Source organism: Rhipicephalus sanguineus, chromosome 5 (genome assembly GCF_013339695.2).
Source record: "Rhipicephalus sanguineus isolate Rsan-2018 chromosome 5, BIME_Rsan_1.4, whole genome shotgun sequence".
In the NCBI taxonomy this organism is placed as follows: domain Eukaryota; kingdom Metazoa; phylum Arthropoda; class Arachnida; order Ixodida; family Ixodidae; genus Rhipicephalus; species Rhipicephalus sanguineus.
In genome coordinates this window covers 33,199,127-33,312,914 of record NC_051180.1, presented here as the reverse complement: position 1 = coordinate 33,312,914, position 113,788 = coordinate 33,199,127, and the positions used below count along the sequence as shown (strand labels likewise).

Below are 113,788 nucleotides of genomic sequence, written 5' to 3'. Positions count from 1 at the left end.
AATAGCAGCAAGAATTAGCCGTCATTAGCCAGTAGGTGACCAACAAAAACACTCATTCATCCTTTATTATCCTATGTTAGGCAATACTGCTCATCATTAAATCAACATTTAAGCAACAGTGTAGTTACTAGCAAGGATTAGCCGACATTAGCCCGTAGGTGGTCAACATAAACAATCACTCATCCATTTTGATCCAATATTAGTGAACATTAAACCAATATTTAATCAACAGCAGAGAATACAAGCAACAATAGGCAACACCAGCAAGTAGAAATTCAGCATAAATGATGATATATGGGTTTTGATGGCGCAACGGCCAGGCTTGCCCAATGAACGCCAAGAAGACTTCTTGATTTCGATGAAACAATAAAATATTCGTGGTACATGAAATGTGGCTGTACAGTGGCCTAAAACCAATCGCAAAGAAGGGCGTAAACGTACTTATATTTAATAAAATTTGGCAACGATTAATGGAGTGTGCTATGTCCAGAAGTATTGCTTCTGAAGGGATGATGGACTGAAAAGAGGTCTGTAAGACTAACACCATTGCCTCATAAAAGCCCTTGCACACAACAAGGGTGAAGAGGCATGTGCTATACAAATGCTAAGCACGTAACAGTGAGTTCAGGAGCGAGGCAGTGCTACGAGGTTATAGAACTGATAACTCGCAAGGAACGGGTACATTGAGAAAACTTAAGAGAGACCGTGTGTTGAAAAGAGGTTCTATACAATGAAACATTGTCGGGTGTAGTGGTACGTGCTGTTAACATACCATAAGAAAGTGTCTTTTTCTCAGAGCCTCCATCTGCTGACACTCGAGAAGAACGTGGAGGACGGTCAGCCTTTCGCCGCAGCTGTCGCATACAGGTTCACTACCAGTTAGCAAAAAATTATGCGTGCCAAATGTGCGCCCTATCCTCAGCCTACATAACGGGACATCATTTCGTCGTGATTTTGTTGCCTGTTTAGGTGTACCTAGCTGAGGTCTAATGGGATGCAGTTTATTGATTGTTTGGGTGTCCCGCAACCTTTGGCCAGTACTGTCTTGGTTGTTTTCTAATGTAAGGTTTCACGTCTAGGTGGAAACAATTGTGGTGGGATTGCAGGATTTTGCGATTTCGTCCGCTAGCACATTACCTTGGATACCTCTGTGCACCGAACATATTGTGACATGCTGGTTTGTACTTGTGCAGTGTACAGAGGAGTGAATAAAGTTTATGTAGTAGAGGGTTTGTGTGTTTCCTGAATGACAGCAACGATGAATCGACGCTTCGAAAGTCAGTGAATATCACTGCCTTCTGGACCTTTGTTTTCATAATATGCTGCACAGCCGACATTACCGCGTAAGCATCTGCTGTGAAAATGATTGTTTCCGAATTAAGTACATCTGATTCTGAAAATGATGTACCAACAGAGTTTCCATTTGGGCTTGTTCGTAAAACATTGTCGACGAAAATAGCGCTGGATGAACAGGGACACGAGAAGAGGATACACAACACAGGCGCCTTTTGTTGAAAGTTAGCGCCTGTGTTGTGTATCTTCTAGTGTACCTGTTCATCCAGCGCTATTTTTGGCTATGATGGACCAACAGCTGCATAAGAGACACCAGCGTGTGACCTCGATGCACCCGTCTAAAGTGTAAATTCCGTGTAAAGCCAGCATAAACAATCACCTAGCCATCTTCATCCAATATTAGCCAACATTAGGCATTTTTTAGCCAAGAATACCAACTGCCAACCGGTTCTTACAGTATACCTGTAAACAGAGCGGGTAGGAGGAGAGGAGAGCCGACGAACAGAGCGTAACGAAGGGAAGAGTGAAACAAAAGAGGGCCGCTTTTGAGTCATCAAACGTGCGTACCTCCGCTATTACGGCAGCGTTTCGAAAAATTCTCCCCGCGACGTGTTTTTGACAGATTCGTGCCCAGCTGCAACACCACAACTGAATTTCGACCTCAGGGTGGTTCAGGAGTCATTAGTGGGGCCCTAAATATAGTTACGTCCAATCTGCTCTGTGTCTATATAGTTGCCTCTAAAGTTACGGCTCATGTGCTTTATGTCCGCTGCTTGTTAGTATAACAATATAAACGCAACATCGTGCTCTTTTCAAATCAGTCTTCTTTTTTTAAACAACTGTTGCCTCACTGCGAAACAGCTAATCCGTCTGGACGCGAACATTGTTGGCGCACTGAAAACCACGGCGCAAACGGTACGCTCGCCCACCTGTTGTCCTTGGGAGCCGGGACAAACTTGCGGGACTTGTTTTGGAAGTATTCCAGCAACAAAGCATGATGCACTAATAGTGCGAGTCGTAAAACACCGTGGTCCACAAGCACATAGCGAGCCGACGCCGGCCAGCGCTCACCTCACCAGAACTATCCACAACGCAGGCCATAGAGAAAGGGGAACAACGTAAAGGACGGTCACTGCCGTAGAGCCATGCGGCCGAATTAGAGAGAAAAAGAATCGAGTATGCTGCCCTTACCCAACAATTGCACTGGGCACACTAAGCGGCTGCTTAATAAAGTACGTAACTTTCGGTTTCTGTTACTGGCCCGTGCAGTTTCAACCTTTGCCGTGCCACATTCTACTTACCTTGCTCACGCCGCACTTCAGAGCTCTGGCTCTGCCAACACCATCTAGACAGGTGTCGGCTTTGCTGAGCATTACGACGACGGCTCACGGCGAAGAGCAGCCTAAGAAAAAACAACACCGTGCACAAACAACACCGTGACACCAGTGCGCGGCATAGCGCGCGCGTACCTATAGCGAGGACGAGGAGTTACAGTGTCCTCTATTGGACTCGCCTCTCTTGCGTGCTAGATAGGATAACCAAAGATGACGCCGGCGCGCTCCTCATATGCTTGGCTATCAGCGCTTTGCGAAAGCGCTGTGAAAACGTTCGAAACGAGTGAAGTATTCACAGTTAAAATAATAATCTGGAACAGAAAGAAAGCGCATAATTGTTTACTCTATCTGTTTACGGAATGTGTACAGTGAACGCACATTGAGCGCGGTCGCCGCGATGGGGTATCCCCAGAAAAGCTTCTTGCATTAAAGGGGTCATGAAGCACCCCTTGGGCTTGTTGAAAAAACACATCCTATGGAAAGCTGACACGGCTATGAACTGCTCTGCCAAATATTACAGTCGTGCGCGCCGCGTAAAGGCCACAAGCGGAGCGCGAAGTTGCGGTTTCCCCAGGCACCCTCTTTTCAAACAGAGGCCGGTTCTCACTCTCGTCGGTGGGCGGGGCGTCTGCACGCTGACGTCCCGGATCTGCCAGTTTACGTCGCAAGAGACATAGCATGCTTATTGGCCGATAGACGACGTAAATCGAGAGCGGCGTTCGGATCAGATGCGCTTCTTGCCACGGGGTGCCGCCCCTTGCCGGCGCCGCACTCCTCAGTACATGGTAGCCGCACTCACGCACGCGAATCACAGCGGGAGAGTGATCGCGTTTCATGACGCGCGCTGACGTAACTTCTTTCCCCCGTGCTATCCCTCCCTATGTAGCTTCCAGTGCGCTCGTCGGCACGAGAAAAGAGAGAAAGCGCTGAGAGCGTGCGCCAAACCCCCGTAACTCCGCTCATTCTTGACGGATTTGAGAAATTTTTGCGGCAATCGATTCGGGGGGCAGTAAACTCCGATACTGAGGTCATTAGATCATTACTTGGAAAAGTGGTTCATGACCCCTTTAAATGCAGGCGATTTTTGAGGGCGAACTATGTGACATGCTCTCTTACAGTGGTCTCTCTGCATAAATAAATGTGGCATACGAGAATGAAGCCTCAGTTCAGCGATAGTGTGGCCGCCGCATATTTTTTCTCTTAATTTTTATTTGCAGATACTGCAAGGCCTCCGGCCCATGAAGGAGTGTATTCAAACTATACAAACAGAAAATGAAGGTAAATGCATTTAATGACTTGGCATCATTGTAAAAGTAAAATAAATAACGAAAACATACATTGAAATACATAGCAATGTGCTGTATACGTATTGTTTATAATACAAGAAAATTACACTCATATCAAGGTATACTTCAATGTCAGCCATTTACATCAAGAAAACTAATGTTTCCAATATGCTAGGTAAATGAAGCCAACGAGGCAAAATCCACTGCTTCTTCAGACAATGCACTCCAATAAAAAATTGCACAAGAATAGAGAGAGAACTTATGGACATCAATGTGGCTAACTGGCTGCCTAAAAGTTTTACTCTGGTGCGTCCTGGCTGAAAGTTTTAAAGGATATTGAAGATAACGCTCCCGTGATAACCTGAAGTCCTCGTGATAAAGTTGGTAAATGAATTTTAATCTAGATACCATCTTGGGCTGCTCAAGTTTTTGAAGGTTAGCCTTATTACGTAAATTGGTTACACTAGCATGTCGGGAGGAAACGGCATACAGTGAAACCTCGGTGATACGAATCTCACGGGGCCACCAAAAATATTCGTATCATCCGAAATTCGTATCACCAGAAAGCATAGAAAATTAGCATGCGACAAAAGAAAGCTGTAGTACATTTTCATTTATTGTGTTTCAGGGCCGCAGCAACGTCAGGAAGAACGCTGAATGATTGTCAGTTAAGTTTTTACATGTCGACAATCATACCAGCACTCGTAAATATACGGCCCGTACGCTCGTATTTAATTAATGGAACAGGTGTGTTGCGGCCCGCGACAGCAGTAGCCACTTCCAAATTTTAGTATGCTTTTTTGCATGACACCGGAGTACTGCAGCGAAAGTAACAAAAGAAGCGCTTTGACGCGATGGATCAGGGCAACAAAATTACAGGACCACGGTCCTGTGTTATGATTTTGTCATCGCGGAGGTGTTGGGGATGTTTTCTGGGAGATTTACGGCTGTGCCCGCACAAGTGCAACCTCAACGGTCGCGCATGTTAACGTTGTGAAGCCTGACTCCTTCGCCAAGACCATCCTCGCCTTCTTTCGGTCCTCGTCCACCTTTCATAGGATGTCTGATGCACAAAGTGGGCACGTGTATACACAGTACAACGACAGCAGCCCCCGTCGACGCGTTAGAAAAAAAAAAGCATGGCGCTAATGTCTTCTGTAATCTAAACGCGAAGGCACACGGATGCACATAAGAGCCCCAAAGATTCGCGCACACAATGTCGGAGCCCGTGACGCGTCTCTGAAAGTTTATTCTGAACGTAAGAAAGGTGTTTTTCTTATACCGTGATTCTGACGATTTGGCGGTGCGGCGCGCATGCCCACGCTTGCGTTCCCGCGCTCGCACGTGCTTGGCGCGTCTTCCGACACAGCGCGGACGGCACCTCTTCGTACCTGGGCGCAGGGTTGCCACTGACTTTCGAATAAATGTCGCCAAACGACGAGCAAAAAGTCGCCAAAAGTAGCCATTTTTTTTTACAAATTTCGCCAAAAAAGTCGCCATTCTAGATATGTGCGGCATACCTAGTATAAATAATCTCCACTCACGTATAGCCCCGTAGAATACAGTACGATCCAAGACCCTTAGATTATATTGACGTTTCTCGATGCCAGTCGTATCGCCCGCTTCACCATGGAAGTGCATGTTGCTGCTTCTGCGACTAACCGCAGGATGTGCGGGGTGAATGAATGAATGAAACGCTCATGATATCCTTCCATCCCTCTCCGCTTGTTTCAAAGGTAATATTGTGGTAAACCTTGGGCGAAAACCGTGAAATCGTTGTTTGTAGACAGCTTTATGTACCCTTATATAAATTAAAAGCATTAAAAGGTTTATTGAAGGTAACATGACAGAATTCTTACAGGAACCAATCATTAGTGAGTCTTACACCTTTTCAGTGTGAGCTTATATGATACCGGACGCCACCGACCCTTTCTTATAGTCACTTATACCTACACGCGTCAATCCTATGCGTTATTAATGAACAGGTAGGCAATGTAAAATGTTATATCACGCTCTCCGAGAACAGTGGAAAATGCCTCAATAAATATTTTTTTATTCCAGAAATAGCCGGGTATCCGCCTCTCTTCGATATTCCAAAACAGTCTTTACGAGCTGAATTGGGAGTACTGCAAAAGCGAATAAGTCGCCAAGCTATTCAGAACAGTTTGAGCTTTGGCGGAACAAATGGTCGGAACACGCGGCCAACCCGTCGTCTAGCCCCTTCAGAAGCGAAGCTTTAGAGAAGCTTAAAGCACCGAAAGCTTTAAACTTATAGTCAAACACTACACCCTCGCGGTTTACAAGGCGGTCCACTGACTTACATTTTGCTAGAATGTCGCTGGGGGGTCGTTCCAGTACCTCTTGCATCTAGATGAATTGACGAGATACACACGAGTTACAGGACGGACATACCGAATGACGCGTAATGCGCTCATTCTACTCGTGGGTCTAAAACCAAGAAAAATAGAGAGAATGTTGCCGCTCATTCGTTGGGAAGACACTCATCTTAGGATGCATAACTCAGTGGAGACCTAAGCCGAAAATCGCCAAAAATTCGCCATGTCGCCATTCATAATTTTAGGTCGCCACGGGCCTCTTAAATTCGCCAATTTGGCGAAAAGTAGCCACCATTGGCAACCCTGCCTGGGCGGTAGCGTACGTTCGTATCAAACGTCGCTGAGTGAAAATCGGTTCGCAACAACCGTACTCCATTACATTGCAGGTCAATGGGCCTTGGCCGGGACCAACGAAAAATTCGTATCACCCCGAAATTCGTATGAGCTGTGATCGTACCACCGAGGTTTCACTGTATATGAAACGCAAAGCTAGACTTTGCCCTCTTTCGACTTTTAAACCAAACGCCGCTGTCAAGGGCTCCAAATAACGTCTGCATACTCCAACTTAGGTCGCACTAGCACGTTGTTTGCATTTAGTTTAACTGTAGGAGGAGTATTACGCAGTTTCCTCTTCAAGAACGACAGTTTCTAGTGCACCCCGAATACGTTTTCAACATGCGTTTTTAACATTTGAGGTTACTCTTAGGTGTGACGTCTAAATATTTAACGTGACGAGTTCTCGTGATAGTAGCATTTCCTGAAGAGTAAGTGAAGGGGCATATTTTTGTTGACCGACGCAGTGGAATTTGTTTTAGAAGGATTTGTTTTTAATTCCCACCTTGCACACCATGTGTCAGTTGAGTGTAAATCATTATTTAGTTTGATTTGGTCACCTTGACTAGTTATGAGCATTTATAACGGTATACGGAAGTAACCGTTCTTGCGTGGACCTTATCAAAGCTTTTCGAAAATAATTTCTTTAAAAAAATTAAGGAAACTAGGTCTGCGGCGAAGTGCGCACGCCATCGGCAACATTCCTTTTTTTCTGATAAGTTCTTCGACGTTTCAATCAATCAATCAATCAATCAATCAATCAATCAATCAATCAATCAATCAATCAATCAATCAATCAATCAATCAATCAATCAATCAATCAATCAATCAATCAATCAATCAATCAATCAATCAATCAATCAATCAATTTTATTGTGTAACATACATATAATGACTAGTTATTATTATACAGGTAGGACCCCAGAGCCCAGTGAAAGGCCGTTGCAGGGGTCCGTTTTTTAACAGTAGTAGGTACTGCTGAGCTACAGAGCAATATAAGTGCATAAAAGTGCAACAAAATACAATAAGTACATTATAGATACATAGCAATACATAAATGCATATAACCACAAAGAAATCGAAATAATATTTATTAATTCAAGTATTACTGTTGTGAGTTTTGCAGGTGGTCGCGAACACATTGTTTGTACAAATGAAAAGATGTGGATGCTGCGATGGTACAAGGTAAAGTATTCCAGAGTTTTGATGCAATATAAGAAAATGAATGTGATCCGTAGTTAGTCCTTATGCGGGGTATGTATAATGGTTTACTTAAGGTAGTACGTAAGGAATATGTGGGCGTTTGATATGTTAATGCTATTGACGGACATTGAACAGCGTTATGCAAAAGTTTGTGGACAAGTAGTAATACACGATAATTGACCAATTACTCAAGAGGCGTCGCACTCTAGGTTTATCGGCCTCCTCAGCGAGCTTCTCCAGCTTTTCGTTCCTTTTAATTAAGTACATTCATTGGTTGGTGCAGCTAAGAGAAACATGAGCACGTGCCGTGCCTTCATATTTAACACGATTTCTACAGGATCTATTTCCATTCATGTGAGCTTGCCAGTATCTACAGCATTAAAACGTGCGTAGACCAAAGCTGAAGACCGTAGGCTTCGCGACTGCTGTTAGAAGGAGAAGCAGTCTACTAGGCGAAACATGTGGTATCGTGCAGCGCCAAGTCGAACAAATATCACAGCAACGTTCCGTGGATTATAGTTCTTCAAACGACAACAGTACACAAGCTAGGACAAGCACGAACTAGAAGTAGCAGTGAAAAAGAGGAAGTTATTGCAGCAAGTAGCTGCAAAGTGGGGTAAAAAGGTGCAGAGACCGCAACGGAAAGTTTTAATGCGCGACATTGTGAGGTAAGCTTTCCGGCAATTTTGGTGGCAAAACACAGACTATAACTCAAAAGACGTGGCACCTTTCCGAGAAGAATACATGCTGCTCCATAGAAAAAAAAAGCAGGCAGATCCCACGCATTGTGGGAATCGATGTAATGCGAAGCAGCCAGCAAAGAGCTGCATACATCGTCTTGTATGTTATTGAGGAAAATGCGTGTCATGGTTTTCATGTTAACTCCTATTATTTATGTTGGCCACACAGTAACGTCGCGCAATACCAACTTCGGGGTAGATCAAGCTAGCGAAACGGCCGCCAGCGCACCATAAGCGTGGCACGTAAGTCATGCTGTACATGACATGTGTGTCATGACTTTCATGTTAACTCGTGTTATTTATGTTCGTCACACAGTCATATCGCAAGATACCAATTTCGGTGTATATCAAGCTAGCGAAACGGCCGCCAGCGCACCATGAGCGTGGCACTTATGTCATGCTGTACGTGACATGCGTGTCATGATTTCATCGTGTTTTTATGTTCATCACAGAGTCACGTCGCGCAATACCAATTCCGGGGTAGATCAAGCTAGCAAAACGGCCGCGAGCGCACCATGAGCGTGGCAGGTAAGTCATGCTGTACATGACATGCCTGTCATGATTTTCATGTTAACTCGTGTTTTTATGTTCGTCACACAGTCACGTCGCGCAATACCGATTTAGGGGTAGATCAAGCTAGCGAAACGGCCGCCAGCGCCCCATGAGCGTGGCACGTAAGTCATGCTGTACATGACATGTGTGTCATGACTTTCATGTTAACTCGTGTTATTTATATTCGTCATACAGTCATATCGCAAGATACCAATTTCGATGTATATCAAGCTAGCGAAATGGCCGCCAGCGCACCATGAGCGTGGCACGTATGTCATGCTGTACATGACATGCGTGTCATGATTTTCCTGTTAACTCGAGTGATTTATGTTCGCTACACAGTCACGTCGCAAGATACCAGTTTTGGTGTATACAAACCTAGCGAAACGGCCGCCAGCGCGCCATGAGCATGGCACGTAAGTCATGCTGTACATGACATGCGTGTCATGATTGTCATGTTAACTCCTGTGTTATTTATGTTCGTCACACAGTCACGTCCCGCTATACCAATTTCGGGGTATATCAAGCTAGCGATACGGCCGCTAGCACACCATGAGCGTGGCACGTAAGTCATGCTGTACATGACATGCGTGCCATGATTTTCATGTTAACTCGTGTTATTTATGTTCGTCACACAGTCACGTCAGAAGATACCAATTTTGGTGTATATCAAGCTAGCGAAACGGCCGCCAGCGCACCATGAGCGTGGCATGTAAATCATGCTGTACATGACATTTGTGTCATGATTTTCATGTTATGACTTGTCATTAGTGTTCGCCATACAGTCATGTTACGCCATATCAATTTTGGCGTACATTCGATTAGCCAAGCGACCAGGAGAGCACAAAGTCGTAGGCGGCTAGATAGATAGATACGCTCAAAGCCGCAGAAGTTCGCTAAGAAATGCTTCGCATTTAAAAAGGATAAGTTCGGGTGGAGCAACTTGAATTTGGGAGTGAATCAACCTAATATTAGGGTCGATATGGCAGTGGTCAACATAGGGGCCAGATGGCGGGAAAAAGGCGACCAGCGTGCACGGGCGAGCGTCTGAGTGAGCGCTTTCTGCTAGGGGTGTGCGAATATTCGAGTTTCGAATTCGAATGGAATAATATCAAATTGAATAATTCGATTCGACCTTCGAATAGCTAGTATTCGACGTTTCGAGTAATTCGACAGGACGAATATCTAAAACACTACAAAGGCCAATGGTGCAACTTGGTTAGGGTGGCGTGGCTAAAACTAACGCTAACGTCGTTACATTAGGCCTTTCGTTAATACTTTCACCAATATCCTGGTTTAAAAGCGACCGCATGTTTATTTTAAAGGAGATTATGTCATTTCCGCATGTAATGACTCCAGCAAAGAAGGCCAGTGAACAGTCTGGGGGATTGACTTATTGACCTTAAAGTCAATAGCTTCAAAAATACTTCAATGGGCCCCTGAACCCACGAAAGGATGATCATTTGAAATACTTGAAAGAGCATGGAGGTGGACTTTATCCAGGTACCTTCCTATCCTTGCTACTTAGGTGCCTTCAATTTTCAATAAAATCTTTTGTATTCGATATTCGATTCAATATTCGATATCTTTGGCTACTATTCGACACTATTCCATTCGAATTCAATTCGACATGAAATTTCACTATTCGCACACTCCTACTTTCTGCTACTCACCGATCATCGCAGCCCTACGCCGATGCACACATCTTCCGCGTACAAGTGCTGGCATCACGTGCCTGTTGTAGCCGGTGGCTGTTTACCATTTCTAGAGTCGCAATCCAAGCTTCACGTAGCTTCTTACCCTGAGGACAGGTGTGAAGTCTGGCACAGAGCTCCGTTGCGCACGTCTTGCACTGCGGCACCGAGTACAGGCCTATCATATAAGACGACTTCAAAGACAGTGACTGCATATTGCAGTGTTTTCAAGTGGTGTCAAGCGTACAGCTGAAGCGGGAAAACCTGCCAGTTCAAGCAGAATTACGGAGCAGGTGGCGCGGGAGAATTTCGTTTTCAGCGCGCGTCGGTGCTGCCGTAGCGAACGCGCCGATGGTCCTGCCTAGCCAGCGCGAGGGTGTTGGCCTACCACGTGATACCGGCGGCGACGCCAAGCAAACCACGGCGTGCCGCGCGCGCGCAAGGGGAGAGGACAGCATGGAGAGTGAAAAGGGGCCCCGCGGCGGCTGCCGCGGCTGCCACTGACGTGCTGACGTCTCGTGGCGTCGTGTCGGACGGACGTGTATTCATTGAGCTACTATGGAGATACTCGTGTGCTTGTAGGAAAATAGTGTGAGTGCGCACTCATCGTTCTGTTCCAGACAAGACGTGCCGCTTTGGATGTAAAAAAAAAAGAAAATGTTCAAGGTGACGGTGTTTGTACTCGTCGGCGCAGTGGTGCCCAGTGCTTTTGTTGAAGCCCCAGGTATGTGCTCGCTTCTCGTGTCAACTCCATCAGTCCTCACTCTTTTCTGTTCTTTTATTTGTGTGTGTGTGTGTGTGTGTGTGTGTGTGTGTGTGTGTGTGTGTGTGTGTGTGTGTGTGTGTGTGTGTGTGTGTGTGTGTGTGTGTGTGTGTGTGTGTGTGTGTGTGTGTGTGTGTGTGTGTGTGTGTGTGTGTGTGTGTGTGTGTGTGTGTGTGTGTGTGTGTGTGTAAATTGAATGATAACCCGTGCCGCATGTTGTCCGCGGTGCCTGCTGTGTCGTTTCAGAGTTGCGGGATAGAAAGTGTGTTGCGAAGTTTTAGGCGTAAGACTAAACGATTAAATAATCGCGAGTGGAAATGTAAGCCGGCATGTACTGAAGCTCTCGCTCAAAGTGACGAACGGCGAGGCGCGTTGACTCGCGAAAAGTTGGCGGCGAGCCACCACTACGGAACGCCGACACACGGCGAGCTCTAGAATGTTCTTTTTACATGTGCTCACCGTGAGCGCGTATACGGCCGCATGAAGAGACTTGTTATCGAAACGTGTTTTCCGCAGGCAATAAATACTAAAGAAATGCTCTCTCTTGCCGTGGCAATGCAGGGAAGGAAGCGAGTTGGTGAACTGCGCTGCAGTGTAACATAGCGGGAAGGTTCGGCGCGGCGCGAAATGCGGACGGATTCATTCGGAGGCGGGACGGACGACTTCCGATCGTGCAAGGTGCCGGCGGTCGCGTTGAAAGCCTCGACAGTCAGAATGCCCCGAGACGTTCCGTTCCTCTTCGGGCGCACGGCGATATGTCGCGCGCGGGTGTTTTCCATTTTTTGCGGTCGTCACTTAAAGAATTAAGGCAGCTACGGACTAGTGGTGACAAGCCTGAAGGAAGTGCGGAGCTCTTTGTTTCTCTTCGGTTTTCTTTTTCTCTTCTCCTCTCTTTCATTTTCGTTTTCTCCCTCTCTCGGTTTTTTCTATCTCTTTTTCGTCTCTGTTTATTCCGGTCTTTCTCTCTCTAAGTCTTTGGCGCTGTTTCTATCTCCCTTCCTCTTTTTCTCTCTCCCTCCCTCTCTATTTTTTATCTCTCTTTCTTTGATTTTCTCTCTTTCAATCTTGCTCTCTCTTTTTCTATTTTGCGTGTCTGTTTCTATATCTTTCTCTCGATGTCTATTTCTTTCAGTCTTTATCTTTTTCTTCCATTTCTTTCCATCTCTTTATTTCTCCCTCTCTCTGTACTCGTTCTGTCACCCATCAGAGTTACTGCATCCCACGCCGGACAAATTGGCACACGTGTTCTGGGAGCGGCGTGCCGGTTCGTGATTATGAGAGCTTTCTGTTCGCTCTGCACGGATTAACGGTCAGCTTAAACAGCTCTGCTGTTAAAAGTGACGTCTAACTGGTTTCGACCTCTCAGCAGCTAACATAGTGCACACGGTGGTGCGATCTCAGCTGTTCGGAGGTTGGCGCCGGTACACACGAATGATGGCGCCGTATACGAACGATGCTACCATGGCTCCGCGCGTTTTGTGTCCTGAGAATTGTCAAAACTGATAGCCTCCATGTGGCGGTAATGCGAGTCTCACTGGATAGAGTATTCTCGCATGCGCTCCCATGCACCGATGACGATATTGACGTGAGCTTCAATTTGTTTGCTGCGAATGAGTCAAGCGGGTATTTCTTGTATTCGCGCTGCACTGCCCAAATACCAAATCGGAATCAAATTTATTGGATGTCGAGACGAGCAATCGCTAAGCAGTTCAAAATCGGGATGCGACAGAGGAACATCTTTTCTGAATCCCGCGTCGCACGACAATTCTTGTATCACGTTGACAGCGATCTAGTGCGCGTACGCGACTTCTACGCCAGGGCTCGGCAACCTGCGGCACCCTGCACGACGTCAGAACCGCCCTAACTAACCGATGACCACCTCCTACTAAGCGATGAATCCACGACTTTCTGCGTCTGTCGGTGAGCAACCCTGATGTAGACATTTGCGAGTTGGCTAAGAATGTGCAGCACCAAAAGTCGCATTGAAAGAGCTTTTTATTTATTTATGTTTTGTTTGCTTGTAACTTATGTTTATAAATTGCAGCCTTGTGACATGCATGCTGAAAATAAACATGATTTCTATTCCAGTTTTGTATATCATGATTGTCAATTCGCCGAATTGTCCTCTTTGTCTGCACAGCACTTCCCCCCCCCCCCCCCCCCTTTGCCGTGCGGCCCCCGCCGTGTCAGCTTCATGCAACTCTGCCCTCCGCCTCGAAAGTTTGTCGATCGGCGGCTTGTTTCTGCGCCTATGAAACATATATGCATTCTGATTAAAGTAGTTTTGGATTATTAATATAAGTTTCATTCTCATTTTTAGTTTTAGTATTGACGAATATGCAGCGCATGTGGAAATCTTTCTTACGCGCGAGCGTAAATGTCCCATTTATCGAATCTCTGTCGTGGAGTGTGTCCCCCACAACTAGTGCGACATGGTTTTAGCAACCTCAATAATTTTATTTTAAAATAAAAAAAAGGCGTCGTTGCTTACCAGGACGCATGGGCGTCAGCAGAATTTTGTCTTGCGGGGGGGGGGGGTACAAAACCGTGTTGCATAGCGGCTGGGGGAGGGGGGGGGGGAGCGCTGGTGTAGCTTGGGTGGGAGACAGTGCTGATGTGGCTTGAGCGGGGCAAGTGCCCTTTTTGCACTCCCTGCCGACGCCCATGCCAGGACGGCTGTCTACGTGAGCGTGACCGATCGTCATTCACGATTCATTTGTGTTATCGCTTTTCTTACACATATTTGCCCTCAGTGTATACGGAATGGAACATTGAAGCTATAGTTGCTGAAACAAAAACACAGAAGGGACAGAGTTTCATGTGTGTGCGCGCGCTTTTGTGCGCGTTTTTACATGCATTGGGAGAGGAGTTCTTCAAGCTTGTGCCATTTCTCCGACTGCTGGAGTGCGAATCCTGTGATCGCACAGAATTATAATTTGCGCTTACTACATCATTTACGAGTTACTTGCACAAAAATTTGTTTTAGATGTTAAATCGGAAATCTTTTGATAGTGGAACAAAATCACTTCCAGTTAAGCGCTCCTAAATGATTACCAGAAGGTGCTTTTACTGAAGGAAAGTAGTGCTGAACTAAAGATAGCGGCAATTATCATTACAATGTCTTAATTAAGACATCATGGTTCGTCAGATTCCAGACACTTCGTCGTATATGTAGTAGATATGCTCTGCTGGCTAGAATCACTAAGCTAAGTTAGTGAAGAGAAATGTTTCTTGTGCAGACTAGATCCTCCACTAATATTTTTTTTTTACAGTTGAAGACATCTGTACATCTGTGGGAGACTTTTGCAACACCTCCGAATGCGTGCCCAAAGTAGACGCCATGTCGTTTACGTGCAAGTGTGACAATGCACAACAGTATTTCAATGCCAGCGCTCGGCGGTGCTATCGTGAGTATGAATTTGTGACCTTTACTGTCAGTGTCTTTTAAATGCGAATCATTTCTCCGCAGACTAAGGGTACTTTGATCTTTTCTGTCTATCTCTCGATCTGCCTATAATACGCCTGGACGCTCTCGTGGTCGTCTCCTTAACTTTACGCATACCCTAATTGGCATAGGAGGATGTGAGTGTATGCATGTCATGACGTTAATAACGTGACATGGTTGTCGCGCACGTCATGACACCCTTTCCCTCAGTCACGTGTGGCGCATACCCGCTTACCATGGCCTTTATAGAGAGGGGGTATGCGCCAAACGTAATTCACAGTCAATATCAACTCAGGAACAGCGAGAACAAACTTTGGAGATGTGATGCCTACGTGAGAAGCGTTGTCAGTGAGCGAAAAATCAGATGGACACAAAAGAATAAAGAACACGACTTGAGGTGGAATTTAACACAGGCATTCTGCGTGGCAGTCCAGTATTGGACCGCAGAGCGACGCCAGTGCTTGTATCTGCGTCGGGGAAAAGAGCCTGTACAGGCTTTATGTCGGGGCAACGTCAATCATGGTTGCAGTGTTGGCTATCCGATTTGATAACAATGTAATAAATATTACATACGCACTCATATGACTCCGCAAGCTGTAGTCAACTGCTCGGCTCCAGAGGTATACGCCGGCAACCGCTACTTATGATAGGCCTGTCATCGCACCGCAGCCTGCACTACGTTTCGATAAAACTAGCATATATAAGCTCTAACGCGAGTGCCGACGTTACGTCGGACTATAAGCTACCCTTTGGGCATCAGAGTAGTCAATGTTTTTAGTAAGGCCACGATATGCGCACAACTAATCAAAGTGCAGAGATCTGTCGATTCGCCTCGCAGCACTGTGCTCAAAGAAAAAAAAAAAAATGCGACATAGGCTGCAACTCGCTTCCTGCTTCGCATGGCATCGACTCACACAATACGTGGCATCTGCCGTATTATTTTTTGTTGGCGTCGATAGAGGCACCGAAATCATTCATGATAAGATTAAGATAGTCATCTTCTTTCCTTCATTCATAGCGAGGGTCTCGTGCCGGCAGACTTGGTGCCTTTAGGCAGTATGCGAGGGATTATTGGTCAGCTGCCAGCTCGTAAAAAGATCACGTGCTACGTGACGACAAAAGACAGAAAAAGAGTGTTCCACACTCGTCGCCATGGCTGCGATCGGCGCTGACTAACACTCCTAGGTTTAAATGCACATATATATCCTATAAAGTAGACGGGGGGATGACCGCCGCCGTAGCTCAGTGGTAGAGCATCGGATGCGTTATTCGGTCCCCGCCGGCGCCAAACTACCTTTTCGTCCACTTTACTTTCTTCACATTTATATCCCAATTAATACAAATAACATCCCCTATACTTTCCTTGGCATTATTGTCTGTTAGTTCTCATTAAGATAGTTTCACTCATTCATAATAAAACTGCACTGACAAAAATTTGTACACTTTGATAACACACTATATATACGAAAGAAATGGCCAAAAACATTTGGACCTTTGCAGCATGAACTTATTTATCCATCCTTCTTCCCTATAAGCACGATTCAACAGTGGAATCAGTTAACTGACACTGCGGCTAGAGTTCTCAAGACTTCACAAGACGTGTATTTTATTTGAATAATTATACTATTTACAACTTCTTGATAATCTTTAAGCTATGTGATAACTGCCGATTTGTTTAGACGTTTGTTTAGGCACGTTTAGGTGCCTGTTTATTCGACCGACGTTATCCTTTCTTGTTACTGTTTGACCCGCCGTAGCAGTTCCCAACAGGGTGATGTAGATTCAGCATTGAATGAATGAATGAATACTGAGGATTGTTGCGCAAAGAAATTACGCGCTTAAGACGGCTCTAGGACGAAGTGTTTTAATTTGATAGCTGGTTTTTGCTTGTTTAATCTATGCATGTTACCTAGCTGTATGATCTGCAGGGACCTGTTTTAGCAAAACTCGGCCTATTTTTTGCAATAGCAACGACATCAGGACGCTCACCGTGTATTCGCATCGACAATGTTTAGTACGTGAAAGGTCTCTGCTGAAAACAGTGCAGTGCATTTGGCTGCAGGAAGGTATGAAACTGGTAAACGCATCCTCATACAATCAGAGCGTTATGCATTGAGTTTTTTAGTACTACTTCTGCTGAAATGGGCCTTGCGCTAGTGAACACTAACACGCATGGATGAACCGTACAGAAGACGCATTAAGGCGCAGTCACTGCGCTGTAGACAAAGTAATCTAAAGTTAGTGCTCACGATGCCATCTCTGGATGCTGCCCGGGTTGTTGTCGAAGGTCGTCGGCTCGAAGGTCGTCGGCTCGCCCTTCGGAGCGACTTCTCTCTGCCGCGAACGTGTTTTCGGCGGAACGCAAGCTACCGCAATAATGGCATTTACACTGAATCAAGCATAGGACCTTCACATCATCAAAACACCCAGCATGATTATGTCACGCAGCGCCACAGTGCGTTGAAGGCATGAAGCACTGCGGTGAGTCGGCGAAAACTGCATATTCAAGCGAATTTAAGACATGACAATCGCCGAGATGAGCTAACAGCTAAATCTTGATCTTTTTCGCACGCCTTTCTTTTGATAATTGTTGTTTGGTAGATTAAGCGACCAGCGAAAAAGCTTGGGGGTCTTTTTACATTCGTTCGCGCTCGTTCAAGCCGGAGAAAGAAGCGCGTTGGAGCAACATCTGATGCGAAAAATTGTTGCGGATGAGTGTGCCCAACGCGGAGTTTTCTGAACAGTTATTGCGATTCCGTGTTTTGCCATAGTAAAAAGGGACAAACATCATTGGTACTTAATGATAATTCTACCTGCGGTCTACGAGGCCGTGAGGCAGACGCGTTAAAAAGTCACTGCTGGATAGCTGATTTAATTACACAAATGGCAATTACATTGTTTACCATAATGAACACAGTTTATTGTCGTAGGCCTATGGAAATTCTCCCACTAATAATTGTACGCAGCAGTAATCAAAGCACGGAACATTTGTCATCCTTTTATATACGTTTGCCGTCTGCTAAATGATACTAAAAGAATGTTTGAACCACGCAACATCGGGAGACTGAATTGCTTAACCTTATCCTTTTTCACGCGCTTAACGACGCTGTATTCGTTAAACTGAAATTTAAATGATGCGCACTTCTCAGACAGGGGATACAGTGTACAAATCTTAAGCAGTTGCACGCAACATTGCGCACGTGTTTATGGAGCAGAGCAGCACATGAGCGATGATTTGCTTAGTTCGTGTACAGATGAACGTAAATATTGCGGTACTCAGTACGACGGAAAAGTTCTTGGCCGCGTACTTCGTAATAGAAAAGAAAGAGCCTACCAATCTTTGTTTTGCAGCTACACTAAGCACGGTGGTTTACGTTGCCTTGAATTGAAATCACGAAGAAATAGACACTAGTTGTTTTTTTTTTATGGGGCCTGGGGGGGGGGGGGTTCACGCATCTTTAGGGCTTGAAACCGCGAGAATAGGGAGTCGGCCCACATAGGGCCGACTCCCTATGCTTTGGTCTATTCTAACTTTCTTTTTAATATAATTAATGGACGCTTGTTCCTCTCAGACACACAGAGCCACGTCTCTAAGCGCAGTGGCTTCTTTTGAATTTATGTATCGTATGCCCTCAGCCAAGTGTTGCAAGTGTCTTCGTCTATGTGCGACAAAAGCTGCTTGTTATTTCATCCTACACCAGGTACAACAGATTTATTTTCAAGATTTTATTTTATCGCCTTTCTCGATATTACCGCTGCATAATGGGCCTTGCTAATCGGGCAGTCTCTTGATAAACATAATGTAGAAGTAGAAATGTACACGGACCAAATGGATCCGCGAGCAGCAGTGAAACGCGACAGCCAGGGCAGCGCGTGTAGTGGATGCACGCGCAGCACTATAGCGCAGAGGAAGCCGCTCTTGCAAGAGTGCCACGACCAACAAGGGACAGCTCACGCACTACCGTTCAGCACAGCCCGACGGAAGTACATGAACTAGCACGAGCGGCTTGAGTGAGCCGCATGCAAGCGCGAGAGTATGAGGAACGAGAGGGGAGTGGCAGCACGCGCGCTGCTAGCGAGAGCGCCGCGTGCAACGAGACACGGCGCACGCAACCGAAATGTTAACAAACCACCGCGGACAGAGCGCTGTCGACGACCGCGGGCAAGCATATTTTCCACAAAGGGGGCGCTTTTTAGCACTGAGCGGCAGCGCCGCCTAGCAGAGGTTTTCTTGCCTACATCGTTGCTCTAGGGTCTTATAATCTCCTCTGAACTATCGTCAGCTCGAGGGAGAGGGTTCGATTCCCGGTAACTGCGGCCGTGTTTCGTTAGGGGCGAAATCCAAGAACAGTCGTGTGCTTAGGTTTAGGTGCACGTCAGAAAACTGCATAATTTAAATTTTTTTCTCCCTCTCTTCGGTGTGGAAACAAAGCTATATTCGCGCAGCCTATCGGTGCTTGCTATGACGCCGCTGCTTTCGGGCAGTAGCCAGACTGACTACTCATGATACACAGACAAATGCCAAAAAACACGGACACTTTCAAAGTAGAACTCTTGTAACAAGACGTATGTAAACGCGCTGCTGAAATTTACTTATGTGAGGTTTCGTTACAGGTGAGGGAATGCAGGTGAGCTGTATTCCTGCCGCGTGAAGTTTTGTGATATTTTGGCTAGACTGATTAGTTCTATTTTTACCTTTAAAAGGCTGTTTCACTTACTGTCCTATCGTGCTTCTTTGTCTGCACGTATAGATTTGCACTCTTGCTTGCACCACCAATGTCATTACTCAACCTGCGTAGACGGTGATGGATATCTTGAAGCTAGTTGCATATTTGAAAACGGCATTGACCCTCAAGGTAAGAGCTCATAATTCTTACAACTCACACGCGAGCCGTGGCTTGAGCTTGTAAACTGATTTACCCGCATAAGCTTCTAGAAAGTTAGATTATAAACACGCTGCTCTCTCTCTACAACTGTAATCGCACTTGAAACATGAGATCTAGGCGCGCTTTCATATAGAACCTTATTTATTTTAGGTAGACGCGTAGCGCAACGTATAGTCATCTTCACTGACTTCAAGTATATATTTAATTATAGCATAATGATACCAGACTATCAAGAAGATGGCGGAACTCCTCCATTTATCTGTACAGAGCTGAAACGTCAAAAGTTTTTATATTCTTGCATACCATCGCACTGAACAGGCTGAGGGACGGAATAAGCAGGCAGAGAGAACGGGTGGCCAATACGACCATTCCCCTTATCTTACAACGTATATACATGAATATATTTGAGTTGGTATATTCTGCGAGGTAAATTTAGAAAGTAAAGAACAGATAGCACCATACTACAACGGCTTGACCTAGCGCTTATTACCGTCATAAAATCGCAGCATAAGCTGAAGCATGCGTGTGCCGTTAGAGGCCCATTATGACGACTGGGAAGTTGCGAACCAGGCTTGGCATTTAAGTATGTTATTGTAATAGGGGTACAGTTTTCGCTTGTCGCCGTCAACAGAATTGCCGACAACACAACACGTAAATCAAGTGTATCGCTTGTCTTGCAGCAATTCGTAAGCGCAATTGCGTTGATAGCGGAGGACGAGTGAAAGAACCTGATGGTGAAACCGGGTTCGAATGCGTATGTCCTCAACGGTCTCAACTACTCAATGGATCATATTGTCTTCGTAAGTATACTCTTCAAAGTGCTCCTCGCGAATGAACGTACGCTCTTGTTGAGCTTAAAAGTTGGCATACAAGCACTGGTACAGACTATATAAATTTCAGTTTGATTTCAATTCAATTTTTATTCACAAAAAATAGAGGACGAACATTCGGATGGCTCCACAAAAAAAAAAAAAAAAAAGAAACTGCATTTTCCTGACGTTTAGGAGCCTATTCGCTGCCTTCGTAATGGAAGAAAGGTGCAAATTTTAAAGCATCACTCCTTCACTAAAGAAAGAACCGAGTTTGTTTCGAAACAATTAGAAAATGAAACCATTTCTCTGTTTTAGCCATTCAAATTAACCCAACCAGGCAGGCAACTCCGTCGATATATGTTTTGCTTCAAGTATATAACTGAAGGACTGAAAGGAAGCTTATTCACACGATATCCTCCCCAAGGGCTCTTTCGTGCATTAAAGACGTAAAGTATTGCGGTAACTAATTTCCGGTTTGTGTTACGAGTCCCATTGCAAATATATTACGGTGCCTCATCGTGTTTAAGCTTTCCCTTATTGCATTTCAGCTGACAAAGCCTGCACCTCGGAAGAGATCCTTAAATGTGCGGAAAGAGGCCGCCAGTGCGTTCTTTTGAAAGCAGAAGCCCATTGCAAGTGCCCAGATAACACAGTAGAGCTTGAAGACAAGTGCTCTGGTACGTCTAAAAGCGTACATTTTCGTCAAATTGTTCGTGAAGTCGTTTACTCGCGTTTAAATATTCTTACCGGGAATTTTACCAGAGTGTTAAATTACGTTACTTAGGTAACATGGTCACATCTCCGAAAACAAAGCAATCAGCTGGTTTTGTTCTATTTTGGCGTGACCTGTGCGTTTGTTAACTCCCCTATTCGTCTCATCGATGCAGTATTATTAAATGAGAGAGTGGCTGTCGTTACTAGCTGACGTTCGTCTAAGTTTAATTTTATCCTACGCATTTTCAGGCACTGTGCAACGGCACAGCTATGACCGTTGTACAGACTTGAGCGTGGGGTTATGGGCCTCCCACTTTTATGTAAAACACTTCCTTAAAGGCCGCCTAGCAATGAGCGTCCAGCTGTTAGATCTTAGAAGCGGTGTTAATCAGCTAGCGTGTTCTGTCTAACTTTCACCCATTTATCCATTCCCCCAGTATAGGGTAGCAAACAGGACTTGCATCTATAGTTAACCTCCCTGCCTTTCCCTTCTCTCTCTCTCTCAAACCACTGCTCAAAACTAAATCTTTAGAGGGAAATCTTAAACGCATAATCTCTCTACAAGGTCTTGCTGCAGTTTCATTGCGCTGCTTCCCGTGCTGGAGAGACGCCGTATTAAATCGGAACTCATGGAATTGTTACACGGCGGACCGTTTAGTATGAAGAGACTTCTGGGCCCGTGGCCAACCAGAGCTTTACAGACGTACGCTCTAGAGGCGTTAAAACGCTTTTTAGGGGCGAAGCTTCTTAAGGCGGCACCCGTTCGTCTCTCGTAGTCGTAGTAGTGCGTAACCAGTCGTAACGCTAGTACCAGATCTTGACCTCCAAGGTGGTGCCGGTGGGAGATTTTTCCTGCGCGTTGTTGAACAATAAAAAATTCGCAGCGTGCGCGTTAACTAAAAGCCGAATTCTTCTGTCTCTCATTCCCCATTAGCAGCCATTGGCATGTTCCAGTAGGAAGCGTTAGTAGAAGTAGAAGTGTAAGTGTTAGCTAAAAGCCGACTTCTGTCTCTCATTCCCATTAGCAGCCATTGTTTACCTCCAAGGTAGTGCCTGGTGAGATTTCTCCTGTGCGTGATTAAACAATAAAAATTTTGTTCAAAACGCCGTTGATTGATGAAATAAACCAACGAAAGACGCCAGATGTTTTCTAAAAGCAAAACGAAAGAACGCCAGATGTTTCTAAAGCAAAACGAAAAGACGCCAGCTGCTTAACGAAAGACGCCAGATGTTTTCTAAAGCAATGGTTTTCTAAACAATGGAAATTCACAGCGTACATGTAAAATTAAAGTGAGCTGCAAGTCGTCATAACTCATCGAACCTTTAGTAAAAACGCGCCCGATCTCACGTCGGTGATGATGTACTGGGCAGAATTCACGGAAGATTCACGGTTTACTGATGAACCTCCGCAGCTTCGCCCACTCATCGTCGTTCACTCCGTGGATATGCTGTGATTTTTTATTTTTAAGACAGCGGCACTGCTGGCAAATATTAAGGAATTTATGTTCATATTACATTAGGTCGCTTGTATGTATGTCCTACTTATTATATGTATTATTATATGTATTATTATATGATACGTATTATATGTGTGTGCCGAAGTCTATGATGTGTCGACTGTTATGTTGCCCATATGTGTGGATTCATCCCCATAACGGCCAGACGTGTTGACTGTCATATTGCCCATATGCGCGGATTCGACTCAATGATGACCAGATACATTATCAGACATCACTAACTGCCTTTCGGAGATTTTCTTTTACGTTACGACGGCGTTCTTGATATGTGTGTGTGTTTTTTTACATATGTGTGCTCGTGTGTTCATTTTATATGTACTACTGTTCGTATGTTTATTTCTCGTGTTGTATGCTCGATCCACTGAAGAGGTAAGGAGTAGCCGGCGCCTTATCTGTGCGTCAATATCTCCTTCTACATCATATAAATAAAAAACGCGTTGAATTATACGAGAGCAGTAACAAACAGGGCTCATTAATATTCAGTTCGGCAGCGAATCGCCATAAAAAAAGTTTTGTGTTGTGTGAATTGCTCTATTGCGTGAACATTAACTTAATGCTAATGATTTTAATATGTGAACGACCGCCCTTCTGTTCGATTCTCAAATCTCGTGCGTGACAACCCCATTACGAGCAAAATTATTACCTGAGAAAACTAGAGTACCCCGCGCTGTACATGGGAATCTACATATCTTGTAGTACACATGAAATATAAAGAGGCTTCTTTTGATCGATACAGTGAGTGTAAAATTAGGTGTATACCGGCAAACGAGGAACATTTCTTAGATATCTAACGCCTTGTGGATTAAGTCTGAGGACGGTTTAACTGACTTTTAGCAATATAGTTGGAGCCCGGCCCAATATTGCTGCTCGTGCTCGTTAGGCTTTTGGTTCTTGCACATCGCTATGGGTCCAACCAGGCTTTAGCCTTCGCATTCAATGAAAGTTCTAAGTATCCTTCGAAACATGACGTCGTATACAACTTCGTATGTGGGCGCTGCGATTTCTCTAATAGCGCCTTTCAAAGCGTGAATATCGCAGCTCCCATGTTAAATACTGCAATACTGCAAAAAAAAAAAAATCATTTTTCCCAAGTACTGACGTTTCCTGACTGTTGGCAATTTCAGATAAATGCACCTTCAAAAAACAAGCTGATTGCACGACACCACTCAGCTCGTGCATTGTGCGGGCTGGCAAGGAAATTTGCTTCTGCCGTCCTCCACTCCAGTGGGATTCTTCATCCAGGTATTGCATACCAGGTGGGTGGAACGATAACTGAAATATTACCTGGTATGAAGATGTGCTTCGTGAAAAAAAATGTGCATACAAGAAAATCTCTGCAGTGAAATCGAGAAACACCGTTTAACTGGACAGAACATTCACGATTGCCAATAACGCTTCATTATCGATTCTACACTGTGTACATCGATTCACCACATAGCAGTAAAAGTAGCGTCTTTCCGTTGAATACAAATGAAGTAGAGTACGTTAGGGTTTAAAGCGCACTATGGATTACGCAGGAGCGCATCATACGCACTGGATAATAATGATGCCAGGTCTCTACTGGGGTACTCTGTGAATTGCGCATTTTAATCTCACGCCCGCTTTTATACGAACATTCAAAGTGAACATTAAAGTTGATAATAAAAAGGATTTTCTTCTACAGAGTGTTTTTTATACAACACAGAACATTTTAAATAAAACTGTCATGACAGTCAGGCACCTGTCGTTGTCGCACATGAACTCTATGGTGAGGCAGATATATTTTGTCGCAGCTAAAGTTACGTTGAAATTACTAATTAACAAAAACTTCTTAACTTTTTTCAAGAAAACTAAGGCAGTTTTGTTTCACCCGCGAAACAAATGCTGTGCAGTCCCCCAATTAGTGCTGAACAATTCCGAAATAGAAGTTGTCAATAGTTTCAAAACGCTAGGCGTATTTTTCTCGAGTAACTTGTCCTAGGATGATCACATTAATTACTTGCTGAAAAAGCTGTCAAAAGTTGTGGCCTCATGCGTCGACATTGCTTTACCCTCCCTCTTTCAATTAACAATATTTTATACAATGCTCTATTTTCCTTTACTCTGACTTATGATGTACTGATCGGGGGACGACAACAAAAGAAAATATAAAAAAAACTGCTTTTACATCAAAATCGTGCAATACGCATAGTTTTTAACGCCCCTTACCTAAGTCACACACAGGGCATGTTCGAAAAGCTTAAAATTGTAAGCGTACAAAACATTTACAATTTCAGACTACTTCGGCAACACAATTTGGAAACAAAAAAGAAAATTTCCCTTCTAAAGACATTGGCGAAATTGACAAAAAATGACCCTGCATACCACACACGCCATCCTGAGATATGGAAAGTTCGAAAATGCCGCACGACTTATGGAAAGCAAATGCTCAGGTGCACATTACCTACATTACTAAATGAACTTGCCAGAGATGGTACGGACGTATCTTCAATGGCTTTGAACGAGTTACGCAATATGTATGTGCAACTGTGATTGTTTCTCTTTGTTCAATGTACTACATATGTTTGTTACCTTCATTTGAAATTTAGCGAATTTCCAGTAGTTTGATATGTACAGATTAAATGTATCAATTACTAAGAATTGTAATCTAGAAAAGTTCTTGTAGTTCTGATGCGTATATATGGTTTTTCCTTTGTTGATGCCTTTACGTACTTTCTTTGTGCTTTTTTGTTTCCTTTATGCGTTGCTTTCTACCTCTGTTGTTGTTGTAATTTCCCACCACTGTATGCCATAGTCTGGTGCACGGATCTAGTCAAGCCTTTTCAGGCTTTTTGTCCGTGCACCAAACATCTGTCAGATGTTGAATAAAAATTGAATTGAATTGAATAATAGATTCGAGGGCAGCCGTTTATATGGAAAAGTTCTAAGCCGTCACGAATTACGGCATACCCATTTTTTGGCAATAATAAAATGTGCAGTTAATTTGTGATAGTCATCATCAGCTTTCAACGGGAATGTCGAAACCTAGAACGCGGGTCGCGCGGGAAACGCAGTCACTGTTTCTTCAGACCGCAACTTCCAGTGACGAAGAAAATACGAACTGTGAATGAAGGCGCTTTCCGGCTGTGCACAGTCGGGGAGAGCGAAGAGTAATCTCGTCCGCAGCAGCTGACCGCGTTACTTTAGCGTGGGATGTTTGGAGCTTATCAGTTTCTTTTCCGTCGCATGCAGCATAGAACTCGGGCAGACACTGCGGTGCTTGTGGGCGCGCAGGAAGCACAAAGGAAATAGTTAACATGAAACAACTTGTTTCATATCGAACTTGGTTTCAATACATGCATTGAAACTCGATTATCAGTATGTCAAATTAGCTGCAATTTCTGTGATCAACCCCCCCCCCCCCCAAAAAAAAATAAAAAAAATTGGGGGACGCTTAAGCTTCGCCTTTAAGAGTTGAACGCGATAGCAATATCCTGCCCCTAGTGCGCACTTCGAACACTACGAGTGTTTAACAGAATGCGCGCAATAAGGTGTATGCCTTATGTAATGGGTAGCATGCTTTAAACCAGGAGCAATTATGCGCGAGAACCTTTTTCGAAGCTGCGATGCACCCACTACTTAAGGGAATACGCGCAGTAATGTGTGTGCCTTTTGTAATGGGTGGCTGTCTTTAAAGCACCAAGTCGTTATGATATTGACGTGGTGTGACGCCCGATGGCAATGTACGCTTGTACCACGCAATATTACTGCCATATTACATCTCGTACTGTGACACCTGTATACAGGACGCGCATTTTTGGGAAGCATCAAAGTTACTTTCAGTGCAGCTCCAAGCATAGGCGTGGCTGTGTGGTAGAACACCTGCTTGCCACGCAGACGACCTGGGTTCGATTCTCACTCGGACCCAACATTTTTATTATTTTATTTGCAGCGTTTTCGATTTTTCGGTCACGGACAAGATGATGATTTTTCGCTCACAACCAATGGTGCCGACGCCGACGGCGGTATTTCTGCGATACGAGCTCTTTAACGCTATCGCGTTAAAAAAAGGCTGTGCCATAAATTGTGACGGCCTCTGTACAACATTCCCATGTGACCAAAACTGCCCTCAAGGTTACATTACAAAGTTACTTTTAAAGAAATTTATGAATTAGTCATCTCTACGAGATCAAGCTGCCTTGACATAGAACTGCATTGAAAACAGCGCGAAAACAGGACGAAGGCTGAGGAGCAAACAACACAAGCGCTGACAAGCAACTGTGCGCAAGTTTATTGCAACGCTTGTGTCAGCACTTGTGTTGTTCCTTCCTTAGCCTTCGTCCCATTTTCGCGCTGTTTTCAACGCAGTAACATGCACCAACTGGCACTTCAAGACACCCTTGACATATAATTCGTGTGCGACCACGGCAGGTGCCTGACTGTCACAGCATTTCTATACAAAATCCGAGTGGAACGACCTACATGTGCGTGTATGTGTGCATTTTTTTTATCTCTCTGTCGCTCTGTTCTCTTTCCGAACCCTATTTCCGCACCCCTGTGCAGGGTAGCAAACCGGCTATTAATACCAGGTTAACCTCCCTGCCTTTTCCTTTAAATATATTTCTCTTTATATATATACGAAATCTGTATTGTAAAGAAAAAGACACTTTGCGCATAATATTGCGCTACCGTGTGTGTACAGCAGCAGCGCCAGAAGTTGGCACAAGCCTCCGTAGCAGCAATGGCGCTTGCTGTAGGCATTGTCCGGGTTCTTGTATGCCTTGTACGGACTCTAATGTTCGCGTATACTAGGAGCGCAGAGCAGCCTCTGTGAAAGCGACGCACACCGTCCAGATTACTGCAGGGGGAAACGCGGCAGGCTAAACTTTTCTGCTGCTGGCTTTACAAATATTTGTAAACACTCGAATATCTTTTAATGCTCTTTAATTTTGTTTCCGGGAAAACGTGTAATCTCCAGCATAACCAACTTACCTTAAGATTTGTCCGAAAACAAAATAAGGTTAGTACGTACATTGTTAGACACTATCCACAAAATAATTATCGGAGATTTTACAATAATTTAAGAACGTTGAATTGTCATGTTCTTCACAGACACTTCTCCCAACATAAAAATTGAGCAACGTGCGACAAGCTTCTTTCATATATCGTGCTTGTGATCCCATAAATCATCTTGGTATGCGTCCTTGTATGTTCATTGTATATACCTACAGTGTGTTGTACTGCATATTGTAATAGGCTAGGCTTTCTGCGGGTTTTTATTGCGATGGAAATTATACTGATACTCCAGACGCATTTTTACCGTCTCCATGATTTTCCATTGGAAGTTAGACAGGTGGACAGCGCCTTTACTAGGTGCTAACATCTACTTCCGTCTGCTTCCATGTATCACATTTTAGAACAGCGAAAGCTGACGGACTTTTTTCTTTCAGCGAACGACTTTGAATATACCGTTAATTTCAAAGTGGACCCAGAAGAATCAGAACAAAATGGAATGTTGGCACATTGCGACGACACAACATGGTTGGCGAATGTTCGAGAAGCGGTGAGTGCTACTTTTAAACTAGAAAGCTTCATTTCATTAGCGAGGTCAGTCCCAAAGCTTGTATGTCCGGCAGCTTATTATTTTAAATACCTAAAACATTTTGTTTGGCTACCTTTAAAACATTTAGGCAGATTAAATTTTCACGCCGTTAATAAACGTCGCGTGTACTGTGTTCAGCCAGCTTGATTCTGCTGAAGGAGTCAGCTCTTCGCGTGTTCACCAAGCTTTTCAGATTAGAGGTCCTTGAGTGCCCAATACAGTGTAGAGATGTGACTGGTTACCATATAACTGCCCCATTGACGGCCGGCCGATGATTTACTAAGGAAGAAAAGGTTAAATAAATACAGCCATAATTCACTAAGCAGCACTTGCTGTACAGCACATACATGATATAGCGACCATTTTACAAAGGAAAAGTGACTCGTAAGGAAAATAAGACATATGAATTTTAAAAAATACGTATTCTCTCCGAGGAGTTCTTCAGAGAACTTCTTACGATTAAAGAACTTTGGAAATAGTGCCTCAGCCTCAGGTTTGTTGTGAACCCTGTATAAATACAGTCGATCCTCTCTTTTTTTCAGATGGAGAACTTATACGGGAAATCGCTAATCAAGAGTGCAGTACAAGAATGCGGGTAAGGGAAAAGATTTTATAAGGTCGACTAAAAAGGCCTAGAATACCCAAGCAAACACACCCCGTATTTTTTTTTTCTTGCTGTGGACTTAGCTTACATCCTGTGCATCTAAAAGTGACTCTTTCTATTGAATAAGAGAGGCCAGGCTAGTCCCTAGATTGCCCATGGTAACCCAGCAAAAGAAACTTCAGCAAGCATCATGCACTTGATTCTCTAGCTATTGGCGATTACGTTGTTGCTGATCTTTCGGTTCATCTGCCTTCTTTATTGTGTTAGCAATAGGAGCGTAAGCTAAGAAAAATCATCCGTTGAGTCAACCTGAAGCAGGCGGCGTGAACGCAGCTGCGAATGGAGGCTGGGCGCAAACAGTGGTGACAGTGAAATTCCATTCAATTCATCGCAAATAGCGCAACGGAACGTCGCAATAGAAAGGAAGACAGGCTTTCTGTTGCCCTGTTCCGTTGCGCTGTTGTATTTTAATTGACTTGTTCTGTTTTATTGCGATAGCAATTATATGGACAGTCTCCCTATCGAAAAATCTCATATGACACGTATGACACATATCCAATAATCTCGTATGATCATACGAGAACACATATGATTCATATGTGTTCATACGAGATTATTGGATACGAGGCATATGTGTCATATGAGAATTTTCGATAGGGCTCGGCTGGATTTTGCCGTCGCCGTCACCGTCGCCGCCGTCATGCACCGTATATGTATAAGTATGTATATATATATGAAGGCCCCGCAGAAAAATAACTCAGAAAAATGCTTCCGAAGCGCGGAATCGAACCAGGGACCTCTTGCTCCGAAGCGAGCGGCGCTATCCACTACGCCACGAAAGGCAGATCCTCCACGTAGCTAACGGCGAGCGTTATATACACACCATTTAGCGCTGGACGGACTCGGAGACAGCAGGCGATAATAAGCGTTTCTTCATTACCAGCGAGGTGGCGCTAGGAGCCCGACGGGCGCATTTAAAAGTCGTCGGCGAGCTCGCTCGCTTCTTCTTATATTTGCGCATGGGAGAAGCTTGCCCTTCCGCTGTCTGCTCGCGCGGTTTTCTCGTGGCGAGGGGTAGAGGAATGTTTCACGCTTTCACCGTGATGTCCGCGCTCATGTTACGGCGCGTACGAATGTCACTCGAGCTTAGGGACGCCGCTAAACGAACAAACAGAAGATGAGCGCGAACTATCAAGTGTCACAGCTCGACACTTGAAGCACGCTAGTTTCCTTCGTTGCTTCGGCCGCCTTTGCAACAGAAGCGCTGTTCAAACTGAGAGTATCCATTGGCGAGCCTCACTTCGTATAGCATTAGTTCCTTGCTATCGCATTCATTGCTTCGCCCTTGCGGCGAAACTGTGACTTTTTAGTTGATGTCACAGTAGAATGAGAAGTTGGGCTAGTTGGAGTACTCGCATGCTTGAATAAGCGCTGAAGACGGAGAAGTAAAAAAGCAGAGTGCACAGGACGAACGCTGTGCAGTCCTGTGCACTCGCTTTTTTACGTGTTCCGTCTTTAGCGCTGCTTCAATGATGCAGGTTTATTTCACCTCGGCTACTCCATTTCTATAAGTTCTGCAGCGAAAAAAAAAGTGATTACCGAAAATAAAAACAGCGAAGAAGACAAAAAAACATATAGAAAAGTGAAATAAGTTTAAAAAATAACATGGTAATGTACAGTTCGGTTGCAGAAGTTCAAATTGCAATAGAACGTTCACAGGCACACATTTCTAGTTCTGCCCACACTGTACGGACTAACGTTGCTCTACTTACAAAGAATTTAATCTCAAAATACCAACTAGCTCAAAATTGAACTCTTTAAAAAAGTGTTGATGCCACTGGTAGATAAATGGATAAAGATATTTCGACGGCAGAATTTAAGCAGGATTGACAGGTGGGAGAGTCGGTACGGATGCGTTATTAGGAAAGCGGTGCGGCAGATATACACAAAGACTTTTACCACACGAACACGGCTGGATTTAAAGTTGGGGCCTTTATGTAGTACCGAATTCCGCAGCTCTAACCGTGACTTATCGGGCGGAATACAACGCCTGCGAGAATGTCCCGCGTTCATGCAAGTGCGTTCAGAAGCTGGACGTTTTCTCCGCAGCGCTAACTGTTTTGTCGGGCAATCCGGTTTTCACAACTTCGCCGTCGACCTCATCTCGTGCATCGAGAGTTTGCTTCATATTTCTGTCGGCTGTGGCTCTCTATACGAGCTCAGTTTGAGGACAGTGATCTGCTGTCACCATCAATACAAAAAAAATCAAATAGGCGTGAACATGACTTTTAGGAAAAATATTTATCGAGACCGAAGACGAATAACTACAATGCATCAAGGAAATATATCCAGCCGCAAACGAACGAACACAGAAGTCGGGGAAGGAGATAGGAATAAAGCGGTCTCCTTAACCGTTTCTTGTGTTCGTCCGTTTTTGGCTGGACATATCTTCCTTGATTCAATGCACCAACTAGCCCAACAACGAGTTCTACTATAACTTTAACGCCGCAACACTTCAGGGAAATTCTAGGAAAGGACGTGAAAATTTCCGTCCATCAAACCAGTTCACCTTCATTAGGTGATACCGGTGGACTAAAATTGCAAAAAAAAAAGATTAGGAAATTTAAGGCGCCGCGTGAACGCATGATAATGTGGCACTCTACTGAGTTCTGCCTTTTACTAGCGTCACCAATGGAACCATATGGATGCTTGAACATCATCGCGTTTGGCAATGTTCACTGGAAGTGCTTGTTCAAAATAGACGCTGATTTTCTCTATGGCTTTCTGTATTCTGATTGCTAATCGTAGCGCAAGTGGCGGATTTGGAACTTCAATACCTTACGAGTTTTTTTTTGTTTTTTTTTAAGCTCTCAAAACATCTCGAAGTTATGTTTTAGAACACACCAAGAGCTATGAAAAATGTTTTTGTATGTATATATCTCTTATACATAGGGAGATGGTGACTGTGAAGCTGACGTTTTCGGAACAACCTAATCAATATGTGCTTCGAAGGATTCACCTTTGCGAATTAACTCCAAACAGTGCGGGATGTTTGTTCCCTCCAACCTTACGCATCGTTAAAGGAAGCGTTTCAGGTAAGACGTTGCTCTTCACACTCTTGGATACCCAAAATGTTCATGGCAAATGCACAAAGGATATTAAGATGAAATGTGATGGGCAAATGAAAAGCTACAAGATAGTCATAAATGATTAGGGCATAACACGGCAAGCAAAAGAATATACGCAGAAACTCCTATGGGAGTTTTCTACGTTATGCGTAAGCATAACGTTTTTCCATAAGAAAATGTATGGTCGCGGCATTCTCTGCCAGAACATTGTTTTCGGGCCATCGACATGGCGCCTTTCATCACCTTTCTAGCGTTCGTCAGCGTCTCGAATGGCCAAAAAAGGGTTCCTTCCGCGATCATCGAAACGTGTATTTGGCATTAAATTTTTGGCCACTTTTCCTGACATGTGCAAGGCTCGATGTCGACTTTACATGTCTCATAGGGGGCTTTTACTGCACTGTCACAAGATATTTCAACAAGAACTCCCCAGTAAGTCTTTTCCTTTCGTATTTTCCAAGTGCGTAGCACTTTAGGTGCCCGGCTTGTCGTCAGTCCTATGTCTCACGTCGCATGGTAACGCAATGTTAAATACAGGCCTACACGTACTCAAAGAAAAATGAGAGTGTGTCTGACTCCTTTCGGGGAGTCCTGACTTGCCACGTATATGACTCTCTTTTAAAGAGGCACGTTAACTCTCTTGTGGGTCACACGACTCTCCGAAGAGAGTATAATAATCTCCAAAGAGAGTTGAGGTGCCTCTTTATTGAGAGTCATATGAGTGGCAAGTCAAGACTCCCCGAAAGGAGTGAAAAGACTCCTTTTCTTAGAGTGTAAAACAAGGCTAACAATGTTCAAAAGCAGTGCAAAATAAGCCAACATGGTCTGAAATAATGTGGACTGCAGAAATAACTAAGAATTAATCGCAATAATTTACCTAAAATCGCAAAAAACGCTTCTGAAACATCCGGCTGAGGCCCGCGCCGCGCAAAAGAGAGCGCTACAGCCTCGGCAAGCGCGCGATTGCTGAGGCGATGTCAAGTGCGAAGATTACCAAGGGAATCACTAGGTTGTCCGCGCTCCGCATTTCCTCAGGTTTCACGGTAATATCGCTGATATAGGCAAATGATTTAGAACCACACAAAGGCCTATACAATAACTACATTAGCGCTACATTAACCATAGAATTAACGGTCGCTTAGAGCGCTACATTAAGTACTAGATTTGTTTTTTTTTTCAATTTTTTTCTCTATCGTCGGTGCAACGAATTCACACGGTTCCGGTATATGCATATTCCCGGCCGTGGTGGTCACATTTCAATGAAGGCAAAATGCTAGAGGCCCCTTTGCTTAGCTTTAGGTCCACATTAAATAACCCCGGGCGGTCAACACATCCGGAGCCCCCTAATAATGATGCAAGCATAGGTGCGTAGCCCGATGATTACGACACTCGCCCAGCATGGAGGCCTGGATACAAACGCCAGCACGGTCAAGAAAATTTATTTTGTTTTATAGACTTATTTCTTTATAGCAATGATTGCCTTAATCCGAACAGTTTTCTCGTTGAGTTGGCATAGAAATGATGACGCATTTGACAGCAGCGATATCAGCCAATTGCACCAAATTGTATTTCTCGTCGTGACAAATGCGATGCCCTATGTATTATTGACTGTGGCGCAAAATACATTTCGGGAAAAGGGGGACGAAATAGAAGAAAGCCAAGCGCGAAAGTGAAGCTGAAAGCGCTAAACTTCTCTTTTCTATCCTTCGTTCCACGAAATGCATTTTGTGCCACAGTCAAGCATACGTGGGCAATCTTAGCACTATTTCGCCCAAAAATGAAGTACAGTTGGAAATGCTATTCCACTTCACATAAAGTATCTGCGCATACCTCTTTTCGTCTGAAAGATCTGGGATGCTGGGACTTTACATTTAACGAGTCACAGTTTACATTCTAAAAAGACAGGGCGTGCAAACACGGACACAAGGAAGAAGTCAGGACACCACAAACGCCGACTAACAACTGAAGAGACGCACAACGGCTGAAAAGAAAGAAGGCACGAAAACTTATCTGCGCATGCCCATGCAACAGGCGAACCTATCAATCCGGCACGCGTGGCGGTCTGCGTGGAATATCACTGTTAAGGCATTTGATTTCATCTTTATGCAAGTTAATCGACGGTTGGCTCACGCATGCGCTACCACTATTCTTGATATGCCATGCTTCATTCATCAGGCGCGTTTCTTCATTTCTATGACGGTACAACACTGCGCATTCATCGAAGTTTGGTGTGCACTTACAATCTCGACAATGTAAAGATAGATTAGAAGGTGAGCCTCCTGTTAGCGATCTCTTATGTTCCAACAATCTCTGGTTAATGCATCGGCCCGTTTGTCCTACGTAGAAGCGGCCGCAGCTGAAAGGGACCTTATACACCATTATACAGGCCCTGTGTTTTTAGAACGAACACTTACCAACTAGCTCAGCTCTCTGTTATTCACAGTTCACATTGCACGGAAATTAAAGTTTGCATAATTACCTTAGCAGTAGCTAAAAGTAGCTAAACTCTCTCTGCAGTTGCCTTACTTGCTCTTTTGATCTAGTTAAGTGCAAGAATTTCTACACGTGAGATATAGGGACCGTGCTCTTCATATCCGCAGGTCCTGTTCCTGTTGACATCTGCGCCGTCTACTTCCCATACGTCCACAAGGACACCGACGGTTCCTATTATTGCACTGACGAAGGAAATGGAAGCTATACTCTTCGCTGCAATGGTGGCGATGCCATTGCCAGGATTGTAGGGGGCGTTCTGGAAGTTCAGTACTGCCAAGGCGAGCGTTTTGATCCCAACTTCTTTAATGTTTGAGAAACATAGATGAAGGTGAACAAAAGAGAGCGCTTCGTCTGTGTTGGTCAAAACAGTCACTAAGCTTTAAACATCTATCATCAACTTGCCCATACTTTGCCAAATTCTTGTCTTTGGTACATCGTACGGTTTGTATAGCAATCAGTGGTTTACAACACCGAAGCTTGACAACTTGGGTCTTGATGGGAGTCAAGTGGCGGTGCCTCTTATTTTATGGTTCCACGCAAATAGCCACGAGGCTAGACATTAACGTTGTGCTTTCTATGTGAGTAAACTGAGGTTGCAGGAGCATGACTCGAGATCAGAAGAAAAAGAAGTTTACTGTGGGAAAATTTCGGTAGAGGCACGTCTGAAGTAGGTTGTAAAAACTGCCAAATAGAGCTATAATAACTACGGAATATAACAAATGATTATTTTGCAAAACAACATAGCAAGCTGATGCGGCAAGTAAAGCACCTGTACAGTACGAAGATTACAGTACGAGTACTAGCTTTGTGTAGGCTAGTTGTTGCCAGAGCTCGCCTAATGTTGGCTTGCGCTGGCTTAATATTGGCTAGTTTTGGTGCAGCGTTGGCTACTCTTCGCCAGTGTTTACTAGTCTTGTCGGTGCATGGCAGCTAACTCTTCGCACATACGACAGTCTTTTGGAGAGAAAGTTTTCTGTCGATTAGCTACAAATAAGCAATAAACTAGATATATCGTATCTTATGCACTGATATATGTTGGTGTTATAGAGACGAGCTATTCATACCATAAAGATTTAGCATGCAAGACATAATGTACAATCATTCTAAGCAGACTACGGATGATTCTCCCATTTTTCAGGCTCGGAATTTCCGGACAAAGGAGGTTCTTCAAAGTGGCATACAGTGATCAAAATCATAGGGCTTGGTTCCCATGCAATAATACTGACATATTTGTTGGTCTGGTTCTCCCTCAAACTTTATGCTTTCTACCGGTGAGCAAAATCATTTCACTAATTACTGATCCTCGACGTTCGTTTTTTACCAGTTGTCCTGTGTGTATTGCCCACGCGGCCTTTTCAATTCATAGCGTCCATTTGAAAAACACTAAAGGCAAATTAAAATTTTTTGTCAGAGTCACTGTTTGAGAACGTCTAAGACGCCAATATTATCAATAGCAGTGCGATTGATAATAGGGTAAATGAAGAAATTAACGTAAATGTAAGACGCTATATGCGCCACCAGTGGGATGTTTTGGAACAAGCCCGATGACGTCAAGAGTCCCGAGTACAAATTGTCACTAGTATTCAAACTACTTATGATTAAAAAAGGAAATTCCGAGTACTGCAAGACGTAATAAAATGCTGCTTGTGCGTTTTTTGATTCATGGAAAAAAGAACTTTACATTACAGTGGAGAACGGCGCGGGTTGTGCAAAAGTTCCGTTTTCGCAGGGCTGCGCTCCGCCCGCGCGGTGGCGTCACATGGGGAGTTTCGTGTGACTGCAGCGCGTGACTTGCATGCTCATGAAAGTCGCTCTAACGGAAACTTCGACAAAATGATGTGTCAGTGTGATGTTGTGTGATGTGCCCTTCAGAGCAGAAACCACAGCGTCGGCTGCCGGGCAGTCAAATCGGGAAACGTTGGGCGAGGCAAACGCTACGTCAGGATACCTTTGCAGACGCACGATTTCAAGTTCGCTAACGCTGTGTACACCACTGAAACGTAATTTTCATTCAAAATAAGCATTTCGTTGGAACGAAACAAGCAGTACGAGGTTTCTGGAACGCTATCAACAATCAACGTCAAATTAACTTTGGCCTTTAGGGTCCCTTTAAAGAACAAATGTCTAGTTCGTTTGCAACATCATTCCGTCAAAGCACTCGCTCTTTCTCGTGGTGTAAGTGACGGTGCTACACGCACAGCCACCACGGTCTAACTCGAGCCTTATGCCTCATTAATGAATAATATCCATGAAGGTACTTGGAAGCACAACACACGCAAAATACACATATAATAAGAAATGCTGCCACGGGCGTCAGCCAGCCGACTATTAACCTACTAAATAGTGAAGTGGCTTATCTCGATAAGTCTTTGGCGCTGGGTATAGATCCGCGGCAGCCACGCACACGCTTGGCATGACCTGGGTCTTTTCAACACAGTTGTTTCACCTTAGTTTTGGTAGCTTTTGTTTCTTTTTTTTTTGCTATGGTTTTTATCTTTGAGGTGATACTTGTTCATCAGTTGTTTGTTGTGTCACGCATGCGTTTCCCTGTTGCTGTTGCCCGTTGGTGTACGATAAAACCTGGCCACTTTCTGTAAATAAACTTTATTTTGAAGTGAGCTCTCGTTTTGCCTAGCTCTTGTGTATTTTGTGTGTGTCGCGCTTCCAAGTACCTTCATGGATCAGTATAAACTCGCCCAACTTTCTGTTCTAAACGAATAATATGTCCATTCTCAAAGATTCGATGTGAAATCTAAACTTCGTGCTTTGCAAAGTGTGTCGAAAAGAGCGGCGCATTTTCTGGCTCTGTACTGTTTCTCTCCTTGAGCATATTAGATGGCAAATAAAAAAAAAACTGGAGTGGACGTATTAGCTTCCACACGTTCGTTTGTTTTAAAGAAATACTGTGAACTAACAGACGTCGCTTGACTTATATGGCCCGTTGGTTGCTTTAGATGAGTTGCTAGATCGCAGGCAGGCATTTCGTGAAAATATGTTAAAACTGTTGGAGGGATTTTTACGTGCTGTACCCAGCGCCTTACGTCAGGCCTCGCCATTTGGTAACCATTGTGGTTCTTCAATTTCAGTGCCTCCCGGGATGATCTACCGTCAGATTCTGTGAAGTTTCAAGGCAAGTGAATTAAACGCTCAAGTTCCGTGATTCTTACCGCAGAAACTAATATCGATCAGCAAAGTAATCGATCTTGTGATCAAAATCGTCGCGAAATCTTCACTTATGAGGACTGCTTGCGTAGCCTTGTTATACTCTAATGTGAAATACCGCCCGAGTAATACGCAACACGGAGACGTTTCGTCTTCAACGATCCATATAAAATGGCATTTCAAAAACACATGATACCGGGACGTTGTAAGCAGTTTATTAATTGTGCAGTTACATATTCTATATGCGTTTTTTTCCACCGCGTTGTCAGCTAGCTTAATATACGTTGTCTTTGTTCCCTCCAGAACATCGAGAGTTACAACAATCATCGGAAACCCAAGAAGCAGCACTAAACGGCGAAGTTCAAGGCCCTCCCCAAAAATGAACCATAGCAAGAGGTCCACAACGAAACGGTTGCGGCAGCGGAGCGGCTCCTGCAAAGTGGCTGAGTAAGGCGGAGGAGCAAACTTCAAGGTGTCTGCAGTGCTCTGTTCTGTCCTGCAATTATGAAACACTTCGATCCGAGCATGGATGGGCGGTGCCCACACAGTGGGGAGACCTCTGATATCTTCCACACCTTACGGGCATGTACAAAAAAATCACACCTCGCACTTTTTACACCTTCCCGAGAGGCCTGGAAGACTGCCCTCCTGGATTCTTAACGGGCTCTGGTGAGGCAGGTGCGAGATGGGGCCTTGTGATGCAATGTCCCGGACCACGGACGCCGACCATGTAGCGAGGCCATTCTATGGCTCCCAGACTCTTTTTGACCAATAAATGTTTTCATCATCATCGGCGACAATCCAGCGTATATACACTCTTATTCAAGTCCCCTATAACGGCCGGCACATAAGCGGCCCATTTTTATTCCACCACAAGGTACTCCATATAAGCGGCCCTTCAATCGCCATTAAGCGTGACAAATTCTGTGGTGACGGGCTGGGCCCGCTATATGCGGCCGCGAGCGGACGCTACGCTTATATGGAGCCCGGGGTATATTGACGCGAAAATTTCTCGAGCGGACGCAATGCTTATACAGGGCCCGTTGTTTTACGCGGGAAATTGAGATCGGCGCCGCGGCGAGAAGCGAGAGAGCGCCGAGCGAGCGTACTCAAGGCTCGAAGTCCACGTTGATGTCGTGTAGTGTTTCCTGTGTTGGCGCCGGATGCGGCCGGTGAACTCGAGATACAGCCAATACAGCCAGCGCCTCCCTGACCTTGGCAATCGTATCTGATTTCGTGCAAAGCACGTGCGTTGGAAACGCAGCGGCCGTGCCGAGTTACTTCAGTCGCCTCTGCTGCCTCGTTCGTCTCGCACCGTTTTTGTTTAAAGTATACAAGTTCGTATTGTACACGTGCTTTTGTTTCTGTTTACTCGTGAATACGCAAAATTATCACCCAAACAACGCCCGCGACGTCTACAAACTCAACGTGCGAAGGAAATTTTCACCTTTGATCGCGTTCTCTCCCTGTTCATGCTGCTGACTTATCCTCCCTACAGTTCTCTCTCCCATGCGCGTCGAGCGGTGTCCGTCTCTTTTGCGCCCGCTCCTTGCGTGGTCTCTCTGTTTTCGTTGAGAATTCGGTCCCGCGATCGTCTTGGCGTGCCTCAACGTTTCGGCAGTGCCGATCAGGCCCTGCTGCGTGGGATGTACACCTCGACCGACGTCAAAGGCATTCAGAGAGGAGCGTGCATTTATGATGGCACGTGTGAGTGCAAAGTGTGTCAGTGCGATGTGAGTGTGAGTACATCAGATAGCTCGCGTACAGCCGCCAGCCAGGGGAACCAGGCGTGCCACATCAAGTTGCCTGGTGCTCCTGCTGCGGGCACTGCCCCGTGAACCATGCACGACTGGGTGAGTTTATTTCGATGTTCCCAATCTTGTCTTGTGCTGTTAGAAACAAAGCACCGCTCCTAACGAGCCCTTATAGATCTGTGAAAGGCGCATCGGAAGAGCCTCTTGCTCGGACCTTTTCTTCGAAATGCATGAAGGTCGCAAACTGTCAGAAAGCGAAACACTGTTGCTCACTATGTGGTTCGCGAATCAAGAACGATATCAAGCAGCATCTTCAATTGTGCACCTGAAGCGGATCTATCTCTCGTATATTGCTCAAAAACGGAATCAGTATTGTACGTGCATGACTATCGTAAAGGAAAGCCGAAAGGACCTGCAAAGTTGTGATATTAGTCTATATACAACAGGACCATTCACTGCATGCATCTGTGTACACAAAATGGGCCCTTTGAGTCTGCGAAAGTACTCTGACATTGGCTTTGAATGTAATTTGTATCATTCACTCAACGAAAGATTATATGTCAAATTTCAGTATTAGAACATCCATGTAGATTGAAGTTTGTTTCCTTGGTGCTGCAAATAATATTGATATTAGCCTATGCGTAGCCACCTTACATGATGACTGGGAACTGCTGTGTATCCTACTGTGGACATGGCCTTTAGTTTATTTTCAATGTGGACTCTGTCGCTACGTCCACCTTGTTTGTAGCAGAGTTCCTTTTCTGCCATTGAATAGGGTCCAGTCAATTCCTTTGTTTAAAATAGTCTAAGATAGTTCAAGTACATCTGTATGCACAAAGGCGTACACACATAATCAATCATGTAAGTCAATGTAGGCAATCCATTCGGGCCTTTTTGATGTCCTGTTGTTCTTCCATTTCCCAACAGAAACAGAAACCAGGTATTTCCAGGTTTGTCCTGTGAGCGTGACACTACAGCACTCAAGTTTAGTGCAAAAGGACATGCCCAACACACATGCCATCTGTCACCATCTATGATATGTCATCACTCAGAGGTGGCTTCCGCCTACTATTGAAGCAAGCCAAGGCTCTACTTTCCATAACTTATGGTCTCAGTACACTCATTTGGCTGCTGTTTTTACCCATACCGACTCTGATAAGCAAATAGCGGGCGCCCCGTCGCCGTGTTAGCGACGAGACGTGCATCGCTCGAAGCGAAAAAGAAAGAAACGGACTTACACGATGATGCAGTTTGCTATCAGCGCAGCAGTCTTGACCGCGTTCGTTGAAACCCGAAGTGAGTGCTCCGGCTTCGCGTCAGGTTTATTAGCTCTGCCTTTTTCGTTTTTCTCTTCTTTCTCTTCGCGGTTTAACTCGAGCCATAACGGATTGTGTGTTAAATGCTTTGCGTTCGCTTCGTGGTGTAGCTTGAGCCATAAGGCGCGTTGTATGTCGCCTGTCGTGTGTTTTCAAAGTGATTTCTCAGAAATGGTGTTGGCCAGGTTTATAAGATGGTATGAGATTAACCGCTCCAACGATCGCCAGTTTAAATGTAAGCCGGCACAGACCTCAACCACAGCCGCTGAATGCAAAAAATGTTTCATCCATCGGCTGTGGCTCAACAAACATGACGAAAGTGCCGTGCTCGGAAGCTCCCATTGAGCGGTGTCGAGAACCGACACGCGCTCGCATCGCAAGAAGTTGGCAGCGAGCCACTTCCACAGAATGCCGACGGACGACGAGTGCAAGATTTTTCTTTTGTACTTTTTTATTTGCATACCGAGAGCGCGCACGACGGGCGAAGCGTACTGTCACCGACACACGACTGCCGCTTTTTCCATACGTATGCAAAGACTCGTACTAAAGATTTACGTTTGAGCCTTTCTTATGTGATGCAAAAAACCATCGGCGTTCCTGCGATACGCTATAATGTATCCTGGAACCATTGCTTTTAACACTTTAGGATAGGCGCTACATTCATTGGGGCAGAAAAAACAAAAGGTGGGAAGGGTGGGAAAGAAGCATGAAGGAAAAAATAAAAACCGAGCTTCCTCCTTCGATAACGTTACCGAGAAGGAAGCTGCTCGCTCGCGACTTCAGGTGCATTTGATGCTTTGACTGCTATGCACGTTTGAATCCATTACGCGGAGGCCTTCGCCACAACCAGTTAGGACTGGAGAAACGTCTTGCAAAAATAACAGCGATTTATTCCCGTACGCGAGAACTTTTTGGGCGCCGATAGGCGCCAACAATGTCGGCGACACGACGGCGTGCTTTGACCGGGGGCAAACCGCTATCAGTCCGAGTGTAACATAATCAGTGCGGTCCTACGAGTCCAGCAGCGCTGCTGTTTGTGGTTCCCTTTTCCTGTGCTCTGTCTTTTGCGCTTTCTTTCTCCATATCTCACGCGACGTCTTGTCCTTCTTCTTCGCATGCAATACGTTTTAACGGTGTTACGGAAACGAAGTCGCTCGCTTATTTTCTGAAGTAAACATTTTTGCGTATCACCTTACAGTTGCCAGACGTGGTGACAGGGGAGGGTGAAGGGGGAGGGGGGGTCTTTTTTTACGCATCGCTGATCGTCCATGCACAGAGTCGCAGTGTAAGGGAAACGGGATCCGTCGTGCGAGGAATGTTGGTCGAATCGAATGTTTGTCTCCATGTTCAAACATTAGCCCGAGGGGACTACCACGTTGCGCGATTTGTGATCACTTCAAGCCTCCATGTTCCTCATAATTTTGCCTGTTTTGGTACAACGGGACGCAACAAACAAAACCAGAAGCGAGAGACGCGAGAAGCGGACGCATTGGTGGCAGTAAATTACCGGAGTAATGGAGCTGGTTTTGGGCTTCAGTGAAAATTCTCCAATTTCGTGATGTGGGCTACAGAGATTGTAGAAGATAAGATTGTAGAAGAAAGCAAATGAGAACATCTGGGAAAGTATATATTGGAGTTGGGCAGGTTGGTTTTGGACGTGGGTCAACTTAATCGGCTTTCGAATTACTCAGTCAACATGGGTAGTTGGACACCCACATTTTGGGGGTGGGCCATGTTCATGTCTGAGAGTGGGCCAAGTCGGTTTCGAACGTGAGTAAACTGAATTCTCCATTTGGGCAAAGTTAGTTTTTGGAATGGGCCACAGAATTTTTTGGCGTGGCCCAAGTCAATATGGGGAGTGGTTTTAGACGTTGGTCAACATGGGAGTGGGCCAAGGCAATGTCCATAACGCCCCGACCAAATTTCCGGCACGCGTCAAGCCAATTGTCAACCGAGCACAACTATACTTACTTACAGTCAAATGCAGAAATATCATTTCTAACGACAAATTTCGGGTGGGACGAGATATGTACTAGACATACCAAATGTACTAAAAAAAAAAGCCATGCATTGCCACTCATATCCTGCAGAGTCATTCCCAATGTGTGCATTTGTCGTTGCGTTGCTGTGCCCTATACTGAGTCCATTTAAAGCATCATGTTTCCGACATCCACGAAGTCTCGATATGCAAGGCAGAGGCTCTTTCCCACTAAAAAAAAACGCTGTATAGAGAGAGCGAAGCATTAAAGGGCCGCACACAATAGCGCATGCTTTCCATAATTCATGTTTCTCATACACGCACGTCCTTCTGTGCGCATTCTGGTGGTACATATTAATGAATGTGCCTCCGTGACACTACCACGTTATCTTGTCGTTTATGACATTCACAAAATCTCATGTCATGTCACGCGGTGCACTAAAGTAATGAAATGCCCCGACAACACCAAGACTCATCATCATCTAGTGTTGGCCAGTGCTTTCAATATGCCAGTAAAGAGAGAGAGATGACAAACGCATATAATGAAGTAAGTTAGCACGAAACATCCACAACGTATTCCGAGCAGCCACCCTTCTAGAATTCATTATGTAATAAAGATACCGGATGACTTCCGCCACAACTCCGTTCACTGCTCTCGCTTCCGCGGTGTCGAAAGCAGCTTTGGTGTTATATACGCTACACATTGCATAGACATTGTACGGAAATTGGGGCACCTTGCGGCGAACTGATGACGCAGGCGGGCGTGACTGGGCATCCTCTTTTTCGCGCATTTTTCGCCGGTACAAGAACAAAGCCGGTGCGGCGGATTGCGCAGTTTGTCCAGTATGGTCGTGGTGGACGAACACGCGTTCACTTTGATCCGACTGCTGATAAGCAAATAGCGCAATACCATCGCAGTGTTAGCCACGAGACGTGCATCTCTAGAAGCCAAAAAGAAAACAATTCGACGCCGTGAACCGACGCGCGCTCGCATCGCAAGAAGTTGGCAGCGAGCCACCTCCACTGAACGTCGACAAACGGCGACTGCTAGATTGTTCGTTTTGACTTTTTTATTTGCATACCGGCAGGCGTACGACCGGAAAGGCATACTGTCACCGACACACGATTGCCACGTTTTCTATCGTATGCAATGACTCGTACTGACGATTTTAGCGTGAGCATTTCTTATGTAACGCAAAAAAGAATAGGCATTGCTACGATGTGCTAACGTATAGCTTGGGACGATTCTTTTGAACACTTTAACAGAGACGCTACGTTGGTTGGGGCAGAAAAAAGAAAAAAATGACTGGACGGTTGGGAAATAAGCATGAACGAAAAAAAAAGACTAAAGGTTCCTCCTTCGGCAGCGTTACCGATAAAAAAGATGCTCGCTAGCGACTTCAGGTGCTTTCTTTACTTTATTTCAATTATTTTTTTTTATCCTCAGGGTTTGCACATTACAGAGGGGGGAGGCACTTGGTTTGATTGCGATACACGTTTGAATCCATTATACCGGAGACCTCCACCACTTTCCAGAGGGGACTGTAAACATTCCTTGAAAAAACTGATTTATTTCCGTACGCGAGAATTCGTTGCTTGCCTATGGGCGCCAACAGTGTTGGCGACGTGACGGCGCGCTTTGGCCAGCGGCAAACCGCTCGCAGCCCGAGTGTAAAATGATCCGTCGCGCGTGCAATCCGATGAGTCCATATCTCCCGCGACGTCTTGTCGCCCTCCTTTGCGTGCAATACATCTTAACTATGTCACGGAAACAAAGTCGCTGCCTTATTTCTGAAGTCAACATTTTACGTATCATCATACAGTTGCGAGATACAGTAGGGGTAAGGGGGGGGGGGGGGCGTCGAGCGAGGTTCTACGCATCGCAGATCGTCCTTGCATATAATTGTAGTGAAAGGAGAACGGAAAAGCCGTCGAGCGAGCAATGTTCGTCGAATTGAATGTTCGTCTCCTTGTTGAAACGTTAGCTTGACGGGAATACTGTGTTGCGCGATTTGTGATCAATTCAAGCATCCGTGTTTCCCTCAATTTCTGTCTGATGTCTGGTGCAACGTAATCAGAACCATCAAAAGATAACCATCAACGGAATCAGAACGGAATCAAAACCAGAAGCTAAAGACGCGAGAGGTGTGGCGCGATGGTGACATTTGATGTTCAGCGGCTCTAAGCTCATCACAGTAACATTATATAGCAACTCTTTTTAGTAAATCTGAAGTTCGTGCTCAGAGCGATAATAATACTTGCTAGGGTTTACGAGTCAAAGCCACGATATGACTGCGAGGCACGTCGTGGTGTAGGGCTCCGCAAATTTCGACCACCTGGGGTTCTTCAACGGGCATCTAACATTTCACCTCCATCGAAATGCGACGGTCGCGGCCGGGATCGAACCCGTGACTTCCGGTTCAGCAGCCGAGCACCGTAACCACTGCGATTAAAGAAAAACACGAGCCTATACATAACCTTTGTATATACGGTTGGCCTAAATTGCGCATTCCCTCCGGTTTAGCAGTGCACACTTCTCACGTAGCAATGCCATTTCCTACTCGAGCGCAGTAAGGCGAGGTTAAAAGCGAGCGCAAGTATAACAGCATTGAAAAAAAAATCGGCAGATCCCACGCAATGTGGGAATCGATGTAATGCGAAGCAGCCAGCAAAGAGCGGCATACATCGCCTTGTTTGTCTTTGAGCCAAATGAAATCATTCATGCCATGCCATCTAGTCCACCATATATCGTATGTTTGCCATGCACGCATGCATGCACAATCGTGGGTACACCATGCCAGTGAAACGCATATTCTGGTACATGAATGCATGACCTGTCGTTTATGTTCATCACGCACTCGTGTCATGCCAATTTTGGTATACATCACGTTAACAAAACGGCCGGAAGCGCACCATGATAGTGGCATGTAAATCATACCGTACATGACATGCATAACATGATTCGCATGTTAAGACCTCTCATTTATGTTCGTCATACAGTCACATCGCGCAATACCAATTTTGGTGTATATCAAAGGAGCGAAATGGCCGCGAGTGCACCATGAGTAGAGCATGTAGATCATGCCATACATGACATGAATATTGTGGTTTTTCATGTTACCACCTGTCACTAATGTTCATCATACAGTCACATCGCGCAATACCAGTTTTGGTGTATATCAAGCTATCGAAACGTCCGCGAATGCACCATGAGCGTGGCATGTAAGTCATGACATACATGGCATGCATGTCATAGTTTTCATGTTACCACCTGTTATTCATGTTCTTCATACAGTCACATTGCGCAATACTAATTTTGGTGCATATCAATCAAGCGAAACGGCCACGAGTGCGCCATGAGCATGGCATGTAAGCCATGACGTACATTTCATGCATGTCATGATTATCATGTTACCACCTTTCATTTACGTTCGTCATACAGTGGCGTCGCGCAATACCAATTTTGGTGTATACCAAGCTAGCGAAACGGCCCGGAATGCACAATGAGCGCGGCATGTAAATCATGACATACATAACCTTCATGTCATGATTTCCATGTTACCACCTCTCATTTACGTTCGTCATGCAGTCGCGTCGCGCAATACCAATTTTGGTGTGTCAAGCAAGCGAAACGGCACGAGTGCGTCATGAGCATGACATGCAAATCATGTCGTGCATGTCATGCATGTCATGATTTTCATGTTACCACGTCTCATTTACCGTCGTCGTACAGTCGCTTCGCGCAATAACAATTTTGGTGTACATCGAGCTAGCGAAGCGGCCGCGAATGCATCATGAGCAAGGCAATTAAATCATGACACACATGACATGCATGTCATGGTTTCCAGCTCACCAACTGTCATTCATGCTCTTCATACAGTCACATCACGCAATACCAATTTTGGTGTATATCAATCTGAAACTGTCGCTAGCGCATCATGAGCGTGGCATGTAAATCAGGTCGTACATGACTTGCATGTCATGATTTTCATGCTACCACGTGTCAGTTATGTTCGTCATACAGAAATGTCTCGTCATACCAGCTTTCGTATGTATCCCTTCATTTAAAAGGCCGCGAGCGCCCCGAGACCATGTCATGTTAATCATGCTGCACATGACATGCGCGTCGTGATTTGCATGTTAGGACCTGTCATTAGGTTCGTCATGAACTTTTGTCCCGCCGTACCAATTTTGGTATATATGAAATTAACGGAACGGCCGCAAGAGCCCAAAGGCCGTGGAATGTAAATCATGCTGTTCATGACATGCGTGTCATGATTTTCATGATATGACCTGTCATTTATGTTCGCGATAAGGCCATGTTATGACACACCAATTTTGGTATACATCCGATTAACGGAACGGCCAGGGAGCCCAAAGGCCGTGGAATGTAAATCATGCTGTTCATGACATGCGTGTCATGTTTTTCATGATATGACCTGTCATCTATGTTCGTAATAAGGCCATGTTATGACACACCAATTTTGGTATACGTCCGATTAACGAAACGGCCAGGAGAGCACAAAGTCGTAGGCGGCTAGATAGATAGATAGATACGCTCAAAGTCGCAGAAGTTCGCTAAGAAATGCTTCGCATTTAAAATTATGGCACCTTCCCACCAGTGGTGCCAAGCATGAAAGGCCTTCTTTGTTTCTCTCTATATTTTTTCTTTCTTTCTCTTTGTCTCTGTTTCTTGTATCTGTTTCTTTCTATTCGTTTCTTTTTCTTTCTCTCTCGCCCTTTCTATGTTTATTTTTTCTTTCTTCCCTTTCTCTCTCTCTCTCTCTCTGCTTATTTCTCTATCTTTCTTTGTTTCTCCTTCTTTCTCTTTCTGTCTTGCTCTCTGTTTTTCTACCTCTTTTTCGTGTCTATTTCTTTCTATGTCTTTATATCTTTCTATGTCTTTATTCCCTTTATTTCGCTGCTTTTTTTCTTCCTCTTTCATTCTATCGCTTTCTTCCTTTCTTTCTCTACATTTTCTATCTCTTTCTCTCTCCCTTTCTCACGTGTTCGATTTCGTTTAACGCTCGCACCTGCTGTACACGGTAGTGGGGCTTGCCCAATTCCTGTGGCGAATACCCACCCGAGGAGTTCTGCACGACGGAACACAATCTAACGATAGCTTGACCAGATTCACTGTAAAAAAAAAATGTCGCAGACATACTTTCTACAGTGTAAAGTAGTTAGCGTCCATGGGGCAGAGCAGGAAACGTTCACTTTCCTTAGAAAAAATTGAGTATAGTCAAAGGCCCGCATTCAAGAAGCAACATTATCCTTATCTCTCGTTTTCCTCATCTTTCGTGGGCCAACAGTGACTGAGGGATCCGCCACACGGACGCCGATTCACACCGCACGCGACTCGTACAGTCGTACGCGTTCTCTTCTCCCTTTTATGGTCTCTTGTGCCCTTTCCCCTTCTCTCTCTCTCCCTCTCTCTCACCTCTCTCCGTTACGCCAGCGTCGTTCAATTGCCGGCTGCTGCTCCCAGTCGCACACCTCGCCACTTGAGCGCCGCACGCGCGTCGCGAAGAATAGCCGTTGATATATCATCTCTTTACGGCGCCCCGTGAAGACTCTCCGAGGCGACCGCGTTTCGAAATATCTTATTTCCCCGCCGCGCCTGGAATCTGTCTGGCGCGCTTATGCCAGTTGGATCTCCGGCTGTGCATAGCGTCTTTGTGTGCCTCGGACGCTGGCGCTAGCGCAAAGGCCCTGAGCATCGTGTATGCTTGCCTATACGGAATACTTGATCCGGCATGCATCGTGGACAACCTAAACAGCAGAACCGAAGAGTGTGTCCTGCCACACTTCTCGCGTATTTCGGCATCGGCGTCGTGGTGGTGAGTGGTTCCGCTGCCGTGAAAGAGACAGGTGGGTCATGGATGTGTTGTTACTACTATGAGCGTTGCTTGTTTTTCGCCAATTTGCATACTAGCATCGGAGAGAAAGCCGAAGGCTGATGACGCCGACGCAGTGACGATTCTCGGCGCTGCAGCACGAACGGTCGCTCACCCCGGTTACCTTCGAGAATCGTAGGAATCGTAGCCGCCACTCCTACAATGCTCGGCATAGAGAGCATGAGTCAGTCCAGGTCAACCACTCTGCTCTTTCACTTATTCTATTTCTATCTTACCTATTCTTTATTAATGTCACATCTTGTTGCGCGCATCACTGCTTAGGCATACTCTCGTTATTGTAGCGTTCAATCCCGAATCTCTATACTTGCAAAAGCTTTATCTGAAAGACCAACAGTCGTCGTACAAGATTTATCTCGGACTTCACCCTGAGGCATAGTTACAACAGGTGCAATGGCCAGTGGTTGCAAGAGGTGCAGTGCTCTTAAAAGGGAGCTACGTATTGTGCATACAGGGCCTAGAATTCCGAGACAGAAAGCCATATGCAATGATCGCGTCTCTACGACAAGCATCGAACGCAATCTTACACAGCCGTGCATAGGAACAGGCCAGTCAGGACTTGCGCCGCTGAGTAAACGTTTACTTATACGAAAAGTAACGCGCGTTCAACACGAATTGCGATAAACTATTGTAGGCAGGCGCCCTTATCTCTAGGTGTGATATATTCATGAAAATCCGGCTTGATTCTTATAATCATTTCAAGGTGTCTGTTTTTGCTTAGAAAACGTCGACTTTTTTTTTCGGCACTACAAATATTATTACTCGATTATAATACCACCGTACGATGAAATTTTGTAATGCGTCATTGTCACTTAGTTCTCTTGTAACGTAAGACGTAGGGTTATTAGCAGGTACAGGGGTGTAATGGATTAACAGAAAGAAAGGAAACAACAAGTGTGTAATTTTGTGCGGAGGTGCACACCTCAACTTATCATACGTGCCCACTCCCCTGAGACTGGTTAGGTGTGTGTTTCCAAAATACGAACGTACTTATCAGAAGCGATCAGGGGCGTAGCCAGAAATTTTTTTCGGGGGGGGGGGGGGTTCAACCATATTTTATGTATGTTCGTGCGTGCGTTTGTATGTGTGCGTGTATATATACGCAAGCAAAACTGAAAAATTTCGGGGGGGGGGGTTTGAACCCCCCCCAACCCCCCCCCCCTTGGCTACGCCCCTGGAAGCGATGGTGTATCAGCGGAAAATTTGAGGTTGCGGTCATAGCAGTCGCCCGTCCAATCTTTCGCCTCGTCATCCGCAAACTTTCATTACCTGTAGCTCGCATGCTTAACGGACAGCGCGAAAAAAGAAAGGAGACACAAAAAGAGCGCGGGACGAACCGTGCTATTCTTTTTGTTTATTATTTTTTCGCACTTGCTGTTTTCTTCTTGTGTGTATTTGTCGTGCTGCCTGTGTTCTGTTTTTGTCTTTCTTTCGCGCCGTCCATAAAGTATGCAAAACACGTTGTCGTATTCTGCTGCCAGGTCGCTGCTGTTCGTTTTATTCTTTCAAGCTTCGGAGCAGGAACTTCTTACGTTTCGCTGCGCCGTACGCGTACTCGCTTCATGACATCACTAGATGAAGAGTGTCAGTCCTTCGCTTGGCTATCGCTTCTCTAGGTGGTTTTCGCGGAAGGATGCGGACGCCTTCGACAGCTCTCAATGGATTGAATGTGCCGGGGCGAGTCACGGGGAGTGGGGTTTTCCCGAGCCCCTTTCCTGTCAGTGGATGGATAGCGGAGCAGAAAAAAAAACATGAAATAAAATATGAAGAACATTATACCGTTCTCTCCCAACAAGTGCAGGTCAAAGTACGAAACGTTTTATTTAAGCACATGAAGAGATCTAAGTTACTGAGGTGACATTTTTATAGCGTCGGGAACCACGGCCGCGGCGGCCGCATTTCGATGGGGGCGAGATGCTAGAAGCTCATGTAGTTACATTTAGGTGCACGTTAAAGAACACCAGGTGGTCAAAATTTCCGGAGCCCTCCGCTATGCCGTCCCTCATAATAATGTGGTGGTTTTGGGACGTTAAACCCCGACAGTTATTAAGCATGTAAGCTGCGGCATAGTCGCCTGGCGTATTTGTTCTAACACCGTTGATGTAAAGTGGGCGCGTTACCCGAAGGTTGCATGTACGGTCCCTCTCTGCCGGCGGCAAGTTGTCTTTTCGTCCACTTTACTTCCTTCACATCTATATCATAATTACTACAATACACTTAAAACGGTACAACCAACCTCCCTTATACCTTCCCTGGCTACATTATATGTTGTTTTTCGTTGAGGTTTTATCAAACAAAGAAGCGGGCCCTCCGAATTCTCCTCCTTCGTTCATGCCCCTACGATGTAGCTTTTAGCGCACGACATGAATGGGACACGGAGAGACGTGGCACCCACAGGCGTGGATTTTCGACAATCATTACTTCTAGTCGAGGAATTACCCTGTATGGGTACCACGAGCTGCAGCAATCACCACAAGTGCGTGGCATGCAAGCATCATCTGATCTTTTCCCAGATAGGATAACTCTTTAAAGGGAAGTGTGACTGAAGGTTTCGAGAAACGTTTATCCTGGAGACTGTCGATCATTCCTGCTCCTATCTGCTATTGACACTGACTCCTGCCAGTGTGAACAATGCAACAAACTTCAAAATCAGGGACGCCCGTGGTACCTAAGCTAACCTAACATCGTCGCAACAATGTCTGCAGTGGGCATTTACATATCCGTCACGCTTTTCTTTAATGTTATGGCACCGTTCTTTCAAACACTCAATTGAGACAGCTTCTGCTTCATCCCATATGACATTTTAGCGGAAGGTTATCGATGTCTGCCTCAGCACGTTCAACGATATGTCCTGATGTTTCTTTTTGCACACAAGAATTTTAGGTAGGCCAGGCCTGGACAGCCTGTACAGACACTGTAACAATACTGTCTGCGTCCTGGTCATTTGGTATACACTAAAAGCTGCATCATTGTCATACCAACACGCTCGAAACGCTACATTAATGCCCCTATGTTTCTTTTTTTATTGTTTTTTTTGTGCCTATGGTCGACTGAAGTCACCTGTAGAATGACGCTACCCGCGTCGTTATTCTACTCTGTTTACGCTGTTCTTCCGTTCTCTGATTCAGCGTTCTCAGTCTACAACTAATAACTAAAACACACACCGATAGAAATACAGAGAACTTCGTTAAACGTTGTTAGCTCTCCTTCACTCAGTTTACTCTATATGTTAAAGACAGAGAGAATAACAGATTCATCCGTATATACGAGCTACGGTATCTGTGTTGCACTATTTCCAAAGAGAAACAGATTTATGCCATGAGGCACTGTTACGATCGGCCCCTGCGCCGAAAAGAAAGCGGCGTCCCGTGTTCTTCGAACCGGGCGCCGAAGCGCTGCTTGCCTTGACAATGGTTTAAGCGCGTGAAATAGTCCTCCCGAGATGGGACGTGAGGCGCCGTGCAGCTCGGCCCATCCGGGTACGGCGAGACGACCGTAATGGTTTCCTGTCGCCAAATCTACCTTGACGAGACAGCGGCGTCCGCGCGGATGACAACCAGCCAGGTGCTTCGGAGTGCAGACCTTTTGTTGCGCCCGGCGGTCCGAGCGGGTGAGACCCTTCTCCCTACGGCCTTCACATGGCGGGGACCACACCCCAGTCGACGACGCTGACCTGGGCGAGTGCGGGTGGCACCCTCATTAGTGTTGTGTGGGACGCGATTGGACCGTCCCAACTTGCAGAAATTCCCCCATCTAGGGATCTGGGGAAAGAGACCCTTTAAAACGAGCCCCCGCGGGCTCATTCGACGCGCAATCGTCGTCATGTAGACAGGAAATCCTCGTCCTGTAGGACGAAATCGTCATGTAGAAACAAACTGCTCGGCCATGTAAATAAAACCTCTGTTAAGTTTGCCTTCCTCCAGCCTCTTCCTCCGGAGTCTCTGGTGCCTCCAAAGGCCGGTCACAACAGCACCCGCAGAAAGCCACGAAGACGACACCTAGCTAACCAAAGAACAAAGCGGTTTCGGCTTGATGGGTGACAGAAGTTCTACATAGATGACTGGCGAAAAAAAAAAAAAACAGCGCTCTTGATACTGTTCAAAAGTATTATCAGCATTGGAAGAGATACTGCAACCTCTGTCACTACCTTACTATTTTTGAGACACCCTCGTGGTCTCATTTCGCTATTATTGTTGTGCTCTGCCAAAGTTCCGACCAACGCATGCGCTGTTGATGAATGTTGATATACAGTGCGTTTTGCGATTCGGTAAAAAAAAAAAAATTCCCATTGAAGTACGTTCACGTTGTTCGCTCATGCGCACACAAATGCATACACTCGTCTCGATGCAATCGCGACCGTCTAGTAGCGATATTCACGCCTACAAGATTGATTGATTGATTGATTGATTGATTGATTGATTGATTGATTGATTGATTGATTGATTGATTGATTGATTGATTGATTGATTGAAAACAACGTTCATTTCGGTGGCCATGGTATAAGGGTACACGGTAGAAGAAACAACTAAAAACAACAAAACTACGATTACTTGCACAAAAATGAAACAAAAACAAAAGAAAACGCCAGGCCTGCGCTGAAACCGCAGCACAGTCACAGCGAAAGCTGGAAGAGCGGCGTTTCTAGAGCCCGCTTAGGGCTACGATACAAGTACACTAGAAAGGTACCCACTATGCCATAAATCACAATTTTTGTGAAGTTGGGAAGCACCTACTAAGCAATTATTCTTCATTCTGCGGAGAAGCGAGGCACCAGCTACACGTCTGTAAGGCATTATGTATACTCTGTTGACGCGACGACTGATGACGATGAAGAATTATGGCTCAGCCCTTTGTAATGGGTTGGAATCTGTAAACGGCCCACCAGTTACGTAATTTGCATTGGGTGACGCCCGGTCGCTTTTCCCCTCTCCCGTCATGCTGTATAACATACGTTGACGTGGGAGAGAGACTGGGGGGGGGGAGGCGACGAATTTTACTGAGACCCCGAGAAAGTGGATCATGCGCTTATGGGCTTCCTTGGCAACCAATACAAGTGCACTTGCGAGGAACCCACTACGCTATAAATCATTGTAATTTTTGAGAAGTAGGGCAGCAGGCACTGTGCCATTTTTCGTCATTCTACGGAGAGCGTTGGTACCTGCTAAACGCATGCAGGCATTATGCGCACTTTGTTGATGATGTGCCTGATGAAGATGAAGAATTATGGCAGAGCCCTTCGTAATGGGTTGGAAGCATTCAACAACCTACTCGTTGCGCAATTCGCATTGTGTGACGCCTGGTTACAGAATTCGCGTTGTGCGACGCTTGGTGCTTATTTTACTCTTCTACCACGCTATATTGCATATGCTAATGTGGTTCCTTCCCGACATGAAGCCTGTATAGGACCTTTTTGCAAAGCAGTTTCAAGCACCGGCATGGCTCAGAGGTTGAATACTGGGCTCCCACGCAGAGGGCCCAGGTTCGAACCTCGTTCCATCCTGGAATTTTTTTCTTATTTCATTTTTTTTCTTATTTCGAGCGATACTGGTTACGGACACCGGCGGCGGCGGCGGCGGCGGACAACTACGGCGCCAAAAACGGCCGGTGAAATGATCTCATAACAGCTTTCGCTGTAAAAAAGGTTAATGTACGACCTTATCTACTCAGAAGCTTATATAGCTGTCAAACAACAACCAACTGAGCTACATGGTCTGGGAATGCGCGTGACCGTCAACAGTTGAGGTCAATTGGCTTGACTTTTAGCATTTCGTAGAGAGGAGTCTTAACCGGCATCGGTGATTCCTTGCCTCCCATTTCGTCATATACCTGACGGCATAGTTTAGACGCCAGGGGCGTAGCCAGAAATTTTTTTTTTTGGGGGGGGGGGTTCAACCATACTTTATGTATGTTCGTGCGTGCGTTTGTATGTGTGCGTGTATATATGCGCAAGCAAAACTGAAAAATTTCGGGGGGGGGGTTGAAACCCCCAACTCCCCCCCCCCCTTGGCTACGCCCCTGTTAGACGCGTATGAAAAGGGTGAGCATATGTGCTAAAAACGTTCTAATTATCAGCCGTTTCATGCATTTACATATAATACGAAGTGCACGCATTTTCATGCATTTACATATAATACGAATACGGGGCAAGCGCTGTACATAGCGTTGACGTATTGTGACATGCCCTCCTCCACGCACCTAGTCACGCATTCTTTCTTTGCGACGAATGGCAACTTGATCCGGCACGTAGCTTCTATTTGCTTTCCAAGCACCACCGGACACGAAGTAAGGCGAGCTCAGCGAAAGGGGCTTGCAGGTGCATTCCTAAGCGATAACAAATACCAAGACCATAAACTATGCGCCCTTGACGGTCGCACATCATCAAAGTTAAACACCTACACAGGCCTCCGCAATTTTTTCATTTATTTAGTTGCTTCGTTCCTGTACTCGTTCCTAACATGTTGAATTACTGATTCGACGTTAAATCATTTCAGTGGTTTTACGAAATTAAAAATTAAATTTAAAAGGTTCAAGTAAGGGCGGTCACGTCTTGTCAGATCTGCGCTCTTTACATGAGCGTGATCACCCGTCATTCACGCCTCAATCGCGTTATTGTTTTGTTAAACATATTTCCCCTCATTGCACTTTGAATGGAATATTGAAGCTGCTTGCTGAGAAATAATGTCCAAGGAACAGAATTAATTGTGTGCGGTAAGCTAAGGCATGGCACGGAAACAGCATGCAGCGTTTCTAACACGATGGCTACGAAACCAGGAGATGTGCTCAGCAGAGGCATGGTGATGTGTAATCACTACGGTCTGAAAAGGAACCAGCCTGGAGACTGACATAATGTGACTTCAGACGCTGTACGTGGGCCCTTTCGCGACCACGACAGCGTTGGTGTTCGTTTGCATGAGCAGTTGCTGCTACAAGTCAGTATTGTCTCGAAATTTTAGTTTTAGGTTAATAAATACTTGTTCACCACCCACTGCGAGCAAGTAATAGCGTTCGTTAAAAAATTAGGCGCGAGTTCCAGCTTCGAAAGCAACCGTGGCCATGCACCACACATCTATTGCGGCTGGATAATCGGAAAGCACGTGATTCCTGGTTCGCACGTCCCACGACTTCGGCACTGGCTATTGGAAATTACTTTGTTCCTAAATATCGCAGGTCGGATCACGTTGCGTAAACTTCACTTTCTTCTGCGGTAAGTCGTGTATTGGTCCGCCGGAACTGGCTCTCAGGAAAATGAATAATTCAAGGCAATTCATTCAAGTTATCTTGAACAGCGGTTCGACGCGTGAAGCGTGTTCCTTTTAATTCCCTGCGTCGCTTGCGTCAGTGCCCCGTTTCATTCAATACATGCAAGTGCCGTAGTAAGTGCGCCAAGAACATTGGCGGCGCGCCTTTGCAGCCACGTAATGAGATGCTGATCGTTTGGTCGATTCCGGAGGGCGCGACACTGCGTTTTGCGCGCTCTGTGAATTCAAATCAGTTTAGTTCAGTTCAATTTAATTGCAAATCAGAAGATACTTCCACTCTCACTTTCGGCGTATTTCATAATAATTGTTGGGGTTTTACGTCCCAAAACTACGATATGATTATGAGAGAGGCAGTAGTGGAGGGCTCATGAAATTTCGACCACCCGGGGTTCTTTAACGTGCGCCTAAACACAAGCACACGGACCTAGCATTTTGCCTCCGTCGCAATGCGGCCACCGCGGCCTGGATTCGATCCCGCGACCTTAGGGTCACCAGTCGAGCACCATAACCACTAGACCACCGCGGCGGGTATTCTGCATGCTTCTCCTGCTGCTGAAGTGTGAACCTTGTGTAACACAGAGTTATAATGTATACGTATATTACTTAATTTATTGCATTATATGCTCCGTTGAATTTTGCTTTTCGTGCTTAATTACATTAGATAACTTTCATTAGCGGAACAAGGTGAATTCCGGTGAAGAGTTCGGAAGTGATCACCAGATGCTGCTTTTACTGAAGGAAGGGAGTGAAGTTAAGACGATCAACGATTTCCAATTCAATATTTTAAAAAGGACGTTATGCCTCATGGCATTCCAAACACGCGGTAATATATGTAGCAGTTATGCTCTGCTGTCGAGAACCACGAGGATACGTTACTGGAGCCAAATGTTTTTCACGCAGAATAATTCTTCCACTCATACATTTGTGTTATTTTACAGGTGAAGGTATCTGTACATCTGTGGGAAATTTCTGCAACACCTCCAAATGCTTGCCCAATGCGAACGCCACGTCCTTTACGTGCAAGTGCGACACTGGACAACAACAATATTTCAATGCCACCGCTCGGCGGTGCTATCGTAAGTATGAATTCGTGACCTTTAGTTTAGGCGTCGGTTACTATTTTTTGTAAATCTTTGTACACTTATTTTATTGGCCTTGATACACAAACCAAAATATTTGGATTTAAAATATTTTCACTAACTTGTTGGTCATGACTATTGCACCAATGGAAATTTGTACGTGTTGATTAAATACTATATATAGCACAGAAATGACCACGCGAAAAGTGTTTAAATATTAAGGAAGTGTCGCAACGAGTGCTGCCAGAGTTCCCACAAATACGTTTTTTTTTTTTTGCATGTTTGCGAGATGCGAGTTTTTGTAAGAATAACGATAGCTTTTTAAAAGTTCTCGATAACTATTGAGCTAAGTGACAAACGTCTGTTTGTTCAGACGTTTGCTTAGGCATGTTCGGGTGCCATTTTGTCCTACCGATGTCAATCCTTTTGTCACCCTTTTACCTTCATGCAATAATGGCCAAGAAGATGACGTAGTAGATGAATGAATGAATGAATGAATGAATGAATGAATGAATGAATGAATGAATGAATGAATGAATGAATGAATGAATGAATGAATGAGTTTGTTTTTACCTTCACAGTTGGTTGATTTTTAATCAGTGCATATTACCGAGCAGTATAATTTGCAGAAAGTTACTTGAACAGAACTAGTCTTGCTGCATCGCGATACCAACAATATCCGGACGCTCGATTTGTAGTCATCCCGACAATGTTTAAAACATGGAAGGTCCCTGCAGAAAATTGTGCAGTGCGTTTGGCTTAGAAAACAAAGGCACCTGCTAAACGCACCCTCGTATTGTCAAAATATTTAGTGTACGGAGCATTGAGTGTACAGTGTACTGCATCCGTCTTCTGATAGGGACATTGGGGAAGCAAACACTGAGACGCATAGACCAGCATTAAGAAAGAAAGAAAGAAAGAAAGAAAGAAAGAAAGAAAGAAAGAAAGAAAGAAAGAAAGAAAGAAAGAAAGAAAGAAAGAAAGAAAGAAAGGAAGAAAGAAAGAAAGAAAGAAAGAAAGAAAGAAAGAAAGAAAGAAATAAAGAAAGAAAGAAAGAAAGAAAGAAAGAAAGAAAGAAAGAAAGAAAGAAAGAAAGCCACGCGCGCACCTCTACGTTGTCGCTGCAGTGCCTGCTGTTGTCCTCGTCTTTGTATACGCAATCATCGCGCTGCTAACCTCGAGGACCTGGGCTGGATTCCCTGCCACTGCGGCGGTATATGGATGGGGCCGAAATGCAAGAACAGTTGTGTACTTAGATTTAGGTGCACGTCAGAAAACTCCAAGTCGTCAAAATTAGTCCACCACGGCTTGCGTCCTAATCACATCGTGGTTTTAGTACGTAGAACTGCATACGATTTGACGTTTCCTTCCCTTTCTCTGCGGCGCGAAGACAAAGCCACGTTCGCGCTGCAAACCAGCGCTTGCTGTGGCACCATTGATTTTGGGCAGTAGCCACACTTGTTATTGATTATGCACAGGCGACGACCATAAAATAAGGACAAATCTCGAGTGGTACTGTCGTAAGATAAAGCGTCTAACAGCGTTTGTGAAGTTTAATTATGTGAGATTTTTCTTACACGTATACGTGTAAAGCAGGTGAGCTGCGGTCCTGTTCTGCATTCATTTTTGTGAGATTCCGTACAGGCCTATATGAGGTCTATTTCTACCTTTTTTTTTTGTTAAGGGAAAGCTGTTGCACAGGACACTGCCCTATCGTACTTCTTTCTCTGCACGTACAGATTTGCACTCTTGCTTGCACAACCAATGTCTTCACTCAACGTGCGAGGACGGGGACGGATACCGTGAAGCTAAGTGCATACTTGAAGACGGCGCTGACCCTCAAGGTAAGAGCTCATGACTCCGCCACATTAAACGTGCCGTGGCTTGAGCTTAACTAGTTTAATCGAACACGCTTATAATTATTTACGATATATAGCATGCTGCTCTCTCTACAAATGGAATCTAATGTTGAAACATGAGACCTGGACGCACTCTTAAAATGTTGCGCTTTCATTTCTAAAGCTTTATTATAGGCACATGTGTACCGCAAGGTATAAGTCATTTTCATCATCATCGGCATGGCTTATGTCCACTTCAGGACGAAGGCCTCTTCCAGTGATCCAATGATCTCCAACTCTCCGTGTCCTGCGCGCGCCGATTCTATTTTATGCCTTTAAATTTGTTAATTTCGTCGTTGTACCTGTACCCTTTGCCGTTCTCGACTGTGCTTCCCAGTAATTGGCATCCCTTCCGACATTCTAAATGGCCATCTATTATCTGTCCTTCACACGGTGAGACCTGCCTAGGTCCATTTTTTCCTCTTAACATCGACTAGTATATATCGGCAACCACTGTTCGGTCTCCGTTCCTCTCTGCTGTCTTCCTGCCTCTTGAAATTACACCTATCATCTTTAGGTAGCTTCGAGTATATTCAATTAATGGCATAATAAGTACAATAGACTATCAAGAAAATGGCGGATATCCTTCAGCCATCTGTATAGCCGATTTTCCGCAGCGGCGCGCGGGCGTGGCCACGTTTGATCGCGTGATCGTAACTGGTCTCTTCCCCCAGCCAATGCATTGGACCTGCGTAGCAGCCATGGCCTTATCACACAAACTGGTTGCAGCAGGGTGTAAGCAAGTCACTTGCTTGCGCAGCAATACATAGTTCTACGTGTAATCGCCTAAAAGTTGATAACCTTGAGACATCTGCGTTTGTTAGGTACGTACTGCGCCGCATAAACATGTATGTTTATTCTACTTCGCATTTATGGCATATGCCTTTAATTGTTCAACCACCAGTAGCTGGGGTTACAAGCCAACATGGCGGTAGGTGTTGCTGTTTCGAACTCAATCGGTCTGAGGACGCGAAAACGAGCTCTCACTGCGCCGTCTCTTACAACGAGCATCTCGGGTGCGCACGCGCCTGATCGGTAGCCCCGCGCTCGTGGCCGCTGCAGTGACCAAATATTTTCAAAATTAACGTCTTCAGTACCGGCGACACCTTTTTAGGTACGTGCTGGCCTTTTAATAAAAAGAAATTCAATCCTGCCTGCATTTTATACACTTGCTGGGCAAGAAGTCGGAATTGCCCATCCTTGCCTAAGGGTCTCATTGGAGGGGCCGTAACTATTAGTGCAACGACATTATGCAACATGTTTTTAATTATTGTGAAAGCTGATGTGGAGGAGAATAAGTGGACAATGTTTAAGAAATTTAAAAAATGGGCTTTTTTTTTATTGTCGTCAGAAGTTTCCATTGTTCGGTGTTTTCTTGAACTTAGCCCGATCATATCTCTTTACTAAAAAGTTATATAAATACAAGATTTGGCAGTTTGGTAGATAAGCATGCGAAGAACGTAATGCGGAATTTTTGTAGCTCTGCTACAAGGAGATTTTGAGATAAAGACCTTCAAAGTAAAGAAAATTTTGCCGATTGGGCTATTTTTAACGTTTTTTATAAAGCGATCTACACTACACACAAACACTAAAAATACCTGAGCAGAAGTAAAAACATGCATTAGTTAGGTAAATAAATTTCAGATACCTAACTTTAATATATTTTGTGCAATTTATAACGAAAGTTGGCCAAAACAGCAGAGCGGTTGAGCGCTCCACTCCACCTTTTCGTCGTTATTGATTTCCTGTGCTTCGAGAATTTTTTGGCGGCAAAACAAATTGCGGATCTCTTCTTTTCACTCATCAGGCAATATTATATAAAATTTTGAAATAAATTTAAGAGGTCGACCAGCCATCGTTTGTTCGATCTTACGTGGAATCATCCTATAATAGAATAGGTATATCTTGTGCGGTAAATTTAGAAAAAGAAAACAGAAGCATGCGTGTGCGGTTAAAATTCCATTATGACCACTGGGAAGTTGCGAACCAGACTTTGCACTGAATTCATTATTGTAATAGTTCAAGAGTTTACGCCATTTGCCTCGATCGACACAACTGCCAATACAGCCCATATATCACGTGTTGCGCTTGTCTTGCAGCAATTCGTAAGCGCATTTGCGTTGATAGCGGGGGACGAGTGAAAGAACCTGATGGTGAAGCCGAGTTCGAGTGCGTATGTCCTCAACGGTCTCAACTACTCAGTGGATCATCTTGTCTTCGTAAGTATTCTCTTCAAAGTGCTCCTCGCGAATGCACGAACGTACGCTCTTGTCGAGCGTACGTTCGTTCATTAAAAGTAGGCATACAAGCATTGCTACGTACAATATAACTTTCGATTCAATTTCAATTTCAATTCAATTTTTTACAAAAAGGAGGATTTAGATATTCGAATGGCTGAAACAAAAAAAAGTATATTTTCCTGGCGTTTTTGAACCACCTTATTTCTTAATTGGGGGAGTGACCACTGATATGGAGAAACCTTTAAACCATCAGCCACTTCCCCACTAAAGAATGAACCGAGTTTGTTTCGAAACGACGGGAAAGTGAAACCGATTATTAATTGGACGCGTTCAAATTAGCTTAACCAGACAGGAAATTCTGTCTATATATGTCTAGCTTCAACTATAGCTCGAGGATCGAAAGGAAATTTACTGAAATGAAATTCGGGAAGTGCACTTACTTCGTGCATTAAAGGCGTGACGTTTTGTCGTAACTAAGTTCTGATCCTTGATGTGAGACCCACCGGAAAACATTACGTTATAGCTGTTTAAACTATCTCTTACTAAATTTCAGCTGACAGAAACTGCACCCCGGAAGAAATCAGCAAATGTGCGGAAAGAGGGCGCCAATGCGTTCTTCTGGGAGCAGAAGCGCAGTGCAAGTGCCCGGATGACTCAATCGAGCTTGCAGACAGGTGCTCCGGTACGTCTAGAAACGTATATGTTCGTCTCATTGTGCGTGTTCTTGTTTACTCGCGGTTAAGTAATCCATCCGGAAATTTATACTCTATATATCTTTATACTCTATCTGTATACGGGCATATAAGTTATGCCCGATAAAATGGACGGGAGAATGACCGCTGCCGCAGCTCAATCGGTAGAGCATCAGGCGCGTTATTCTAAGGTTGCAGGTTCGGACCCTGCCGGCGGAAAGTTATTTTTTTGTTCACTTTAATTTCTTCTCATTTTATATCACAGTTACTACAAATAACGTCCCATATCTTTCCTTGGCTTGATTGTCTGATAGCTTTCATTAATGTCAAGTTTTCTTTGTAACTGTCAAAAATCGCTGCTCCAAATCAAATCTTTAGAGAGAACTCTTAAGAGGATTAAATGTTTCTGGTCAGGCCACAACTTCATAGCGTTCCGTCACGTTACGTAAAACAGATTGACTTATATGAGGCAGAGTAATAACAAGCAGGGTTCATTCAGCTATAGCGAATTGCCATTAAAAAAAAATGTTTGGTGACCATTTAGGTTATGCGAATTCTTCTGTTGCGTGAACATTCATTTAGTGCTGATGTTTATAATGTTTGAGTGTGCCACCTTCTGCTCTCCGACCTTGTGTTTGATAAGGCCATTGCCAGAAAAAAATATTACTTGGGAAAATAAAGAAGCCGACGCCACATTCATTCATTCATTCATTCATTCAAATGCCGACAGCACCCGATGGGTGTTATCGAAGGGAAAAAAATAAAGCATTGCAAGTAGTATAATACAACAAAAAGAACAACAAGGATGTTAAGACTAAAGATAACGTGTCATCTACACTCTAACGTGCTATAGCACTCTGAAAAGATATGATAGAAACCAAGAAGAGTACATTGCGACATATCTATTAAAAATGAAAGAACAATTCACGGACGGATAGACAAGGTTTGAATGCTGCATGAATGTCATGCGACACCTAGTGAAACAAAAATTCAGCAAGGGCACCGTCGAAGGTATTGGGTGACGACAAGACAACCTCCTCCTGGAGACTATTCCAATCATGGAAGGTTCTAGGCAGAAAAAGAATGCTTATATATGTTAATACGACAGCTATAGTCTCTAACATTTAAGGAATGATCTACACGGGCTGACCTGTATGTAGCATCAAGGATATATGTTTCCTTCCTTAGGCACCTACGCCTCTAGTACTTTTATAAAATGAAGAGGCGACTTCTAATTGTTTTAGTGAGTGTAAAATTAGCTTATGTATCCGGGAAGCCAGGAAAATTTCTTAGAAATCCAAAGCATTGTGGAATCAGATCGAGGAATATTTAAATAATTGTTTTATAGTAAGCCGACATGTCGAAAGCTTATGTTATCGAATACGTGGACCCTAGAAGCGGCTTAGCCTGCTAGGATATATTCTGGTTACATGTACAACGCAAGAGAACTTGACAGCCCGATGAGGAAAATGTCTTCATGAGCTGAAATAACACACATATTTGACAGTGCTTTATATGAAACTCATTCAGTTTAGAAACATGCTATGACTTCTTATCGATGGATACATTGAATTCAATACATCACAACGTATACAACTGCGTAAATGAATACTGCGTCATATACCACCATCTCAAGCATGAATGCGATAGCTTCTCTGCTAACCAGTGCAATTCCGTAAGACAAATACCATCTTTAGTAATCATTGATGTTTCGTAACCAATTGTGTGCAATTTCAGATAAATGCACCATCGAAAAACAAACTGAATGCCGCACACCACTGAGCTCGTGTATTGTGCGGGCTGGCAAGGAAACGTGTCGCTGTCTTCCTCCACTCCAGTGGAATTCTACTTCCAGGCGTTGCATACCAGGTGGGTGCAACTATATTTGATATTGGAAATTGTTTGCAGATATGCTTGGTGCAATAAAAGTAGCACATTTTAACGCTGAAGCCGACAAACGTAGTTTAACTGAGCAGAAAATCTATTACTGCCACTGATACTTTATTAGCCGTCCTACGCTACACTACCTCGAATCACCGCACCTTTCGACCGAGTGTAAATGAAGTTCTAGAATATACTAGGCGTTATAGTGAACTATGGATAACGTAGGAGTCTTCCCTATGCCCTGGATAATGATGACGTCAGGTCTCTCTTGAATACACTGTGAATTTGATTAAACTGAATCTTTTTTATGCGTTGTACATGAAGAGTGACGTCACACGTGACTTTCAGGCAAGGTCACGTGATCCCGAGCTGCTGAGCTGCGAATAGACTCTCCCTAAGCACCACAAATTGCACACAAAGAACAAGTGGTTCATGTGTGTATTTAAGAAGACCTGTTTGCGCTCACCAGATTGTGCTTCTACGTGTTTTGATTCAAGTTGCGTCACTTCCTCATTACGGGTAGTTCCGGTCTGACATAATTGAGCGGCGGCTTTTTCAGTGCACATAGCGCGCAGTAAGCGTAGCCGCTCTCAATATAAAAAAAAACAAAGATGACTGAACAATTCCGTGCAGATTTCGTGCACGCAAAAAGCGCGCCGTCATAGTCTGATACGAACCAACTAGTCTGCCAGAAAGTTTTGCTACAGTTTGCTCATTTTTGATGTACAATATCGAAGCCAGCGATATTGTATGGCGCCTGATCTCTCAGTAATCTGGACGCACACCATCCAGATTGCTGCCGCGGGAATCGGGAAAAGCAAGAATTTTTAACAGCGAAGCTCTTCTAGCTCGGCGTAAAATATGTGGTTGTTCCCGAAAACTGTCATCATCGTGAACGGGTATGGGCCGCAGAATTTGGGCAAATACGACTACTCACCGCTATTGCGTGGCCTGTAATGACCCTGATGGGTGCGAGAAAGAAAACGCGGTCATCTCATCTTGTGTTGTTTTCCTTGTTTCTTGGTCCGTGTCTTCCGGAAGCGCACTACAAGTATGAAAGAAAGAAAGAAAGAAAGAAAGAAAGAAAGAAAGAAAGAAAGAAGGAAGGAAGGAAAGAAAAATTCTTGCCGAAAAAAATTCTGCACGAGGTAGGATTCGAACCCGCATACCCGCAATCCGAAGCCGAACGTCCTAACCCCTCGACTATCCTTTTTTTCTTCATTTCCCGTTGTACGTCACACAAATGGGGACAACATAAATATGTTACACGACAACAAACATGCAAGCACACATCTGCATGCCGTCAATCACTGCATGAACAACATTGCGACTTAATATTCCTTCATAGTAAGCAGGGGTCCTATACCCTCTCCAACCATGAAGGGTCACATTCTTTTGTTCTTTTGTTGTTGTTTTTCACCACGATAAACCGGGCCATACTTTCTTTAAAATACTGTCTTGCTGGTCTTCTATCCAGGTCACAGTAAAATTCAGCCATTCTTGCGTGCCACATACTGTGCAAGCCAATCATCATGATTAGGTCAAATGGTAATCCGTTCTCATTGTCTTTTGCTAAGTGTCTGATTCCATGAGGGTCTAACAGAAATTCTTTTTTGTCCTCTGTAAAACGTCCGAAAATTATACCCCCTCCCAACAGTGTAGAAAAACGCGGTCAATTGTTTCCGGTTGGTTACAGATTAAGCAGTTGGATCCCCATGGCATAAAAAAACGTCGGTCCTCTAGAAAGGTTACACACAAGAACACTTCAAGTAAGCTCGACTATCCAGGCACGCTAGCAGAGCTTAGCATAGCCTTGTATACTATGGTGTAGCAAGGGGGTGGGAAAGGAAAGTGAGCATGAGGAGGAGAGATCTGATGGTGAGGAGGGGTAAAGGAGGAGGGAGAGAGTAATGCTTAGCACAGAAACAGTGAGAAAGAGAGAAATAGAGGGAAAGAAATGCAGAAAGAAAAAGGGAGAATGATAGATCAACGAAAGAGGGAGAAAGAAGTAGAGAGAGAAAAAAGATAGAAAGAGGAAGCAAGCATCGCGTTGTCTAGCGACCACCTGGCCAAGCCGCGCACGCACAGTAGCTGAGCCACGCCCACCGACGGAGACATCGCGCGCAACCTCTATAGTGCAAATCCTCCGCTCTATATAGTGATAGCCTGGCTGCGCCCGATCGTGTCCAGAGTCATGGTGCGTCCTAAGAACGTGCGTACTCTCGAGGAGAAAGCCGCGCATCTCGAAGCTAGACGTGTCAGTCGACGGGGAGTACGAGCGGCTGTGCCAAGCTTCGCGCGAGCGACTTAGTGCAAGCTGCCCGCATTTTTTTTTGTTTGTTTGTTTGGTGCCGAACTTACACGTGCTCTTGAAGCTACGGAAAGCCATGTGCTGTCATTTTTTACTTTCGAAGCTTTTTAGGCGACACTTTTTCCGGGAAAACGTAAAATCTCTGGCACAACCGAGTTGCCGATGCAATCACTCGCAGAAATAGCACGCATACAGCCAGCACAAATTATACACTTAACTCGCTAAATAAATATAAATGAGTTTAAAATTTTACATTATTCTGAAGAGCGTTGCATTTTCATGCTGCTCTCGTACACCTGTTGATACATACAAATGTATGTACCACGTTTCTTCTTTTTATATGGAGTGCCTGTAAATATAGAAATCGCTTGAAGGTGCGTCCTTGTATGTTGACTGCATACTCCTACAGTATGATGTAATGCATAGCGTGATAAGCTTACCACGAGTCAGACTTTGGTACGCTTGCTTGCTTACTCAAAATGTCTACTTGTAGATTTGTATTGACCTGTGGCCTACTCGGTGGAACTTGTGAGCAATTTTGTAGCGATGGGTTCTGCCCAGAGTGTTCCTCCGTTCATATTGCTCTTAGTTGTAGCCGGTGACCCTATGAAGAGCTAACATCTACTTGCGTCTACTTCCCTGTATCTATTTCTAGAAAGGCAAAAACTGCTGCACTTCTTTTTTTCAGCGAACGAATTCAAATACACCATTCAGTTCAAAGTCCACCCAGAAGAACCAGAACAAGAAGGAACGTTGGCACATTGCAACGACACAGCATGGTTGGCGAATGCACATGAAGCTGTAAGTGCTGCTTTTCAATCAATCAATCAATCAATCAATCAATCAATCAATCAATCAATCAATCAATCAATCAATCAATCAATCAATCAATCAATCAATCAATCAATCAATCAATCAATCTTTATTAGTCACGTCAAAAAGGTAATACATTGCAGATAAATATGCAGGAGGAGGTCCCAAGGTTACAAACCGCAGGCGGGACCTCCTATGCTAATACACAGAAAAATCTAAACAGTGAACAAACAGTGAACAAGCAAGAGGCTTTTTGAAGTGTTACTACAGCAACAGGGACCGTACTAAATGTACTTGAAACTTGAAAGCTTAATTTCATTCGCGAGGTCATTCAAGAACATTCTGGGGCAGCGGCAGCTGATTATTTTAAATACTTTCGTGGAAAAAATATATTTTCAAACCTGACTATCTCCTGAGCTTTTCGACAGCTTAAGTCCTTATATCGTTAGTAATGTCACAAGCACTGTGTTAGCCAGCTAAATGCCACTCAAGGAGTCAGCTCTTCGCATGTTCACTAACTTTTTTTACGTTAAGGTTCGTTGAGTGCTCAGTATAATACAGGGATAGGCGTGATAACCGTGTGACTGCTGGGCTGACGGCCGGCCGTGTAATCACTCCAGAAAAAAAGGTTGATAAACGTGTCCATAATTGGCAAAGCCGCACATGCGCGACAGCGGATCCATGACATAGTCAACATGTTAAAAACAAAAGTGACTCATCAGTTCAACAAGTAATAGGAATGAAAAAATTGCCTATTTTCTGCGAGTTCTTCGGGAAATTTCTGTACGATTGAAGAACTTTGGAAATATTGATTCGGGTTTGCTGTAAGCTCTGCGTAACCACAATCTGTGCTTTTCTTTGTTCAGATGAAAAACTTATACGGGAAATTGCTCACGAAGACTGCAGTGCACGAATGTGGGTAAGACAAAGAAATTGTACGGTCCACTAAAAGGGCCCTGGCAACAGCTTCACGTTTCTTGTTTCTTGCTTCTTTTCTTCTTTTATGTTTTCGAAAAATGTCGACGTTTGTACTTTTTGAGATCAACAAGGACCCCTGAAAAATGTTCTTGCGTGTATTTTTTTATCTCTTCTACATAGGGAGATTGCGACTGTGAAGCTGACGTTTTTGGAGGAACCTAATCGATATGTGCTTCGAAGGATTCACCTTTGCGAAATAAGAGCCAGTAGTAGCGGATGCTTCTTCCCACCGTCCTTACGTATCGTCAAAGGAAGCGTTTCAGGTAAGGCATTGGTCTTCACGCTCTTGAGTAGCTGAAATCACCATGCCAAATTAAATAAAGGAGTCACAACCCTGCACATTAAAAAGTGACGTTAAAGTTCCGACTGAGTAAAGGTATGAGGCAGACTCGGCACGCCCGTTTAAGTGAATAGAGGGCGCCCCCCCCCCCCCTTTTGCGCCCCCCCTCCCTGCCCGTACGCTCACCTATGCGGCTTTAGATGAAATCTTAGCGCATATTACTACTTGTCGTGCTGAAGAGCTGAAATGCTGGCGCTTTACTTCTAACGAGTCGCCGTTTTATCCCGGAGAAAAGTTTCGAAATAAATTCGCACAAATATTGTACAAGAAGCACAGGAAGCTACGTACTTAGGAGGAGTACTTTGAGCGCTCTTTTTTTTTTCGGAACACTATTGTTCGCGTATGTGGTGGAAGGGATAAATTAGAAAGCAATTAGACATTGGACGCTACACATATGATGCTTATTATTGTTTCATGTGATTATTAATTGATCTGTTTGAAAGTGTGGTCACTAAACGGCTCCATCTTTTCAACGTCGCCATCAAATAATTATTCGCCCTGAGAATAAGCGTTACTGCGTGTCGCTTAGCAGATACAAAAAAACGGCGTCAGAAATGAAGCGCGTTCACATTAACACTCTTTAACTTGTACGGTACTGTTATTACCCTCCGTGGCTAATCACGTGGCTACAGTCTAACTTTTTTTACAGTGAAAGCTGGTATGAGATCAGAGCAACCAGCGGCGGTGGCGTAGTTGTCCGCCGCCGCCGGTGTCCGTAACCGCTTTCGCGTAAAATGAAGAAGAAATATCTAGGACCGAGTGGGTTTAAAAACCGGGCTATTCCCGTGGCAGTCGAGAATTCTACCATATAGCCACGCCGGTGCTTCAGTCTCCTTCGCAAAAAGACCCTATACAGAAGTCATGTCGGGCAAGGAATCACGGTAACATGTAATATAGCGTCGCAGAAGATTAAAATAACAACCAGGCGTCACACAACGCGAATTGCGCAACGAGGGGGTGGTTTAACGCTTCCTACCCATTACAAAGGGGTTAGCCGTATTTTTTTTTTTTGTCATCAGCCACAGCATCAGCAATGCGCACATAATTCTTTGCATATGTGGAGCGGGTACATCGGTTCTCCGCAGAATGATGAATAATTTCATAATGATTACTTTCATACTTCGCAAATTTGTTAATTTATAGCGTAGTGCGTACCTTATAACTATGCTTGCAGAGGTCGCCCCAACAGAGTATACTTCGGGCTCTCGAAAGGCCACTCCTCCAGATTTCGTTGTGACTGTGCTGCTTGTTCCGCGCAGGCCTGCCCTGCCGTTGAAAGAATTTGCACACGTGTGATGTACGGACCGTACACTTCAAATCCGCAGGTCCAGACCCTGTTGACGTATGCACCGAGTACTTCAGAGACGTCCACAAAAACACAAATGGTTCCTATTATTGCACTGTTGAAGAAAATGGACGCTATACTCTTCGCTGCAATGGTGGCGATGTCGCTGACAAGATTGCCAAGGTCGTTCTGGAAGTTCAGCACTGCCGAGGCGAGCACTCTCATCCCAAATTCTTGAACCTTTTGAGACAATTTGTGCACAATTGTGTACATCACTTGCTTTTTGCTAGTTGCGTCGACAAGTCGCTAAGAGCAAGATACATTGAGGTTTGGATGAAATTGACGACCTGCGTAATAAGCGTGTATTCATTTAAATTCAATTTGCTGTGTACTACTGCATATGATCACTCTGCTGAAGGCACTGCCACGTTCGACGAGTCGTTCGACGTGCCGCTTTCCGCGGGCAACGTCAAAAGTATAGTTTTTCTTTGCTTGAAATGAACATAACCAAAAACAAATTTGCACTATAATGCTAGCCTGATATCTGGTTCTATTTATGCTACAACAGAACATGAGTGACTTCAGGGTAAATACATGTTCATTTACAATTTAATCAAGATTACAAAGTACACACCTTATAAATTAACGTATTATGACAACATTTTCCTTGTAATAGAACATCGAGTGCCTTGCAATAATGTTGTGAAAGTTTGATGCAATTACAGACAGTTCTACAAAGGCCGCGTCTGAAAGATTTAAAAGGTTCAAACCAACACAGACGAACGGACGAATTCGTCTGTTCTTCTAGCTCGTCTGTATTGTTCTGCGCTGTCAACCTTTAAACATGTATCACCAACATGCCAAATGCTGCTCTATCAGATTGTTGTATTCAATGCATTGTAGGATTTTTATAGCATTCAGCGGCTAAGAACACTGTATCTCAAGAACTTGGGAACTGATAAGCGTCCAGCAACGGTGCCTTTTATTTTCTGGTTTCACGCAAATATGCACGAAGCTAAATAACAACGTGACACCTTCTGTGTGAGCAAACTGAGGTTCGAGAAGCAGTTCTAGGGCTCAGGAACATAAAAAATAAAAATGTTTTCTGTGCGAAAATTTAGCATGTCAGGCGATTAGCCAGGCTAACTTCTCCAGCTTTTCGTTAAAACGTATCTCTTTCTCTTTCTCTCAGTATAATACGAACGCTCAGCAGTGTTCCTTAGCACAGGCTCTATGTTGGCTAGCTGTTGCCTAAGCTTGTCTATCGCTGGCTTAATATTTGCTTGTGTTGGTGCGTTACTGACCACTGGTGGATCAGAAACACAACTATATAGCATTTCATGTACTCACTTCCATTATCAATTTAGACATGAGATATTCATGCCAGAAAGATATAGCATGGAAGATTGTAATGTGTAAGGATTATAATGCGTAATAATTCTAACCAGAGTGCGAACGGTTTTTGCATTTTTCCAGGCACCAAGCATCCTGATAAAAGTAGCGCTTCAATCTGGTATGCAGCGATCGGAATAGTGAGCGTTGCTTTCTTTGCAATAGCGCTGCTCTTACTCTGCACCTTCAAGCAACGTATTTATTTCTACTACCGGTGAGCAAAATTACTCAACAGAGAAGGGATGTTCGACTTTCTTTTATTGCCATATATCGTTCTGTACGCACAGCCTTTTCAATTCATAGCACCCATTCAAAGAAACAACGTCCAGACCTTCTGTAACGCCCTTCCATCAAAGTACTCGTTGTTTGCACCATGAGACTGACGGTGCGACACGCATAGCCATCAAGGTTAACTCGAGCCCTATGCCTCATCAACAAATACTATGTCTGCTCTTCAAAATTAAGAAAGAAACTTAACGAGTTGCTGCTTTGCGCAGAGCCTAGAAAAGTTTGGGTGCATATGGCTTTCTATGATTTCTCTATTTGAGCCTATATTACATGGGGAACAAAAATAACTGGACTGGACGTATTAGCTTCTATGTTTTTAGAAATACCTTGAATCCGCACACGTCGGCCATACTCTTAAATTATGCGGCTTTTTGGTTGCTGTATAACACTGCACATCAGTTGCGTAATTGTAGGCATTCCACGCAAATATGTTAAACCTGTTGAAATTGTTTTTACTAGTTGTACACCACCACACCTTATTTCTGGATGCGTCATGGCTCAACAATTGTTGTTCTCTAATTTCAGTGTCTCCTCGGACGAGGTGCCATCGGATACTGTGAAGTATCGAGGCAAGTGAACTAAATGCTTTGACGAACTTTAATATGGCAGCGTCGCAGCTTTTATTTGTTGGGAAAAGAATGTTTAAATGTGCATATTTAATGCATCTATTTACTTAGTAACATATTACAGATGCCGTAGGTGTGCATGCATAAATGAGTTGACAAAATTTAGTGTTCCGTAGAATTCGGCACCAATTTAACCAGCGCATTAATAATTAGTTAAGCCCTACTGCCACATATAAGTTTGTTAATGTAACGCTACAGTGCCTCGCAAACTTTAATAAACGAAAGTAATTATGACTGTGTCATAGTTTTATTATGAGCAGATACCGAAAAAGATGCGTTTCCTCGTTAAGTAGACGCCACCTGAAGTTTCTATTTTATATATGTGAATGTGCCGGGAGGAGTCGTTCATGTAACGTAATTGTCACCGTAGAATCTAATCATATCGATCACATCAACATTGCAGCGAAGTCTTCAGTTATAAGGATTGATCGCGTAGATTCTAATGCGAAGTGCCGCCTGAATAAAGTGCCTCCCGGAGATGCTTCGTTTTCACCTATTTATATAAAGCAACATTTCATTCACAAATGACACCAGGACCTAGTAAACAGTTTTATCTGTGCAGTCAAATTTTATGTCTTTCTTCCCCCGAGTTATCGATTAGTTTTAATGTACATTCTCTATTTTTTTCTCCAGCATAGCTTGAGACAACAATCATAGGGAAGCCAAGAAGCAGGTGTCAGAGTGCAAGGCAAAAACAACGGAGTTGTTGCGGCGATGAAGCAGCGACAGCCCAGCATGCATATTCGACACTGCCCACTTGGCTGTGATGTTTGAGTGTTGTACCTGCATTATTTATGCATATATAGTCATCTCTGTCATCTGTAATTCGCGCAGCTCTGCATATCTAGTTCAGTGAGCATTTCCAGTAGCAGGTCCCGACTACGGAGACATTGGGCGAAAGAGAAAGCGAGCGAGAGTCATCGTGTAAATATATTTAATGAATCCATAATACTTGCGAATACGCACTACAGACTACTAGCGGTTGTCCGGTGTCGTTCTGTTTGGTAAATGCATTAACTTCACGTGTAAATATATGTCGTACTGCCAAAAAGGAAAGCACAATATATGGTAGTTTTCCTGCCTTCAAGCCCTCAAAGGAGTACGCGAACACTGCCCAAATATTGTGAGTTTTCGGTCATGTTCGAGTCCTACTCTTGTAGGGCATTGTCAGTTTAGTGCTAGTCAGTAAAGAACCTGCTCAGGGCTCGTACTAGGGCCCATTATAGTTGGTTACAACATAAGAACGAATACAAGCTCCGCCGCTAGAACTGCGGCGCGCCTGCCATACACCTGTGCAAGAGAGTCGTGCTAGGTGGTTTCCGTTCACACCTTTAGTACTTTTTGACTGCTAATGTGAATATTACGCATATTAACGCATACTAAAAGTCTGTCACACATACCTAAGTTATTACGTTTGGCCGAGATTGGTGTTGGAATGTTTCCTGAAATTTGGCAAGACGCTGAAGTTTTCAAATGAAAACCAGTCACACTAAGTTGTGTCTGTATGGGAGAATCGCCTACCTGAAATACGCGAAAGTTGTTTGATGTCATAGAAATGAGCAAATGCGACTGGATAGGGCGTCTATGCAAATTCTTTCCCGGTGAAACAGCGATTGTTGCAGGAGCAGCTGATTCAATCTTTGGTTGTAGTCGACTATAGTTGGCCAGCAGGAGCAGTAACAGGAGTTAGCTTCATTATTAATCAAGTCAACAAATGTACCTGGTTAGCCTTCGCGCGTTCTCAGATCGTCTCCTGAGAAATCGGGGAAGCGGTTAAAACGTAGTGGTTACAAAAGGGGACAGTTCCTACAGGGTGTGCCTATAAAATTTTTTCCGGCTGAATTGGGGCAGGGGTTCACCCCCTCTTTATGTATGTTCGTGCGTGTGTTTGTATGTGTGTGCACATACAAACACAAACACACCCATAGACACGTACAAAATGTAAAGATTTCTGGGAAGATAGTGTTTGAAACCCCCCGACTGGCTACCCCCCCTCCCTCTAACTACCCCACTTAGCGCCGTGAAGAGATAGGGCAGCTGTAGGTATAATTTTAAGAAATTATTCTAATCGATACAATAGTTGCGAACCATGTCCCGTTGCATGCAGCAAACGCATGCATTACGCCTACCTTTTTATTTTTGAATGGTTTTTGGCCGAGGGTAACACTTGAGAGAATCGTATTTTGGTAGTCAGATTCTCTATTAGCCCCTTTATAACTGCCACCTCACAAGGGGAATCATGCTAAGACAACCCATACGAAATGCACAAGAATTAAGATGAGCTGTGACGCGTGGGTGTAGGTGTTCGTTTTCTTTTAATTCATGATTTTATGTGTACTCATTGAGAACATCAATCTACTGCTGTGGCCCCGCAGCTTGTTCCTGTATCCGACATTCCACTAGACCAAACTGAACTAGTATCAAGCCCTCTTGAAGACACGGGTAGCAGGCTAATACTCGCTAGTTACAAACCTAACAGTTCTGAGTAATTGTTAACTTAATAAATATCCTCAGACGATGTTTAGTCACGATGTTCAACAGAAGCAATTGATTGGTTTCATTTTCCACGTGCTTAGTTCCTTCGTGTGTTGTGTGATATCTTACTATGAGCAGCTCTTCTTATTCATTAGCTGTTTTGCAAAATGTTATATTGTCATAAAGCTGATTCTAATACAGCTTTATTTTGTTTATAAGTCGCGTTATCAGTGAGATGCATGAGTGCGAGATATCATCGCTATTGAGCCATCATTAACATGAATAAGTCTTGTGTTGCGGAGGCTTTCTGACCAACTAATGAAACATGTTTGCAAATGTTTGCAGGAGCCTCGTAGATTGCTTGGAGTACGTATATAGGTTCCATTTCGCCTCGTCGAACCCAAGCATGACGGTCAAATGGCGACCCAGCCATGTTCTTTCATTTTTTTACCTACACAAGGAATTGCTTGAGTGTTAAGGTCTGGTTGTGTGGGCAATAAAATTGAATTTATTTTCACACTGCTGCTTCTCTTTGCTACGTCGTAATTCTTTTGTTCTGTCTCCGTGGTGTCAGAGAGCTATGCTGCTTCATGCTTCTCTTCCCAGCGCCAGTAGATGCACAGCAATATGCTTCGTTTCACGCAGAAGCGATACCGAGCATACATGATTGCTAAGTGCAACTGAGCTTCGACTGGCTCACAAGGTTTTTATGCCTTCTGCAGACAGATGAAAAAAAAAATGTCATAGTTTCGGAAGTGGACAGTGTTCAGAATCGAAACACCCGTGGTCTTCAATGCTCACTCTACAAGTACGGCCAATCGACACTACTAGAGATGACACTGGTAGAAAGGGCTACCATAAAGTCCCTAGATTCTTCCCTGTTCTTCTTAAATAGCGAAAACCATTGATGCGCCGTCGGCGAATGTGATTGGGTGCTGCTCGTTTCCGGTTAAAAACGGCTTCCGGTAGCCATGTTTTTCCTAACGCTGGTTCGCCCGTTTGCCTCGTGAAGTAGAGTCGGTAGAGTCGCGGACCTCGCAGGCGCATACAGGCTGCAGCGCGGGGGATTGCGCATGCTTTTTCCCGCTGTCTTCTGCCTGTGCAAATGATTTGCTGCGGTCGACACGAGCATTCTCGTAAATGCCTGCTTGTTGCACCTACGGGTGCTCTACCCAGTCGGGAAAAGGGTTGGCGCTCTTTTCTGTGCCTCTTGGAAAGCACGACAGGACAAGGCGTAAAGCGTGGCTGCACAGAATAGGGCGGGTGAACTTCAAGCCTACGAAGTCCAGCAAGCTGTGCGAGGTAAGTTGCCTGTTTTCCGGTCCACAGAACCGTTGAAATACAAACGTATCACTTTTCTTCTAAATCAGGTGAGACAGCGTTCTGTTTCGGCCGTTCGCACTCCCGTGTAAGCGCCTCAGTTTTGATACATTTAAGATCGTTGATTATGCATATCTATTGCGACCGCTTTTTAGAAAGTATTAGCGTGAAGCATATTTTCCACCTTCAGCGCATAGATGCCCATGTTCCGCTAAGGCTCGTGCTAGATTCAAGCCGCTGTGGCAGACTGCCGGTATAAGCTAAGTGGGATTAATAAAAAAAGCATACCTTCCATCGCAGAATTGCAAGGATCTGCTTTCATGACATATGCAAAATCGATGTGGAAGCTATTCTGCAATAACTTACAGTGAACGTAGCCCTACGAACTTCATGTGTAAGTATATCTGCAGTTTCTAAATGTACATAATATTTTTTATATATTACTAAGCACAAGCAGACAAAAATAACTGGCTCTCTGAAGATGGGAGCTGCTGTTACCCCGACCTCACCTAAACGAATGCGCAGTATTTTATATTGATGTACCGTAGATTTAGTAAAGTTTCATGGCTACCGTAAACTAAAGTCCCCGCGAACAATCAACAAGGCGACTTTTACCTGCTCTTGATTATAACCTCAAGGTTTTAACAGTAAATACATAAGACTCGCTACTTAAGTAGGTGTTAGTAATGTGTTGTTTGTGTGCCTGCTTTCAAAGCTTTGGACTAAATATGAACTCCGAGGAACTCCGAGGATAGGTTTTGCGGACCCCCAAAAATGGCTTCGCGGTCCCCAATTTGAGAACCACCTGATCCTGATTTAGAACGCTTCCATATTCGCGTGATGGCTGAAAGCATCCTAAATACGCGCAGATAGCTGATCACGTTGTTTTACGACGATCTTTTCAGCCGCTGTGAGCCGTAGGGTAAGAAAAGTAAGTAAATGGTGTTCATGTCTTCGCTGTGAAGAGCATGCATTTAAAAGTGCTTATATTTTTGGGCGTAAATTGCACGCGAAGACTCGGGTCTTCTGAAACGTGCTAGCGCAATACATGCGTTGCTTTAATATTCGAGGCGGCGGAACACACGTTTCTGCCATATGTGAAACACAGGGTGGCTATATTGTAAATACATCGCTCAGAAATCGCCACCGTTCACAGCCCGGTGCAATACAACGTAGCAGGTGTCGCCAAAAAGAAAGTTGCGGACGGACTCGGTTAACGCCGACAAATTGCGCGTTGAGCCCCGACAGTGCAGTATTAAGCCCCTTTGGGATCGTATTTGATTGTCTGCACTTATGCAGCCGTTAACGGCTAACGCTGTCGGCACTCAGCAGGCGTTAGCGGTCCGGCACTCTTTGCGCGGTTTCTTCGTCCTCGGAGTTTAGGAAGAATATGGCGGCTGACGCCGACTGCGTGTGAGAGGGGGTTGAGAGAGGAGGCAGTTGTCGCTACTTAAGAAGAGCAGGGAAAAATCAGAGTCTGGAAAACTCTAGGGACTTTAGGCTACCACAAAGAACAGGGTCGATGAGTCTCTCCCAGAAAAGCGACGAGCCCTCCGCGCGTATGATAAGCGATTGCAACACACGCCCCTGAGCGACCTCTCCGCACGCACACTCGCTCGGCGAAAGAAGGTGTTTCTCTTCCCCTTCTACACTCGATTCCCTCTCATTGTCATGAGCGGGGGCGCGAATATTTATCGCGCTTGTAAGTGCAGCCCGCTTTTTGTGCGGCAGCCGTAAAGCCCCAACCACTGGCACGCGTATGCACGCGTATGCACGCGTATGCACGCGCATAGGCGTCAAATGCGCCTCTCGGCGTCGGTCGCGGAGGCCTGTACGCGTCCATACGCCTCGAGGCGCGCGGGGTCAAGACGACTTTGATATTTTCGCCTACGTCACCACGCGTACGGCGCGCCAACCAATCAGAGGCCGGCATGGGCCGGCGGCGCCAACCAATCAGAGGCCGCGATACCTCTGAGTGCTATGCCTAATGGCCGCCGCTTCGAAGGCAAGGCACCTCTGAGTGCAGGGCAAGCACGGAAACTACGGTCGCAAACGCTCCTGAGTGACCGCGTCGTCATCCAGTACTTCGACGACACGGCGAACGACCGCGAGTGCTACCAGTGGGACGCTGTTTCGTGCCGAGTTCGAGCGACGCCGACAAATCCAGCGAATGCTTCCCGGCTGCCCTTGCCCCGGTTTTGAGTGCGATCGTCGACCGAGTGAAAACATCGTACCTACTACTGCGGCATGTCGCTGCTCCTGTGCTCTGATCTGTGTGTATCTGCGCTCGGAACGGGTGTAAACATGCTTCGGAGGTTCGAAGTCCTCAGCGTGAGCCCTCGCCTACCGCGAAGTCAATTCAGAGCGGTGTCGTCTGCATTCAGCGTAGGCCTCTACCTTCGAGTTCGTGTGAACCAGTTCATGTGAGGAAGTTTGGTTGAAGGAAATTGATGGTAGTTGTTTCCGTCGAAACATAGACACTATATATGACGCTAGAGACTTCGCGTGGCGCTTACGCAGGAGTTTTTAACCGCAGTGTGTTTTCAACATCGCCATTCGCCTCATCATTGCCGAAAGCGAACATCGCACTTGCCAACGCATTTCGGTGATGTGACAACGTACATGAGGAGGATTTGCGGGTTTTACGACGCTGAAACATTGGTTGACTTCGGCGCAAATCGTTTGCGTGTGTTGCCAAGCTAACAACAAGCGTGCGCTTGTTGGTAGCAGAGTGACGTGTTTTCGTGCCGGGTACCAGCGACGCCGACACATTAAGCTGTCAGTGGTCTCATTTACATTCATGTATAAAATAGAAGCTCGAACGTGCGCGAGTGTGGTGATCGAAAAAGAAAGTTGCATGATTAATTGCTGCTTGTGTTGCCTGCTATTTCACATCTTGACTCTTGGTCTGCTTCTCTGCCGTGCAACTACACCTTAGCACATGCCCAGTTGCACATGCCTTGTTTTGCAGGTTGTCTATTCTGACACACATTCTCTCTAGTCTTTTCTGATACTCATAGACGGGAGAATGTGAACAGTGGCGCTTCTCCATCGTTTTACAGTTTACTTAAATATAACACGTTTTGTTTACAGCTGGACAGCTAATTTGCTAAAAAGCTTGTGACAAAAAAGAGAGAGAGAGAGATACGAAGAGGAAAGGCAGGGAGGTTAACCAAGTATGGAAATCAAGCTCAGTCACCTGGACTCAAGACCGCTGACAGAAAAGAAGATCTTGGGACCTTGGCCTACGGTCTCGCATACGCGCAAGCTTGTGACAAGCACCTCCATTGAAATCTGAGGTGCACAATGACACGATAGTAAGAAGAGAAGAGCATGACATCACACGTATGTGCAGAAGGAATGAAAGTGCAATATTGCTGTGCTCCTCTTTGTTTAGAAGGCATTCAAACGGTGCCTCACTGGAACCTCAGACACTATTGAGACCATTCTAAACTGCGCACATATTTATCTCTTCCTCCAGACTGAATCCAGCTGCAATAATTATTTGATGGTTTCAAATGCCAAATCCTTGGATGTATTGCAAGGACTATTTCATTTCTGTTCAGTTCTTTGTATATGCACTAACTTAGACTATGCATGCACTTAAGCATAATTGAAATATGAAGACATTCATTCAGTTTAGCTATGTTAGACAACTTGCCAAAGACTTTTATACAGTGCTCTCGTGCAATCCTATGAGAGATATCTGTTGTATCATGAAGTTTCAGGCACGATTTATTATGTTAGAGGGTATTTTGACTACTGATGACGTGCAAAGGCCTTCTACGCAGTGCTTGGTTCCAATTTTATGAGTGATATCTGTCGCATCATGAAGTTTCAGGCACGATTTATTATATTAGAGGGTATTTCGACTACTGAAGACGTCCAAACGCCTTCTACACAGTGCTTGGTTCCAATCTTATGACCGATATCTGTCGCATCGTGAAGTTTCAGGCACGATTTATTATATTAGAGGGTATTTTGACTACTGACGACGTCCAAAGGCCTTCTACACAGTGCTTGGTTCCAATCTTATGACCGATATCTGTCGCATCGTGAAGTTTCAGGCACGATTTATTATATTAGAGGGTATTTTGACTACTGACGACGTCCAAAGGCCTTCTACACAGTGCTTGGTTCCAATCTTATGACCGATATCTGTCGCATCGTGAAGTTTCAGGCACGATTTATTATATTAGAGGGTATTTTGACTACTGACGACGTCCAAAGGCCTTCTGCACAGTGCTTGGTTCCAATCTTATGACCGATATCTGTCGCATCGTGAAGTTTCAGGCACGATTTATTATATTAGAGGGTATTTTGACTACTGACGACAGCCAAAGGCCTTCTACAGAGTGCTTGGTTCCAATCTTATGACCGATATCTGTCGCATCGTGAAGTTTCAGGCACGATTTATTATATTAGAGGGTATTTTGACTACTGACGACGTCCAAAGGCATTCTACACAGTGCTTGGTTCCAATCTTATGACCGATATCTGTCGCATCATGAAGTTTCAGGCACGATTTATTATATTAGAGGGCATTTTGACTACTGACAACGTCCAAAGGCCTTCTACACAGTGCTTGGTTCCAATCTTATGACCGATATCTGTCGCATCGTGAAGTTTCAGGCACGATTTGTTATATTAGAGGGTATTTTGACTACTGACGACGTCCAAAGGCCTTCTACACAGTGCTTGGTTCCAATCTTATGACCGATATCTGTCGCATCATGAAGTTTCAGGCACGATTTATTATATTAGAGGGTATTTTGACTACTGACGACGTCCAAAGGCCTTCTACACAGTGCTTGGTTCCAATCTTATTACCGATATCTGTCGCATCATGAAGTTTCAGGCGCGATTTATTCTATTAGAGGGTATTTTGACTACTGACGACGTCCAAAGGCCTTCTACACAGTGCTTGGTTCCAATCTTATGACCGATATTTGTCGCATCATGAAGTACCAGGTGTGGTTTGTTGCGCTAGAGGATATTTCGACTACACACAACGTGCAAAAACCAGTGCTCGGTTCCAATCTTATGGCCGATATCTGTCGCATCATGAAATGTCAGGTGTGGTTTGTTGCGATATTTAGACTACAGACAACGTCCAAAAGCCTTCTACACAGTGCACAGCTGCAATCACAATCTTGACATAACCCATTTTTTTGTGCACACTAACATGTTCAAATACAGTTCTTTCTGATATTTACGAACACTGGAATGATGTACCTGGTTCCGTTCGTGAAATGAATGTATCTGATTTTTGGAGGCACTTGTATGATATTAGTGTTCTATTTCTCTCATTTTTTACCCAGTTGCACTCAACAGGTGGCGATATCTGCTTTTGTTGAAGCAGTTATTGCGATATTACTGTATACATTCTTTTCTTTTGTATTCATGTACACCACTCCTGCAGTAGCCCTGCATTGGGCTGCAATATTTGAAAATAAATAAATAAATAGACTGTTTAATTACGAACTCGATGCGTATTTTGTGGTGAACAGTGCATATTCATTTATTAGAAAACAAAACAAGAAAGTCAGGCCACACTTACAGTGCTACAGTTTACCTGCATTTTGTTGCTAGACGGGACATAAGTAACTGTGAGTTTCAAGTAATGTTGGTTTCTTGTTTCCATGCTACTGAAAAAAATTTGAGTTAGTATGTATGCTTGCTCCAGGATTCGAACTTCTCAATGTTGGCTCATGTAATAAACTGTAACTCATATTAGGCATCTAGAATATTAGTTACGGTGATACCCGTGGTACGCGGCAGGGGCGTAGCCAAGGAGGGGGGTGGTTGGGGGGGTTCAAACCCCCCCCCCCCCGAAATTTTTGAATTTTGCTTGCGCATATATACACGCACACATACAAACGCACGCACGAACATACATAATGTATCGTTGAACCCCCCCTAAAAAAATTTCTGGCTACGCCCCTGGTATGCGGGAAAGCCGTTTTTTTGTTAATGTGAAATGTACTAATCGTTATGCAGCGAATTTTTAGGGCACCTCGTTTGGACTTTGCAGCAAACGTCTATTTCGTTTTTTTTTTTTTTCGTAACTAAAGTACGCGCCAAGAAACGACGTCAAGCCCACCGATGGTGCGGGCGACGCCGCTCCCGTCCGCTTCTTGGAGCAGAACCATTTTCATGAACAGGATGATTATATTCGTGTTGGGCACTAATAGCATGGCCGTGAACAGGCGTCAACAAGGCGATCGCACAAGCGTTGGCGATCTCGCAAACATCGTTGGCTGTGTCCCGTGATGCAGACGTGAACTTAGCAGCGCACGCGCCGATGTCGGTTACTTGTGCATACTGTGGTTGTTGCTTTGGTCATTGCGATGTTAATTACTTCTTAAATAGTCAAAACAGTGGTGGGTGAAGCACAATAAATATTTTAACGACAGTCTAATTCGCTTCGATTGATAACGCACCGTTCTAGGCTGTACATGGACAGTTTTAAACAAAAAGATCAGGCAACACTGTGACTCGGCCGATAGCGAGCGTCGGCGCGGTTAGAGTGTACTAGAACAGGGGAGTGCCCGGAACGAGCTTCAAAAAGTGAAGCCCAAAGAGGGTCAATCCGCTTGTAGCGCTGCGATCGGTAGTCTGCAATGTGTCGTTGTTTAAAGAGTTGCGCGCGGCTCCGCGAAAGTGGTGCAGTGGTACGATCCCCGCTTCCCACTCAAAAGGCCCGGGTTCGAATCGCAGCTGTACAGGGTGGGTTTTTATTCGTAGTGTCTACCTTCATATCTGTATTGGTTTCCCTTACTATCTTAAAATTAGCTTCAGTTGCTACGTATTGCTGCAAAGAGTAACGCAAAATGAGAAGTAAAATAAAAAAAATTCACAGTTAACATAGTTATTTGTAGCGCCATCTCGTGGGATTCAATCTCCAGGGCCATACCTTATGTTTTTGTTGAATTCCGCGGGATGGCGCTTGAAATAACTACTCTCACTGTGAATTTTTTTTTCTATTTTACTTCTCATTTTGCGTTACTTTTTGTAGCAATACATAGCAACTGAAGCTAGTTTTAAGAAAGTAAGGGAAACCAATACAGCTATGAAGGTAGACACTACGAATAAAAACCCACCCTCTACAGCTGCGATTCGAACCCGGGCCTTTTGAGTGGGAAGCGGGGATTGTACCACTGCACCACTTTCGCGGAGCCGCGCGCAACTCTTTAAACAACGACACATTGCAGACTACCGATCGCAGCGCTACAAGCGGATTGACCCTGTTTGGGCTTCACTTTCTATACGTTGGTGCTGCGGCCGTTCCGAGCACTCCCCTGTTCTAGTACACTCTAGCGCGGTCGACGCTTGCCAGTGGTTGCGCGCCCTTTTCCTGCACGGGGCGCGCCGCGACGCATTTGACGCGTAGGCGCGTGGAACGCGTGCCGGCGCTTGCCAGTGGTTGGTACTTAACACGCGGGACACAGCTCTTCGCACAGTCCCAACAAGAAGGCTCGGAGCCTGAACCTGCGTAGTATACGCGTTCATTTTAATACCGTAGTGATGAATATCCAGGAAAGAAATGTAATGCGGACGTATAGGGCCCGTTTTTTTCGACAGCCGAGTCATTGGTCAGTGGCTGACGTAATGTTGGCATACGTGGTGTGTGCTCTACTCTTCACGCTATTTCGTGAATGTGAGGTGACCGCTGTGGCGACGACGCACGAACAAGGTAAGGAGCTCGTTCCTTTAAAAATTCATTCTTTAATTTCTTTTATTTTTTCAGTGATGCTGTCGGAACGCGATACTGAAAGTAGCATCTTTGTTGATCTCTGTTTTTTGTTTCGCGTTCAGCAGGGCCGAATGAAGTTGTGTTCAGTTCAGTGCACCTAATAGTTAATAAGAGAAGTCTAGCATCACAAGTTCACGGTTCACACGCAGTAAATCCCTTCAGCGTTTTATTCGGATGAACCCTGTGCCTGAATTCGTAACTTCTTGCAGTGACATAGTACTGGAAGCCGGTGTTCTGAACCTTTGATGCGAGCATATTTTTGTAGACAGTGAACCAATGAAAAACCACTTTTTGAAAGAAACATGTTGAAATTCGGTCGCCAAATTTATCTTGCAAGTAGATTCGTTTATCTGGAAGTTTCCTGTTTTTGCGTGCAAAAAAAAAAAAAAGGAAAGAAAGAAAACATTGTCACTCTCTTTATTTTCTGACTGTTTTCAGGTGCTTTCGTCAGTAAGTAACAATATCATTGCCGGCCACATTCCAAGTCATACACGCTTTCTGACCGCACTATATGGCAGTTTCTGTGGAGATATTACACAAAGACTGTGCACTATTTCAGCATTTAAAAATTTTATTACAGCCGTTCTTCCTAATTGCACAGTTCCATGCATGATATTGCTGTTCTGGTAATGTGTTCTGTCAAGTATATATAACACGCAAGTATCATACAAACAACAAATTTTAATATAATGATTGCTGAGATTTTACGTACGAAAATTACGATATGATTATGAGGGATGGCGTAGTGGAGGGCTCCAAATTAATTTTGACGCCCTGGGGTCCATTAGCATGCACCTAAATCTAAGCACACGGCTGTTCTTAGCATTTCGCCGCCATCGAAATGATAAGAAAGTTTAACCCGCGCCTGGACAACAAATTTTCATTTACCTCCATGTCGTACTTTAGCATAACATTTTGATTTAGTTTGCACGCTTTGAAATTGACGCCGGCGTATACGGTCTTTTGCGTGCTGTCTGGTTCGTAAGAGAAGTTATTTTCACGCACCAACAATAGAGAAGAGCTTCCTTGTTCTATGAGAACCGTTGTTTCTCTCGTGGTATTTTCGAGGAATTTTACATAGGTTGTCTGTCCATAATTCAAAATCTTTCTGGAAACTTGTACGATCGACACCGTTATGTCAAGCTTTGCTGCTCCCTCTCGTGATACCGTGTCAACAAAGTGGGTCTTTCTGGGCACACTTGCGTGTGTCATTTTTATTTTTTCCGAGGACTCGAAACATGACCTCGCCGTCACAAAAAGGTTTATCCTTAAAATTTCTCGCAACAAAACATTGCAGCCAATCATTAGCGAAGCCGACTGACCAATAACATGAGCCCTTACACACAAGAAACTATGCGAATTCGGACCTTAGAGTCCATATCACAACTGGTCTGCAGGATTGCATAGCCAATAGGAAGAGCGAAAATTTGTAAGCCTGAACATATTTCTTTTTATTGCAATATAGTCCTGTTGCGTAGACAATTATATTGTAATGCCGAGATTAGGTATGTGAATGTCCATTCAGGTGTAAATTTCGCGCTGTTTTGCGATTACTTACTACTCCACGATGAAAACTATGGTGTAAGAGAAGATGGGTAGCTGGAGCCAGACATATGCACCAACTTTTCCTTCAATTCATTTAATTAATAAAGAAAGCTTGCCCATGGGGCATGATGCTAGGTTTGTGTATGTGTATTATGTGTGTTCCGTCAGACCTGTGTTGCATATAGCGGTGTCTTGTGGAATCTTATGTATAAAATGATCATAGCTGGTCGTGACACCGTAGCTAAGGCCGGGTTCCAGTATGAAACCGTAGCGTGCGGATAGCAAGTTTAGATATGTCAATATTAGGTGTAACGTATGTATCCACTTCCATCATTGGAGCTGTATGGAGAAGTAGAAGCCAGTGGTAAATGTGATCAGTTCCACGTTGAGATGGCAGTCGGTGTAAGGGCCACTGCTGCCCGAAGCCTCTTAAGCACAGAGTTTCTAATAGAGGAAGGAAGGGAAAAAAAAGTGTGTGTGTGTGTGGGGGGGGGGGGGGGTTAGAGAAGTAACTCACAATTTCCGACGCGCTAGTAAAGTGAAGGTAAAGGGAGAAAACACATGGCGAGATAAGAGCGCGCACATCCTGCTGGAGGAAATTTGTTTCCGTGGCGCTTCCGCGGTGAACAAAGCCGAGTTGACGGAAGCGCCAAAAAAAAAAGAATAAGAACAATAAAAAAGGACCTTACTTAACGGTGCAAAACGGGTGCATTTCGCCTCGCATTCAAGAATTCTTAGACGCCCGCTTGGCAGCCAGTAAGTTCTAAAATGACGCTTGTGTCTGCTTTATGTTTGCATCCTGACGCTTCAACAGCAATGTATTCGAGACTATTTTGCACTGCTTCCAAGAGCCATTCTTAAATTCTCGGAGAACAACCTTAGCAGGTGGGGCTGCACAAGCAGCTGAAGTCAGTAATAAGGACGAAAAATACCCGATTCTGTGTCCTCGGTGAGAGACGGTACTAAGCGATGGTCAATTCCACCGTTTATTTATTGCTTGAAGGGCAGTGAGCAACTAGCGTGTTCGCATCATAGCGAGCGATCGCATCTGCATGGACGCTGCCATATTGCTTCGTAGCCACAATTACCGGAGTTTACCGACACAATAGTTAAATGTACGCGACGTGCAAACGAAGCGGCATTAACGTGTCACGTACCGCTGTGTCGTAGCACGTGCCAAGCCAGCGCAAATGTCTCAATGATGCCAATTATAAGGCAAGCGCATATGGAACTATGTTTTGTAGCGCAAATATCTGGCTTGCTTATCTCGTAGCATCCACCCTGCTGCAGCCAGCTTGTGAGATGGAGACTCGTATTCACAAACACGTCCTTCGCTAGACTACTCGTGCTAACAGCCTCTGGCCAGTAAATCGTCAGAGTAATACTCCCCTGGGGCGGCGAGAGCGCGGAGGGGGCGAGGCGGAAGGGGGGCATCCGCCGCCTAAGATTTACGCATGCCCTCCCATTGCCCCCCCTCCCCCCCCCCCCTTCGAAAGCAAATACATTCAAAATACAGCACTTAAGTCCCCAGTCCCCCTGCCTCCCTCAAGGGACACACTTGTCGTGAGTACCCCCCCCCCCTCCTCTCACCCCAGTAAATATATCGTGGCGCCGTCCTTGCCCTACCCGAGACAGTATATTTGTGTTTTTTCATTCAGTGTTACCGGGATTAGCTGCTATTATTGTAAATAGATATAGTACGTTGGCCGTGTTGTCCTCAGCTAACTGCTCGTAAAGCCCAACTTTGTACACTGGTAGTATTTATTTACGCTTTTGTTTTACAAAAGAAAAGTAATTTGAATTACAATGCCGAAATCGTGGCTTTTGCATAGTTATCACGCGAACCACATTTACAAGAATAAGCCTCCCATTATCAGATCAACGCTCTTGATCACATAATCAGAGTAATCAGAGGAATAAGTTGCATTGCATACAGCAAATCTCGAATCCAGGCTTGCGCCCGAGTAAGAAACCATAGCGACGAGCTCTTGTGTCCTCCTGAGTGCAGTCGAGAGGTACGGCTATTTTTCCAGCACGCGTGAATACATTACGCAGAAAATGTACACGTAATGCGAGTTACTGTAATTTTTAAATAAACTTTTTCTGGATATACTTTATCCATTAGTTATACGGTAGTTTAGAAAGCCCTGGCCAAAGAGTCGACTGCGAGAACAGCGCCATGCACTGGTCAACATGAAGTTGCGCCGCTGAGAATATAAGGGCCATTTGACTAAAGAGCAGCGGCCCGTGCACTTTTTCTCAGATGTTCACAGAAATGTCTAGTGTTAGAATCGTTTTTAAAAAGAAAACTACCGACAATCGTGAGGCTGCACACATCATTAACAACGGGGACTGGTCAATAGCAAAGTTCACTTGCGGACTGAAAGCCTCCTGCATGGAACCCCTGAACTTTTCGTTTTGGTCCCCCCCCCCCAAAAAAAAAGAAAAAGAAAGATTCCAAATATGAGATGTTTTTCATCTAGCCACTCGTTCAAATGTTGTGTCGCAGCATTCGGTACCATTGGTAGCCGTGTAGATGCATAGGTCGGCAAAAAAACTGGAGCTCACTCAGACTCACTGACAAAATATATTTTGCTCTGAGGACTCACTCGACCTTGGGCTCACCGAAATTTTCCTAAACCGAACTCACTCGGACTCAGACTCACTAAATTTTTTTCTGAAGCGTACTCACTCGCACTCAAGCTCACCAACATTTTAGTTAGTCCGACTCACTGCAGACTCAGGCTTACTGCTTGACCTGAGTCTGAGTGAGCCTGAGTGAGTCGACTCATGAGTCCGTTAGCGTAAAATTAGCTGTTTCGATCATAGGGTCAATGCTCTTTAACGTCAATATCTTACATAATCGGTGCTCTACGATTCGCCCTTTGTTCTTGTACCGTCAAATGGGAGTTATCAGTGGCTTCAATCCAGTCAGGGTATTTTTATGAAGCACGCGACTCCCACGAAATAATTTTCTGAAGAATTTCCCGTGAGAGATTGCGGGAGAAATCATGGCGCCCCCCTCCCCCCCTCTCTCACGCCTCTGATCAATAAATAATGAGGTGGCGCTTGAAAGCTAGTGCATCGAGATATGTGTGATAGACTTGGGTATAAACGTGAGCGTATTATAAGGCTCATCGTAATGCTGAAGATGAGTAGATATAGGTAACCATAGGTCGGCAATAAAAGGTGGAGTCCCCCCTCTCTCACGCCTCTGATCAATAAATAATGAGGTGGCGCTTGAAAGCTAGTGCATCGAGATATGTGTGATAGACTTGGGTATAAACGTGAGCGTATTATAAGGCTCATCGTAATGCTGAAGATGAGTAGATATAGGTAACCATAGGTCGGCAATAAAAGGTGGAGCTCACTCAGACTCACTCAAGAAATATGTTTTGTGCTTAGGGCTCACTCGGACTCAAGACTCACCAATATCTTCCTCAACCTGACTCACTCGGGCTCAGACTCACTAAAATTTTCCTCAGCCGGACTCACTCGGACTCAAACGCACCAAAATATTACTCACCCGGACTCACTCAGACTCACGGCCTGATCTGAGTCTGACTGAGTCGACTGATAAGTGAATTTGCCGACCTATGGACTGGACGTGATCCGGATGCGGAAGTTGGACGAATATAAATAGGCAAGAGCCTTATCACTGCAAGTTCGACAAACGTTCGAGAACGTTCTTTCCCAGCAGTCGTCTTTGCACATCTTCCTTATCTCCTTATCGCAAGTATTGCAAGCTGTTGCCATCAAAGACAAGCTCGCGAGCTCGGTACGCTTATCTTAGGGTGTGAGTCATAAGCGATAGAACTAGGAGCCCACGGGAACTTCGTAGCTTAGGTGAGCTGTTGAGCCAGTGAAGGAACTGAATATATCGCATTTTGTTCTCAAGAAGCAACATCATAGGTGAATCACACCCACTTAGGAATACGGGAAATCTTCAAGAGAGCATCTGATGAAGCTTTATGTTTCTGTGAAGCCAGTTCTTATCACATCCACTCGGTTTCCGCTCTAGACGTAGACCCGCTAAACGATAGTGTCTCAAGACCATGGGTTTCACATACACAACAAACAGAAAAACGAATAGCGATTATTTCAAGCATGAGGCATGCACTCAAGAATTATTGGCTGCCACATGGAGTTGACTGCGAGAACAGCGTCCTGCACTGGTCAACATAAAGTGGCGCCGCTGAGATTATAAGGGCTGTTTTGCTAAAGAGCAGTTGCCCGTGCGCTTTTTCTCAATTACTGGCGTACAGTGTAAATACCACTCTTTCGTTATATCTTTAAAGGGGCCCTGCAACGCTTTTTCAAGTAATCATCAAATGATTTCATTAAAGGAGTTTATTGCTTCACGAGTGGACTGCCGCGAAAGCGTTTAGAATCCGTCAAGAACGAGCGGAATTACAAGAATTTGTCGCAGGCTTTAAGCGCTTTCTCTCATGGCGCTCTTTGGCCAAGCATGGCCCTTGCGCCATTAAACTCCACATATCATCATCAAGCGCTTCCTCTCTCCTTTCTTAAGAGCGAGCGCGCTGTAAGCTACGCAGGGGGGGGGGGGGGGATGATAAGGGGGCAAAGAGCAACGTCTGTGTCGTCAGAGCGCGTCATGAACTCGAGCACATTTTCTTTCTTTAACGCGCGGCTTACTTTCAGTGGGATCGCGAGTGCGCTGCGCGGTCGCGTCGCTGCATCCCCGCGGCGGCTGCGCTTGCTATGCAGCTCACAATGCTCAAATAAGCTAATGACCGTGAACTGTCTTTATGAAGCGGTCATCTTGGACTATGGCATCATTTGCCGAGAGAAGAGCGAGCGATGTCTAGCTGTCTTTTGAGAATTAATTGTAAATTCCGGGCCGAGTGCTGCGCTGCAACGTTAGGCTCATATGTTCTTAGGAGCTTCGGCTACTGATCGGCAGCTTTTTTTTTTTTTTTTACCAAGCTCAAACAGTGTGGCAGGGCCCTTTAAAGTCAATGTTACTTCGGCAACTATTAAAAGCTTGAAACTCGGTTTCTCCTAAACACATACGCGCCCATCCGTTGCAGTACGCATTCGTTTTCAGACCACTTCATCGTATGTTTCATTGTCTTCATTTATGCAGTTCGCAGTCCTCATTCGGGCCAATATAATTCGTTCTGATGCGATATAATTCCATTGCAGCCATGGAAAGTTAGAAGCTGGACATACTGATCATCACAACGTCACCGTGGCGCGTGGGTTCCAAGCAGAAAGCACAAAAGAACGTAGGAACAGGCAATGTCGCAACAGCGCACACAGATCAACTTAGTCTGTGAAGCATTCGCCGAAACAAAATACATACAAACAAAAACCAGCGCCCAAGCACTCCGCACAGATGGTTAGCCAGTGAAACTTAAATGTTCGACCGCTGTGTGTATGACTAGTTGAAATCTATCGAAGTGTCTTCTGTCAATGATTCTGATGTCTCTATCACGATGTTTAAGATACGTGTTTTCCAAACATTGCGTTTGGTAACGTCAGCTTAAAGGATATTAATAATACGTAGAGGATCTCATGGGTAGCGGTTCATGCTGCGGCTGGTATCATCCCTGGCTATATATGCCAACAAATATATTGTAGCAAAACAGCCATTTGGGCTAGTTGGTAACGGTAAGCAAATAGTGCGCCTATTTGCTTTAAGATATGCCAACAAAAGCCGCGGAGAAACTAGCGCGAGCACCGGGGCCCTTTGAGGTAGCGTATTCTAGAATCGCTTCTTTATTATAGTTACTGCGCACTCACGTTGACTAAATCCTGCTAGTTGGCCACATATGTTTGCATGCCTAATGTTGCTTATTGTTATCTTCTCAGATGAGGACACATGCAAGTCTGTGGAAAGCTTCTGCGGCAGCGCCAACTATTCGGCGAGAAGCAGTGTACAATCCTTCGCTTGTGAATGTGGAAAATATCATTACTTTAATGCCACAGCCAAAACATGCTACAGTGAGTACACGATGAAACGACATCTTTCTATATTTTGATCCGCACTGTCAGGCAATCGAAGTTATTTCATAATTCTTGCTCTAAAGAAATGAAAAAAAGTTGCTCCCAGATGCCTGCATTTTTTTTAACGTAATCATTGACTGTGTTCAACTGGATTGTCTGACAAGCAGCCTAACCTATTTGTGGTTTTGCCAGAATGACATTTCCTCACCTTAAACAATTCACTCTCACACGAAATGTTGCACTTCAGCATCGTTTGTGGTTGGGATATGGCATAAAAAGTAGATTCATTTTATAGCAACAGCTTACAGCTACTTGGCCCGCTATAATAAAGGTTGCATGATCCCGTACACTAAAGAGTGACCGTAGCTGTTTAAAAGTGACCCCCGCCGTTGTAAATTTCTCAATGCGAATGCACCTGTGTGAGTCTGGGATGTATTCATTTCTCCACAGAGTTATGAATTTCTAAACATTGTACTTCAATTCTTTTCATTATTTGTTTAGGCGCCGATATTAGCCAATTTTATACCTATGAAACCACAAAACAATATTCTACTTGCTGCAGTCGTTATAACATAGCGTTCTCTCTTAAACCCAGCATATGTCATAGGAATTGAACAGATTCGGCCCTGACATGACATGACAAGAACTTTATTGGAGACCTGAGGAACTCGAATCTGGGGAGCCGGAGGCCCCCAGATCAAGTTGGTGGCTCCGCCCACGGTGGGACTGGAAGTCCAAGTTCCGTCGTGATGTCGTGGGCCCTCTGGACGGCCTGGAGTTGGGTGTGGATATAGCTGCTCTTCAGGGATTCCTCCCATTGCTCCTTCGTGAAGGGTGGATAGGCATTAAGGGTTGGGCACAGCCAGAGCATGTGGTCGAAAGAACATGAGTCGTGGCCGCATTTGGGGCACGACTTTAAGTGGTCGGGGTCTATCCTATTAAGGGACCGAGGAGTGGGATACGAAAGGGTTTGCAGAAGTCTGAATGTGGTAGCCTGAGGCTTGCTCAGTTTGGGGTGGGGTAGTGGAAAATTTTCCTGGCCCTGTAGCTAAAAACTTTCTTAGCCTTTTTAAAATAGCCGTCACGGTTTGTTTCATTATTTTAAGTTAACCGCACATTGAGCGTTGTATGAGCTTGTGTTTTTTGAGAATCCATGCCTAGGCAAACTATAGCAGTCTTACTGAACCTGGTAAACAATCTAGTAAAATTGCTGCGTTGACATTGTAATGCGAACTTTCAACACTCCTCTACAGACATGAACTCATGCGCCGTAAGCCCATGTCAGCATTCACGCTGTGACGACAACGACGGAAAAAGTGCAGCTCGATGCGTCTGTGAAGAAAGCTCACATGTCAATAGCGACTGCTCGAGTAAGTATTGACGCTCGTTTCCAATAACGCAAGTTGGGTCCACATATCAGTAATACATGTTTATGCAATTACCAAAGAAGGGGAATTGTCCGATGGGCTTGTTTTTCCGTATTATACACAACTTATGAAACCGACAATTCAGCCAAGGAAGGCATAGGGGACATTATTTGTGGTTTCTTAACTGTAGTGTAATGATTCCCACATAAATTGAAAGGAACTAAAGTGGACGAAAAATCACCCTTTCTGTCGGTGGGATCCGAACCCTAAACCTTCGAATTACGCTTCGTAGCTCTACCATTCGAGCTACGACGGAGGGCGTTTCCTCTTCCACTTTTTTGTAGGGTATTTATGTGTGCTTAACAGCTGGAAGTGTTAGCCAGCTCCACTCGTAGCCAAGGCGGCGAGTGTCGCACACGTAATTCGAAGGTTGCGGGTTCGGATCCCACCGACGGAAAGGGCGATTTTTCGTGCACTTTAATTTCGTTTATTTAAGTGAGAATCATCACACTACATTCGAGAAACCACCGATAACGTCCCCCATGCTTTCCTTGATTTAATCGTCTGTCGATTTCATTAGATTTTTATGCAATTGTATTAGTATGGATCGCACTCACGACAGCCTACCACATTGCATAAAGAAATATCAGTCATTATTTTCAGCATTTAGAAAGCGATCGCTAGAAAATTACACTGAGCTTGCCTCTAATAGCGTGTAATCACTAATTACTAGTGGGGCTATACTGTATTGCAAAGAGTAGTAAACCATTATTCGGAGTAATTTGATGCAAGCAGGCACTACTTGACGAAGATTTGAGAACATATGCACGTAGCCCATTGTCTCGCCAGTGGAATTGAATGGCAAATAAGTGAAAACAAAAATTATCTGACTGACAATACTAATTATCAAAATTGACTGACGATGCTACAGAGAAGAGGAGCACCGGATAGTTGTAGTAAAATTTTGTAGTCGAACCACAAGTAGTGCAGGTTCCTACGGTATTTGAATATGAGGCAGCACAGCCCATGAGAGCATAACGGGTCGCATGGTTAAATGCTAAAATGTCCTAGAAACCTGTAGTACTTTGTGGTATGCAAGTTGAACTTTAGCAGAATATTCAAGTTGAGGTCCAGACTCTACAGAACCGTAAGTAGACTTTGATAGCTAGTATGGTTCTTCACACATGATATTTTTTTGTTTATTTTCCGTTGCAGTTGCAATGGGTCAATGCGGCCGCCGCCGAGAGACGGCGCCACGTGCACGTGTTCCAAACTCCTGGAAATTATCAACTATAGAAGTTTGTCGTTTACAGACTTTTGACGTAGACGAATTCCAGTTAAGGTGCCTCAGCAAAACAGGCCTATGTGATAAAAGGCGCTTTTTAGGAAAACATACATTTTAAAAATAAAAATGCTGTGATATTCAGGCTCCAGTTGTGTTCGCACACGAACTCTGCATCGATGCGGGAATACTTTGCCGCAGCTAAAGTGGCATTGAAGTAACCAATCAACGAAAACACGTTAATTAACTTTTCAATGATTGATTTGAGCGCAGTTGTTCATCCCGGTAAGTTGTAGGGTGTCACAATTTATAGCATAACCATATTTTAGACACCACAAAAGTTGCACGTAATTTGAGATATTCATCATCGAACTTTAATGGCGATATCTAAACTGACTGCGCCCGGCGCGCCGGAAACGCAGCGGGCCTCTTACGTCAAACCGGAACTACTCGTGGCATGGAAGTGACGAAATTCGAATGAAGGCGCGTCTAAGCAGCATCTGGTACACAAGTAGACCGCTTGTACGCTGCGTACTATGCATGATGCTTGACTGTTTCGTCCTTAATGTACAAACAGGCACAAAGGTTCTTTCACCAGTCCGCAAGAAGAAACGCCGCAGTGGCTGCCAGAGTTTTATGCCCTACAGAAAAAGAAAACGTGAATATTGCGGTTTTCCTGCGCACAGCGCGAAAGAGACAGATAAGCAGCAAACATCGCACGGAAAGGTAAGGTTATCCGCTGGTGCAAGTAGATGACTTGCCATTTTCTACTACAAGATACTGCTGCGACGCGCCTTGATTCAAATTTCAACACTTCCTTGTCCCGGGTAGTTCCGGTCTGGCGTAACATGTTTGTGCGCGTGATATCGCCGATATCGCCGTTAATATCGTTTTGATATCGCCGTTAATAATCGATTATGAACATGTAAAAATGGGCCTGCGATAAATTGTGGCGCCTCAGAACTTTCCCATACAAACAACTGCCCTCAAGTCAATAATTAAAAAGGTAATTAACGATTTCTGGATAATTAGCACTTCAGCTGTGGCAAATGATTCCGCCTTGACGTAGAGTTCGTGCGCAAATACGACAGGAGCTTGGCTATCATTGTATTTCTATAAAAGTGTGTATTTTCTTTAAAAAATACAGCCTGTATGATAACGTGTGTCCTGTATGATAACGCCTGTATGATAACGTGTGTCCGAATTATATGACCTATAGTTCGTGTCCTAGTACGTCGCAGATCAAGCAAAGTGGGGGTGAAACCTCAACATGCATTATCATTCCGTTCATTTTCCAGCGAAAGATGACTTCTTCGAAAACTGTGTTTCCAGCGGGGGCAAACTGGGCGTGAGTGACAATGGTAGCGATCACTTCAAGTGCGTCTGCCCTCCTGGAACTGCACTCGAGAAAGAAATGTGCCGCTGTAAGTGAAACCTCGCCAACGTGCCAGTCGATTCATGCATAGAGTTTCCTGCAATATTTACTAGAGGGAACCGTGGCGCTGCGATCGTTCAGCCACCACAGCAATGATGGGTAGTGCATGGATTTGCCTACCACGGCCGCTACATAAAAAAACACCGTTTTTTTTTTTATGTAGCGGCCGTGTGCCTAGTCTTCGTGCCTGCGGCTTCGAGCGCCCTAGTGGCTTTGTTTGTTGCGCTTTGGCTTTTGTTTTGGATAAAAGAATGCTTCGTCGTGAACTTCGTGCTTTGATTCGCATTGTTCTGCTTAAAAGGGTCAAGGTTGTAAAGTGTAACTAAGCAACTCTTGCTGCACTTGATCCTGCGACGAAGGGGCTGCAGGCCATCCGGAGCAACACGGAGCCTTAAGAACGAGGCTTAGGCAAATTCATGTACTATCCATCATTCCCATGCTGTCTGAAGCGCCATGCGTTGCAGCTTCTATAGACACTATCGCCAGATGTTCCTCTAGTGTACAATTATGAACCTCTATGGTTTGACGTGCACATGCGACGATGCTTGTCTCCTCGCTCCTGAGACGAATCGATAGTAATCATACCAGGCAAGGAGTGCATCACTGGAAGTACTTTCCTTGTTATTAACACTCATGGGATCCCATATATAAGCATGTCGTATGCATTTCATCAGTAACTACTAAACCATGTTTCCAATAACAACAAAATATTTCAGTATGGTTGACTAGTTCGAATAGCAGCGCTCCGTCAGAAATATAGCGGGAATTTTTATGTAAGCGGAGATGACCGTTGTACACATATATTCTTACACGTAAATGTAAGCGGCATGAAAGACATGTACAGTACTTCTGGTATATATAAAAGAAAAAAAAAGAAAACCTTGCACTTTCTTCGCATTCCGTTGGTATCCCATATATACCTTTCGTGTTAGGAATTGCTCGTGTAATGAAGCACAAGTGAATCTTGTATATTTGACAAGGACGCCTGTAATTTCGAGAGAATTCTCCTCAAATCACAAATGCGCTGATCTACAAGTATTTTATGACCAGCTTTCCCTGTTTGAAGTAAGATTTAGTACGTGTTACGTGCTCCTTCTGCTGAATAAGCTAACGAAGAATACGCTTTTTATGGCTGTTGTTCTAACATTTATTCAGTGTTCAGTGAATGTATCATGACAAAACATACATACATACACACACATACAAATCATACATACATACATACATACATACATACATACATACATACATACATACATACATACATACATACATACATACATGCATACATACATCACGACTGCCGGTATATTAAATAATAAATATTAAGTATTAGTATAGAAATATTAGAAAGCCAATGCACACTTTCTATCTACCTTCTGAGTACCAACGTCTAACAGGAATGCGACGCCTCACTTGTAGAGAGCCGTCAAATTACAAAATGACCCGTGCTTGTGATGGCGTGGATCTACATCCAAACTGACGCAGATTATGTGTTACAGCTATCGCCTGCTTATTTCCAAACATCACGTGCGCAAAAATTTGTGCCGATCCCAAGCTAAGAGAGGACTCGCGGTGCTGTCAAGACTGGGAAGCCGGGAAATGTGACGGTAAGAACAGCACAAATTATTATGGCTACGAGGTACAGAAGCAAATGTTTCCGTAGTCGAATCACAAGTGCTATATAGCAGCACACCTTTATATTCATCAGACAAACGGACGGTGCTGTACATTGGCATCGTCTTATCGCACTTATCGCTGCCCTTTTTCTTGATATAAGCGTGGTGCCATACACCTCAGCAAGATCCTGAATCACCATGACACGCCCGCCGATAGACCGCACGTTGCTTTGTAAAGCTAGAGTCGCTGGAGTACCTTCGCACGGCACACAACTCCGACCGGCTCACGGGGTATTCGTGTGACGTCGATATTTATTTAAGACTCGATGACATTGCTCTAAAAGAACACAGGCACACGTCCCGCAGCATACTATTTAAGTGCCTGCTTGAAGTGCTCCCTTTCTGATTCCGTTCAGTGCCTCTGCAAATGCTAGTGTATTTCGACATGAAAATTATGCACGGTACCAACTCAGGGCTGTCCAGAGGGCCCGTGTGGCGGCAGAAGGGCTTGGCCTCTCTGTCCCGACATGGGAGCGGCCCGCATCAGTCCTGGACTGAATCCTCAGGACATCAATAAAGTTATCCATACCATACCATACCATACCATACCATACCATACCAGCCGTTTTGTTAAGATTCCGTATTCAGCATTCCACCGTCGTAAGGACACAAAGAATGTGCACCGCGATTGTCATGCCCTTCATGCGCTTGCTTAATCCGTGCATCAATTTTAACTGCGAGCCAACTAGACCAAACGTGAATTTGTTTCTTGTTCCTTTGTCGTGGAATCTAAGGGATTTAACCCCTTAGTAGTAGACGTCGGACTTGGTCTAACGGGTTTGACAAATATGAAGGCGAGGGCTTAGTACGTCATTAAATACACACTCAATTGAACTCAATGCGTTACTAAAGCAATACACGTTCTATCCTGTGTGCATTGCAGAGCCACACGATTCAAGACCTAACTGCGAACCAGGTACCATATGGAGTAGTGAAACCAGCACTTGTACAAGTAAGTGCTTTTCCGATAACTTTTTTCAGAGACGAGATTTTGTTTAGCAAAGGAAGTATGTTTTAGAAGCGCATGTTTACTCGCACTATTTTTTTTGTCCTCTTTCAATATGGCGGTTGCAGACGTGTGCAGTGCTGGCCTTGCAGAACAGGTGTGCAAACATGGTTGTAAAGCTGACAACGAAAGATCGTCAAACTACACATGTCAGTGTCTGGAGGGTCAAGAATTGAGTGCCGATGGATTGTCATGCAAGAGTAAGACACGTTTTATTTCCCTGCTATGGCTTTTAGCTGATTTGTTCGCAATATGACTGAATTTTGGATTTTCTTATGAAACGGTGTCAACATAAGCTATATTATCAAAAGCTAAGAGGACACTCGCGGCACCATAAAAAATGGGAGGCTGGTAAATGTAACGGTAAGAACAGTGCAAATTTACGGTGCAAAAGACAGAAAAAATAAGTCGGAAATATTTCCATAGTCGAATCACAAGAGCACCCGAACTTTATGGCCATGAGGCAAGCGGACGTCGTTATATTTTGCGCCGCGTTATCGGACTTATCGCTCTTTTTTCTTGATAGTATACCTTACACCTCCGGCAAAACCATGACTCACGATGGGATATATACCTCAGCCGAAACACAGGACGTTGCTCTGTAACGCTACAGTCGCTGGAGTACCAAAGCTCAGCTTTCAATGTGACGAAGTAATGACGTCAAAAAAATACCTCTGACTTGCACAAAATGAACATATCCGCAACGCTACCTCCAAATAAAAAGTTCCAGTGGATGTTCTGATATCTTTTATGACGGCATTGCCAGCTGTCGAAACAATGCCATCTCGTCTCAGCAGTAATGCTTCACTGCAGGAACACATAAAATCTTCGTATGGTTCAAAATGATGCAGGGGGAATTTTGGCTGCAAACTACAGCCCAGTACTCGTGAGAATTGGGGTTGTACAATTAATAATGTATAGAGAAAACTTGCGACGAGTGCGGCCCGTACTGCTAAGAGAAAACGAGGCACAAGATCGAATTATTTAAATGAAGCGATCTATCGCAATGTTTACTTCAAACAAGCTGATTTTAAGGCATATATCTTAACATGAACTTATAATAACTATCACAGATGATTCTTCACAAGAGCGCCCTTTCACCAGTACTCGACAGCTAGTCTGCAGACATAATGGCCTATCGTATCTATGCTGATACCAGACGTTAGTTTATATTCGTTTTGACTTTAACTATTCATGGATGACGAGGTTCCGTTTTTGTTATTGTAGCGTTACATATTTTTCCCATTGTCTGCAAGCCCGTTTAGATACGGCCTTGTTAGTTCCTTGTTGCCTTGTTTTGGGGAACTTTTGGGTTGTCATTGTCATTTTTTATAACACTTATGTACACGACCCATAGCCAGACTTTTCGTATTTTACAGCTGAGATAGAGTTAGAAGACAGCTTCGCGGTTTTGCAAGGGGGTAAATACACAGCTAAGACGGAGTTAAATGCTTGCCGTTTCGATGTAACAGAATCGCGTTAGTGATAGCGCCCTCTTTTCTATAACTCACCACATTTCAGAGAAAGAACAGTGCAGTGACGAAGAAATAAAAGAATGCGCCAAGTTTGGCCGCCAGTGCATATTTCAAGACTCAAAGTTCCAGTGCAGGTGCTATGGAACTGCGTTAGACCAGGATGGAAGATGCTCTGGTAAGCCAACGAATCTCTCCTGCTGCTTACCACATACTTGTTTTCTTTTATTTTGTTTTATGTTTGTCAATGCTAAAAATTCGGGCGTTTTATTTTTACGTATGCTTTCGTTATGAATAGGTCTCTCAGAAATTATACAGATATCTATTAAAAATACGCACCGGTCTATTACCATGCTTGAAGGCGGTGCTATTAATACTGCCATTTGAGCTCCTGCGCCGTGAAATATGAGTATGTATTCGTTAAGTCGTTAGTTATATTTCTCCCCATTTACAACTTAACTGCCTTTCCAGTGTAACCGCCGTTCTTTATTATTATTGCCAGGAGAACCTACGCTGTCGCAGCATTATTCGGGCACTTTCTTGTGTTCATGAAATGCATGCTTAATTGCTTTCAAACGTGTATAGGAACGGGCGCATTAGTAAAGAATAATCTGCACGGCAATTTCAGGCACCAACAAAAAAAATCTGAACGCTCAATGTCAGACAGTACCTCACGCGTCATGATTCTTGCGCACACTTGATCCTGTTCCCAATATGTCTTCAAGGAGTAGGGTGCATACTGTTGTATGATTAAAACAGCGGTGAGGCTCCGGCGAAATGGACTGCCATGTTTCGTCCTGCAGCAAGAGTTTACGGACAGCGCGTGCTACGTAGTATCCCACGGAGAGCCTTTACCCATCCTTGATGTGCACACTCGGCGGAACGCTTGAGAGTGACGCTGACATCGAGGGCAGACTGAAAGGCCTGCAGGCCGCGTAATCTCTACGCCGAGTTCTCAAATCAATATACTATAAAATTGTTTTCTTATGCCCTGCAGAGGTAACCACTTAAGACGAAAGCCTTATTAGATGCCTCATCAAACGCTAAAATTGACCGTCGCAGTCGGTGTCAACACGAGTTATGCGAAAGATCATCACGTGATGACGGCGCCATATGACGGCATCCTGACCGCACATTTCGCAACATCTTGTGACGTCATCATGGCGTCACATGATGACGTCATCCCATGACATCGTCGCTTGGTCAAAGGTGGGCCGATCACGGAGGCAGTCGAAAACCAGGTGATGTGCAGAAAGCTTGCAATGCCTCCGATCCTGGAGGCAATGCAATACCACTTTAGGTGCACAAAGCTTTCGGAGGGGGGCGGGAGTGGGTTAATTCATCTGCAGAGAAGAAAAAGTAAAAGATGGCGTTCGATTTCGAGCCTTTTGCTGTTGTTGGCGTTTTTTAACGTCCCAAAACCACGATATGATCATGAGGGACGCCGTAGTGGATGAAGGGCCCCGGAAATTTCGGCTACCTGGGGTTCTTTAACGTGCACCTAAATCTAAGTACACGGGTCTCAAGCATTTTCGCCTCCATCGAAAATGCGGGTGCCATGGCCGGGATTCGATCCCGTGACCTGCGGATCAGCATTTGAACACCATAACCACTGGACCACCGTGGCGGGTCGCCTTCGAGTCGTGTTAGGCGAATGCGTAAGTGACCCTTGTGAGTTTTCGTCAAGTTTAGAAGAATGGGACACCCCGCGCTATCTTTCAGGTAATCTAGGCTGGTGTATTCTCCATACATTGTAACGAGGGCAATATGCGTCCTGCAAATCTTTTTTTTTTCGTGCTTCAATCTAGTCCACGTGGGTCAGTTTTTTTATTTTTTTATGTTTTGCTTAGCACTGAATGTGTATGATGTTGAATTATATTTATATTAATTTTCTTTCAACTTAATGGTTAAAGTGACATCACGCCATCTACCGTTTGATTCGCTTTTACATTCGTGTTAATCCATATTTTTGAGTAACTTTCGTAACACAGCACCGTGGCCAATGCGTAAAGGAAATAGGCTGTTAGGAAGAGTGCATCTCCAACACTTACACGTGATCGCCTTACTAAATCTGTCTCGCAACGTGCGAGTTGGCTCCCAACCACCGTAGCTGTGTCGTTTATTATTTTTTTCCCGCATATAAACGCTTCGATTTCATCGCAACACCCAGAACTCTATTTCCATCAGATTGAGAATACGAATTTATCGATAACTTCAGCGATGCGTAATTGCAAAAGAGGTGCAGAAGAGATGCAAAAATCTCTAAAATAGAATTCCTAGGAAAAGCGCAGAGTCATTTCTTTCTCGAGCTTCTGTCGCTTCTAAATTTCAGAAACCTGCAGCGAAGAAAAGATGCGCGAATGCGTTGGACCGCTTAGCCAATGCACGATCGAAGGTAATGCGGAGAGGTGCGTTTGCCCTATTCCACTCCAATGGAACCGTAATGCTAAGCAGTGTGTTCCAGGTGGGTAAAACTTTCTCCTAACATGCGTGCAGTAAAGGTGTATGCTTCAATCGTAAAAACAATTCTTAAATGAATTGTCCTGAGAATAAGCTACTGAAACAGCATTCATGGGAATTTCCTTTCATTCTTCGCTATCAATTTCTAAAGCGTCCTCTTACGAAACCTAGCAAACGCAGAACCCATCGAATTTTAATGTAAAGTTACTTTCTTTGAAGTTGTGTCTGAAAATTTTCCTGATGGTAGAATAAAAGCCCAGGGAAGGCAACAAAACAAGGAAGCACATACATTTCGATTTCCTTTTATCTAATCGCACGCTTTAAGCTGATGTATGTCGAAGTTTGTGTCACCGCTCCTAATACTTTTTTTATTTTTTGTTCTTGTTAAATTTTTCGTTGAAATATTCTTTCCAAGCCCATTGCTCAGCCGTTATTTTCATTAAATGACGAATAATACGCAAGTTTATATTTCTAGGTCAAGAGTTCAGGTACGTTGCGAAGTTCGAACTGTACCACGATGCTCTCGAAGACAATGATAACAAGGCGGACTCTTGCAACAGGACAAATCTGAGTGCCGATATCGAGCACGCTGTAAGTTCGTAGCTGAATTTCCTGTTTTATCCCGCGTTATTTTTTTAACGACATTATGGAAATGACCTTATCGTCATTTGGCGATTTTCAAACTTTACGAATATTTTTTTTCTATATTCAGCAAGACTGGCAGAACATTATCGTCAGATGTGTCACTAGGTTCTTGGCAGGCTTATTTAGTTACGACTTAGTAGAGCATAACTTATTGTTCTCAATACGGAGATTCTTTTAGTGGTTTGTAGCAGCATTAAAACTTTGTTCACGCATATCTAAACAAAAGACCCATTCCATTGGGATATACACTTGCGGTAACACATAATAAAAAATTACACCATCTCCCGCTAAAGGGCACCATGAGGCGATGCGAAGCCGGAGCACTTGCACGATCGCGTTCCGTTGGCGTTCGTTGGGCATGCTACCGACCTCGCGTCGTGGAACGCGAAGAGGGACGCTACGCGCGTCGTATCTTCCATCTAGCCTGGCCGTTAATTCTCACAGGGCGAGTGGGGAACGCGGTCGACAGGCGGGCGAGAGGGGGGCAGCGTAGGAGAGGAGAGAGAAGGGGAGGGGACGCGCATGCGCTCGCGCTCATCGCGGCGTTGCGCAGGAGAGAATTTCAGTATGTCTAGCCCGCGTTTCAGAGGAAGAGTGGAAAGGGGGAGGGGAGAGGGAAAGGGGAGAGGGGTAGGGACATGGGGAATGGTGAGGGGGAGTGGAGAGGAGGTGTGTGGAGAGGGTATGCGCATGCGCAGTAAGGGTGGTCACGCCGCACGCCACCACCACCACCACCGGATTGAGCTCCGCCTTAAGATACTTCGCATCTAAAAATCGGCAGATCCCTCGCCGTGTGGGAATCGGTTTGGTGCGAGGCAATCTGTGAATAGTTGTTTGTGCTGCATTTTTTTGGCTTTGAGCCAAGGATAGACGTGTTTTCGTAAGCGTAGTAGTTGTGTGCACATCGTGGCCTTACCAGGCAAGTCATACACCTTCATACACCTTCCCTGTATCTGTACCGCGTTGTGTGCGCATGCGTCCAAGGTTGCCTGCGCCTGTGTCAGGGGTGGCTTGTCCCGGCGTCGTTACTCTCTCGGCGCACGAGCCAAGCCAAGTCATCGAAAACGTCACCACGCATATGCGCGGCCGCGCCGAGTAGCAGCGCGCGTCACTTCTGAGACGAAGTGTAGATAGCAAAACTATGTCCCTCCAAAATCTTAGCTACCTGAAAACTGCGTGCACGGTTACGTGAGCACGCTGAAAAGTTGCTCAGTACGCGCTGACGAGCATGGGATTATTACGTCACGCGAAGGCAGCGCCACTGTAATGCATACTGCTAACGTATGCCTATATGTACATTTTTATGGAGTAATACTTTTTAATATAAAGAAACCAACAATATTTCAATACTAACAAAAAAAATCGTCGACCTCGTACAGCAATCAACGGTTACGTGGCGGGGTTCATCGGATCGTTCATGTTTTTGCCGCCAGAGGCGCCACAGGTCATTTTTCGCGACTTTCAATTAAGAAATAAAAATATAAATCCATCTCTCACGAAAAAACAGGGTTGGTTTGAGTCAATGCGACGGACAATCTTTCCATCAGTAGAGTCATCTCATTTCATGTTCTGGGCAGTTGTCGGTCCCTTCAAAAACATCTAAGTGGTCCTCATCTTCGTTACAGATGAAAAACTTGTACGGTCTCGACCTCATCCACACGAAGGTGACTGATTGCAGGTAAGTTTTCTTGTGATACATTATGGATTATAGCGTTTCTACACTCAAACCAACTAGAGACTGAAGCTAGCTTGTAACAGCTATCTCTAAAAGGTGCTATTTGTTAACTTGTACAGCTGCTCATCGCCATCGGCGGAGTGTTTCGATTAAACTACGCGACGCGCTACGCAATGTGCTATTCAACTACGCGAAGTGACAGTATTACGTAAAGCGCTGCCGCGCTGAACTATACAGCCACGTATACAGAAGCTACGAAGGAAGCGTTAGACTAAGTTGTGCGATTTCATCGTAGTGCACCTATATAACCCTAGCGCGCCGCAAATATGGTGAACCGGATTTATAAAGTTGGTGATTAGGGCTTGCGTAATAACTAAAGCTTTGTTTTAATTTTGAGCAGCTCGTTATAATATCTAGAATAGGGAACGTGCAAAATTCTGCGAATGCGCTTACCCGTGCATCACATTCGACCCCGAAGTGATGGCAGCCGTGGCCCTGCAGAAGTGGAAATGAAGCAGGAGTGAACAATTTGGTACTTCAATAACTTTTTCTTTCATCTTTTGTTCTCTAATGATTTTTTGTTTTATTTAACTTACTTTTATTTCATTTTTTTATTGTTTTTATGTTATTACTTTATTTTGTTTTTATTTTATTTATTTTTTGCTTCATTTAACTAACTTAGTTTGAAACATTGGACCATAGATAAGCATTTGTTCTCGTTGTTTTACAGCAAAATATTTTGACTACTTCGCTTTCTTCTTTTTCAGCCGTGAGCGCAAATGAATGAAAAATCAAAGGGTTGTCTTAAAATTATCTCAAATCTCATATTATTCAAGTATCGATCACGGTCTCTAAGCGCTGGGAACGCATAAATGCAAACACCGCCATTCGAACACAGAATAGCGGCTCTTAAAAAAACTGAAATTTTACGGAGCAAAAGCAAAGATATGATCATGAGGTACGCCATTGTGAACGACTGCGAATTTTTACCAGTTGAGAGACTTTAACGCACATCTAAATCAAGGTCAAGGAGTGCTCTTGCATTTTCATTCTATCGAAGTGTGTCCAATGCGTTGGGATTGAACCCGCGACACCAACATCTCAGCAGTGCTGCGCCATAGCCACTGGGATGAAGTATAAATGATTAATGGCCACACTATGTAGTTTTGTTTTCTTCTTTTCAAGCAATACGGTGATGCTGGAGCTTACTTTCCTCAACGAGGTTTGTCGTGAAAAGCTGCGAAGGATTCATCTTTGCGAAAAAAGAGCAGGAACAACTGGATGCCTTTTCCCGCCTTCCTTGCGTATTATCAAAGGAAGTGTTACAGGTATGTTCCAGTTCATATGCTTCTTGATCATCTTACTCTAGAGTTAGATGGCAGCTTAGACTTACAATGGCATTTTTCTAACCACGGCTGTGATAGGACATCCTGCATGTATGTGCATGTGTGCATGTTTTGTTTTGTTTTTATTTTATCTCCCTTTCTCTCTGTCCTCTTTCCGACCCCTATATCCCCACCCCTGTGCAGGGTAGCAAACCGGTCGCTCGCACCAGGTTAACCTCCCTGCCTCTTCCTTTTCATCTATTTCTCTCTCTCTCTCTCTCTAACCAATTTTACATTGACCTAATAAGTGGAGAGTTGGAGTTTATCGGTGTTCCTTAGCACTACAAAGCAATAATTTTGACTTAATTACCATGACAACGCTTAACTTTTGGTTAGAGTAAATGTGAACCGCTGACTCAGATATACACTGCCTAGTTTAAATTGGAGTCAGTCTTTTTTTGCCTGTCGATCAGTGTGTTGCTCGATGCATACGAAACCAACGCTTTGTCTGAGTCCGATTTCCGATTATTCTTACAGCCAACGCACGACTCTATGGGATCTTAGGATCCTATGGGGCCATGCATTAGCTTTGTAAGCAGCCTTAAATAGGAAGCAAAGACTGTACATTCGTGCAATATTCACAGCGTCGCGTACGTTGTAACAAATGAATCTGGACATGACACAATGGGCTTCATTTGGCAAACTAGATGAACGGCCAGGCATTCTATACTAGGTACCCTTTCAGGCGTCGCTTGAGGCCGAGGTGGAGACGCTGCTGAAGCTCGAATTAGAAAGACAGAAACTAAATATTTAATCTGAATAGCGTTAGCAGTTAATCTTAAATTTCATGGCAGGAAAGTGCGAATCGCTGCTTCAAGAAAAGAACTATTCAAAAATAAGAGGCAGCAAAGTCTTGATATTGTGACCTGTACTACGTCGCCCCTGTTCGAGCAATTAGCTGCCTAGAATTCCATCCCCGCTTTCATGGTTGCTGTTTCATTACGCAGGCCCAGTTCCTGTTGACTTGTGTGCCGAGTACTTTAAAGAGGTCCACAACACTTCCAATGGTTTATGCAACTGCACTAAGGAGGGAACAAGACGCTACGTTCTTCATTGCGCCGGCGGAAAGGTCCCCCAGACGATAAGCCTAGGCTTTCTGGAAATTGAGATATCTCACGGCGAGTTGACCGAGGCAGCTTTCACAACCAGCCAGCCAGGTAATGCTTTTTTAGCCTAATGCTATGCCTTGGCATTGACACTTCGACGTGATAAAACTGCAGCCACTCGGAAAACATGCACTTCTTTCTTTTGTCTTTTCACGTGAAATCGGGGATTGAAACTGAGCAGGAATACAGAGAGGAGACATTTGAAATTCGAATGACATGGAGTCTGTGCGCACATTCCACAAAAAGTTCATAGAATAAATTTCGCTTTATATAGTTTATAAATCAATTATCAGGAAGCCAAAATTTTTAGTCGATCTACGTCGATGGACCAAAAATCTACGTCGATAGACCAGAAGGCAACGAACGCGTTGCTAAAGCTCTTGCAATCTACAGGTCTCTGCGACCGCTTGCAGATTTGATAAAACCTCACAGTGGGGCGTGACTATAACGCGATTTCTTTCTCTGTCGCTTCCCCTCGCTCTTTCTCATTTATTCAATCTCTCGTTGTACCCCTTAATTCCTACCTTAAGTGCAGGGTAACAAGCCAGACTTGTGTCTGGTTAACCTCTACCTTTCCTTGGTTCTCTTTCTTAAAGTACGGTTCGCTTAAGTTTTATGATGCCATAATACTAAGAATTACGTAGAATTTATTCTGAGTAGGTCCTTCTCTGTCTTCATTTTTTCAGATGCAGAAATTAAGATAACAGTCAGTGAACGAGCGTTTACAATGGAAGTTTTAGTGGTCATTGTGGTAGTGGCCGTTCTGGTTTGCATCATGGCCCTGGGCTGTCTGTACGTTTACAGGCACTGTCGCTGCAAGAGGTAAGCTGAATGGAACCACAATAGATAGGTCGGCACAGCTTCCGGAAGGCTCGAGATGTGGGTTAGCGATCTGTCTTTTTCATTTTTTTTTTCATGAAAACGAAAACTAGAATCGTGCGGGAAATTTGCCCTCACAATCACTGACGCTACAAAGCGCTTGTGATTTCTCCTGCGGTCTATCGAGCACTGAATAGAGTGGACCCTCCGGATTGATTACAGCATTTAATAATGTAATTAAATCACACCTCATGCAATTCCTCAAAAGGGGAATTGCTTGAGCAAACACCACGTGGTCAAGCACATTCAATTTACCCAAAGTCGCAGCGTGCGATTAACGAAAGAGCGTCGCTAGAAGGGTAGTCGATGCTTCAGGCGGCCTCAAAAAGAAAGAAATTTAGGGATATCGATGGGTGAAAGCACCGTACTTTTCACTCAGCTATACTCATACTGTGCGCAGTAATCATTTGAAGCACTACTTAATTCCACGGATAACAATCCAGTGGATCTAGCATTATCATTCGAAGTCATTTTGCCATACGCGCTATTGAATATTTCAATTATTTAAATATGTGTGTGATGACTCCTTGATCTCAGCAACGGCACATGTTTATACATTGTTTTGACATTCAGAACGTTGTACAACTTAATGAAACGTCTTAAAAGTTTACATTTGTCGCAGCTTGAAGCGTGCAAGTTGGTTCATTTTTACATCAGATGATAAAAAAGCATGACTAGAACAAGAACGCCAAAGGAACATATCACAGGACAAGCGCTGTCTAGTGTCATTTGTTCGAAAAACACTATGTGACGACTTTAAACGCGATCTGGGAATTATACCTCGCTTTATGAACAAACGTATCTTATCATAGTAGCGTAATGAGTTCTAGTTAATGCTGTGCCTAACAAAAAAAAATGAGCCCTTAAAATCCCCTTCTAACGTAATGAGTGACACTTGATTCGTACCTATCAAGAAGACGAAAGTGCAGACTTGAAACTATCAACTGTGGTCAAGAAACGGATGTCACGCTAGGGCCACCATTTTGGGATTTGTCGCGCCTTGTTGCTGTTGTAACTCGGGAAACCTCATCAGCTTGAGCATTACACTCGCATGGCATTGCGTTTCAGTCATTGGCATAGCCGACAGGAGGGTGTTTAAAGCCCCCTCCCCTATAAGAGGGAGATTAAGCCCATCCTGCCCCCCCCCCCCCCCGCCGGAAATATTTCGGACATACGACTCTGGTTCCTGGTTGCGGCAAGATGCGAAGCGACCTTCGGTGCTCGATAAAACTAACGCTTAAGGATTCGGTAAATGTTTTGACATGTAACATGCCTTCATAAGTCGCATAGCAAACAAGATAGTGGGCAAGGGGCCTAGTATCCACAGATGCATTTTATGGATATGTTTGATCCGGCCTAAAACGTCACTTGTTCGACCATCGCTGATATAAACGTGACAAGCTGCGCTGGCTTAGACTCTATGGCGTTGTACCGCTAAGCAGTTGCCGGCCATGGCGGTCGCATTTTGAAACGGATAATATGGAAAACGTTCATGTAGTTCAATTTATGTTCATGTTGAAATCCCCAAGGTTGTCATAATGAATCCAGAGTCCCCTATTATAGTAATAAAAATAGGTCCTTTATTTTTTACCAAGATGAGTAGGAAGGCTGGGACAAAAAGCTGAGAAGCAGCTTGACTAGCTTGACTACACTTTGGCGCGTTTGCAGCAAACTGTGCTGCACATAATGAAGTATCAAAAAACAGAATTATACAGTGACAGGTTAATTATTCCACGCATCGGAATGCCGACCTAAACTGTGATCGCACCAGAAGTTGCTCAAGGCACTGACCTATTAGACAATTACAGACCCTTTCCTTTGTTGTGTTTTTTCTTCTTTTTTTGAACGACCTCTTTTTCTCTCCGCTCTTTTAATCCTTCTTTCCCTTCCCCACAGTGTAGGGTAGCAAAGCGAATGTCTCAGTTCTGCTTAAACTCCCGGCGTTTCCCTCGTTTTTAAATCTGCCCGCCGCGGTGGTGTAGCGGTTACGGTGCTCGGCTGCTGACCCGGAGGTCGCGGTTTCGATCGCGACCGCGGCGGTCGCATGACGATGGAGGCGAAATGTTAGAGGCCCGTGCACTGTGCGATGTCAGTACAGGTTAAAGAACACTAGATGGTCAAAAATTTCCGGAGACCTCCCCTACGGCGTCCTTCATAATCATATAATCATATCGTGGTTTTCGGACGTAAAACACAACAATTATTATCGTTTTTAAATCTCTCTATACGTAACCAGATCGTAGTTATTTCATGTAAAACCGCGCATCCTTTTGGTTGATTCTGAGCCAGTTACTGCGCAATCCCGGAATGCCACAAGATGCTTAACATGTCAAGTTTGCAAAGTCTGAGAATTTTTTGTTACATTTTCAAGTACGCAATTTGTTCTCGCGTCATGGAATTGATCTGCTCATGTGTATCCTTTATTGTTTTTCCAGAATTTCCCATGGAGCTCCAAACCGTGACCATGTAACTTACACAAGTACGGAACATTTTTTTAGTGGCATATTCAAAGCAAAAAGCCTTGTTTTACCGTAGTTTCAAGAGTTTGTTTGATCGCTGGATATTCTAAGGTTGCGATGAGACTGTGCCTGTATGCTGTCTATTTATTTCTGGGTTAACGTCCAGACCAATTCAGTTGAAACTGCCGCTCGTCCTGTCGTGTTCCTCCCTTTCTGTGTGTTTTTACTTCGAGGCGAAGTTATGTTCTTAAGTAAATGCCATCTAGGCCAGCAAACAGTCTAGTAGACATCAGGCGGTGTCTTCATGTACCTCTCAGCAAAAGTTTAATCAATCGATTTCCTCTGTGTTTATCGCCAATCAAAAGGGGTAGTGATCTCTCAAGTTTCCACGGTTGAACTCGCATTGCCTTGTGCACGTTGCGGCTGGCGTGTGCATTTTATTTCATCACTTATGATTACCTTATGATATTTTGGTAAGAATTTGCTCGGTTTTATATTTCTTCCTACTCGCACCCTCTGTACTGCTGCAGAAAAAGCAGCAGTACAAATACTACGTGCTTAATTTTTTTAATTTAATAAAAGTAATAGACATTTCAAATCGCAACATAAACAGGTCGCAAATACTTTAAGCGTTAGGGTTGCTGAAATCTGTATTGCATATTCTGACTTATGTGCAATCACTCAAAAAGTTATGCATACTGAGTCCGTAATTGTAAGACTTAGTGCTATTGCTTCTGAGTTCTGGGAAACTTTTTCAGGCACCTGGTACTATTTTCTTCGTAATGAGGAAAGAATGCAAATGTACAACACTATTATTTAATGCATGACTTCAGTGACGATATTGCATTCAGACTATGATGAATATGATGAAATTCGTGCATCTGTTACTGAACTGAATGTGACCAGGCGCTCTGAATTTTAGGTGTGAAGTAGCTACCGCTTAAATACCATTTGGGTGTAATATCTCCATATGCATTTTTTTTTCAGAACCAACGGAACAAGAAAGACAGAACGACGAAGGGATGACGGAGGAAGACGAAGGGATGTAGACACAGCTGTGCAGCTTACGACGTCAAGAAAACCACCAAAACGTGATTGATTGAAGGGGCAGCAGAGGAAGATGTTTGAGTCATCTTGATTAGTTTGGGACAATTTGAAACTTCGTGATGGACGCGGGCTTGTTTGTAAAAATTAGTTCGTGTCGCGACGGTGAAAAGGCCATGCTGTGATTCTATGTACCATTTGATACTGTACGCAGCACAGCTTGCTGCGTACAGTATCAACTCATAGGTCATGATCTAGGTCGCATGTCTTCTAGTGCAGCTTGCTTCATTATTAAAAAACGATAACACGCAATATGATGCTTGTAGAAGCGTCTTCGTAATCCGCACTTTTTAAAAAGGTTAGTGAGACTGACCGCAAGTATCAGTTCTATGAAACAACCCGTCGTATTTAACTGCTGCTCCTACGTTCTGAAATACATCAGTCTACCCTGCACACTTTAAAACGTTTAAAATAGATTCGCAACCTAACCTAAATAACCTTATCATGCATAAAAGCCCGATAACTAGTCAAGTCGTCCTCCTTTCGTGTTCTCACAGCCCTATAGTTTAGGATAGTGAACTATGAGTACTGTAGCACAGTCACAGTTCGAGGTTGTGCAAGAGCTAGTCATAAACCGTTGCAGTATAAGCAAGCTGTAACACCGGCATTCCAGAACAGCCAAATGACGTTGCCTTTGCAGCAAACCATTACGAACGCATGCCGTCCTCTCAAAGTGGAGTATCCTTGACTCGCTGCCAATTCAACCTGAAGGCTGTTTTCTTGCTCATATTTCATGCCTGTCGATTTGTCTGTCCTCATTATGACTTGGGCATTCATGTGCCTTATTTATGTAGGCAGCTCGCCTCAGTTATTTTTTCTTAGTGTCATTTGAAGCATTCCGCTTGCGTACTTGGAGCTGCGCAAGAAGATACGAATTACTTCTACTTCGCTTGTATAGGTCGCATGTCTGTGCACTGTAAACATTAGGGAGCTTTCGGGGCCCTTTGCGTGTGCTCGCCTTGGCTCAAGCAGGAGCAAAGAGTTTTCGAATGGGGTCTGAGGCGCTTTGGACACTCCCCCTATTCTAGGTCACTCTAGTCTTGGCCAAGAGCCGTCGCTTAAGTGGGTGCCGTCATGTTTGTTTGACACAAAGCTTTTGGGGCAGGCTTTGGGACTCCCGCTAAGCGTCCCCAACGCAAAACCCAAACGCTGTGCGGAGTATCGCGCATGCGCAGTGGCATCGACGCTATTTCTTTGGGGCCCCAAAACGATTGGGCCCACTATTCGAAATCTCCCTATTGTCAACACAAACCGAATATTCTTCCTGCAGAGCAGGGTCCAGCCAAATGTTTTTGTCGTAGTCCATGTTTCCGGTTCCAATTTAACCAAACTGAAAATCATGCGCAATCAGTTTGCCTCTTAGCGCTCTTCTATATGCCTATCCTCTTGCATTCTACTTAACGTATCTACGCAATTGAGCTTAAGGTCACAGTTGTTATTCAAGTGCATTTTGTCAGCAATCGCTCACTGAATGTCACTAAATTTATTCCCTCTTGTCTGGTTGTATACATATGGTCTCCATTGTTTACATAGTCCAAGAATGCGTCATTTAGACGTGTATAAAGACGTTCGTCCGTAAGAAGTTCTTTATTACATTGTTTGCCAGGGTTTGATGCAAAATGTACACTTTGCTGGATAATAAATGTGATTTTTCACGTTCCTGTTTAACTTAAGTTTACCTATTTTTTTCTTGATAAGCATACCTGCTGGAGTAAGAGCTATAGGCCGCGTTGGTTGACAGGGGATCGTGGCCCCCGTAATCTATCGAAATGCATATACATTTGCTGTACATTTAATGCAAGTGCACTTGCACAAATTGTGGATGCACCTCGGCCCATACTTTTCCCTACGCACGTTATACGCAAAATAAATTCAACAGAATCCAACACATACTGAGGGGAATTACTTGTCAAACCCACCATTTCATGTACAAATCAGTGAACTTATTTGGCCAAGGAAAAGCTCATAATCCAAGAGAAGAGAATTTTTTTATTCTTCTTCTACTACCTGAGCTGTACAGTACTCTATTTCAACGCGAGCAGCTTGAATTGTCTGGCCACTACTCATTATGTAGTTGTTATTGAGACATTTTAATTCTACACCAGTTCCGTATTGCACCGAAAGTTGTCAGTCCGCGCAACTTTCTTCTCGCTCGACTGACAATTTATTTGCCATCCTTAAGCCCGTACTGTCATGCTGCGCATTGTAACCTTTATTAGCACACACAATTATAGAATGCCATCAGGAACGTGTATATAACGTTGACAAATCATTCATAGATGTGTATAAGGTATAACTATTAATCACGCTACAGAGAATGTCCCGATCCCCCGAATTATTCGGGAATCCGAGCTCACGGCGATCTTCCCGATTTCAACGAATGGTAGAATAGGTTTACGGTAATTAAGTAATTTACCACGAAAGAAGAGATTACTGTTTGCAGACACCTTCAGTCTCACAAAGATTGCGGACCACATTTCCCAAGAGTGTATCGAAGTTCCAATGGAAGGATGTGCAGATTTCGATGGCAACTTGAGGTGTCCGTACAGCAAGGACAGTTGGAGCAGCCCGACGGAAGTGTATTATCGCATGGCGTATGTGCCAGATAAAGAAGAGCGGAAGGTGGAAGGAGACCTCCACGCGATTCGTGACTAATCCACAGTAGTTGGTTACGTCACACCACCACAACCCAACCAACCAGTCTGCACAAATTACGTGCACTTCCCTAGCCAATATAGGCAGATGGAAGCGCAGCCCTCTGGTGTTGATTGGTATTCGTTACCCGTCATGGTAGCTCACTCGATGTGATGTACTGATGAGCACGAGGTAGCTGATTCGCTTCCCAACCGCAGCGGCGGCATTCCTTTG

At 44.4% G+C, this 113,788-nt stretch overlaps 1 protein-coding gene across 3 annotated transcripts; it reads left to right on the top strand.

Annotated features, from left to right (window-relative positions):
* The first annotated feature begins 11,300 nt into the window (after nucleotides 1-11,300).
* On the top strand, nucleotides 11,301-74,894 carry LOC119393447 (glycoprotein antigen BM86). Of its 3 annotated transcripts, none has more exons than XM_049416253.1 (13): nucleotides 11,301-11,495; nucleotides 14,807-14,941; nucleotides 58,893-58,997; nucleotides 61,151-61,270; nucleotides 61,845-61,973; nucleotides 63,721-63,852; nucleotides 66,867-66,979; nucleotides 67,858-67,910; nucleotides 68,090-68,232; nucleotides 69,635-69,805; nucleotides 71,071-71,200; nucleotides 71,800-71,843; nucleotides 74,721-74,894. In XM_049416253.1, exons 1-13 carry the CDS (start codon nucleotides 11,429-11,431, stop codon nucleotides 74,729-74,731), a joined length of 1,353 nt encoding a protein of 450 aa, XP_049272210.1. In that variant the 5' UTR covers nucleotides 11,301-11,428; the 3' UTR covers nucleotides 74,732-74,894. The 3 variants fall into 3 exon arrangements, with proteins under 3 accessions (XP_049272210.1, XP_037516401.1, XP_037516402.1); XM_037660473.2 differs by lacking the exons at nucleotides 11,301-11,495; nucleotides 14,807-14,941 and adding exons at nucleotides 48,415-48,771; nucleotides 57,013-57,150; XM_037660474.2 differs by lacking the exons at nucleotides 11,301-11,495; nucleotides 14,807-14,941 and adding exons at nucleotides 48,415-48,771; nucleotides 57,013-57,150 and having other exon boundaries at nucleotides 72,534-74,894.
* Nucleotides 74,895-113,788: the final 38,894 nt, after the last annotated feature.

What these genes read in the sequence shown, in the direction of transcription:
- LOC119393447 (XM_037660473.2), top strand. Translation starts at nt 48,657, where the DNA reads ATGCATCGTGGACAACCTAAACAGCAGAACCGAAGAGTGTGTCCTGCC. An exon ending in TTCCAGGCGTTGCATACCAG is followed by an intron (nt 63,853 to 66,866) that starts GTGGGTGCAACT and finishes TCTTTTTTTCAG; the next exon opens with CGAACGAATTCAAATACACC. An exon ending in ACTGCAGTGCACGAATGTGG is followed by an intron (nt 67,911 to 68,089) that starts GTAAGACAAAGA and finishes TCTTCTACATAG; the next exon opens with GGAGATTGCGACTGTGAAGC.